The sequence below is a fragment of the Phaenicophaeus curvirostris genome, chromosome 16, assembly GCF_032191515.1.
Source record: "Phaenicophaeus curvirostris isolate KB17595 chromosome 16, BPBGC_Pcur_1.0, whole genome shotgun sequence".
NCBI lineage: Eukaryota > Metazoa > Chordata > Aves > Cuculiformes > Cuculidae > Phaenicophaeus > Phaenicophaeus curvirostris.
The window spans coordinates 8,788,865-8,919,881 of record NC_091407.1 but is presented as its reverse complement, the minus strand read 5'-3'; the positions used below and the strand labels follow the sequence as shown (position 1 = coordinate 8,919,881).

Here is a 131,017-nt window from a genome sequence, read left to right as displayed (position 1 = left end):
AAACCAAGCAATTTGTTGCTACAAATGATAAGAGCAAGTAGAAACACTTCCCATCCGAGCTCTGGCATCATCTGCCTCCTGGTGCTCCGTCTGGTGTCCCCCGCCACTAAATCTCTTATTCCCCAGCTGCTGTGCAGAGGAACACGGGGCCACAGCCCCTGATGACGGAACCTGCTTCCTCTGAGTTGCCACTGGTGATGCTAGTTGGACATGGGGAATGTCTTGGTGACCTTTTGGGGCTGGGGTTTTTGGCTGCTCTGGTCGCAGGTAGCCCTGAGCCAGGCAGACGCCCAGGAGAGCTGAGTGAAGGACTGCAAAGCATTTGCTGTAGAATCTGAAGAATTTGGAGTGAAAGCCCCAAAGAAATTAAGGACAGATGGGTTATGGGGTGGGGGGAAAGAAACCCAGATTCCTTCTGCTGCTTGGTTGCCTGCCTCTGAGACAGCCCCATCTCCTGCTCAGCTCGGCGCTGGCCACGGGGCTGCTTGGGCAACATCCTGCGTGCCAGATGAGCCACTGTGGGGACAGCAGCTGGGGGCAATGCTGCGTGGGGATGATGACCCGCAGCAGACAGGGCCACCCCTGCTCTCTGCCTGTAGCCAACCCATAATGTTTCCCTGGGGACCTGAGGCTTCCTCCAGGGAATGGTTTTCAGCTGAAAGAGGGGAGATTGAGGTAAGATCTTAGGAAGAAATGTTCTGCTGTGAGGATGGGGAGGCGCTGGCCCAGGCTGCCCAGAGCAGTGGTGGCTGCCCAATCCCTGGAGGGGTTCAAGGCCAGGTTGGATGGGATTTGGAGCCCCTGATCCAGTGGGAGGTGTCCCTGCCCATGGCAGAGGGTGGGACTGGGTGGGCTTTGAGGTCCCTTCCAACCCAAACCATCCCATGATTCTACGAAAGTGCAATGGGAGACAGGTGGCTCCCCTCAACAGCAGCTCCTGGAGAGTCTCTGGGGCAAAGCCAGCCCACCTGCTGCGGTGGCCAGAGTTGCCCAAGGTGTGCTGGGCTGTGAGCCCTGTCCCCATGCCTGCGTTTATGGGCTGTAATCACCAGGATTAGAAGCTTTCTGCTTGGGCTGGTGCTGGCACGCAGCCGGGCGCCGCAGCAGCCCCAACACCTGCATGCTGACTTCAGCACGTCAAATATTTCTGATGCAACTTCTTTTTTTCCTCTTCAAGCAAGCTCAACACTGTCAAACTTGTTAATGAGTAGAAATGAAGTATAATTGTTCCTTTGTGTAAATTGGGTTGGTAGAATAGCAGCGGCTTGGCTGTAAAACTGGAACTGGGTGGGTTGTGGTGGGATCCACCTGGGCTTCTCTCTGTGCTTGATGGGAGAGGAAACCTTCTCCTGCAAGAGCTGCTCATGGGAGGAAAATGAAGGTGCTCCTCTCCCCACAGAGGGGATTGGGAAGTGATGCACCTTCTCCTCTCTGAAGGTGCTGTGGATAATTTCTGTTGTGTAGGTCTAACTGTGTTGCGGTGTTTGTGATGTGTTCCCATAGGCCAAGCGGTGGTAAATGACATCCAGATGAAGCTAATGCTGGTTCAGCCGCGGCTGGAGAGGAGGAGGAGGAGGCAGGAGGAGTGTGTGCGGATGCAGCACTCCAGATGCAAACAATAAGGCCAGGGGATCTTGATTTCATCTGTCAAGTAATTGGGCTGGAAGTCTGTGCATGCTAATGACTCCACATCAAGCAGTGCGGAGCTCTGATGTGACCCATCCCGCTCCGTGGGGAGAGCGGGGGGCTGCAGCCCGCGGTGGCCGTGATGAATACGGCCCAGATGTTCTCCCATAGGGGAAGTGAGACCCACATGTATGTTATTAATAATGCCAGAGATCTGAGGTTAAAAATGACCATGGGGTGTTCACATGAGCTCCGGGCTGGTGGGTCCCGCGGGCTGGTTCTGCTGCAGGGGGCAGCGGGAGGGGGCTGGCTCCACATCCCACCTCTGCGCCTGGTGCTGCATGAGGTGGGTGAGCACTGTCAGTGCTCCAGCACCCCTCAGCACCCTGGTGGATTCAGGGAGGTAGAGGATGCTCTGAGAAGCTGTGACGGCCACGAGGGTTAAAGGTGTGGATGACGTGACAGGGATGCCAGCAGGGTCATCCCAGGCATGTCCAGTTCAAGGGGGCTGTGGGCAGCCAGCCCCTGTGTCTGAGCTCCTCAAGCTGCCCTCAGCTTGTCTCCTGTCCAACTCTTTGGCCTCATCGGGGCAGCTTGGGATGCAGAAGCCTGGTTGTGACTGTGTGAGACCCCCAGCATAGGTTGGTGCTTGGAGAATAACGTGGTCTGGGATGCTCCTGTCCCCTCCTGGTACTGCAGCAGGGACACAAACCCCTGCACAGGAGGGATGTGCGATACAGATGGGTGTCTGTTTGGGTTTAACCCCCAAGGCACAATCCTAGATCTTGTTCCCAGAGTTTTAGATTTATGGGCTTTCTCATTGTTTTTATCTGTGCTCAGAAGTTGGGTCAGGTGATGGGTGAAGCCCAAGACGGGGATGCACATCACCACGTGCCAGTGGCTGCGGGGAGGGAGCTGCAGCCTAGCCAGGGGTGGGGATGCTCCAGCGAGGGTTGTTGGCTCTCCCCTTCTCCCTGAGGCTCCCACAGGAGCAGCTGGTGATGTTGGGATGGGTTTGGTTGGTGGTGGAGGAACAGGCAGTGAATCCCGGGTGGATGAGTCAGGGCTGGGGACAGAGGGTTCAGCTGCAGAGGAGGCTGCGATGGGGCTGTGGTGTGGGGAGTGACAGGAGGGTCCTCGAGCACAAGCATCCAAATGTTCAGATGCAACTTTGAGGTGTGGGATGCTGGTGGGTACCATGCGACTGTGTGGAGTGATGCTGGTCCTGGAGCCCCCAGGGTGGCTTTCACTGCAGAGCAGAGCTCTTGGGCTGATGAGCCTCAGGTTACCTGCAGATTTGGTCCCTGCTCCATCTCTCCCAGATGTGGCAGAGCCCGAATGCTTTTCCTGAATGCTTCTGTCGTCAGCCAGGCTCCAGACAAAGCCCCAACTCCTTCCCTCAGAGCTGGCGAGCCCTGATCTGCCTTCCTGGGGAGCAGATGGGGGGCCTGTTGGGTCACCCAGCACGTGTGGGTGCCCCTGCTATAGGAACCAGATGCCTCCTGTCCCCGGGGAAGGGCACACTCACCACTGAGAGGCCTTTGTCTCTAAATGGGGCTTTCTTCCTCCATGCTTTCCCTGCTGTGTGAGAGCCAGGATGGGGCCGAGGTACTGGGAGGTGGGATCCAAATGCTATTGAAGTGCACAGGCAAGTGCTCGCAATCCCCCAGCACCTGCACTTTATTGGTGTGGGAGGTATTGCAGCCCCAGGGCTGCGGGAACACCGGCGTACTCTGCACCCTCTCCCAGTCTGGAGCCTTTCCAGCCTTTCCCGGCTGATTCCTTCAGCATGTGTGTCACAGATGATGAGAGATGAGCAGGATCGGCCCTCGCCTGCTGGGTGAGGTGCAGCAGCCAGGGCTGGACCCTGCCCTGGCACCCACGGGAGCTCCTGGCAAGCAGTGCTGCTCCCCATGGCTCTATTGCACTCTTTGCTCTCAGGTGAGACCCAAAGTCTTGCTGGAAAGTGGGTATTTTTCACCCAGAAGACAGGGTCACGATGTGCTCGGTGTGCATGGCTCCAGCGTGACCTGCTGGCCACTCGGGCTTTGATTTCAGCTGCTGTAATTCATGAATGCACATGATGTATGCCACTGTTTGGGGGAACGAGAGTATTAGCTCGTTATGTTCATTACCTGATTCATTATCCGTTCATTAGCTGTTCTTAATGGTACCATCTTTTGCTGTCGTAGGGGTTTTGCAGGATTAAGACTGGAATAGACAATGAAAGCAGACAAAGAAAATGCATTACCCCTCTCTGTGACTCGAACAGTGCTGGTGGGGCTGCTTGGGAGAGGAGCCCGTGAGGTGCTGGGGGCACCTCCAGCCACTGCTGGCAGCCCAGGAGCAGGCGTGGGATGCAGGGAGAGCTCCAGGCTGGCCCAGGGAGTGGGACCATCCCTGTCTTGCGGGGGCTAAAAGTGAGGATTCTGACCCAAAGCCACAATCTGATCCCTCTGCTGCTACTGAAAAGCTTCCGAAATTCAGATTTATCATATTAAGCTCCGGAATCCACAGTGGGTTTTCCTGGGGGCACAGCTGGCTGGGGTTTAATCCGCTGGTTGGTTTTGCCTCCCCTTTTGACACCACTGTTTTTCATGTTTCCAAACCCAACCAAACTCCTGCCAGTTTTTATGATTAGAAGGACACCCGGGAGTCTGTCTCCCTCCCCGCCGCAAGCAGGGAGCCCTTTGAACTCTGCTTTTTCTCCTCCATCCACTTGAGACACTTTCTTTATAACTTTGTGTTCATTATTGCTCGTCTCTGCTCCAGATGTTCCAATTCTGGATCCCACACCTTCTCCCTTTGGCCACTGAATAGTTGCTTGAGCTGGAGCCAAATGAAAGCTACCCCCACCTGTGCAGGGAATTAGCAGTGGGCAAGCCAGAGCTTCATAGACTTGTAAACGTGGCCAGCTGCACCTGGAGACATGATTTTTTTTGAAGGTAAGGAAGCAAACCCACCCCCTGCACCCAAATGGTTTGCAGTGGTGGGTTTTTTGGGGTTTTTTTTGACTTTTTTTTTAATAAAAGAGGAAACTTGTAAACCAATTTGCTTGGAAATAACCAACTCCCACAGGGAATGGGCAAGATGGCACGGAGCAATGTGGAGAAAGTGAGCAAATGGTGAGGATGCACCCCAAAACCAGCTTGCTGCTTGATTGGGAACAGCTCTGTCCACTTACAGCCTGTTTTTGTTAGCATTTAGGATCTAATTCCCCAGCTCTGCCTCTGAGGTGACAAGCTGTGACTGGCTCTATGGCACAAAGCCTGCCCAGCGTGTGGAAGAGCTTGACTGGGCTCAGCCCTCCTGTCTCTCTCCGGTGGGCTTAGCCCTGCAATGCCAGCGAGAGCGGGCTGGGGGCTGGCATCTCTCCCTTGGCCCCATCACTTCAGGAGGGGCCAGCGCACATTCCAGGCTCCCCAGTCCCACACCAGTGCTGTCCCAGTGCCTTTGGTGGAGCTGGCAGCTCCCAAGCCAGCGGCAGGAAGGGAAATGCAATGGGGCCACGACTTGGATGGAGTCAGCTCTGTTTTAAGGCTAAAAAGTGGGATTAAACCATGCAGCAGCCCTGTTGTAGAGGTGTTTTTAAGAAAGAAAGGAAATACTTCAGCCTGGTGTGCTGTTTTATCTGCCAAACTGGCTCTGTCCTGGTCATACTACTATCAGAGCTGGTGGATTTGAGGCTGATTCTGGCACTGTGGCAAGGAGAGATTCCTCTGTATTTGCCTTCTTCCTTGGAGCTGAACTGATGCCCCATCTCCCCCCAACCCAGACGGAGCGATGCTATTGATTTGGACCTGTAAATAAGCAGGGAGTGATGAAACACCCAGCAGAAAAAAATACCTGCGTTCACAGATGTATTGACAGAGCCTCTGTTGGGATTCTTCCAAGCACGTTACAGATACATCTATTTGGCATGTAATTAACTCTAAATGAGATCAGCGATGAACATATAATTATGGTTCCTTGTAAAGAGCAGGTAAGCGGTTGTCAAGTTCCCCGTAGCTGGTCAGTCAACCGCTTGTTGTGCAGATTGTAGCGGAGATACAGAAATAATTGTGGGGGATCTGAGGGGCATTAGGGAGGCTGGTGATGAGGGGGGGGCAGTGGTGGGACAGAAGCCCCTACCCCCTCGCCACCTGAGGAAGGCAGAGGTGCCATCAGTTGGCCCTTCAGTTGTGTTTCTGGTAAACCTACCGGGTCTCTGCCACCCCCACAGCACTGAACCTGCCTCATCCCTGGGCTTTTGGGGCTGCAGGTCCCCCAAAACAGCTTTCAGTGTGCTAGGCTCTGCACTGGAAGTCCTGCTCCATCCGCTGGCTGCAGCTGGATGGGCTCCGTGCTGTCAGCTTTGGCTATGGCCACACAGACCTGTGGGACCAGATGCTGGTTAACAGCAAATTAAACACTAAAACCTCCACCTTTTTTTTCATGCATCTTCCCAGTCCCTGTGATTGTTCACTCCCAGGATGATGGGAAAGCCCTGTTGCTCCTGCATCATCACCCAGGAAGGCATCAATAGAGGAATAATTGCAGCCAGCCTCAAGTTTGTGTTTGCTTGGAAAACGAGAAGGTGAGCAGGACCAAGGCAGAGCTGGGATGCTGTGTGGAGATGTCTGAGCACCCTGGATGGCAGCATTAATAGCTGGAGTCCCAGGGACAGGAGTTTGGTGAGCAAAGGGCTGTGTCTGATACTCTGCAGCTCTGCCTGCTCTAATGAAAATTGCACTTTTCATGTATATTATTTTTTAAATTGAATCTTTAAAAAAAATCGGTGGTGTTTGGCTGCTTTAACCCCTTTTTGGGATTATTTAAATCAAAAGCAGAAATGGGGGGAACGCTCCTTTTGTAACTCCAGCTGGCTGGGAGCCAGCCGTGTCTGCATTGCTGCGAGCAAGCGGTGGTCCCTGGGCTGGTACAGGGGCAGAGACAGCGGGGTGGTTGGGTGTCCTGTGTCTGCAGAGGCTGCTGCCGCCCCACCAGGACCCCACCACCACCCTAAAATGCTCTTGTGAGAGTAAGATGAAGCTGTTGAACCCATATCCCTCCTGAGTAGATGGAAGGAGCCGAGACCTGCAAGTGCTGAGAGTCTGGGAGAAGCCGTGTCCTCCCTTCAGCTTTGCCAGCACCGGCTTTTGCCTTCTGCGTGATGCGGTGTTGCTGTTCTGTTGCCTGCATTGCTGTGGGACGGTGAGTTGTGCTGTCCCTGCCCATGGCAGGGGGTTGGAATTGGGTGATCTTTAAGGTCCCTTCCAACCCAAACCATTCCATGATTCTGCAAAGCAGCTGCAATCACCTGGTGCTGGGAGCGTCGCATCCCCTCACTCCTGAGATGGTTCTCCCTTCCCAAGATAGGCAGGAGAGCATCTTTGCCCTTGTCCACGCAGCCTTCGTGTGGCTCAGCCCCCAAAACTTAGCAGAGATTAGGTTGGAGGGGAAGCTAAGGTGGCCGAATGTCCCAACAGTGACAGGGACGGCAGGTTTGGAGGAGCTGCTGGGTGTTTCTGTTGTGCAACCACCTCGCCTCCTCCCTGAGCAGCCTGTCTGCAGCTCGCTGCTATCGCTATAGCTACGGGCAATTTTCAGTGCTCAAGTTTTGCAAAACCGTATTAAGAAAAATCTCGCCCTGGTGCTGCTGGCTCTCCTCCAGTCTGGAAATTGCATTCCCCTGCTTGAAATTCCTCCTGGAGTTTCAGATGGAGAATGTACAACTTCACTTTCCATCTCACGCTGCTGTCGCACACTTCAATAACAGGGGCTGAGCTCCACCCCAGAGGTGGCTGCCCGCCAGGATTTTGAAGCAAACCTGTCAGAGTGGTTGCGGTGAGAGTTTGGATGGACAAAAAGGTGCTGGAGCTGTGGCTCAGCCCCAGCCCTTCCTGTCCCCCAAGCCTGGCTCAACCTCTTGGAGTGAGAATGCAGTTTGCGGGCTAATTTTTCATCCTCTGTGCGTGCGTGATGATGAGTTTGTGGGTGTCTCCTCTGCCCCAGGCAATGGGAACCTGCTGGATCCGGAGGAGATTGGCTGCGTTCACTGCGTTACTGTACGCATGATCGTTAGAGGGAGAAAGGATTCATTCCTCCTCCGTCATGCTCGCACCCTCCCAGCTTGGCTGATCCTGACGAGCCCGGGCAAAATCCTGATGGTCCCATCTGGGTTTCTGCCTCTCCGCACCAGTGGGATCAGAGCAAACCCCCCACGATATTACATCATGGTTGAGATTTTCTTTTCAATACCCGCTGGGTAAACCTTAAAGCTCTCCAGGCCTCTGGGGAAAGGCTTCTAATGTCACAGAGCAGCTGAGCTGGTTGACAGAGGGTGGTGTTCACTGACACAGAGGGGTGGCACTGATGAAGACCGTGGTGGCATCCCCCATCTGGATGACGCCAGGGCCCAGCTCCTGGTGGGGACCGTATCTTAGAGATCCTGTCTTGATGGCTGGTGGGGCTGTTCTGCTTTAGGTACAGTTGCAGGGCTGCTCTTCCAGGAAGCATCACCATGCCTGGAGCTGGAGCATCCCATCCCCTGTGGTACCCACATCCCTGGGGACGGGGACACCAGCATCCCTGGAGACGGGGATGGCGTTTGACTCCCCTGGCTGCAGGCACTGCCTTGCCTCCTACGGAGCTTTCTTTTATGGATTGCTCTTTGAACCCAAGGAGTTGGGTTGTATTTGTAAAACACACCGCCGTAATCAGGGAAACAGCCTTCCTAATTGGATTTGAACAGCCTGGAGTAATTGGCTGTTTGGGAGCAGCCGTTTCAAATCAAGCTGTGCGCGCCTTAATAAGTTTGCTTGCCTTTATCAGCTTGGCAAACTCTGCTGCGGAGGTGACCTGTTAAATGATCTCCTGTGTTTCTAAAGCATTTTTCATCCCCACTGATCCCTTGAGCCCTTTTCTTTCTTTCTTTGTAATAACAAACTCTGGGAAATCCCAGAGCACCCACGCAGTGTGCAGTGGGGAGATCTCTGGAGGAGAGGTTGGGTCACAGTGCTGGGGTGGCCAGCTGATGGTCTAGGGTTATCCTGCTCCGATCTATGGGGTTTGGGGTGGAGGAGAGGACAGATAAGGAGAACATTGAGCGTGTGTGGTGCAGCACTGGTGTTGCTCTCTTTGGCCCTTGTCACTTGGCTGTCCTGAGTCAGCAACCAACCTCACCTGCTTTTGGGACCAGGATTTCAGCTCCCGGTGGGGCTGGCTAATCCCTCTGCTCTGGGTGAGGCCCTGGGACGGGGCACGGGGAGTTTTGGGTCTGGCTGCTCTGTTCCAGTGCCTCTTCCCTCCCTGGCTGAGCCCCCTGAGGGTGGCTGGTAGGTACAACCCTGAACAGCGCTTCTCCATGGGGGTCTCTGCTTTCCCACTTAGATGCTGCGGTGGCCAAGTGGTTTGGAGGGAGCCCTCATCTCCATGTGGGTAGGGCAGGAGGCAGCCCACAGCCTTCCAGACGCAGGCAAGTGACTCCCAGGACCCCTGTCACTGATGAAAGGTGGCCCTGAGGTGAACTGCAGGTCTGGTGTGGATGGAGCACAAACTATTGCTGAGCATCCTCAAGGGCTAAGCACGTTCCTCGTGGCTCCCTGTGCCTCCTCGAGCTCGGAGTGCTGGCACTGGCTAGGTTCAGGCCTCTGCTGCTTTATTTTCCCCTTTTGCAGCTCACTGGTCGGTGCTTGGCAGTGATGGCCAGCTTGGATGTGTCTCAGCTCTTCCCCTTGGAAGCCACCGTGTGCTCCTTTGACCATACTCCAGCCCCTCCATGGAGCATCTTCCTCCTCATGGCCATGGTTCCTTGGCTGCTGGAGACCCCTAGTCCCTGGGGAGCTGCTGAGCCACGAGGCAGCTCATGGAGCTTCCTGCTGGAACCCAGGGGGAGAAATGACCCTTCTTGTCCTTCAGTGGAGACATTTGTCTCATCTCAGGGGTTCAAAGCACCCTCATCCCAGTCGGAGGGCTGAGACAACGATGATGCAGTAACTGAACCATCCAACACTTGCATCTCATCAATCAGGGGTCGGAAGCACAGAGGCTCCCTCCACATCCGCAATGTCTGTGCGCCGCTCCCTGCCAGCGCTCGCAGCCCATCCATAACGCTGGTGACAGCCCCAAACACTTCCATCTCCCTCTGCCAGAGCAGCTCAGTCGCTCCCACGTGCTGTGAGTGGCCCTGGGGACCAGTTGTGGCCCAGTTGTGCCCCTGGAGCCACAGGTGCCACCTGAGGGTGCAGCACGGGGCAGGGACCATGGTGTGCACCAGCCTTGGGAGCAAACTGAGGTGTTGGTGTATGACAGTATCTGTCCCTGCCCTCCCCAGGGTGAGTGTAAATCCTCCCAAAATTGTTCCAAGCTGTCACAAAAGGCCAGCAAACACCACTGAGTTCACTGGCTGCACTGGCTTCTACCCTGCCACTCGCTGCTTGCCTGGCTCTAGCTCCGTGGTGTGAACACATCGGTCCCCATCACAGCAGCGTTGCTCCTGCCAGGGGACATCAGCCCTGGCTCCTGGTGGCCTCCAGCACTGCTGGCAGCCCAGCGAGCGGCTGCAGCGGGAGACCTTCCGACAGGATCACCCAGCTCTTGGAAAGCTGTGCCCTGGGGTAGGCTGTGTTACCAGAGCTGCAGATGAAGGAGAAAGGTGCACAGCATCCTGGCAGGCAGTGGGGCTGGGGGATCACCTACCTGGGAGCTCAGCCCACATCCCATACGGCTCTCCTTGGGCAGGCAGAGATGCGATGCTGCCTGCCAAGGGCATGGAGTATGGGGAACAGCAATTCAGGATGTGTTATTTTTTCAAACAGAATGTCCTAATTTTGCTAAAAAACTGGATCTGAGTGCTGATTGTCCTTAACTTCCCGAGCTGCTGACAGGGCACGGAGCCAGCCCTTGTCTGGTGGGGTCGTGGCTGAAGCCGGTGACCCAAACGGGGGAGGTTGGGGGAGCCTTGGGCACAGCCCAAGCACCCACGGTGTTTGGTGCCTCCTCTCCTTGCCACGCCTGGCCCCAGCAGCGAGCCCCGAGCTTGCGTTTTAAGTGCTTTTCCCCAATTTTGAATATGAGAAAGCAAAAGGTGCTGCTTCTCTGACTGTGCCCGGGCAGTGGCAAGCGCTGAGCCACGGCAGCACCTGGGGTGCAGCGGGGGAGCTGCACCAGCTCACTACGTGCAGCCCCAGCCCGAGGGATCCCCCCGTGCTGAGGATGAGGAGGGTGGCAGCGCTGCTCCGCATCCCTTGTCTGCCTTTCCCGATCCTCCCCAGCTGCGTTTTGACAGGAAGTTAGTCAAAATGGATATATTGCCACCAAATATTTCCATTTTGACAAATTGGCACTTTCCAACACCACCCCCACTTCCCCCCAACCCAAACAGGGATCTGGAGCTGTTCCCACCCGCTCTCGCCCAGAGTGAAACAGTTCCTATTCCTAATTGCTTACGTCAACCCAACAAGAGCTGGCAAGTGCAGCGCAGCACGGCTTGGATGCGTTTTTATTTATCAGACTGCTCCCAATAACAGATTCTCTTCCTCGTCGTAATCTTTTCTCTGTGTTTTTCCCCGGGGACGTCTCGCATTGCAGTTTGGAAAGGATCATCTCCAGTTGCGCTCGTGCGGATGTTTCCTCTCGTTGGAAAGCTGCCGTGCAAGACGGGCCCCGCAGCCCCAGCGCAGCAGCCACGAGAGGGCACAAAGCCCCATCCTGCTGCAGCCTTGCACCCTGCAGCCCTGCATATCTGCCTCCTTGCAGCCCTGCTACCCTATATCTCTGCCTCCTTGCAGCCTTGCACCCTGCATCTCTGCCTCCTTGCACCCTGCTACCCTATATCTCTGCCTCCTTGCACCCTGCTACCCTGCATCTCTGCCTCTTTGCACCCTCCTACTCTGCATCTCTGCTTCCTTGCAGCCCTGTTACCCTGCATCTCTGCCTCCTTGCAGCCCTGCTACCCTATATCTCTGCCTCTTCGCACCCTGCAGCCCTGCTACCCTGCATCTCTGCCTCCTTGCAGCCCCGCTACCCTGCATCTCTGCCTCCTTGCACCCTGCTACCCTATATCTCTGCCTCTTTGCACCCTGCAGCCCTGCTACCCTGCATCTCTGCCTCCTTGCACCCTGCTACCCTATATCTCTGCCTCTTTGCACCCTGCAGCCCTGCTACCCTATATCACTGCCTCCTTGCAGCCTTGCACCCTGCATCTCTGCCTCCTTGCAGCCCTGCTACCCTATATCTCTGCCTCCTTGCAGCCCTGCTACCCTATATCTCTGCCTCCTTGCAGCCCTGCTACCCTATATCTCTGCCTCCTTGCGGCCTTGCACCCTGCACCTCTGTCTCCTTGCAGCCCAGCTGCCATACAATCAGGGACTCTTGCAGCCGTGCCATCGTGCCACCTCGGTGCCTTGCAGCCGTGGCACCACGCAGGAGCATCGCTGCCTCCTGACACAGCTGACCGTGCAGCTCTGCATCCGCTCCACTCTCAGGCCAGGCTCTCCCCCTCCCTTCACGCTCTCGCTCGACTCATGGGATCTAATTATAAAAAGAGCTAATTATATTAATAGGTTAATTAAGACACTGCTGATTTCAGATAAAAAAGAGGAAGGCTTTAGCACGAGACTGGGAATTGGCCTCAGTGTTTTGAAGCCTGGGGCAGGGCGGACACTGCGAGCGTTTCCACCACAGCAGGTCCCAGGGTGGTGGCCCCACAGGAGCCCCCAGGGATGGGCACCCAGGGGAGGGCCTTGGCTCTTTGCTGTTGAGCAGCAGCAGGTGCTGCTGGGAGGGCAGGAGGAATGGGTTGGGGCCATCGCCACACGTCAGGCCCAGGTTTGGCCAGTGGCACCCAGGGCGGGATCCGGGTCCTGTCATCCCCACATCACCAACGCTGCAGCACTGGATGGGATTTAGTGTCCAAGATGCACGTTGCTTTGGGTGCTGGGAGCTTGGCATTCCCCAGTAGGAAAACCATCCCATCCCATCCCATCATCCATTAACACACACATTTTAAATCCCAACATCAAAGCTGCTGCTTTTTGGGTTATTTTGGAAGGTGCAGGGGTGGAAACCTGGGGCTGCTCTTCTCATCCCAAACAATGAATAGCAGGGCTGCGGTTCCACACCTGCAGCGAGGGCCGGTGCAGCCTAATTAGTGCTGCCTCACCAGTGCCGCTTGCTAATAGCGTGGTGGTGGTGGCTCTTCATTCCCAGCTCTGCTCCTGCCTGGGACCCCGATCCCGTAGCCCTTTGCAGGATGCAACCACCCAGAACATCCAGTGCTGCCCCAGGGATCAGAGAGAGAGTGGGGAGAAGGAAAACGAGATGGGGGAGAAAGGAAATTGCATGAGGAAAAACGAAAATTGACAGGGAAAATAAGATGAGAAAAGAGAAAATGGGATGGGGATGCCCCCTCCTCTGTGTCCCCCCCTCCCCATGCCCCCTCCTCCCCATGTCCACCTCCCCCTGAGGTGTCCCCCGTGTCCCCCTCCTGCCCCGGGTGTCCCACCTCCATGTCACCTCTCCATGACCCCCTCCTCATGTCCCCCCACCAGGTATCCCCCCCCATGTCCCCTCCTCCCTGTGTCCCACCTCCATGTCCCCCTCCTCACGTCTCACACCCAGGTGTCCCCCTCCCCGTGTCCCCTTCCTCCCCGTGTTCCCCCCCACCCCATGTCCCCCTCCGTGCTCCCTCCTCCCAGTGTGTCACCCCCTGGCTGTCCCACCTCCATGTCCCTCTCCCCGTGCCCCCTCCTCCCCATGGGCCCCCCCGTCCCCTCTCCATGTCCCCCTCCCCATGTTCCGTCCCCCCGTGTCCCCTTCTGTGCCCCCTCCTCCCTGTGTCCCACCTCCATGTCCCCCTCCTCATGTCCCACCCCCAGGTGTCCCCCTCCCTGTGTCACCCTCCTCCCCATGTCTGTCCCCGCCCCCACCGCCCTGGGTGTCCCACTTCCATGTCCCCCTCCTCCCCATGTTCCCCCCCACCCCGTGATCCCCTCCGTGCTCCCTCCTCCCAGTGTGTCCCCCCCATGCCCCCTCCTCCCCATGCCCCCCCCCATGTTCCCCCCCCAGGTGTCCCCCCGTGTCCCTTCCTGTGCCCCCTCCTCCCCATGTCCCCATCCCCGCGTCCCCTCCACCCTGTGTCCCACCTCCATGTCCCCCTCCCCGTGTCACCCTCCTCCCCATGGCCCCCCCCATCCCCTCTCCACGTCCCCCTCCCCACGTTCCCCCCCCCAGGTGTCCCCCCGTGTCCCTTTCTGTGCCCCCTCCTCCCTGTGTCCCACCTCCATGTCCCCCTCCTCATGTCCCACCCCCAGGTGTCCCCCTCCCTGTGTCACCCTCCTCCCCATGTCCCCATCCCCGCGTCCCCTCCACCCTGTGTCCCACCTCCATGTCCTCCTCCTCATGTCCCACCCCCAGGTGTCCCCCTCCCCGTGTCCCCCCCCCCCCCCACCGCCCTGGGTGTCCCACCTCCATGTCCCCCTCCTCCCCATGTTCCCCCCTACCCCGTGTCCCCCTCCGTGCTCCCTCCTCCCAGTGTGTCCCCCCCATGCCCCCTCCTCCCCATGGCCCCCTCCATCCCCATGTTCCCCCTCCCCAGGTGTCCCTCCATGTCCCTTTCTGTGCCCTCTCCTCCCCATATCCCCATCCCCGCGTCCCCTCCACCCTGTGTCCCACCTCCATGTCCCCCTCCCCGTGTCACCCTCCTCCCCATGGCCCCCCCCATCCCCTCTCCACGTCCCCCTCCCCACGTTCCCCCCCCCAGGTGTCCCCCCGTGTCCCTTTCTGTGCCCCCTCCTCCCCATGTCCCCATCCCCGCGTCCCCCCCCGGGTCCGGCTGTCCCACCTCCGCGTCCCCCCCCTCCCGGTGTCCCCGCGGCGTCCCGAGCCCCGGGCGGTCCCGGGGGGCGTTGCGGGGGAGGTCCCAGCCGGGGCGGGGGGCGCGGGATGCGCGGCGGCCCCGACGGGAGGGCGGGCGGCTGCTGGCACCCGGCGGGGGCCGCCGCGCCTCGCTGCTCCTCACCATGATCCTCCTCTCCACCTTCTTCTCCTTCTTCTTCTTCTTCTTCATCATCTTCTCCCTCCTCCCGGCGCCGTGCCTGCCGGGGCCCTGCGAGCCGCCCGCCGCCCCCCCCGACGGCTCCGTGGTCCCGGGGGGCCCCGCGGGGCTCGGGGCTCGGGGCGGCGGCGCCCGGCGCTTCCCTCAAGCCATCATCGTGGGCGTGAAGAAAGGAGGGACCAGGGCGCTGCTCGAGTTCCTGCGGGCGCACCCCGGGGTGCGGGCGGTGGGCGCCGAGCCCCACTTCTTCGATCGCTGCTACGACAAGGGGCTGCGCTGGTACAGGTGAGGAGGATGGGGGTGGGGGGGGCGGGGGGATCGCTAATTAAGCTCCGAGCCGCGTTTAATTGCTTGCCGAGCCCGGCCGGGCTTGTTCCGCGCCAGGCGGGTGCGAGAGCGTCGGGACCCCGGAGATAAAGGGAGTTTGGGGGTGCTGAGGGGAGGGATGCGCGTCCCGGGGTGCGGCTGAGCCCCGCTTCTCGGAGCGCTGGTGCAGGGGGAGCACGGGAACGGCGAGCGCTAATTATTAAGCTCCGAGCCGCGTTTAATTGCTTTCCGAGCTGGGATGGGGCTGTTCGGCAACAAGCGGGTCCGAGCGCTTCGGGACCCGGAGATAAAGGGGGTTCGGGGGGATGAACGAGGGGGGGATGCAAAGCCCGGGGTGCGGCTGAGCCCCGCTTCTCGGACCGCTGCTACGAGATAAGAGGCTGCGCTGGGACAGGTAACGCCGAGGAGGGGGTGGGGGGGAGCACGGACGGGACGGGGATGCGACTAAGAGATCGCTAATTAAGCTCCGAGCCGCGTTTAATTGCTTTCCGAGCTGGGATGGGGCTGTTCGGCGACAAGTGGGTTCGAGTGGTATCGGGACCCGGAGATAAAGGGGGGTCGGGGGGGGGTGCAAGTGCCGGGGTGCGGCTGAGACCCTCTTCTTGGACCAGAGCTACAAGACGGGGCTGCGCTGGGACAGATAACGCTGGGGAGGAGGGGAGCGAAGACATACATGATGTTAAACAGTCGTTAATTAAGCGCCGAGCCGAGTTTAATTGCCTCCCGTGCTGAGATGAGGTTGTTCTGCAACAGGCGGGTCCGAGCGCATCGGGACCCGGGGATAAAGGGGGTTCGGGGGGCTGAGAGGAAGGGGGATGCCCACCCGGGGTGCGGCTGAGCCCCACTTCTCGGACCGCTGCTGCGAGAAGGGGCTGAGCTGGTGCAGGTAACGCGGGGACACGACGGGAGTGGCAAGCGCTAATTAAGCTCCGCGCCGCGTTTAATTGCCTCCCGAGCCGGGCTGGGGCTGTTCATCAACAGGCGGGTCCGAGCGCGTCGGCTTCCCGGAGATAAATGAGGTTTGGGGGGGCTGAGAGGGGGGGAATGAAAAGGTGGGAGCAGACGGATGTGAGTCCCAGGGAAGGGATGCGAAGGGAGCTGCGATGGGGGTTGGGCTGGGGGGGCGGCTCTGACCCCCCCTGCTTTAGCTGGGGTCGGTGTTTTGGGGGTGCTGCTGAAGTTGGAAGTGATAGGAGTCCCTGTGTCCCCCCCCATGTGTCCCATCCCAGCCGGCTGGGGGCAGGAGAATGGGAGCGGGACAGCCCGCAGCAGAAATTTGCTCTTTGGATTATCCAGACTTTGTTGTTTTAACCTTTAATGCTTCATTCTCCGCTATCCCACTGTTTCCCCGCGGGGAAATTAGGAAATATTAGCAAATATTAAGAAAAATAAGGAATTATTAGGAAATACTTTATTATAAGTGGCTTATAAAAATAAAAAGAGTGAAGACGTTGATGCGCAGGACCAGGCTTGCTCCTGGCTGTGCATTAAAATAATGAACTGGCAAAGGAAGGGGAAGGGTAAAACAGTATCACTGGAATTCCTGGATAGCTTGTGTCAAAAGGGCAGAGCAGAATGGATTCAAGGGAGCCGTTTGGTATCGAGGGTTTTGATGGAATTGAGCTCTTCAGGCGATAAAGCCTTCGGAAGAGCAGCTACTGTGCATGTGGTGTCTATTAAACCTCCTTCTCCTGGCCAACTCCGGAGCGGCCGGGCCAAACGGAGTCGGAGCGCCGAGTCCCTTGAAGGCAGTGAAAGAATCTGCTCCGTTATTTTGAAGAGAGTCCAAATGTGTAGATGTATAAAAGCGCCGCGGTGTTCTTGGGGAAAACATCTGAAAATAATAAAAGGAGTAGCTCGCCCTGTCCTTCCTGCCCCTCCATCCCCTTCTCCCCCAGCCCCGTGGGAATACTCCTATTTCTTACGGGCTCCTTCTCGATGTTTTGGGGGAAGTTGTGATCCTCGCCTAAATAATAACCTGTGAAAATCGGCGTGTTTAATGGAAAGTGTAATTTTAGTGGTAATTTTACCTGTAGAGTTTCAGCTCTGCCCGACCACATCTGGGCCGTGAAGTTATTGACTCAACACACCTTCAAGCTCAGTAAGTAGCACACTTATTTTTATGACTGTATTAATATTGCTGTGATTTATTACCTCATTTCTCAGTTCCATTTGTGGCTACGCTGCTCTAGAAACAATAATGATGATAACTAATCTTTTTTTTGGGCGAGGATTACAAGATAGATCTCACTTGGCAGAATGGGAGTTTAATGACTGCGAGCACGTAATTAAGCTGTGGAAGATCGAACGCTTTCATATCGCTTGAGACGTTTGCAGGGTGGACCACAGCGAGAGAAGAATAAATAAATCTTAGTTTTGGGTTGCTGGGTAGTGAGTTTTTAGTGCTGTAAGCGCTTGCAGGGAGCCTGGCCCCATCCCAGTGAGATGTTTTAAGATGCTGCTGCATATGGGAATGGTAAATTCAGAGAAATGGAGCAGGGAAGGGATTCGGCGCGGCCAGATGCAGCGCGGGGAAGCACACTGGGCTGTGAAAAAGTTGAAAAAAATGAGAAAAAAATGAGTCAATGTTTTGCTTTAAATCTGCACGGCACGAGTGTGTTCTCAATCACCCACCCAACTGTTTCCATTCGTTTCCTCTTCTCTTGTTTTGTCTTCTTACAAGACCTTGCTAAACTGGGAGGGTTTTTTTTTTTCCCCTGGGAGAGGCAGACAGAGCTCAATGTTTAAACCTGGGGTGGGTTTGGAGTGGAGAGAAATCGGAGTTGGACAAAGGGTCGGGTATTCCAATGAATATCTCAAAGTGGTATAAACGTGTTTAAAATATGTGAACTTGCTAGGAAACCAAAATCACACCAACTGCTTCTCAATGCCAAGATATTTGGCCTGGAGGCACCTGTAGGTCGATGTTTATCTGAAGGAAATGTGGAAAAAAAAATATATTCCCTTGGAAATATCACCATGGAATGATTTTGGTCTTTCTTGGTAGCTCAGTCCCGTAGCGGTTGTTGCTGTGGCAAAAGAATCTGTTTGTGGGTGCTGAGCAGTTCATGTTGTAATATAAGTTACTGACTGAAACCATTTATTCTTGCTGCGGAGTGTTTTATTTAAATCTGAAATAGCCCAAAATCCACTTTTTTTTTTTTTGCTGTAGTGAAAAAAAAAAGTGCTCTGCAAAAGCGTCTCATATGAAATTCCTGGAGTTACTGAAGGTTTAGCTAATTATAAGCAGATTAAACACCTTTTCTAGACCGCCGCATAAATTACCTAATGGAGAATCCAAGCGTGAGGTGATATTTTATCCTAAAGCAAAATACTACTTAATTTTTTTTGGCGCTCAGTGCTGCTTAAAATAAACCTAAATAAAAAGAAGGGGTGTCGGCGTGTCTGCTGCTCTGCTGCGCAGCGGTTTGGGAGGGCAAGGGGTCTGTTTGGGGCAAGGGAACTGCCTGTCTGTCCGTCCATCAGCTTTGTGGCAGCGTAGGACAGGGCAAATGTTAAGTTCATTGAATCGGAGATGACTGGCAGTGATATTTTGAACTGCAAAAACTTGAGGTGATGCTCAGCGTGGTGGTACGGGGCCGAATCCTGCCCTGCCTTGGGGGGCACAGAGAAGGGCTGTGGGTTGGGTGTAAAGCTGGGTTGGGTGGGGTGTAATGGGTCTGACCTGCTCGCTTTCAGCCCAGGGGCTTCTCGAAGCGAGCGGGGTCAGGGTTGCAGGCGGCATTCGGTGTGCTCAGGGAATTTGGGTTTTGTCTGATGCCCGTGCGAGCGGGGCTGTGGGCTGTGTGCTCCGGTGGGTGCTCCAGCAGGTGCTGCTCTGCTCAGCCAGTGCTGTTTTGGGGCTGTAATGGGGATCTTTGTGCAGAATTGTTCCCTTTTTGGTTGCCAGAGAAGCGCCTCTTTCCCACTCGGCCGCCCGATGTTGCTCAGAGGTGTAGCCTGCTCCGTCTGCCTTGCACCAGAACTGGGCACCGCACCGTAACTGGGAAAAGGGCAGGAGACCCAGTGGGTCACAGCACCTTCAGAGCACAACGTGGTGCAGGGAAGGCTCTTTGCAGGCCCTGATTTGCATCAAAAGGGAGTTTTGGGGAATTCAGCCTGGTGTGGCTCGTCTAAAGAACAGTTTCCTTGTCTCCATACCCCAAAACTTTGCAGCAACATCAGCTCAATACGACAGCATTGCTCTGTTTTGTGTTTCCTCGTACAATCTATGAGCCGAGTCCCTCTCTTCCGTCTCCTCTTCTTGCTTTTTTCCTGTAGCCAAAGAAAGGGCTGCCCAGGAACGGGGCTGGACCAAGGCTCCCCAGAGCCCTTCATGTCCCCGAGTGGTGAGCGCTGCAGGACGGCAGTGCTGGACTTCATAGGAACTGTAAAGAATTCTGTATTTGCTTACAGTTTGGGACAGAAATAGTAGAAAGTAGTATGGGATGGTTAGTAACAGTTGGCAAACGCCTCCCGGTGAGCGACCAGGCTGGGTCCCTGCATCCGCCTGTGGTGGCACACGGAGGTTGGGCACCGCTGAGCATCCTCCCATGCTGCAGAGCTCTGAATTTCTTGCAGGCTGAATTTAGCTTTTTATTGTCCTTTCCCCTTTCAACCCGCTGCAGCCCATGCAGGTTTGCATGCAGAGGGAGGAACTTTTCATGCAGTTTGTCGTTACTTTGTGCTTCCGTGCATGCTGTAAGCAGTGCTGGGGTGTCCCAGCCTGGGAGCGTGTGTGTGCGCCCGGGGGAAACGGTCGGTTAGCCCAGAGCTGCTACATGCCATGCGAGGGTTTTTCTCCTCCTCCTTCAGCCCTATTCATGAGAGCTAATAATGTTCTTGAAAGGCATCCAGGATTTCTTGAGCCAGACTTTGTTATCTCCGAACCTTGCAACCTCGAAGCCTTTGAGCAGCAGGGAAAGGACGCGGCTCCAGCGCTGCTCTTTTGACTTTAGCTGTGAGTGTTATTGGCAGCTGAAAAGTAGAGCTAAGTAGATGCCTTGAGGGGTTTTTGTGTGCGTTGTGATTGTACAGACAGATCAAGACGCTCTATAGCATAAGCTGTTGAATAAAATCCGACGTTTTTGCTACGCTGGAGTCACCGGTCTGCATTTTGGCGCGGAGCTTGGATCCCCTTCCAGGCAGAGCTTTTCACAGGCATATTTAAGAAACACATAGGTGGGAAGAGACAAAAGGATCTTGCGAGGAGTCGGATGGCGATGCACTAAGAGTGGCACCGGGGACGTTATCTTTATTCATTGACACCGGCTAATCTGGTCTCCTGATAGACTCGCATTTCAGCACTTCACAGCTGAAGTGGCCCTTGTTTTTCTGGGTGCATTTACAGAAACTCAGTCCTGCAGCCCCTTGCTTGGCTTTGCTACTTTGTGATCTTTCTTTTTTTTTTAATTGTCATTACAAAAATAGGGCCTTTCTGTCCCAGCCTCCCCCATCCTCACCGCTGTGTTTAGAAAACCAAAGAAAAAATGCAGGAAACCTGAGAAAAAGCTGCGGTTTTGTAACTATGAAGATATTTTAAAGCTTTTATTTAATGCAAAGTATTTTGGATTTGGTTTTATGCAAGGGTTTAGTCCCAGCTCTACACTTAGGACAGGGCTGAAGCGCTGTGCATGGCCAGGTCTCCCTGCCCGTCCGCAGAAGGCGATCAGCTCTAACGCACGCGAAGTTGGGTCTTCTGCAAACTCCTTTCACGTGGAATTAAAAATAGCTTTTACTGCCATGCTGAGGAATTAACTTTTGAAGCCATTTCAAGGGCTCCTAGGCAGGAATTCTGGAGGGCAGGCAGGAGGGGCTGCGCCTGCCTGGTTTAGGGGCGTCTTTCCACTAGCATTGAGTGGGCGATGGGGCAAGAGCTTGGCTTGGCCCCCCTGACCCCACTTTCACACTGATGTTATTCCCTTGCTTTCATGTGGCAGCCCTTGAGTTTTGTTCCCAATCCAACGCTCACTGAAGCTGATGAAGTGCTTCTTGCTGATACAAGCAGGTTTACAAGTCCGAGTTTCGCGCTGGCTCGGCTGCAAGGCAAAATGAAGTCGGGTTATTCCCTGCGTCGTTGCGTAGCCCCTGTCAGGCTGAAGTGGTTAAAGCTGCGTGTTGGTGTTGGCTGCGATTTATTCGGCTAAAAGCTGTGACTCGCGGAGTGGAACGAGTCGTGGTCGTCTTCCCAGCTGAGGAATGCTTTCTCTGCCGCTGTCTCTTTGAAATAAATGGTGGTTTTATATACAGGCTGTGCAGCGGGGTGTGCAGGAGTAACCCAAGTTTCTAAAGGGCTTAAAAGCTGCCAGTGTTGCTATCCCAGGCTGCTTAAATAAATATATAAAGCTGGGCACCCAGCAATCACGGTGCTGATTTAAAAAGTGAAAATTATGTGAATCAATACTTTCGAAAAGTCCTTCTTCATTCACACCCTTTTTCTTGTGCTCCCCTCGTTACTCTTATGACCTCAGAGACAAGAAATTTAAACGTATAAACATACACAGGGCTTTTTATCAGTGAGAACTTCTGAAAAGATGTCCAATGTCATAAAAGCACAACCAGCAGTGAAATCTGCAGGGTTTATGGTGGGTGGAGAGTCATCACAGAGCAAGAGAGAGTTCCTGAGTTTCTTAAAGTATTAGGGGTCCTTTTTCCTAGAGTATTTTTAGACGCAGCCAGTGACAGAAGGTGGAAAAGGCCAGTGGATTTAGAGGGTGCTTTTATGCGAGGGGAGACTATTACTTAAGAGACTTCAAAGCTTATTTATAAAACAGTAATTACCGTCCCTCATGACGGAAGTGGGCAGCTCGCATCGAGCCGCGGAGGGGGCGACAATAGTTAATTGGCAAAGATCCTTAAAAGCTTCTTCCTGACCTTTTAAAAAACTTTTTGCTGAAGCAGGCTTGGGCAGAGATTGAAAACCTGCCTAATGAAAGGCCAGGTTTAATACCAGGACTTAGCTCCAAATGGCTTTTCAAAGGGCTTTGGAAATCCGCCTGCTTAGGGAGGCGGCCGGCGTCACAGGGATGCTCCATGTCCTGCAGGATCCAAGGAGCTGATGGAGCTCCAGGAGCTGGATGAAACCGGAGCTCCTTCCCCATGTCGTAACCCTGGGGATGGTGGAAGGGGCTGGGGCAGGCATCGCCTGGAGCCCGTCGGGGTGAGCTGCTTGCCCCGCGAGCTGTCCCTGCTGCCGCCCTCCTCCATGCAGCCTCTTGCATGGCTCAGTTGAATCCCTACCCTTGCTCTCATGCTATGTTTCAGGCCTCCAGCGAGGCCAAGCCATGTGCTCTGGGTGGGGAGACCCAGATGCTCCCCAATGCCCCTGCCAGTTGTGTCCTCCTTGCTCTGCTCCAGACGGTTATAAAACCATCAGCCTATCGACCCGGGGTGGCGCTGCGGAAGCCAGCAGAGCTCCCTCTGTGCCTCCCACTACATTTTTTCTGGTGCATTTGTTTAGAAATTAGTTGAGTGAGGAGCAGAGGGAGGCTTTCTGCAGGTCTTTGAAAAGCATGTGGCTGGAAGGCACAGGGTGGCCAGATCTGCTCATGAGCACCACTTGGGTGATGGTTTAAGATGAGTCTGTCCTTGCAAGAGGACGTACGGCTTGGGGATGCCGTGCGTTGCTCTCACAAGGCAGGGTTTGCAGGATCTGGCTCAGATTTCTTCAGCAGAGTGCGTTACGCTGAGCTTGTCTGAATTATTCCTCTGAGCAAGGTGGCCCAGCTCTGCTCTGTAATAAAAACCAATGTGCACACAAGAAATGTGTTGCAGCTTTCCACTGAGAGTCCAGAGAAGTACAGGTCTGATTCTGCACCTCTCTGGTAGTTAATGCTTCTCCACCTAAACTCCTGGGCACCTCGTGCCTGGCCTTACAGCATCCATCGCATGTCCTGGGCTTAGAGAGTCTCCTCTTTCCCCTTGGCAGGGTCCAAGGTCTCATCACGTGGGTGCTCAGGGCACGGTGGCTGCTCGGGTTTTACATCCTCAACTTTCACGGTAGTGGTCCTGGGTGGAAAATTCACAGCAACTCATTTGGTGTCGCCTCCTTCTCCCTCAGTGCAGAGGCAGCTCGGGGATCCCTGAAGTCTAAATGGGCTCCAATTATTCATGCATCTCGTAAGTGAGTCACTCTGGATCTGAAGAGTCGTTTGAAATGCTAATGGGGAATATTGCAGTCAGTCGGGCTGCTGGGGTGGCTACCAGGGTGCAGAGCAGCGTGCTCGGCTGAGCTTGAACCTGCAAGTGATCCTGGTGCGCGGGGCTGTAAATGCCCGATGCCGTGCACTGCTGGTATTTGGAGACAGCAGGGATGGCTCAGCCTGTGGAGATCCAGGCTCTAGAGATGCTCTAGAGATGCAGACTGAAAAGAGCATCCTTGTTCTGGCAAGTGTGGCTTGGTTTGGGGCTACTGGTGTCATGAACTGCTCTGACCTGGAGTGTGCGGAGTGCTGGGACCCTCAGCACCGTTTGAGACTGAAATATGGGGTGAAATAGTTGAAATGAGCTTCTCACAGGCAGCCGCAGAAAACTTTCCCTGTTTGGGCTCTTGAAACACCAGCACGGAGATGTTTCAAGCGGGGAACAGCAGCACTTTGGGAGTGGGATGTGCTGCTGGGCCCCTCCTGGGAGTGATTTTGCATGATTGAGTGTGCTCTGCCGAGGAAACCCCCCGGCCCAGCAGGGACACAAGAGGAATCCAAGTCCTCTTTCCCAGGCAGCAGCTCCGCAGCGCCGGGGTGGCACAAGCATCCCAAGCGGCCGAGGTCGCTGTGCATTTTAATACACAAAATTGATTACAAGCAGGAGAGAATTACATTAATATAGTCGCTTGTCACCGAAGTCTTATTAGTAATCTCCACTCATTAGTCTGGAGAGAATAAGGCTGTGACCTTGTTAAGCGTCCTTGCTGAGGGAGAGGCTGACCACTTTGCTATTGATTTATTACTTAGCCCCTAAACAGCGTGTGTGTGCGTGGCTGTGTCTATGTGCATGCTGCCCCGTGGGTGCACAGGAGAGATTTCTGTGGAGGGAATGAGGAATTCGCCATCTCACCTGCCCCAGCTACACCCTCTGGGCTCGTTCGGAGTTAGCAGCTGCTTTCGGTGGGAACCATACTGTGCAAAATGGAGGAAAAAAAAACCAAAAAACCACAAAAAAACCCCAACAAACCCAAGGATCTGGTAGTGATTGATGGGAAAGGACAAGACAAGTGACAGATCCCGTCCCCTGAGGCCACGTCACGCTTCTGCCTCCTGCCCGGCGCTGCGTGGTGCCGCTCGGCAGGCGCTCTTCTGCGCCGCCCAACTTCCCAGCTGCTCCGGAGCCCGCAGCCCCCCAAACACTCATCCTGGGGGGCCTGTGGCTGCTGCCTCGCCCCCTCTGCTCCTCGACCAGGGGCAGGATGGCTCCTCTGTAAGCCCGGGCTGACTTCTTGCTGCAGGTGAAATCCAGCCCCCAAAGCAAACCACAGGATAGTGAGGAGAGGATCTTGGAGGGGTGTCCTGCTTTCCTGCTCTAGAATCGTAGAATTGTTAGGTTGGAAAAGAGCTTTGAGATCATCAAGCTAAACTGAACCTGTCCACTACCAAAATGCATCCCTGAGGAACTCATCTACCCATCTTCTAAATACCTCCAGGGGTGGGGACTCCACCACCTCCTCGGGCAGTGGTTCCAGCACCTAAGAACCCTTTCAATGAAGAAATTTTTTCCTGATGTCTAATGTAACCTCCCCTGGCACAACTTGAGGCCATTTCCTCTCATCCTGTCACTTCTTACTTGGGTGAAGAGACCACCACCCACCTCTCTACAACCTCCTTTCAGATAGTTGTAGACACCTGCACTGGTGTGGCAGGATCCTGAAATGCATCTCCCACCTCTGTGGTCCTATTTGATGTTGTTTTATTACATTTTTTTGCTTCTTCGAGTCTGTTTGTGGGTGCTGATTGTGCCCCAAAGCATTCACAGAATCAAAAAATTATTTCAGTTGGAAAAGACCTTTAGGATCATCAAGTCCAACCATCGATCCAGCCCTGCTAAGTCACCACCAGACCGTGTCCCCAAGTGTGACATCTGCTCATCTTTTAAATGCCTCCAGAGATGGTGACTCCACCACCTCCTTGGGCTGCCTCTTCCAGTGCTTGACAACCCTTTCAGGAAAGAAATTCCTCACAATATCCAACCCAAGCCTCCCCTAGTGCAACTTAGATCTTCCCCTGCCTCTCTGCCGGATGCCTCACCCCGTGGGCCGTGCTGTCCGTGCTCTGCCTGTGTTCCTAAGCTCCCCTGTAATTCCAAGTGACAATGTACCCCCACGGACACCCTGCCAGGGAGGAAACGTCAATAAGAGTGGAAAAGAAAGAAATCCTCCAATTACCAGGAGCGCGGCAGGGGCTCGATAAGTGCCATTGATCAGATGCTCGTCAGCGCAATCCCTCATTGCTGCCGCTTGTCAATAGATGCTGCGGAGCAGGAGGGGGCTGCTGGCCACCCCTCTGGTCCCCAGCCGATGCAGCCCTGTCGTGGTGGTCTCCAGGGTTGGAGATGATGGTTGCTGATGGCCAGGCAGAGCTTTTCCCAGCCGCTGGGACCCGAGCGACAGCCCAGCGGGGCACGAAGCTGGAGCAGGGGGTGTTGCTCTTCAACAAGAGCGTTGTCCGCTTCCTCGGGTTGCTTTTATATTTCGGAAAGTCGTGTTCCTAAGGCGCACAAGCCATGAGAAAAATTTCAAGAGGCCTCTGCCAAGTACTTTCAGCTGGGAATTTCAGTTTTGTTGAGGGAAGGGATCGTTTGTCTCCGTGAAAAGCCTATTTTGGGGGGAGGGAGGGAGTTGAACGTCCCCCTGCGGTGTCAGAGACCCAAGCGTGACAACCTGCATCCGCTCTGCTGCTACCCGGGCGGCGCGGAGCTGCCGCTGGTGCCTCTTCTTCACAAAGGAGCTGTCGGGCAGGGGCCAGACCGCTGCTGGAAAGAGAAGGGAAAAAGGCATCCCCAGGGGCCTGATCCTGCCCCGCAGGGAGGGCGAGTGCTGCTGCCAGATCAGTGCGGGCATTGGAGACGAGGGTCTGGCTGCGGTGGTGCTGAGCATCCCAGCGCCCCAGTCTGGGGAAGGGGCCGTGTGCAGGAAAGGGACCAAACCTGCCGCAGCAGCGCAAGGTGCTGAGCAGCCGGGGCACCATCCTGCCCTCACCTGCCAGGTTTTCCTGGTCTTGTGCTTTATTACTTGTTTTGAGTTTGTGTGGAGATGGAGGGTGGCTGAAAGCGTGGTGGTGCTCCGTATCCACCCCGGTGTGGAGCTCGGACCTCGTCTGGGGTGGGTGGGTTAGACGGAAGGGTGATGGGTCGTGGTTTTATTGGAAGGTACTGTCTTGGTGTCAGCCCTGACACATGGCTCCCAGTCACTTGTGTCTCCTCGCTCTGTGACTGGGGCTATGTGTGTGCCTGTGCCACGAACCTCGCTTTCTTCCAGCCCGTGGTGAAGGGTGTCTCGAGCACCCTCAGCCCTACTGCAGATCCCTGTAGGGTCTACCTACTAGGACCTCTGCTGTAGGTCTGCAGGATGCCTGGGCTCTTTTAGGAGACTACCAGGATCAACTGCTGCCAGGACAACCCAGACTTGCCCCGGACCTCGGGGCACAGTGGCAAGGTGGGCATTGCCCGGTGCTGGGCATTGGTGCTTATCTCTGGTGCTCCAGTTGCATCCTACAAGGAGTGGAGATGGTGCCAGAGCTCATCAGCCTTGGGGAGGCAATGGGACTGTCAGGATGGCTGGGTGGGTCCCAATGGGTCCCCATAATTAGCCTGGGTGTGGGCTGTGAGTGTGGTGTGCTGGCTAATTACCCACCACGCAGATGGTGAGGACACACAGTGATGGTGTCACTCAGCCACCGCATCCTCTCCAACGTCCTGATCTCATTGCAAGGCAGATAACAAGGGCCAGCCTCGTCAGTTGTGATCTTGTGACGTGTATTAAAAATTAAGATTTCTCCATTTCAATGTGTATTGGGAAGGGTGTGATGGCTTGCTGTGTTCATAGGACTTAGCAGGGTTTGCAGTGCAGTCTCTGTCATATAAACGGTTCTTAAAACATGAATTACTGACCAGAAACCTTGAATCAGTGATACCTTTTTATCATTAATGACTCTGATGGTGCAAGACTGCTTATAAATGCTATTTCTAGGCAAACATTCTTGAAATAAAAGCAAATTTGGGTTTCAGTTACATACCAGTCCTGCAAAGGTTTGGTGATCACTTAACTCCAGCTGTGGGAGCCTTGTGTCAGTGTTGAGCAGCCTCATAGGTGGATGACTTAGACCTTAGGTTGTGTGTGTGCGATGTACCCAGCTCTGACCTGAAAAAAGTCCCCAAAACCCCTGCTTCTGTTCAGGTCAAGTTAGGGCCAAGTTCATGGATGAAGAGGAAGGGTAACCACTACCCTTTGGAAAGAAATCTGGCTGCAAAACCCTCCCAAGCTCAGCTGGGATGCTCTCAATGATAGATTCGGCTCTTCACGTGGCAGCTGAACAGAAGTTTTGAAAGCACAGTCTGAGTGGAGGGGCAGGGTTGAGAAGTATTCTGATTTTGTTATGAGTCTCAAAAGACTTGGTGTAGCTCCTGGAGTCACGGGACAGGGAGAGTTTCAGTTCTTGCTTGTAGCAAGTATCTCCTGAAGACAAGAATACTGAAGGCTCAGAAATGAGAAGCAAGCTTTGGAGAATCATAGTCCATATGTACATGCGTAGCTGTGTTTGAAGACAATCCCACTTTGAGCTGTGCTTGGCTGAAGGTGGTTAGCATTCTTCTCACCTACAGAAACACCTCAGCAGTGATTTCTTGCAGTTATGAAACCATTCTGAGTTTACAAGCCCCAAATGATTGCTGGCAACCTGATGAAGGATGGTGGCTCCACCACGGTTGGAAGATCTCAGTGGATCACAAGAAAACAGTTGGGAGCAGTTCAGTGTGGGATCATGGAATATCCTGAGTTGGAAGGGACCCAGAAGAATTGTTGAGTCCAGCTCCTGTATGAGTTCCTGAATAGGTCAGAGTTGTACAGAAGTCTCCTTTCCTCCTGGGTCTGGAGGTAGAACCTTGAAGCAGAAGAAGTCAGAAGGATGCTGAGGCAGTGGCTGGGTGTCCCCACCAGTGGGCAGGTAGGGAGGTCTTGAACCTGGCCTTGAACACCTCCAGGGACGGAGCAGCCACAACTTCCCTGGGCAGACTGTGCCAGGGCCTCACCACCCTCGTCGTGAAGAAATTCCTCCTTATGTCCAGTCTAAATCTGCCCCTCTCCAGTTTATACCCATTGCCCCTTCTGCTATCACTACAAGCCTTTGGAAAAAGTCCCTCTGCAGCTTTCTTGTAGCCCCTCCAGGTACTGGATGAATGGAGGATGGAGAGGAGCAATTTTAAAGAACAAGTAAAACTGTTGCCACTTCAAAACCAGTCTCAGAATTGATGCCAGGACTCCAACAGTCTGATACTCCTTTATTCTCCTTTTAATTAATTCCTTTGCCTCCAGTGAATTTCCATCTTTTATTTCTGCTGCAATCAAAGGGCTGTAAGCAGCAAGGCTCACATTAGGAACAGACCCAGCCAACCTTTCTTTAATCTTCCTGTATCAGTTTCTTGTCTTTTCTGTGCATCTTCTTTCCACGATGCATCTGAGGCACAGATGCCAAGAGGTGACTTGTTGCAGGAGAGACGGGGCACGCAAAACCCTGGCGTTTGCTCTCAGCAGCTCTCCTTTGCCGGCAGTTTTTTATGGCAGCGAAGAGTAAGAGCCCAGATAACCTTCCTCAAATACACAAATGGGCAATTATTTGGTCACCTGAGAAGTGCTTGATGATTTATGGTGTTATTAAAAGGTGACGGTAAGAGTAGAAAAGACTTGTAACATCTGCACCAAAAACCCTGGCTCTGACCCTCACACCCCAGATACCAACATATTAAATATCCAAACAGGCATTCAAGCCTGCAGATCGCTTTGACAGAGATCCCTGCACATCTGGTAACGCTTGGCCTGATACTTAAGACCCCGGACAGTCTGTAATTAAAGGTAATTCACTCCTTGCCCCGTAGTGAACTCGAAGAGACTGTTCCTGCTCGAAGGGCGGTCTTCAGGGGAGCCTCATGGAAGAGGGATGTGCAACCAAAGCTGATAGGAAGATGAAGATGTGCTTTGCTGGGGGATGAGAGTTGTACCATGGGAAAGCAGTCATCTCCAGGGAGCCCAGGAGCCCGGGCTGGAGTTTTCATGCTTGGTGGAAGCTAAGCCTCATCTCAACCAAAAGCTCTGTCTTATTGTTAGTGATCATTGCAGCTCCAAAGCAGCCTCCGTGGCTCGTGGGTCTCTTCCTGTGTCCAACGTGAGTGTGACAGCATTGGATGTCCTTGGGCAGACTGCTGCATCTTCTCATTTTCTTCCCCTCTGAAGACTATAGAAGACCAGGGTGATGCTGTTGGCTCAGGTGGTGGGAGCCTGTGTTGCTGAAGCAATGCAGCATTCCTCTTTTACCCTTTCTATCCATTATTTGCAGTTCCGGCTTCTGTCCCCCCCGGATGAGCATCCTGCTCATTGGAGGGAAGAAATCAGAGCTGGAAATGAAAGGTGCAAAGAATGGGCTGCTCAAGAAGGTTTGTGGTGCTGCACCTTGGCAGGGATGGCCTGGATGTGTTATTGCAGAGTCTGCATGTAGGAGGGTCAAAGAGCAGTGTGGGATCCGAGACAAAACACTCCTTTTGTGGACTTGGTTCTCCGCACCTTCACAGTTGGAGGAGATCTCTTCTTCCAGACCCTGGCGGGCACGAATTGATGAGGTGGTGTTGGCTTTGGTGGAGCAATGCTGCTTTACAACAGTGGGATTCCCAACTTGGAATTACATCTCAGTCGTCCAGAGCTGCTTTACTTTGTGCAAACACTGATTTTTAGTTACAAGTGGGATCAATCCATTGGTGGAAGGGGCTCAAACAGGCACATTCACTTGCTGGAGGTCTGCATTGAGCCCAACTCGCAGCTTCTGCTTTGTGCTGAGCTGAAAAGGAGCAGAGAGAGGAAGATGCACATGTTTTCAGAGAGCAGGGGAGAGCTGGCAGCAGTGGCGATAAAAGCAACATATGTCTGATGGAATAAGTGGAGAAATGCGGGCCAGATGGCTGGAAATACTAAGAACTGTTTAATAATTTCTAAACTCCTTGCTCTCTGGAGCAAGATTATGGGCTCTTGCAATCTTTTCCTCTCTGCTCAATTTGCCTCCTGCATAGGCTGCATTGCTCTTGGCTTCGGGTTGAGCTCTTTGTATCGTTTGTGACCTTCAAAAAATTGTGAAATTATTATCTGGGGTGTTAACATGGACCGTCTTTCAGGGAGCAGCCAATGATTTGTCAGGATGACCCCTCCATCCCAGGGAGGTGAGGCTGTGGAAGTGCCTTTGGGTTGTCCCAGTCCCATACATCTTATAGGGTCTGAGCAACCTGGGTCCTGGGGGAGGCTGGGCTCACAGTCAGGTTCATGCCGACCGGGCTGGGTCAGTTTGAAAATTGGAATATCTGTGCCAAATGCTAGCAAAGTCACTGTCAGAGCACAAGTAGATCCGTGGGACAAGCGCACGCTGTTCCAACCCCTGAACTTGGGCAGAGTGAGGTCTGAGTTCTCCAGGGACGTGGGGCTGTTTAGCCTGGAGAAAAGAAGGCTGAGGAGAGACCTTGTTGCTGTCTGTAGCTCCCTGAAAGGAGGTTGTGGTGGGATGGGTGTTGGTACAAGTGACAGGAGGAGAGGAAACAGCCTCAGGTTGTGCCAAGGAAGGTTTAAATTGAATATTAGGATAATTTCTTCACTGCAAGCATTCTCAGGCACTGGCAGAGGCTGCCCAGAGAGGTGGTGGAGTCTCCATCCTTGGAGGGATTTAAAAGCTGAGCAGACAAGGTGCTCAGGGGTAGTTTAGTAGTGGACAGGTACGGTTAGACTTGATGATCTCAAAGGTCTTTTCTGACCAAACGATTCTATGATTCTGTGGTTTGCACTGGCTCTCCTCTGGCTCCTGTCAAACCACAGACCTCAACAGAGAAGCTGAGCTCAAACCCCTTGTGTTGCAACAATTGTCTTTCCTAGGAGAGATGATGGAAACCAGGTCCTATGCGCTGCCAGCCTCCTCCTGGCAGTGGCCAAACCATGTTATGTTGGGTAAGGAAGGAGAGAGAAAGAGTTTGAAGGGGTTTGGGGATGAAGATAGAGGTGGTTGAAATGCTCTTACTGATGGTTCCTCAGGCTCTTACTGATGGTTCCTCAGGATCGTTTTCTGGTGATCCCTCACTGCTGCATTATCCTCCCTGGAAGCTGGGAAGGACTTGGAGACCCTGGGGGGACCCAGCCCAAGCTTTCTTTAGGTGTCCTGATCTTTGTCTCACCTTCATTAGAGGCTGCTTGTGGTGTTTCAAAACTGGAGAGGCTTTCAGCAGGAAGAGATTTGTGTTTGAGGGGAAAGGATGATCTTTTCGCTACTTCAGAACCTCATCATCAGCTGCAAAGTGTCTCTGTGGATGGTTGTAAAACCAGATTTTTTTTTTCCTGTTTTCTCTAAAATATTTGTTATTTTGTACCAGACAAATCGCAGTCGAGGTGGTTGTGTGGTCTCCTCAGGTACAGATCCTGCCGAACTCTGTGCTCCTCCCCGGAGGTGGGGACACTGCAGAAATTAAAAAATTGTATTATTTGGGTGATCTTTCTTTATTTTTCTTAAGCAAAAACTGTTCTTGGAGGGCAAAGGGATGACAGGAGCTGAAACTGCAGTTACGTTAAGTTGGAAATCCTAAATAATCCAAAAATAAAGCAGGCTGCACTTTTGGAAGTTGCTTTATTTCCTTGCACAATGGAAGGGAGGGTAAAAAAATAAATCCATGTATATACCCTGTTTCAAGGAAACTGAGTTGCAAATCAGAAAACAAATTTGAGTTAATTCTTCTTTTCGCAGCACAGCTCCATTCAGCTCTTTAAAAGTCAAGGGATTTGGGGATCTGGAGATAGCATCAATGTGTTTTGGCAACAAGTACAAACTGCAGCGGGTTTTAAACCCTCGGAAGCTGGTTCTGATCAGTAGCTTTGCTTTTGACAACTTTTTTCCCCCCCTTTTCAGAAAAAAAAAAAGGGAAAGGGCTTTTTGTAACACAGTTGGGCGAGAGATGGGGAAAAATCTGTTTGAAATATGCAGGGACCTGAAAGAAAATCTTGAGTGAATAATAAGTTTAACTGACCTTAAAATATCCCATTGCCATAAGGGATTTGAGAGTAATACTTCAAATGAGTTTTTGATGAGGCTCTCCCGGCTGTGGGGAATTGAATATTTTACCCAACACGTTTGCTGAACTCAATTTTCACAATAACCGGGAAAAACTCTTCTGAAATGCCTAAAGAGGTTTTTATTTTGTGTTTGTGTTTTTTTACTTTAAAGCTGCTGCCGTGAAAGGAAAAATCAATTTATTGTAAGGTGACTTTTCAGAGCTATTTTTTTTCCTCCCCCAATGTTGAATTTCATCCTAAAGCAGAATTCCTCCTGGATGCAGGAGAGGTATGTGGGCTCCACGTGTCCTTAGGTCCTTGATCCTTGTCCTCTATCGAATGGGGCTGGAATGGTCCGTAGGATCAGCAAGGCTGGGGGAAGACAGACAGACAGACAGCTGGGCGGACAGACAGACAGACCGTGTGATTGCTTAAGCCACATTTCCTTAGGAAGCCAGGCTAAAAATAATCAAAATCCATTCCTTCCCCACAAACAGCTCCGGTTGCCACAAACCGATGCTTTTCCAGTGAAGAAATGGTTTGTTTGAGAATTCCCAGTTGCTCCTGCTGGAGGGACGAAGGGAGAACCGATACCGGGGAGGGGAGAGACCTGAACCTGTCGGGGTGTGGATGGAGCCCCTCCATCCCTGGGCACCTGGGGCTCATCCAGCGTGGGTGATGGGGAGCTGGCAGCTGCTCAGCCTGGGACTGGGGCTGGAGAACCCCCCCATATTCTGAGCCTTCCCTGTGCTGCTGTGGCTCCTTTCTTTAGAGCTGGAGAAACAGCTTCATTTTTTCACAGCAAAGTGCGTAATCCGCCCCCGTCTCCCTCCTCGGCAGGGAATTTCCTTCGCCTGGGGACCAGATGAACCGCAGAGCGAGGGGAATGGGGACAGGATGGCGTTAAAATGGAAGGAGGAAGATTTAGATTAGACATTAGGAAGAAATTCTTCACAATGAGGGTGGGGAGGCCCTGGTGCAGGTTGCCCAGAGCAGTGGTGGCTGCCCCATCCCTGGAGGTGTTCAAGGCCAGGTTGGATGGGGCTTGGAGCCCCTGATCCAGTGGGAGGTGTCCCTTGGAGCTGGATGGGCTTTGAGGTCCCTTCCAATCCAAACCATTCCATGATTCTATGATCCCCAGCATCCCAAAGCCTCATTGTCTGGCCTTGGCTGGGATTCTGAGGCTTCTCCCTTATCTGCAGAGGAAGCAGTTATGAGCTCCCATGTGATGGGCTGCAGATTGGGGAGAGAAGTCCTGCGCACACATGGAAGTGCCTGAGCAGGTTGTCAGGCAGAAGAACCATTTGGCAGCCACTCTGAGGCCACGAGCTGCACATCAGGGCTCCTCTCCCAGTTCCCTTCGTCCGGCTCCTGCTGGGCTTTCGGCACATGGTGCAGTTGGGGTGGCACAGAGCAGCTCAGGCTGCACGAGCGCTGGTGTCTCACGTCACCGCTGTGCTCCGGGGCAAAGCTCAGCTCTGCTCTTCGCCAGGAAACGGGGCTTTTTCTGATAGCAAAAACCAGAGCTAAATTTGTTTCCCAGCTTCCCCCGGGCTGTATTACAAATTTGACACAGATGGGGAATCTTTTTTGTTTCTGTGGAAAACTGGATGCAATTTCTGCCCCAAGAAGAGAAGCATGAGCACATTCGACCCGAGACAAACACCAAACAAGCCGGGTTTCTGGGTTTTGTTGTTGCTGGAGGCAGGGAGGGCAGATGAGCTCCTGCAGCTCAGAGCCACCGTGAGCTGTGGCACACGTGGCAAGTGCTTTGGGGAGAGCCAGGAGCTGCTCCCAGGGGGAAACTGTCCAGGTGCAGAGATGGAGACCATCACAAGTGGGTTTTAGGTCACAGTTTTGCCTATCAGTGCTCAAAGCAAAGGAGGGAGGCTACAAACTTTAGCACAAGCTGGTGGGACATGGGACTTTGGGCTGATGGGTGCTGGATATTTAAGGTCCCTTCCAACCCTCTTCTCTCAAGTGACAGGGGGCAGGACAAGACAGAATGGCCTCAAGCTCTGCCAAGGGAGGTTTAGGCTGAACATTAGGAAAAAATTTTTCACGGAAAGGGTCATTGGGCACTGGAACAGGCTGCCCAGGGAGGGGGTTGAGTCATCTTCCCTGGAGGGGTTTAAGGCACAGGTGGATGAGGTGCTGAGGGACATGGTTTAGTGATTGATAGGAATGGTTGGACTCGATGATCCGATGGGTCTTTTCCAACCTGGTGATTCTATGAAACCATTCTATGATTCTAAGCTGTTGTGACCTCAGCTCTGGGGAAGGGGGAGACAGAGGGGCTGGCTTGCTCTTGCCTGAGGTCTGTTGGGCACCATCCAGGCTTTGCTCTCCAGCCACAGGGTGAAACCTCTTTCCTTTCAGATGCAGTTATGCCACCCTCACCCTGCTCAGGTAGGGAAGGCAGTGACGAGGAGGGCTGGGCAGCTCTGGCTCCATCCCTGCCTCCTTGCAGGATGCTGTCTCATAGGGTTTGGGGTGGCCACTGACTTGGGATGGGTGCAACCTGCTGCTCTGCAGAGCTGTTCCCTGCTCCAGGCCATCAGGCAGCGTGCAGCCGTGTCTCCTGCCAGGGCTGGGCAGATCAGCCCAGCGATGCCCGCACGAGCTGTCAAAGGCATTACAGCAGCACTGGGCAGATTGGAACGGCCAGAGCCTGCCTGCAGCTTGAGGTCCGGGGGGTCTCCGATGGAACACTGCTGTCTCAGCGCATTCCTACCCCTCCTGCCTGCATGTGGCTGCGGCATCGCTGCTTTGCTGTCCTCCCCTCCGCAGGATCTGCCCCACACCTGCAGCAGCTCCGGGACCGGGCGCCTGCAGGACATCTGCTCCCTGCCCCGAGCTCCCCAGCATCCCCACGGAGGGTCTCCACACACCAGGTGGGAGCTGATGTTGCAGATGATGTTGCTCCTCTGCCAGCTATTGAACCCGGCCCAGGCACCCGCAGAGGTTTGTCTAAACTCAGGTAATTGCACCAATATGGAGTTTTCCTCCCTCTGGCCAAGCCCTACAGCTTGTGCATCACTTCGGGCTGTTTGGTAAAGCCGCTGCTTGCTCAGAGCAGGGCTGGGCTGGTCCAGCACCAGGCAGGGAGGGCAGGATTGGCACTGCTGCCTCCTGTCCCCCTCGCTGTGGGCAGCCCAGGACACCCTCTTGCTCAGATCCCGGTGCCAGCAGCGGATGATGGTGCTGGGGGGTTTGATGCCATGGACCATGGGTTCCTCCCCTTCAGGGGTGGTGTGGGGGATGCTCCTGGCCAGCCGAGGTGGTGGCAGGCGGGGATGGAGGCTGCAGGGAACCGGGGTGGAGTGAGGCACCAGCTGGGTTCTTCTCCTTTGGAAGAGCGGGGGACCCCGTTTACGGGGGGAATGAGGTACTTGGTCACCAGCGATTTCAGCAAGCATTTTCTTCCCAAATACCTTTGTGGATCCGGCCAAGAGAGCTTAAAATTGTCACTGGAAACTGTGCTGATGGATCCCCGTGGCTTCGTTGCAGACCTCAGACCTGGCTCCAGTTCATGGGCGAGGACTGATTTATGTTTTCTTAGGTAGAACTGAGACAGTTTTGGAGCCGTTTCAGAACAACTCATGGTTAGTTTGAAGCTGGAGCTTCGAGCAGGACTCGGTGCTTGTTCAGCAGGGGAGAGCCAGGCTGGGAAAGCATTTTTGCAGAAGGCTTCATGAAATGCAGCCAGTGGACTCGCCCCGTGCTAAATTGGCATGATGGGAGAGGGTCGAACTGCTGCCTCTCCTGGAGCGTTTTTGATTTCAAAGTCATCACATCTGACCAGTGCATTTAAACTGGATGTGGAAGGTGTGGTGGGTAGGAGAAATACATTACATGCATTAATTGCTCATTGTAGCATCCAACCCCTGGAGATGCCAACAATACCCGGTGGCCCTGGTACGTGGCTTCTGCTCCCAGCTCTGGTCCAGCAACCAGTGAGGGCCAAGTTCCCATTTTTGTCCATTTAAAAGTGGAGGGAAGGTAAAAAAGACTTGAAAATGTTGGAATGAGTTATCTTAAAAGCGGTAAGGCTTCTCTTCCTGGAAAGCTGATGCAGGGATTTCCTTCCTCGCTGAGTGGGATGGGTGTGCAGGAGATGCGGATGGAGGATGAAGAGCACGGCAAAGGGTGCTCTCCTCCCTGGAGCGTGGGCTGCAGGGGGACAGCCTCAGAGCTGCCATCTGGAGAGCCTGGCAGCCCCTTCCCCATCGCTCTGCGAGGGTCTGGGCCGGGGCTGGGTGAGGCAGCGGGGCCAGCCCCATACTGAGATCAAATAAACCCAAATACACTGAAATTATTCATGGCTCTGGGGACTTGTCTCGCTGCCTCGTCAGCATCTGCTAATCAAATCAAAGCAGCTGTCAATTCGCCGGCCAGCGGGAAGGTCTCGCTCTGGCAGACATGTGTGGATTCCTCCTTTCTTCCTCCCTTGCGCCGGCTCCCGCTGCTCCTGCACCTGCGGCAAGGGCTGGGACCGAGGTGTCCAGTGTGGGGCTCCTGGGGATGCCCCTCGCCTGCATCCCGTAATTCAGGCATGGTGGGATCCCAGGAACCCACCGCCGCAGAAGACACTGCAGGCACTGCACCCTGGCTAATTAGTCTGAGCGGAGAAGGATTTGGGGGTGCTGGTTGATGAGAAGCTCGACAGGAGCCAGGAATGGGCGTTCGCAGCCCAGAAACCAACAGTGTCCTGGGCTGCATCAAAAGAATCGTGGCCAGCAGGGCGAGGGAGGGGATCCTGCCCCTCTATTCCCCTCTTGTCAGAGGGATGGGATGCACCACACAGTGACATGAGAGCCCTTGGTGTCCTTGTGCTTTCTTTTATATCTCAGGAACTGCTTTTTAACCAGAGCTGTTTTCCTTTTTCCCACTTGAGGAGTGGAAGAATTCCCATTTCTGCTGGCCATGTAACTTTAAACCTGAAAATAATGAGATTTTTGTGGGCTTTTTATGTCCTTCCCACGCTCCCTGCCTAGGTGGGAAACTGGAAACGATCAGCCCGTTGCTGCAGGAGAAGAAGTCAATGAAAACCAATATGTGTAATTTTTACTTCTGATTGAAAACAAAGACCTCAGACATACTTACAGTCATCTCAGGGCTTGTTTTTTCAAATAGCAATACATTTTGCATCCAAACAGCCCTCCAGAAGTGCGTGGCCTGCCTGGAGCGCTCAGGCTTGGGGACGGCCGCTCTGTAAAAAATAGCTGCCCGTGAGAAACATCTAATTTGCGTTAATTGTGTTATGCCCGTCCGAGCGGCGTGTGCCATCTCGGCACAGCTAGGGTCACGGAGGTGCTCGCCCAGGGATCCCTTCCCCTCCCCTTTGCAGCGATGCAGCCCCCAGCCTGGCAGCCCCATGTGGCTTTAAGAGCAAATTCCTCTTCTTTATTGCAGCACCCAAGGATCCCGCTCACCAGAGGGATAAAATCTGTCACCGCTGCCTCTACTCTGCTTGCAGAAAACTATAATTTGTGTTGCCCTGCGCTCACTCAGGTCGTAAAACACAAGGTGCGTGGTGAGGGGAGGGCACATTCAGAGGGCTGATGCCACTGAAAGGTGTCATAATCGGCTGGATTACTTGCCCGAGTAGCTGCAGGAAAATTTACTGCCTTGGAAAGAGATTATCAGCAGGCGCTGCTGCCAGCAGGTTTCTTCCTTTTCTGTTTTAAGAGGAAGGAAGCTTTCCATCTAATTCCTGCTGCTCACACCGGTGCGCGACGCTCGCCCCCCCCTGCAGCCAAACCACCACAGCAGTGCTCACAACTTAGAAGGGAAAGAAAATAATCCGGGCGATGCTGATTTTTATCCTTATCTCCCCTCTCAGGTGTGAGAGGGAAATTCAAGCCTGTGTTTGAGTTATGCTGGTGTGAGATTACAGCGCACACACACACACACACACACAAACACACTGGAAGGTGCTGAGCTAGTGGAAGGGGATCAGGTTGTGCTCCAGAGGTGTAAACAGGAGGAGGCATAAACCCTTCGTGCTCCAGGGCTCCGAAAACATCTCACCAGACCCCAGCTGCAGGAATGGGCTCTGCATGGGAGGCACCAGGGCTACTCCTGGCCCTGAGCATCCTCTCCTGTAAGTGAGGACAAACCTCAAACATCTGCATCAACCCATCCCAGGCAGAGCTGAGGTGGACCCTAGCAGCAAATGGAGCCGGAGCATCTTCCTGGGCTGAGCTGAGGTGGTTTCTGCCATAGAATGGAGCCAGAGCATCTTCCTAGGCTGGAGCTATGGGCCTCTCATGCAACGAGTTTGCAAGTCCTTCTGCAGTGCCCCCAAACATACGCAGCAGGGACCAACCCAGGGCTTGGTGGGCGCATTCAGGGGGGCTGGTTTTGTTTGATTCCATTCCCCTAGAAGGGAGGAGGGCCGTGGTGGGCCGGGGGAGCTAACCCCTTTAATTGTGTGCAATGAAGGCTGACAGTGCGGAGGCAGAGCCTTTAAAAGGGGTACTGAACCTTTAATTCCTGAATAAATCATCTCCAGTCTGTTGCTCCTTCATCTGCAAGCTGTTTGAGCGCGGGTACATATTCACTGCTGGGAAGGGTCATTTGGAGATCAGAGCCCTCGGCTGACCCAGGTCACAGGCAAGACACCTGCCACAGGCTGTCCCCGTGCTCCCAGGGCCGCCGGGACTCGGGAATCAAAGGGACACTGGGGAGCGAGCTGCGGGAAGAGGATTTCTAATTGCTGCCGTGCAGACATGCTTCATTCCAGAGGGATGGAGAGGGTTGTGTGTGCCTGCTGCAGCCCTGCCCTCGCCTTCCACCGGCCCCGGTCCAGCGTCCCACCAAGGCTGGGCTGACGGGTTTGGAGGATTCACATAGCAGTTCTGTTTTGCAGCTTGTTTAACCCAAGCAGCGGGTTCAGCTGCTTTATCCCTGGTGGTTGTTTGAAAGACATCTTTGCCTGTTGCCAGCAAACTGTTGTCTCTGGGAGCAAGGCTGGTTTTGCTTCAGGTCCTCTTCCTGCAGTAGAGGGATGTGTGTGGCACTGTCCTGCTGTTATCTTGACTCTGGCTGAGCTCTGGAGGTGGGAAATGGCCTCATGGACAATGGGATGTTTGTTGCTCAGGGCGGCCGTGTCTTTGTGCCTTGGCTTGGGGCACCAGAACCAGCACAAGCACGGAGATGCTGAGCGGTGCTGGCTGTGACGGGTTCCCACAGACGTCAGTGAGGAGTTCAGCTGCTCTGCGTTTTTGGGGTGACCGCATGCATTGTAGTTCTGCGATAGAGAAAGGCAAGGAGGGTCCGTCTCCAAATCCCACGGATGCTGCCAAGAGGCCAAGCAGCCTCTTACCCTGGTGCTGTCGCTCGCAAGCAGGGAAGGAGCTGTGCCCTTATTAACTCTGACTTCTGCTCTTCATAATCATATGCTGTTATGTGCATTCACTGGGAGCCCTTTGGCCTTAACAACCCTGCTGGAATAAGCGTGCAAAGGAAAAAACCTTCAGGGCCTTGAGCTGCCCATAATTGCAACCCCCGGCCGTAAACATGAGCGGGATCGCGATGCAAATGCTGAATGGCGAAGGGAGTGGGGATGGTTCCACGCAGGAGCAGGGGCTGCAGCTGCCCTGAGGTGTTGGAGGGGGGAACTTGGCCTTTTTCTCGCCTTCCTGCCAGGGCTGGGGACTTGGGGTGCACCAAGGTTTGGATCAATGGACAAAGGAGCCATGGTTTCCCAAATGGCCCCAGTTCTTATCAAGGTTAATAACTGGGTGTCGGGTGACTGGAAAGCAGCCACTCCATTAGAAATGCTAATGGCTTCTTCCCTTTCCCTGCTCCACATCCCCCACATCTTGATGCTAAACAGGTTGGAAAGCCAAATGCAAAACTTCTCAGCTCCTGACCCTTCCAGGAACCCCCAACAGACCCCTTTGCTGCCCCTCCAGCCCATGCCTTTCATAGTATGAAGCACCCGGGCTCTGCAGCCAGTGAGGGAGCCCCTTGGAAAGGGTCTGTAGGGGCTCAGACCCCATGGGGAGCAGCCCTGCCTGGTGGAACCACCCAGCCCATCACATCTCCCTTCTCTGAGCCTTTTCTGTAGCCTGACCTGGCTGAATCCTACCCCAGGGATCACATCCCCCGTGGTCTGATGGTTGAAGAGCCCTGAGGTCCTGTGTGTTAGCTGGACGCCCTCCAGTCGTGGTCCTGGGTTTTATTGCCTCGATGAGTGGCTGATCAGGGTCAGGAGGAGATGCTTGAGGCTGCCCAGGGATGCTCTGGCTGCAATCCAGGCTGCTCTGGGATGCTCTGGCTGCGATCAGAGCTGCCCAGGGATGCTCCGGTTGAGATCAGAGCTTCCCAAGGATGCTCTGGTTGCGATCAAGCTGCTCAGGGATGCTTCAGCTGGGAGTGAGGCTGCAGCAGGACCCAGCAAACCCCCGTGATGTTTCATGTATCAAACTGTAATTAGGAGCAAAGGGCAGGGGAGTGCAAAGGAGCATTAATAAATTATCTTCCTTGTTGTTAATTGACGTGTCTCAGAGTCAGCCGATTGCTGAGCTGGGGGCTTGGCTCCCCTTCCAGGCGCATCCCAGGCTTGTTACTGCCATCATTAGCATATTCAGGTTTCCCTGCTTAAAGCCAATTAGCTCCTGGCCAGGCCTGATTGGGAAGCCGTGGCCTCATTTACACTTTTTTGAATCGGTGAATGAATCAAAAATAATGGAGCAGGGCTGGGATGGAAAGCGCCCGGGGGCTCTGCCTGCTCAGGGAGCTGCTGGCAGGACCCGCTGCCTTCTCCAAAGGGGCAGCGGGGACAGAGAGCATGGAATATCACAGTAATTAGGAATAAAAAGGAATATGCCCTAATTTGCTCCCGGGCGGCTTGGCGGCGAGATCTGCCTTCCATTGCCTCACACTGAGGTTCAACAGATGCCCCGGTGCTTCCTCCGGGAAGGAGAGGTGATGGAGGGGATGGGGTAGGGGGTAACACGGCTGCCCATCCACGTTCCCTCCCTGCTTTGGGGCATGGGGGGTCCAGGAGAGGAGACACAAGGCTGGGTCTGTCCCTCTGGACATCCTATCCCCCTCGCCGCCCTCTGGCGCCCTGCTTCCCAGCAAAGGTGCTGCTATTTTAGCTGCCTTGAAGGAAGAGACTGGTATCTTGAAGTCTACATTACTGGTTCCAGTATAACAACTTCACAGGGGCTACAAAGGCAGCCTTGTCCCGCTGGGTGAGATAAGCCTGTTGGGGCGATTCATATGCAGATCCGGGTGGTACTGGGTGTCTGCTGGGAGAGGATAAATCTGTCCCAAGCCTTGTCCCCCTCTCCTGGTTCCAAGCTGTTTTACATTTACACAAAAAAGGTTCTGTCCCCCTCTGAGCCCCATCCCGGGCAGCCTGTCACCTTGATTTTGAGGGAGAGGTCCCCCAAACCATGGTGTCACCCCACCTTTGAGGGAGGGGGTCCCTGGAACCACAGCCGGACACCACTGGGTGTCCTGTGCAGAGACAGGGCTGGGCTGGAGCAGGTGACAGGAGCCAGGGGTGCTAAGCTGGACTGGTTTTGTCCCCCGTGCCATCCCATCACCCATCTTATTACCTTGAAAGAGTCACTTTCTTTGGCCCTGCACAAAGCTCTCAACTAGGTTCCTTCTGGCAGAAGTCCCCTTACCTTTCACTCACTTTTGTTGGGAGCAGTTTTGGTCATTGCTTGTTTTTTTTAATAATAATGGGGCCTGCTCTCCCCCAGGAAAGGGTTTTTCTCCCCCTTTTCTCTTTAACTTTTGTTGATAACGTAGAATCTGCAGGGCCTGATGCCTGTGGTTTATCTCAGGTTTGGGTCCTTCCTTTGTGCTCCTGGCACAGAATCTGAGCTGAAGATGCTGCCTGACATTTTAGGGGTGGGTGAATCGTGGGCAGAGCCTGCCCTGCACCCGATGCTGCCATGTGAGTGCCTGGTAGGGAGACTTATTTATCATCAGCAAGGTTCTCCTCCAGCGGCTGCATCCAGTACTTTATGCTCTCGGCTCGGTAGTGGGACGAGTTCTCCTTCATCTGCAACACAGTCATCCTGGAGCTGAGGAATCATGAGCCAATTACCCTGGGAAGTTATGTTGGGCCAGGTTTCTGAAGTCTGCTTTGATTACCTGCCGGCTCTGGCCGTTAATCTGTATTTAATGCAGCTTTCTGCATTTTTATCAGGACCGTAAGTTATTGCACCTTGCTACCTCAACAGAGGAGGTAATTAATCTAAATGAGGGCCCCTGGGAGCGCAGCCGTAATCTGCAATTTCCCATTGACTGTAATAGAGGGAATGTCCTGGAGAAGTCCAGCAGCCCTTGGAGATGCGCCTCGGCTGGGAGCAGTTGGGGGAGGTTACAGAGAGGAGCTCAGCCCTGGGTGACCATGCAGAGTGTGATGTGGAACCACAGCCTGGAGGGTGCAGGGAGGATAACGATGAGTCACTGGGGGGTGGGAGGAAAACTTGGTGAAATGATGAGTGAAAAGGCTCCTGGGAGATTCTAAAGTAGACAGTGGCATTTTCCATTCCTCTCCATGATTATTCTGTTTTCTTTAAGCATTAATAGCTTCACATGTGGAACATTTCTATCTAGGAAACTCCATTTCTTCCCCAAAAGGGTTCTCAGGCACTGGCACCACTGCCCAGGGAGGTGGGTGAGTCCCCATCCCTGGAGGGGTTTAAAAGCCAGGCAGATGAGGTGCTCAGGGATGGTTTAGTAGTGGACAGGTACGATTGGACTCATTGATCTCAAAGGTTTTTTTCCAACCAAGCGATTCTATGATTCTATCTTTTCTGATGCCTTTCAAATGCCAGTTGTTCTACTCTCTGATTTATTATCTTAATAGAAAGGTAAAAGAGCTTGATTTCTCCTCCTGGGCACACAGTCTCCTCTTGAAATACAAAATCCCTGCAAGGCTCATGATGTGCTCCCCACTGCAGTGTCACCTACTTGTGGATAGGGCTTGGCATTCCCAAGATTTTTCCTTCAGGTCACTAAGAATTAACTGTAAATTTAATTAAAGTCTCCAACAATAAAGTGGAGCAAAACAGAAGCCTGGTGGGCTCTTTGCCAGTTTAAGCCAGAGCTGGAGGGAGACAGGGGTTATCAATAATTAACTGGGGTAATTTAGGGGAAAGTATTAGGGAGTTAATGAAAATGTGAAACAGCCTAATTATCTTGCAAGTAACTGGGAGTGATTGAGCCACTGAGGAAGAGGAGGTGTTGCACAATTAACTGCTTGGAGGCCATTCCTAGAGCGATCCCAGGATGATGCTGGGACCCAGCTCCTCTGCCACCATCCTGTCCCCAGGAGCCCATGGGGGTCATACACCTTTTGCTGCCATTAGAAAAAAAGCTGTTCGTGTGCTGGAGCCTGTCTGAGGGTCTAAGTGCTAGCTTGAAGATCTTACAGCTCTAATGGATCGTGTTTGGGGGGTTGAGCCCCCTGATCCAGTGGGAAATGTCCCTGCCCATGGCAGGGGGTGGAACTGGATGGGCTTTGAGGTCCCTTCCAAACCAAACCGTTCCCTGATCCTATGATAAACCCTGTGGCAGGTTTCTGAGTGTAGTTAAGCATGATTTGCTGGCTTGGCCTGTAGGGAGAAGCCCAAGCAGCAGGATGGAGGTGTGCTAACAGCGGTGGTGGGAGATGTGTGGTTGCTTTTTGCTTGGCTTTGGGCAAGCACAGCAGAGAGGGGATGGAGCACGGGGCTGGAAGGGCTTCATCCTGCTTTGGTGCTTTGGGAAGGTGCTTCCCAGCAGGAACACCAGCAGTCGGCATCTCTGGTGAGCACGGTTGTTTGGGGCAGGGGGCAAGGTGCTGAAAAGGTGAGGAAACCACCCATCACTGCCCCAGGATGCAGGTACCCATGAAGAGCACCCCGCCTGCCTGGGCACTGCTGGTGACAAACAGAGGGGACGGGTTGCCAGGCAGTGGTGCCAGGATGGAAAATGGCTCTGGAAAGGCTGGCACTGTCAAAAAGTATAAGGGACTGAGGGGGAAGCCACAAGTGGCTTTTGCCTCTTGTTTGGGGGAGGGAGTTGTGCGGGGCCCAGTATTGCTTACAAATGCTTTTAATAAAGTGTTCTTTCCTGCGTCCAGGGGAAAAAACAACCCCAAAACCTCAAGCCTTTTCCCATTACATAAGGAGCAGATGCTGCTTTCCCGTCACACAGCCCTGGCTGCTGCGTGGCCCCATCCCCTCCTGCTGTGGGGACCCAGCTTCTGTGTAGGTATCTACACAGCAGCTCCTACCCAAGCAGTGGCATTGCTACGTGCCTCAGTTTCTCCTTGTAAATCAGTGTTTGCTCTGGGCTAAATGTTCTGCTGTCTGCTAAGGGAAGTCCTAGGTGGGAACAGAAGACGCTCTTGCTCTGTGTATACATTATATATATTCTTGTGGGCACCCGGCTCTGTAATTTTTATTTCAAATGAACTATTAAAGTGGTTTGGTCATTTCCCAAAGTATTAAGCAAATCACTGGAAGCTTTAGGTCCCCTCCCTGCGGGAAAGCAGCCGCCCTGCTCGAGATGGACCCGGTGCCAGGACACCCGCCCAGTCGGGAGGGCAGTAGGGGCTGAGCAGAACAGGGCTGTGCTCCCAGCAGAACCAGTTTCCAGCCTGCTTTCAGCAAGAGGCTCTTCACTTTTACGTGGCCAGGGAGCGTGTGGATCACCCCAAGCAAGGGGGACCACAGCTTGGGCCACAAAGCTGGTTTGATCTCCGATGAGCCCCACGAGGAGCGAGCTCCATCTGTGTCCACATGGGGTCCATCAGCGAGGGCTCCTGTGCAGTGAGCTGGTGAGACTGGGGTGCCACAGTGAGAGCTGCTGGTCCCCTGGCACATCTGGACTGGAAACTGTGGGGAGCAGCAACAGCAGCGCTGGTGGCATCACAAGCTGGGGAGACGCGCTGGGGGCTGAGCCCTGAGCTGCCTCCCAGCTGGGTGCTCCACACCGAGCTCCTGGCTCAGGGGGATCCACTGCTGGGGAAACCAAGCTCCCTTGTCTCCAGGATGGCCAGAGGGGCTGCATCCACCTCACATGAAAGGCTCTGAGGCCGGTGCCTGCACTGGTGGCAGTGGGGACCCATTCCACAGCCCCTGGCTCCCTGCAGCCACGGGGTGACATGGCTGGGTAATTTCTCTGGCAATTAATGCCTCATTGAAGTGCACAAGGGAACAATCAGGGCAGTGAATTTTACACAGCACAATGGCTGGGCCCTGAGAGGTTTTCTGCCTTTTTTTCCAAAAAGGAAACAGTCTTTTTCTGGCCTTAACTGCTTCCTGGCTGGAGGAGAGGAGGTGGGAATCTTGGTGGGCGTCTGCATCCCCAGCCACCGCTTGACGTTACCCCCTGTGGGTGCACCCCCCCCACATCTGGGACATGTAATCGGTCTGAAGAGTGGGATGAAAACCAGCCACATCCCATCACTGGGGTGGAGGAGGAATTTCCAAGGCTGGGAAGAGGGTCATGGGGGACCTCTGAGTGAGACCAACAGCCTGCAAGTGTCCTCTGGATGGTGCTGCTGTCAGGGCAGAGTGATGGGTTGTCCCTTCCCAGGGACAGACCTGGGGTGGATGAAGGAGAGACTCAAATGAGGCAACCAGAAAAGAGAGACCCGGGCAGAGGAGCTCCTAGGAGGGCTTTTGAAGATGAGGAGGTGACTGGTGGAGTGTGACAAGGGAGTGCCCCTGGCTGGCAGGAGTGGAAGGAGAGAGGATTCCCTGGGCATTTCTGGCTGGGTTTTGGGGCTTGAACTCATCTCCGTCATGGCATCAGGTAGGAGCAGCTGTGCCTTGAGCCCTGACCATTTCCCCTTCTCTCCCCAGGAGCCTGATGCCGCGGACGCTGGAGGGGCAGATCACGATGGAGAAGACCCCCAGCTACTTCGTCACCAAGGAGGCTCCCCGGCGCATCTATAACATGTCTCGGGACACAAAGTTGATCGTGGTGGTGCGCAACCCCATCACCCGCGCCATCTCAGACTACACGCAGACGCTCTCCAAAAACCCTACCATCCCCAGCTTCCAGGCCCTGGCCTTCAAAAACATCAGCACGGGACTGATCGACACGAGCTGGAGCGCGGTGAGGATCGGGATCTACGCTAAGCACCTGGACAACTGGCTGCAGTACTTCCCCCTCTCCAAATTCCTCTTCGTCAGCGGGGAGAGGCTCGTCAGCGACCCGGCTGGGGAGATGGGCCGCGTCCAGGACTTTTTGGGTCTTGAGAGGGTGGTAACAGACAAACATTTCTATTTTAATGAGACCAAGGGCTTTCCCTGCCTGAAGAAGCCGGAGGGTGGCAGCAAGCCCCGCTGCCTGGGGAAATCCAAGGGGCGGCCACACCCCAAAATCGACATGCAGGTGGTCCAGCGCCTGCGGGAGTTTTACAGACCCTTCAACATGAAGTTTTATCAGATGACAGGGCAGGACTTTGGGTGGGACTGAGCCATCCACAGGGCACGCTGCTTTGCTGGGACCCGCTCTGCCCAGCGGTGCCTGGAATCAGGACTTGTGGTCCAGGGATGCTCGTGGCCACCCCGGACCAGGGATGCCTGCGGCCACCCCATCAGCAACTGCCTGCCTTCGTTCTAATTTATATTGGACCTTTTCTGGTGAAAAACGGACCCTTCTGGAGTAGAGAGAAATATTTAAGAAATAAAAACCACAGATGACCCCTCTCCCCTCCCTGATCAGATTAAATATTCTTCCATATAAATTTTGCTAATGTATATTAACTGGGGCTGTTTGGGGTGGTGAGTGGGAGCATGTGAGTGCCTGGGTGGGTGTGTGTGTGGAGAAGATGGCGATGCCGTCACAATAAAAGCTTTGGAAGCCAGTTGGCCTTTGGGCTGTACGGCTGGGAGGGGGGTTGCTAAATCAAATGCTGGTGCTGAGCACAGGCACCAACTGCCGTGGGGCAGTGGGTGATGCTGGCCAAGCTACAGTCCCCAAATGTGGGCTATTTTGCGGAGAGAGGGCAGTCTGCAGGAGTTTCCTCATTAAGAAGAACAATTAACAGTAGCAGTGTTTGAGTAAGTGCCCAGTCCAGGGTTAGGGAGAGGGAGTTGGGTATCACATACCTCCTTATGTTCTTGGAGTAATCCAGATGGTAAAGCAGGACATTTCTAACCCTTAGGATGAAAATCCCTGCTTCCCTCGGATTTGCCCAAACAGAGCAGACAAAAGCCCCAAACTCTGACCTTTCAGTTCAAAGATCTCAATGGATTTTCAAATCTGCAGCCATAGAAGGCAATCATGGGAGGCTGCAGAAATGAGTTTAATCAGAATTAGCTAGTTTTCCCTTCATTAAAGATGAGGAAAACATTTAATTAACCTCTAATATCTTATTAGTGACTTGTGTTTGTCTCTAATGAGCTAATTATGTGTTTTCAAGAGTCCTCAGGCCCTGCATTGTTTGCAAATATGCTTTGGCTGTGGTTTCTTGTATCGCTCAGCATCCCAGAGCTGACTGTCCTGCCAGGAGTGATATCGCCTCCCCTCCTTGCTGGCTTGAATGATAGAGGCAGCAGGTATGGCTTCTCCCCGGAGGCAGTGGCCTCTTTCCTCCCGGCGCTGGAGCAGTCTTACACTGGCACGTGTTGCTTTGCCCTGCAGAGCTCTACCCACTCCTGCATCCTGGCAGCTGGCACCTCCTTTGTGCCCCTTGGGGGTGACGTATTTTCTGTACTGATCATAGAATCCCTAGATTGGAAAAGACCTTTGAGATCATCAAGCCCAACCGCACCTGTCCACTACGGAATCATAATAGAATCATAGGATCACAAGGTTGGAAAATGCTCTGGGTTGTGGTTAAGGCTCAGCACCTTCACCCCATTCAGCCCTTGGGCTCTTCTGGTTGCTGCTGGGATGAGTGACGTGTGCGGGATGGGCTTAACGTGATGTCAGAGCTAAATGCAACCCTTGTCTGCTCCGTGCAGGCAGCAGGAGCATCGCGGTGTCAATGTGCGAGTGGCACTGGGGACAGACACAGATGCCACCGCTGTGGTGCCAGAGCCTGGGGCTTTACGGCCAGCTTTAAGAAACTGGGATATTGTAGAAGAATAGTAAGAAGAGATGAAATGAGGACTTTTTCTGCTGGTTCAGATCCCAGAGCCCCATGCGACTCTGCACCCAGTGAGGTCCCCCTGGCCACCGACCCGCTGGGGTGGATGTCGGAGCGGCTGGAGCCTGTTGTCAGCCGTGCTGGCAGCTTTGCATGATGGACTGCGCTCTGCTTGTTTAGGTTTTGTTTCCAGCCACGACATTCGACCAAATTATTCTTCACGAAGGGCTTTAAAGTTTCCCAAGTGCCTGTGAAAGCCTGGAAACGCTGATAGTGATCCTATTTCTCAGCTGAGTGAGTGCATTCAGCCCCAGCCATATTGATATGCAAAACGTTAGGGTCCCAGCTCGAAAGATGGTTTCTGTCTGCCCTGTGAAAGGGAACCATACTTTTTTAAAGCCCAGGCCTTTCTAAAGCTGCACAATACCATATAGACTATGCCATTTAAAGCATCTGAAGCGACCCAAAATGTATTGAAAGCCTGCTTTGCAGACTCATTAAGACTACTCAATAGGTTCTGGCAAATACCATGCCAAGGCTGACCGCAGGGATTAAGACTTTTGAAGTGTTACACAAACCCCCTGCTTAAACTAATTGCTGCCCCACAGCTCATGAGGTCAAGTATTTGTATTCATTGCCTCCGAGAGGAGCCACTTATGGGTCTGTCCAGGTGAAGTCTGCACTTCATTAGATCAAGACAATAAAAGTGGCTTTGAGTAGGAAGGGATGAACTCTCCCGGCTCTTGCTCGCCCATGTCCACCACAGCGGTGTTCCACAGCAACGTTTTGGGTTGTTTCTGTTGCTTTCAAGTGGAAGAGCCCCAATGGAGCAATGAGCTTCCAGCCAAAGCTGCATCCAGTGCAGGACCACAGCTGGGTTGGTGGCTCTGCCGACATCTGTGTTGAGTTGCTCCCCAGTCATCTGCAGCATGTGGGCATGCAGCACCCACATCCCACTCACACTGCACTGTGGTGTAGGACCATCCAGTGTCCTGGGGATTCTTGCTGGAGAAGTGAGTCTGTCATAGAATCATCGTTGAAGGTCCTGGGCTGGGAGGGACTCACAAGGGTCATCGAATCTACAAGGGAAGGACTGGGACGCCACTTGAGCAGTGATCGCTCAGAATTCAGTGTGCTCACCAAGCAGTTCTCCACTGTGATGGTTCATTCCACAGGGTCGGGGTGGTTCCCTTCATCAGAAGGATGGGAATCGCATTATGTGCTAGTGCAACAAGTGCTGCTTATGTCTCTCCAGAGGAGAAACCACCTTTGTCATCACTGCCTCACTCTCTAATTAAAAAAACAGCAGCTGATTCGCTGAAGATGTCAAATTGCCCCTTGGTGGAGGCACTGCACAGCTCTTGTGCAGTCTCACCAAGAGCTGAGGGCTACTGGGAAGAAGAAACTCCACCTCTATTGTAGATGCTTTGGTGGAGCTCATTTGGGAGCCCTTTCTCTGATAACAGGCAATGGGTTCTTAGGGAAATCTAAGCTGAAACCCTCTTTGCAGAGTCTTTTGTACTTGTTGGTATCAGCACATGGATCCTGACTTCAAGGCTGCTGCTGGGCTCAGGCAGGAGCTGAGGGGTCTCATCCAGCGGAATAAACTGGGTTGGAAGCAGCACTGCTGGGACCAGGGTCAGGAATCAGTCTGAAATAACCCCCAGTAACTCCATCAGCAGCTCAAGACCAGGCATCGCCACTGCATCTTCCTCCACAAGACCTCTGCAAATAAATTTCTATAAATACGACGCTGAGCTGTGCTGAGTGCTTCTGTGTGCCCGCTGTCATGGTGGGCAGGGGACACAGTCCCACCTGGCTGTTTTTGTGACTTTTTCCCTTCTTTATGCCTATCCCAGACTGCTGAAGATCCAGAAACATGGAAGGTGATGTTTTCCCCCAGGGACAGTAGGTGCTTGAAAACTCAGGTGAGCAGCCAATCTCTATCCACATCCCAGCACATCCCTGGCATTTCTAAATAACCTCCCAAGAGCATTTGGGTAGTGACATGCCTGCATTTGCTTGCTCAGAGGACGGTGGAAAGATGCTCCATGCTGCCAGAGCTGGAGGAATGTCTTTTGGGCACGAGGTTAAATGGGGGAAGAGCCAGAACAAGAGGGCAATGGAGATCCAGCCTTGCTGCCAAGTGTAAAATGAAGTTTTCATCCCCGTCTCAGTTAACCAAAGTTTCCATTTCTAGCCTCATTTTTGTTTTGAAAATCCAGCTATCCAAAACGTTGTGGTTTCTGTGCTCTGGGCCTCCTCTTGCATCTCTTCCATCCCAACCACTGTATAAGCCAGGAAGAGCAGAGTTGCAAGTACTTTCCAAAATTTGTATTTATTCTTCTTCTTCATTTATACAGTATTTAGGAGGACAGAAGAGAAAGAGCAAAAATAGGGGCTGGGGGGAAAAAGCAGCTCCAAAAGGAAGAAATTATAACTTCCCCACCTTTGTGTAGATGTGGAGCTGCAGGACAGTGGGGGGGCTGATTTGCAATCACACTTTTCATCTTGACGTTCCCCAGGAATGTTTAGAACAGGGGAAGCCACACTTTTCCCTGAAGATGACCCACCTGTGCCTGTTCCCTGCCTGCTGCAGCCTCTGTGGCTGCACTGGTCCCACATCACAGTTCCCAGGTGGGGCCATGGGGCACCTGTGGGCTATAAATACAGGCAGGGGGATAGAGAGGGAGCCTTCCTGTAGGACCTGCTCTAGCTGTGGAGGGTGCAGAGGGCTGTCCTGAGATGGGGAGCAGGATCTGGCTGGTAAGGATGAGGGGGAGCTGCTGCTGGGGAGGTTGGGGATCCTTGTGCTGCTTGTAGGGATGGTGTTTGGGGATGGAGTGGTGTGGCAGCATGCAGCAGTGCTCAGGCTGGTGCTGGTGCATCTCAGGTTTTCCAGTGTTTGTTCTTGGGGTCTCCAAGAAGCGCTTTGTCTGTTCTGTGGTGCAACCCTGCATCTCCCTGGGTGTTTGAGTGCTTGCCCTAGAGCCTCTGGTGTTTCTTTGGCCCATGATGAGAGCCCGGTGGCTCCATGGGAGGGGGGCAGCAGGCAGGGCTGGGGTTGTTCCCGCAAGACACACCTGAGCTTCCCAATGAAATGAGCTGCAGCATGGGCAACATCGCCTGCAAACATCTGCATTGTCCCATGCTTGAGAGTGGCTGAGGCTGAGTTGTTTCTTGCTGCAGGGCGTGCTGCAGGGTCCTCCCTTCCTGGCCAGCACAGAAAAGAGCTCTTGAGAGGGATGTGCAGGTCCCTTTGCAGTGTCTTGCCTTCCTGCAAAGCCCCCCTGGCACAGCACCCAGGCCTTGAACAACATCTGGAGCTGCCAACTCCACTAGCTTCTGCTCTGGTTTTGATCTTGACTTGATCTTGATACATAGAACAAACTCATGCCATATTCCCCAACAGACAAGAAAATGCCCATGCCGAGAAAGAGGCCACTGTAATTGCAACCAGGTGCCCGGTGGTGGCTTCCAAGTCATGTGGAGCACAGGCTGGATCCCACATGTGGGCACAAATAAGCACCATCAGGTGTAGGCAGCTCCGGGGTATGGGAATATAATGAAGAAAATGAAGTATGTGGTGCTTGCGTCTACTCCAGGAGCAGGCTAAGCTGTCTTGGATCATCTCTTCCATACTGCTGGGTGAGGTTGTTCACTGGTTTAACTGGAGCTAGGGTGAATCGAGCACAGTCCATGGGCTCAGCCTTTGTGGAAGACTGTGAGCAGCGAGATGGTTTTAAGAAAATAGTTGTTTGCTGATATAATTAACAAAATTATTTATATGTGAGCAACCTGCTGGAACTGGTGCTGGTCTGAACTGGGGCAAGGCGTGCTGCTGGCGTGTCCCCTTGGCAGGGTTGTCTCCAGGGGTCCTGCTGCAGGCGAGGACTGGATCCCCCAGCCCAGTCCTCTCCGCCACCACGCAGTGTCCCCCCTGCCCCCTCCAAACCCGGTGGCTTCTGACAGCAAATGTGAAAGACATGCGAGTGGTGGGGCTGCTGGGAGGAAATGGGCTCTGCTAAGTTTATTTGCATTTCTTGGAACAAGAAAAGTATTCTTTGAGCTGTTTTGAAAATGCAAGCTGCTGTTCTGTGCAGAGTTTAAATCTTGCCTGTGTATGCAAACAGCTGTGGTTTCAGAAGGAAGGTGCCAGGCTCACCCTCCTCCTGTGTGAGTTTAATTCAACAGCACCCTTTACCCACTTGGATGTGATGGTTGTGCAAGCGGGCGCTTCCCACAGCTGATGGGAGAGTGCTGGATTCTTCTTTGATTAGAAACAGCAACACATTGCCTTGCATAGCTAAACAATTTATAGCAATAGAAAGAATAAATTGGTGTCTTTCTGGCAGGCTTTCCCCTGGTAGGAGGTGAGCCCCAGGCCTTCATCATACACCCCCTGTGGGTGTGGGGTGGAGGGAGGTGTGGGATGGGGCGCTGCCACCACTGCTCTTTCCTCAAGACACAAAGCAAGCAGGAGAAGAGAAGTGGCCAGGACAGGGAGTGATGCTGTGGCTCATTACGTAAGGGTCAGTGTTAGAGGTGAGCGATGGCACTAGAGGGTCTGATTCAGCCCTGTTTCTCCTGATTTATCACAGTCAGTGAGGACTGGTGCAGACTGCAGCTGGGTGATGAAGCTGGTGCTCCCAGGGCATGGGAAGGAGCAAACTGGCACGGCCGTGCCCCGAGTCCCAGCAGCTGCTGCCACCAACTATGCTTGAAAGTCAACTGGGAGAGAAATTTTCACTTTTTTTTCCCCTTTTGCTGTGAGTGCAAACTTCCATCTGACAGCAGGGGCTGATTGCTGGAGAGGCGCCCCACGGCTGCTGCCGCACACTGCCGGCAGATGCCAGCGGGAAGGAAAGTGCGAGGGATGCAGGGCAGCAGGGGAGAGGCCGGGAAACTGGGGAATGCTTCTAGTGGGGATGGGAAATGGGCTTGTGCAACAGTCAGCCTTTAATTAAGGGTCTTTAAAGCATTTTCCCAGCTGGTTAAGATTGCTTTGCCAGATTGGAGTGGTTTAGAAGCAATGCTCTTCGGGAATGAATCCTTTCCTGCTGTCCCTGCATGCTGGAGATGGGTCCCCACACCTTCTGAAAACCGGGGAAGAGAAAAATGAGACCATGCCTGGGTAGAGAGGATGGGGAGGCCTCCTGAAAGGAAGTTGTGGAAAGGAGGGTGCTGGCCACTTCTTCCAAGTGAAAGGGGACAGGACAAGAGGGAATGGCCTCAAGCTCCACCAGGGGAGGTTTAGGCTGGACACTAGGAAAAAATTTTTCACAGAAAGGATCATTGGGCACTGGAACAGGCTGCCCAGGGAGGTGTTTGAGTTGCCTTCCCTGGAGGTGTTTAAGGGACAGGTAGACAAGATGCTGAGGGACATGGTTTAGTGTTGATAGGAATGGTTGGACTCAATGATCCAGTGGGTCTTTTCCAACCTAGTGATTCTATGATTCCATGCTCATGGCAGGGAAGAAGTCTGTTTCTCAGACCTGGCTGTAGCACACAAGGATCTTTAAAACAGCTTCTGCAGCAGCTGGGGCGGTTCGTGGGGGAAGCGTGCTGGCAGCATCATTGGACACTAGGAGGGGACTGTGTGGTCTTGCACCCATCGGTGGATTAGGAGCGTCAGGTCCAGCTCTGTTGTGGATATTGGTGCCAGAAATCAGCGCTGTGGAGAGGCCTGGGGACAGGTGGGCAGCTGTGCTGCCCCAGCCCCTCCTGGCCATGCCTGCAGGACCTCAGGGCAGGGATGATGGGGATTCCATGGGGCACTCAAACATCCACTGGAGTTCAGGGCTCTGCCTTGTTTCTCCTAATGCAATAAATTTGCAGAAATGAGCTTTGGAGTGAAAGCATTTGCCTGCTGGCCAGCTGGGGATGAATTTCGCTTTGCACATAAACCTGCACAGAGGTGTTTACGCTGAAACTACTCAGGGATTTGTTCTGCCTTTTTAAGCTTCATCCACTCACCCAAATCCTCCTGGAGCATTTCTCTCCTCCATCCCACACATGAGCACTAAAATTGCCATGTACAGAATCTCTTGGGTGTGAGAGCAAGGATGCCTGCTGGCTGCAAGGATGGTACGACTGCGTGCTGTGATGCGCTGGCCCCGCTTTGTCAGGAGATTTATTAGTGTAATGAAAGGGAGGAAAGTGCCCCATGAATCACAGTCACACCAGGGCATTGCACTGCTCTCTAAACAATGCAGGGAGCTGGTATCAGTGGGGTGGTCTGCTCCAGTGGGTGTGGGTGGCTGCAGGGGTGCCCCCAACTTTGCCTCCCCTCTTTCATGAGGTTGAAGCTTCTGGCAAGCGGGGATGGGGGTGTGGGCAGGGGGGCTGTATTGCCCTTCCTCGCTGAGGCCAGAGCTGCCTGCGAGGAAATGATGTGTTTACACATGGGGGTTATTCCTTCTGCTCCAGCTCCCCCATGGGCTGGGCTTTCCCAATCTTTCCAGGCTCAGTGGAAATCTGTGGGTGCCAAACTGCTGTGTGTAGAGCTGCCTGGGTTTAAAAGCCAGTTTTGTGTACGTCTCTAACCCTAAACCTTTCTCTAGAAATTGGTGTTAACTGACAGTCATCCCTTGTCCAGAGTTTTCCTCCTCCTCGTGCCAAGGTTTCAGGCCAGAGCTGTGTTTACAGAGCAGGTGGTGAATGCAAACCCAGCTGCAAGTAGACTGTGAGGGCAAATCCTCCTTTTCCAGCAAGACATCCCTTGACTGCTAGAGTAAGCAGTATCACTGCAGTCTACTCTCTCCTGGTCCCTTAATCAAAGTTGGGGCTGAGTGATGGCACGGCTGAGCACCATCCTCTTCCTCCTCTTCCCTTGCATACCCCAGCCTCATCACAGCACTCCCACTTCCCACTCTGTCAACTCCAATGACATGGGCAGTGCTGGAGCTCGCTCTGCTTCTACAGTGTTCTTTTCATCTTTGAAACAAGTACAAAAAAAAGCTAAAAGGCAATTTTAATAGTGTAATATTGAGAGGGCTGAAAGAGAAACACTGGGAGAAAAGGGTTTCTGCCTGGGGCGGTGGCTGTGGCACAGCTGGGACTCCCAAGCACAGATCCACAGCTACCACTCAGGGATGCAGAAGTGGAGAAAAAACCTTAAAATAATTTTCTGGTCTTGGCTGATATGTGCTGTGCTCGGGCGGGGGAAGACATGTTCACCCCAAGGCTGGCAGAGCAGAGACTCCTTTGCCTTTAGGACAGGTACCAGGATTACTTAGAGCTGTCTGAGCTAAAGGCCAGTCCTGTACCTGCTTGTGGAGGATGTGACCCTGATGCAGTCTGCCTAGGGACTGGTGCCCATCAACGAGCGGGACTGGGCACGACCAGGCAGCAAAATGCAGGCACAGGCTGAAGCGCTGCTCAGAGCAAGTGCCTGTAACTGGCAGAAAACGCTCCAAGTCCAGAGAGGCTTTGCAATAATTTCCACATTCTGTAATTTTTCTCCTGAGGGGATGAGAGGCAAGCCTGAAATAATTACCCACACAAGCAGGCATTGAAATGCTCTTTACTCTGAGCACTGATCACTTACTGTATTTAACAAGATAATTTTGGCTCTCGATGCATAAAACCAAGCAATGATTAAAGCTCTTGTTTTCAGGATGGTTGGACTCGATGATCCAAAAGGTCTTTTCCAACCTGGTGATTCTATGAGCCGAAGCACAAAAGTCTATCACTAGATCCAAGTTTGAGTTTGGCAACCAGCACAACCCAGGCATTGGGCCAAGGTGCAGTGGCTTTCCTCAGTATCTGTGGAGTCTGGGGTGCTGGGGAGCACAGTGGGTGCTGGTCCCCCCTCCCAGCTGCTGGTGAGTGCATGGGAGCAAGCCCAGCAGCAGGGACTTGTGACTTCAGTCCTGGAAGGGAGTATTTTGCAGGAGGTGGAAGATGTTGCAGTGACTCAGGGCTGTGAAAGATTCCTTGGTGGGAGAAAAGGGCAGGTGCTGGTAACTCAGGAAATGGGGTCAGTGGGCATCTGCTGCCATCTCACTCTGTGGAGCAAGAGGATATTTTGGGGGAGCCTGGGAAAGCAAAAGGCACCGGTGTGTGCAGGCAGTGGTGCAAAGCAGGGGGCTTGGCTGGAGGCAGAGCTATCCAACTTGTGCTGCTTGGAGCTGGGGATCCCAATTTGGTCTCCAGGGTGTCTCCAGGCTATGCTCGCCCTCTTTGGGGCAGTGACCAGCTACATTAGAAGGAGTTGCCTCCTGGTGAGAGGCAGTCAGGTTTTCATGCTTGCTGCAGGGTAAAAAAAAAAAATAAAGGAGTTGATAAAAGCACTCTTGTGCTGTGCTGTGTACTGCCCTGCTCAGGAACGCTGCCCCAAGATGAACTGGGATCAGTGTGGCCAGATATCACAGCATTGCTGGAGACGTTATTGTAGCAGCTTTGTTGCTGCTGTTATATGTCTGAGTGAGGGGACACTGCAAGGCGCAGGACCCCTGCAGAGGGCATGAGGACACTGCAGGTGCCACCAAAGGGGCTGCAGTGTGTGTAGTGTCACCCAGGCAGGTACCACAGGAGGACTAGTGCACAAAATTCACTCCTGGATGACTCTATTGCTCCCCTGTAAATTACTCTGGTCTCTGATTGGGGACCTTCTCAGAGACTGGCTTTGGGGCTGAGATAAGAGTTTGATGCAAGATTATCTGATTTGGGAAGTGATATTTTTGTGGCAAAGCCAAGAGGAGTTGCCTATGAGTGCCTGTTTGGGCTGTTCCACATAGTGCTGAGGGTTTCTCCTAAAACCAGGCTGTTCAAGATGCACAGCACCATGTGGTGATGAGCAGCCATGTAAATCCAGAGGAGCATCTGCTGCAGCACAGCCCCTTCTCAGGGTCTTTGTTTGACCTTGGGACTTTTAAGGCTACCGATGAGGCAGGATGCTGAAGTCAGGGGTACAATGTCTTGGTGCGAGTGTCCCATGGAACATTTGTTGTTCAACGGCTCTGCTGGCAGTCCCTAAGTTGCTGGGAGAGCTGGTGTTACTGGGGTGAACTCTACCTAGTGTGGACAGGCAGCTCCAGCAATGCTGGTGGCAGCAGGAACTGGGCATGAATTCAAGCCTAAGAGACTGGTTTCTTGCTGGCATAAATCAACCTCAGTTGGTTTGGTGCAGCTGTGTGATTGAGACCAGGGAAAGGTCTGGTTCAGATCATCCTACTTTGCTTGTTAAGCTCCTGTCCTTGAGGATAGTGTCAGTTCACCTTTGAGCTAAGATAAATGAGTCCCAGTGTAGCAACAGTAAATCTATCCAGCCTAGAGCTTAGCTTTCCTGAGTCTCTCTTCTTGCTGCAGGACAGGGAAGACTTCCAGGGAAATACTTGGGACAGCTGAGAGACGCAATTCTGCATGGACAGCATTATGCAAAGTCCCCTGTTGCCTTTCTCCTGGAAAAAGTGCAAGAATTCAGACATTGAATAAATTCCACAGACATTAACTATGCTAATCGAGCAATTGCTTATACACAGGGCTGTTATTTACTGCCTTCCTATCCTCCCCAAGCGTAGTCAAATCAAACCAAAAAAAAAATCCTTGCAGAGAGCTTATATTTCTAGCAGTGGCCTGCTGGCTCTTGCAGAGCATGTGGTGATGTGGGGGTCTACCTCCTCGTGTGGCTGTGTCCCTTGGGTGCCTCTTCTCCAGCTTGGATGCAGTCAAGGTTTTTTTGTTTTTTTTTTTTGTCTGTCCTTGTCCACTGCCCTTTGGTATTAACTGGGAGCCATCCCATGGTGGGGACAGGGCTGTGGATGTCCCCACAGCACTGGCCATCCTGGCTGGAAGTCCTGTGCCAGCCCAGGGCGCAGCTGCCACCAGGACCCACCTGGAAGCTGCGCTGGCTCTCTTGGCTTTGTTTTGGATGGAAAAAGCCCTTTGGGGAACAGTTTTGTCAGCCCTGTGCTCCTGGTACAATCCTGGCAGCCCTGGAAGGGGTGTGCATTCGGCCCTGGCAGATGGGCAGCTTTTGGTCACGTCCTCTGCTCACTTGGATGAGTTCTGCTTGTTGGAATTATTTACTGCTCCGATCAATAAATACTATAGGCAGCGAGCTGTATTTCATGAACATGATGTTGTACTCATGCCTACTACAGTATTTCAAGAGTGTAAATAACACCAAGGCATCAGCAGAAATTAAAACCAAACAGATATAACTTAGAACAATTTACACCCCGAATTTCTCAGCACAGGGAGGGAAGGAAGACAGGAAGGAAAGAAGGAACAGCTTAGCCTCAGTTAATGCTACTGGGTTGTGCCTCTTGTACACTCGGACTTTTCTCTTGCCTTGCCCCAGGTGTGAGGTTGGCTGCCTAGCCTGGTGCTCTGACTTTGCTCCTGCCTCTGTCTGAGGCGATACCGACTCTTCCCCTCCAGCAAGCCACCTGCTTTCCCCATGTCCCTTGCACATGGGGACACAATCTCAGGCTGGCTGCTGCCACACGCGCTTCAAGAGCTGCCTTTGGCACATTCCGCCTGCCATCAGCTGGCCCCGATGGTGGCACCAGTGTTTATTTTCCTAGCGAGCACATAATCCAGCAGCATGTGCTGCAGTCACTAGGTTGTTTGTTTTCCTTCAAAATGCAATATAGATCTAATTATATGAAAACAAACTATAATAAATAGAAGGGTTATTCAATGCAACCCCCTAAGCGCAGACGGCAAGCACTCTGTTCCCCTTCCCTCTGGTAGCATTTAAGCATTTCCCCCTCATCGCTGATGCAGACGTTCTTCATAAATCAGCGGAGGTAGGAGCACATTTGTTCCCCCGTCTTTGAAGAGGCGTCAGATCTCTGAACAGAGGCTTCTTGCTGGGTGATCCTCTGGGGCTGGTTCTCATTTCCTTGTAGGAGGTGGGTCTGGAGCCCATTTTGTGCATTTGGGAAGGCTTGGGGGGGATAAAGGGGAGGGAAACGAATGACTTTGCTTCATTGGCAAAAAAAAGAATGCCTTGACACCACGAGCACTGTGCACCATTAACATCCCACTGACACAATTATTTACCAGGAAGACGCACATATTGATTTGGCAGCATCTGCACATGCTATGGCAGCACTGAGGCTGTGGGGATGCTGAAAGGCTCCATGAGCATAACCTGGTCTCACTGCTAGCCTTGGTGTGGGCCTGATCCTGCCTGGGTGTTCAGCAGGCTCTGATCCTGGCTGGGGTAAGCCCACAGTATGTTAGGTATTGCTGTGGCTCATGTGTCACTTCTGGCTTTGTCGTATGCCCAGAACCTCCAAGGAGGGTGGTGGTGTCAAGGGCTGTGGCAGAGGTGACAGTGAGGTGCTCCTGGTGGTGAGGAAGGAGAGGTGGCTGTGCTCCCCATCGATCACCAGCAGCTACATCTCTTAAGTGCTGTGCTCAGCACCTTCAGAGACCTTTGCGAAATGTCAGCCTCTGTTACAGATCTTTGCTAGAAATTGCATGCACAGTCCCTCGGCAGATGGGATAGCGAAGGATGGAGATGGCACAGGGCGCCTGTGGGACCCTGGATGGGCAGATGCTGCTCTCTGAGAGTCCTTATGGCTGGTGCAGCTGGCATTGGGGCTGGTGAGGACCCCACATTGTGTCTTCGCTGTGGCAAGGAGTTCCTTGCTGTGGTCACTGCTGTCAGCCCCTAGGAAGAGCCTCTGGGTGTGCCCAGCCTTTGGCTGCAGTAATTCCCAGGTGGATGAGGTGAATGACAGCGCTGGGGAAGGGCAGCCCCTGTGGCTGAAGGTGATTGCATCTTCTCTTGTTTATTTTAATGGAAGAAAAGCTATCAAGGCAAATCATTGAGAGCCCCAGCTTCTGGGGACAAGCTATAAGGGATGCTGTTGGGGAGGGAGCTCTCCTGTTCAGCTCTGCCTAATTTTGACTGTCTTGGAGCAAGGGCATTAATGCATGACAGCTGCATAGTGGCACAAGGCATCTACCTCTGCACCCAGCCACTCTTGAACCCCCCTGAAACTCTCCTTTGTGTCCATTAGCTGAGAAGAGCTACTGGAGATGCATCCTTCCATAAGCTTAAGCTCAACGTTAGGGTTAGGTTGTCTGAAGAGGAGTGCAAGAGACTTCACCAGCTAGCTTGTCATCTCTGTGGCAGCCTTGGGATGTGCCAGGCCTCTGAGGAGCTGAGAACAAAGGATGGAAAACCTTTGGATGTGTCTGAAGACACCTTTGTCTAGGAATGGCTTGGGCACTGCCCTAGGAGATAATTGCTGACCACAACTAGGACCGCCACAGTCATACAGGCAGCCACAAGCAGGAAGAAACTCCCTGGAAGAATTTTAAGGAATTTATCTGGCAGTTTTTTAAAGGTAATTGTAACACGAAGGTTGAGCTGGAAGGTTTCTGCCTCACTGGGTCTTTTCCACTGAGGAGCTGGCAGCAGGCAAGCTGCTGAGTGAGGAGTTGGTGTTGCCATATGGAGTTCTGCTCCGGCTGCTTGCTAAAGAAAAAAGTCATACGGGGCCAGGACTTGGCAGCCCTTCACCACAGAGACCACTTGTGTGAATAAATGTTACTCATTGGTGTTACTCAGTGCTACAGGATCTGGCCTGCATTCATAAAGAACTGCATTTTGGCCTGGGTTCAGCAAAGCACTCACATATGTGCTCAGTGTGGAGCACACGAGTGGTCCCAGTGACTCCCTGGGAGAAATTCTGTGCTTAAAACACGCTTTGCTAGATCCGTGCTTTCATCTCGCTTGACTTTTGTGCCTTGAATCTCCCTTGGCTTTCTTTGTGGAGGCAGCCTCTGTGTTGGTGGAGCCTACGCTCCTTCCGTGTTTCCACTGAGTTTGGCTGAGAGGGGAGCCTTAAGTGAGAGGAGCTGTGGTTTTGCTAAAGAAGGTTGCAATGGGGAGGCTGAAGCAGGGTGGCAGGGCTACACCTTATTTCTACTGTTAAAAGGAGGGAAGAGAGAGGAATAAAATCCCTGAAACAGAAAGGCTGGGCATTTAAGAATGATAAATTAAAAAACCTCAGTCAAATCAATTTTGAGTGTTATGTCTAAATAGCCTGCAGGAGTTTGTAGCTATAAGGTCCTCCAGAATCTGAGAGCGGATGATGAGATGAACAAAGCATAAGGAGTAATCAATGAAGTCATCCCTGTTGCTATTAGATGGGAGATGCTTTGGAATGGGATCAGACTTGGAGACTGGAAGTCACAAACTCATCATTCACACCCCAGTCCATCTCTCCACTGGCTCCCTGCTGCCTCTTTGAAACCACGGATTTATCCATGAGACACAAGATCCTGAGTCAGATGGCCTTTCATCTGCACAGTGATGGCTGCTCCTCTGTTTCTGCATTCATCTTTGATCTAATTCAACCGACTGCAGCAGAGTTACACCAGAGAGGCGTTTGGCCTCCAGTATTTACACACCCAAATGCCAATTTCCCTTTTCATTTCATAAACGGGTAGTTAAGTACATTAGTGAACCATGTGAGCTGGGACAGCCATCACACGGGTGAGCTCCAGGAAAGGAAATTCTGATGTATAGCAAGACAAGAACAAATTCAGAAGAATAGAAGAAACTCTTGTTAGATATGAAGTGCGTTGCCAAGCCAGTGGATCTGGATGTAGTTAGAGAGGTGTACAGTGCACAGAAGAAGTCTGTAATATTTTATTCCCGGGATATGTATTTCCGGGACAAGTTGTTAGATTGACCTCTAGCGTTCATTTTCTTAAGGGAAAATTTCTTGATCAAGTCCTGTTTTGTTTAGGCCCCGTATCTTTGTGTTCTGAACAGGCTTTGGGGGGAGGTTTGGGGTTTTTGATGGATAAAAACTTAAACTGTCGGTGTCGGTCTGCAGGAATTTTCTAACGAGCTGGCTGACAGGCAGCCAGGCGCATGGTGGAAATGTTGACACATGATTACCTAGGAAGGGCTGGATGTGGTCCTGGCTCTCGGAGACGATGGGAGGTTTGCCACCGCCGCGCTGGGACGAAGTGCTCAGTCAGGAGATCAAAGGTATATTTTTGCTGGAAAGTCTAGCTTGGATGGGCTGTTTGGATTTCACTGCTGCTCTGTTCACTGAATTCTGTGGTGGGAGAAAAAATGTTCTTTATTCTAAGGTCCTAGTTTTCTCTTACAGCCACCCCTATCTGTCATTGAGAATTATGTCCCAAGTTTTCCTCATTATGAACTGCTCATGCAGGGTGGGAGTTTTAAGCCTGATTGGAAACTGGAGTGACTGAAGATTGAAAGGGCTTTCTCCCAGTCGTATTGCTGGAAGATGATCATCCCGTGTGTGTTAATTGGCATTGCTGAGTATCATGTGTCTCAGACTGAAATCCAGATATAACATATTTGGTTTGGGTTTCATTGATTGAATAGCTGAAAATGTTTGAATGGCAGCCAATCAATGCTAAATATCTTCTTTATTTCTTTTTTTCCCCTCCCAAATTCCTCCCCAGTGTCAGGGAGCTGTCACTACAACTATTTTTAATTGTTGGATTTTTAATTCATGATGACTTTTTGGAAAATATTCATCATTTGTTTGATCATAGAAAGAGGAGAAAATTCTGGTCTTGGGGAAAGTGATGAAAATCCAAGTAATTTCACTGACCTCACTTAAATTATTTTGAATTTATGTGCAGGAGTTATGCTGGGTAGCCTGAATGCTCCTATGCTGATCATAGGCTCCTAAAATAAGACCTTCCTACCTCTGTAGTTTCAGGCAAGCTAAACAGCAGGCTGAGGGCTTTAAAATCGTGGGCAATCAAAGCCTAATCTTCAAAAAAGCAAGGTAGAGTATCCCTGTGCTGGTAAAGAAGCAAAGAAAAAAGACTTGTGTCAGTGTTTTTGAGCAGTGAATTCCTATATGGACATATTATTCTGACTTTTTGCTACAATAGACACAGAAGAAATAGTTCTGGGATGTTTGTTTGTAGACTGCTCCCATACCAGCTACTTAGTGACAACTCAGGAGGTCTTAGATTTCAATTTTTGGTGTTTATTTTTTGCTAAGATTTGGTGAAGCTCACCTGACATGAGCTGATTTTGGTGCCTGGACTGGTGTCAATGCATTGCTTTCTTCTCTGGGTTGTGCTGCTTGCCTGTGTCTCATGACATTTCTGCTCTGCATCTGCAGATGTTGCAGAAGGAATTAATTAGAGTTGAAATAGTTAAGAATTGAGTTTGCTGATGAACAGGCATCCGAGCCCAGCCCTGGGGAGAGAGGCTGCTGCCTTCCCTCAGCACAGACTGCTGCAGAAATGCTGCGACTGCGGTGCTCAGGCCCTGCAGATGCTGCTCATCACCTGCCCATGAGGAAGCAGTTTCATGTGAATTTATCAGCAAGAACAGGGAGACTTTATTGTCTTGAGAGCAGCTGCGATTTTAAAAAACTGCCCTTTCTGGACAGCTGGGAAGGGCAGACTTGCATGTCCCACATAGCTTTACACCTGAAAGAAGTTTTCTTTAATTCTTTGCCAGCAATAGGGCCTCCCTCATGCAGAAGAGAGCTGTGGTGTCCCCACCCACGCCCTTGACACATGGTCCTGTTTACTCATGCATGCGTTCAGCGCCCAAGCTGCCCGTAGGCAAACAAGCACCGCTCTGCCACTGCTGCATGAATGCAGCAGCCTCAGGTCTTCTGGACCAAAGAAGCCAGAATTGACACACATTAGGCAGGAATCAGCCATGGTTCAATTTCAGTTTAAAGTAAAACTCCAGCTTGCTGTGTTCTTCGGTGCTGCAGGAGGTCATGATGCTGCTCAGAGCTAGGAAATGCCACTGAAATAGCACTGGGATGACTCCAGTGCTGAGAACTGGGATGGGGGAGACGCCGGGTGAAGTGAGTGATGAACAATGACTCACTGGGTGATTGGGAGAAATTTAGATTAAATATCCTTACACACACTGAGCACCTGTTGGCGACATCAGCACCTGCATTACTGCTGCCGAAGATGTCCATCATTACTCCATCAACGCTCCTGGTTCACAGCCAGTTCAGGTATCAGCCAAAGCCACTGAACACTGAATACCTTTAACAATTTGCTGCTTTTAATGCATTCAGTCAGGCAAATTACATAAAATTACAGGCTTGCCCTTTTCATTTTACAGATTCTTTTGGTCCTAAGAATGTAAAAATATTTAATGAGCCCACTCAGTCATTGCTGTGGGCAGCACAAAACTCACAGAGCAAGTATTTTATGTTGTTTTTACCTTTTGAAGATTTCTGAAATATCCCTGCTGTTACTGGACAGAGACACACTTCCCCTGCGTGCAAACGGTACTGATAGTCACATAACAAATTGCTAAGTGAATTACAAAATGGCATTTACACTCCTTGAGTGCAATTACATTCATGCCAATGAGTATAATTTAAATAAATCCATTCATGAGGGTCTAATTAGCAGGGAGTGTGCAATTTGCAGCCAAGTATGGGGAGTCTGCTAATCACAGATTGAATCCAGCAGAGTGCTGAGGTGCTGGAGAGTTAAAATCACTCAGATATTTCAGGGATCAAGCACTAGATCACAAAAAAACTGAAATAATAGTATTGCTCTCATGCAGGGGCTAATGCTCATATTGGAGAGGGGAGCAGGTCCTAGTGTGGTGCACGTTCCCCCAAAAATCACCTCTGGCCTTTCCCCTGCTTCTGTTTTTCCAGTTGTTAAAGGGAGATAATGATGCTGATTTCTTTTACAGACCACTTTGAGGTCAGTTGAGGAGGAAAGCTTGAGTAAAACTGAGTACAGGTTGAGTAACTTTTGGTTTTGCAGGCTGTTTTCAGTGTTTGTATCAAAAATTCCTAACGTAAAGAATCAGTTGTTGTAAATTAGTGGGAGACATTCAGGGCAGACATTTATTTATTATAAGCACCAAAAAGATGTTATTTGTTTACAGTAACCTTCAGGAGTCCAGATCACCATCCAACCCCTGTTGTGCCACATGCTGTACGAATGGCAGAAGTCACAGCATTGCTGTGAGGCAGGTGTAGCAATCAAATGAATTCTGCCTAATCTGCAGGTTAGAAATCCAGCGTCTAATCACATCTTCCAGTGAAGTAACGCTGGTCTCACATCTGCTGCCTTTGTGCTTGCGGCCAGTTCATCGCATCCCTTCATGATGGCCTTGATAACATTTTTCTAGCAGGAGCTATCATGGGGAAGTAAAAAGCAGCTTCTTTTTCAGAATGTAGACGCATTGAAAATGGGAATGGGACTAAACCACAAAACAAACCTACCTGATCATTAGATGTCTGCTGAGGCTATGGGGATGCTGAGGAGTGGTGCACAACAGCATCCTTGTTCTGGTGGCTTTGAAATGAGACAAAGCCTGTGGCCCTGGGACACCAGCAGCATCAGGTTTCACCTGCCCTTTATGCCTGTGGTAGAAAAGCAGCTTCAACCTGGACAAAACCTAATGAAAGTGGTGACCATGCTGGGCAGCAGCACAAGATCCCAGCTCGGTTCAGCAAGGCTCTATTTAAGCAGGAGCTTATGTCTCATCAAAACCTTGCTGAGATACTGAACAAGCTCAGCGCCTGCAAGCCTGTGGGCTACAAGCTTGCTTTTATCACCCTCTGCTGTGGTGGAGACCCTGCGGATGTCATTCCAGGTTTTTTTTTTCCTGGTTCACCTTACAGTCACAGTGGTAAGAATGAGACCTATACCTTTGTCAGCATTTTCCAGCTAGTATTCAAGTTCTCCTTCCCATTTGATTAAGATCCCATCACTATGTTCATTGTCTTCTGCTTGTTCATTAGCCTGAGATAATTAAAAAAACAGAACTAACAAAAAAATTACCTGATTCTGTTTACTGGATACTTCAAGTCTATGGAACAAACTTGGATCTGTGGTTCATATTATATAAAAGGTGATATAAAAAACCCCCACCCGGGCTGTCAGTTCTCTGGCATGCTGTTTGTCATCAGCAAGGTGTAATTATCATGGGCTTTAGTGACACAATAAATATGAGAGCACAGGTGGTGTCTGTTTTCAGCTGTTTAATTGAAGGAATGAAAGATCCTGGAATACAGAGTCAACACAGAATTTGTCAGGTTACACTAAAAACTTCAATAGCCATGACCTTGAGGTCATAAAATAACTCATCAGGAGTAAAATTCTTTATGATACAGAAGTGAAGGGTATCGATTTTATGAAAAATAATTTTATATGTAATATAAATGGACAAAAAGGCTTGCTGCAGTCTTCTGCAGGACCTGTAAACCCAGGAGTGCTGTGCGCAAATCAATACAAATAATATCTTAAACCATAAATTTTAATTCATTTATGAAATACTGGCTGCAATGTTTTTTCTTAGAGCTACCACAAAAAATAGAAAGAATAGGGGAATGGTTCCTCTAGATCTTTCTGTGATGTGCTTTGTCTTGCTGCTGTGTCGTGCATTTATAATCATAACAGAATGAGTCTGGCTTGAGACTCCTGGGCTGGTGCTTTGTCAGCTTTAAGTCCAGGGACTTGAGAGCCGCTAGCGATCCTGCTGGATGGATTTGGTTAGGAAAAAACCTTCCAGGGCTTGCTGCGGAGGAGCACTGCGAGAAAATACAGGGATTTTGTTTCAAAGAGCAAGGAAAGGAAGCAATTGGGTTGTTTAAATGGAAGCAATTGGATTGGTTAAATGAACAGGGAAACCTGGTGTTAGGGATGAGGCTGCTGCCTCAGAGGGAGCGAGGGATGGAGCAGGAACGGCTGGGGACTTGGGTGAAGCCCCACAGAGTGGAGGACTTGCAAAAGGGAAAGCGAAAAATAAGCTCTGATCCCTCGGCTGGGGACCCAATGCAGAGCTTGCTGGTGGTGTCGTGCTCTGAGCTGATCCCTCAGGCCTAAGTGCCCTTCCTCAGCTCCAGGAAAGCTCTAGGACTCTGTGTCCCTGGTGTCTGGGGGTTGTTTTTGGTAGCCATCCTCCGAGCCCCAGGGCTGTGGCCAGTGCCTGCTCTGTGGAGCCACAGCTGCCCTCACGCCGTTCTCCCTCGTGGAAGGTCACACGCTGTGCGAGGGCGCAGGCTCCTTTTCCAGCTCTGTTCAGTGAAGCTTCATTTAAGCAGATCCCACCAAAGCCTTGCTGAGGCATAGAATCATAGAATAACCAGGTTGGAAGAGACCCACCGGATCACCGAGTCCAACCATTCCTATCAAACACTAAACCATATCCCTCAGCACCTTGTCCACCCGTGCCTTAAACACCTCCAGGGAAGGGGACTCAACCACCTCCCTGGGCAGCCTCTGCCAGTGCCCAATGACCCTTTCTGTGAAGAATTTTTTCCTAGTGTCCAGCCTAAACCTCCCCTGGCAGAGCTTGAGGCCATTCCCTCTTGTCCTGTCCCCTGTCACTTGGGAGAAGAGGCCAGCACCCTCCTCTCCACAACCTCCTTTCAGGTAGTTGTGGAGAGCAATGAGGTCTCCCCTCAGCCTCCTCCTCTGGAGGGTAAACACCCCCAGCTCTCTCAGCCGCTCCTCGTAAGACCTGCTCTCCAGCCCCCTCACCAGCTTTGTTGCTCTTCTCTGGACTCGTTCCAGAGCCTCAACATCCTTGCGAGCCTGTGGAAGGTCACCCACGGCAGGAGGGTTCAGGCTCCTTCTCCCGCCCACAGCGCTGGCTGCCATTTTGTCTCCCTGTCCCCAGCGCCTTGTGCCTCTCTTTCAGGACACTCCCTTCCCCTCTCAGTGGGTCCGTGTCTTCCCTGGGAATCCATAGCAGTGAGTGGGCTGTGATAAAGGGCTCCTGACTCCCCGTCCTCCAGGGTGGTGCTGTTCCTGCCTCTGTGGGATGGTTGCCATGTGTTGCTCCGGCAGGGAAAGGATTGAGGGTGGTGATGGGCGTGTGCAAGAAAAATCTCTTTGTAGCATACAGCGTGGCTTGGGTGCAAGCTCATGTGGTGCCAGGCAGCAGTTTGGGATGGGGATCATGGTGCTAAAGGCTTCACGCCTTTTTATGTTTTAAATTGTGATTTCCATCTTGTCCTTCCTCACAGGTCTGATTGTGGGTGGTGGTTGAGGAGAGGTCTCTTCTCTCTCCTGGGGAGATCCCTGATCTCTCCCCAACCCTAACCCAGGTGCCAGCACATGCTGCAGCCTCCCCTGACAGCGCTTGTACCCTGCTTTTAGATTTAGGGTTTAAATCCTAAATCACCTCTCTAACCTTCCTTTGATACAGGCGTGCCCAGTGCTGTTTCCCTTTAACCCAATTCAGCTGTGGTGCGAGGTGTGTCTTTCGCAGTATTTAACTTGTTTTGAAGTTATGAATATTAACGTGCCTTGGAGGGAAAGCTGAGGTGCCTTTCCTACATAAGCAAGGAAAAATTCTTCCATGTAATGTGATGGGAATAGGTTTGAGGGTCCCATTAAGGTGTCACTGCCCATGGAACTGGGTGATCTTTAAGGCCCCTTCCAACCCAAATCATTCTATGATTGCTAGTAGGTTTTGAATGGCAAATTTGGGACATCTTTCTTGGTTTGAAATACTCTTTTAGAACAATGGCTTTGTTCTCTGATATGGCTTCCTTTTATTTTTTTTTTTTTAATAGTGTAAACAGTTTCTTTTCTACTATGTGATCAAATGGTTATACTGCTGCTTAATTAAATGGTTAAAAATTCTCACGCGAGCTGCCAGGTATAAAGACTGCAAAAGCTATTCAGGACTCTTGTCATAAAGTTTGAACAGGGCTCTGAAAAATGTCTGCAGTTCTCCCATATTAGAGGTTATTAAGATCTGGACAACTTGATGGTTCCTTTTGCAAAAAAAATAGAATCTGACAACTATTTACTAAATATCAATAATGTTTCTGAGGGTGCCCATGAAATAATAAAAGGCATTCAGATGGGCTGACAAAGCATCTGTGGCTAGACTTTGGCATCAATAGAGAGGACCTGACTGTGCAGTAGTTCACAGAGACAGGCAGAAACGTTTTGGCAGCCCGAAAATAACCGATTTTTAAAATATTTTATGTTAATGAATTTCAAACTTTTCTGCTTTGAAGAAGAAATGAACTCACATTTTAAAGTAGTTTAATATTAAAGTCCAAAGCCTCAATTAAGGTGGTTTGCCACCCAACACTCTTCTTTCCCCTCAGGTAAATGGCCTTTTATATATGAACTGCCTCATTAAATTCAGTTGGACTTCCCAGAGAGAAGGAGGGTAAATATTTTTCAGAGGCTGGTGCTAATGGAGTCATTTAGTGCTGAATAAATAAAAATTGCAGACCTTTATTTGAGAAGCATAGGTAGAGTGGTTATAGTAACATTTGTAACTTACATCGCCAAATACAAACAATAAAGAATTGTCTACTTCAGATGGCTTGGAAATGGTTTTTATTGAAGACAGATGCTATTTAGCTGAAAACATTTGTGTTAAAAAATAACTTGTCCTCACTATGAATAGTTCTGAGTGATTTGTTTAGATTTTTTAAAAATCTAAATTAGTTTTCTCAAGTTACAGATAAAGAATGGCTTATTCTGGCTCAGCACGGGACTTTGTTGCACTTTCAGATCTGCATCCGAATCTAGCTCGTCCTGTAAGTCTCATAGACATAGTACTTTTGTTCTGAAATGAAACTGTATATGACTGTATTATATTACTGCAAAATTATGTAATTGGTGTGTATTTAGATACTAATAGCATTAGTGTAATTGTTAGATATGAAGTACCTTACCTTCTTTGTGTATAAACCAGCAAAATGAAAATTGATGCTGTTGTCCATAGTATGTGGATACCACAACTACAGATATTGACTGGACAATTCAATGTCTGAGAGTATCAGAGGCTTCTTTGTAATGTTTTAAATGAATGTGGAATTAGTAAGGACATGTACAGAGTCAGCATTATGTAGCCAGAATACATCTGTAACCTACAATAGTCTTCCACTGCGAGCTAGCAATGTAAGGCTCAATCCTGCAGTCTTTACTTGTGTGCTCAGTCCCACCGGCCTAAATAACGTAGTCCCAAGTTTTTCAGACAAAACTCATGTTGACTGGTGTTTTAACTGGAAAAACATCTCAGTTACAGGTCAGATAGAATTACTTCTGTTTCTTTAGAACAAAAAGCAGATTTTGTGGTTGTCGGTTTGTAAGGAGCTAAGGGTTTTGCTTGTGTAGGGTGAACCATAAAGCAAACTTAAACAGCAAAGATCTGTAGTTGGTAGATTCATGCAGATGTTTGAGTACGATTTTGTTGCTGCTGTTGTCCTGATCGGACAGTTATCACTGGAGTAAGAGCTGAACAGGGGAGCATGCTGTAAAACTCAGTATTTTTTCCTTTTGAGTTCTAGATGGTTGAATGAAAACCAGGAAGTCTGGGAAGCCCAGTTTTTCATTCTTTGCTCTTCAAGATGATGTTTTAATAAGGAACGGAAAATGCTACATCATTCTCTGATGCAGTATTTCCCACCCTTCACTGCGTAGCCCACCAGCAATTATGTGTCTTTTTCTTGTCCGGTGCTGCTGGGAGTTGAAGCCAGGAGAACAAAACAGAGGCAGCATTTGCACGTGGACGTGCTATGAGATGTGTTGCAACCCAATCTGCCCATGCAGCTTAAGACAGATGCACTGCCCGCAGAGCTGTATGCTCTGCTGAAGCCCTGATGCTTATAAAGAGAGTGAAAATGGAGTTTTCCTGTTCCCACAGCTTTTCATTTGAGAGGGGCCCAAATTAAGCCTTTTTTTCTCATTTATTTTAAACAAATGAAAAAGAAATCACGGAACAAGGGTGAATGAGGAGAATTTTATATGCCCTCACAGTGGTATTGTGTATTCCTTCCAACGTTTTAAACTCCAGGTGTCCGGCAAAGCTAATTTAATCTGTCATTCACCGTTACTCTCAAATACATCAACTCACTAAATAAGTCAGAAGCTTTTCTGTTACAACTAAAACTAATCTCGAGCATTGCAATCAGCAACACATAGCAAAGTATTTTTATAAAAAGCACTAGTATCTCACGACAGAATGATCTGTATGTGTTTAGGATGTTAAAACAGTTGAGCACATAATGTTGAAAGTCGTATTTTTTTTTTATGTGGCAGTTTATTTTGTAGAAGTGAAACAGATCAAAGACTGAGGAACTTGCAATGTGTTAATGCTTGTGGTCTCGTGATTTGGTTGAGCGGCCTTAAGCAATGCTCTGCCAAAAAAGGCAGCATGATCCGTTTCCTCCGTGCATGCCTGTTCCGCTCCTCCTCCTCTGGTGAAAACACTGCTTGTGTAGTTGTACAATAAACCGATCAAGGAAATGATCTCTGGAAGTTTTTCTACCCTCTTTCTCTCCATCCCTCCCCCAAAAATAGTTTCCAGCCAGATCACTTCCTTCTGCCACTTGCTGTGCAGGCTTAGTGCTAATGTGAGAGAAATGAATATACTCGCAGCGGGGATGAGGAGGTCTCTTTTGGAAACTGCAGATTTACATCAGCTTAATTCCTGTGAAGAGACATCCTAAATATCAGCTCTTTTGGCTGGTGGTGAGATACAGGGCGTGTCGCACTCAGATTTAATTGAAAAGTGGGGTTTTTTTTTTTAAGAAACAAAACCAAAAATAGAAAACTAAAACCCTAATCTAAATCACTGCATGTTGTGGACAGATAGAAAGTATTCTGTCAGAAGATTGAAAGAGCTAGGATATTAAACTGATGTGCACGTGCAACCTCTTAATGAGTTGGTTTCTATCAGTGTAGCGTAAGGCAGTTACCTTGCTCCATCTAGTGATCCAAAGAAACACGGAACACGAGGGCTACTTTCTGAGCTCATGTCAATACTGTTGCAGTGAAGTCCGTTAGGCAGCGTTGTGGATAGGTGTAAAAATCCACCTGTGTGGATTCTTACGTGGTCACACTGCCCCTTGCTCGCCACCCCTTGTGGTTCCCTGGCTTGAAGGAGAAAGCCAGCAAGTCAGGGCACCTGTGAAGTGGAAAAGAAGTGACGTGTTTCGTGTTTTGAAGGACACCTGCGTTTTTGCAATGTCAGCCTCTCCTTCCAGTCCTTGTCAGCATCCAGGCTCTCCTTGCTGACCTCTGATGTTCCCGGACTGGCACTGCAATGCTCTTCTCTTATGCTGAGGAGGGCTTCTTTTATAAAACCCCCATCACACAGCTTCGTACTTCCCATGGGTGTTTGCTCCTAGTAGTTCTGTTTGATAAATGAGAGCAGGGTGCTTTTGCATAATAAATACAGGTTTAGCAAAGCAGAATAAGATTGATTTTGGTTTGAACCATTAAAAAGGTTCACAGCCAAAGCTCTCTTTGTAGTTAGTTGAGAGACAGACAGCAAGGAAGAGGAACCTGTACTGTAGAAATTTAGGTTACTTGGATGAGGATAGGATAAATGGCCCTGCTTGTGGATGTATGCATGTGTATCTTGTTGCTGACAGCAGGGGAAACTTAGGATGCTTAACTGTAAAATAAATCCTGTCCAGACCATTCACGGTGCATTGAAGGAGATCCGAGACCTGTGCAGAGAGTGTGAAACAACAACATTGCTGCCTACCTGAGGAGAGGTGGCTGTAGAACAGCCAAAATTCTGAATGCTTTGGGTGAACTTTTGTCCTCTCATTGTCTTTACAAACAGAAACAGATGTATTTATTTTCATATTTTCATTAGTCGCTCTTTTTCTTAAAGTGAAGTTGTATGTTTGTTTTAGTCCTTAATTCATACAGCACTATGGAATAAATAGATTAAAATGACTACTAGTAAGAAATATGTTTATTATCATCAGTAGAGTACAAGTCCAGGAAACCTAATTCATCATTTGCATCTGTATTTAATACTTGTATTCTATAATCTCTTTATTTTTCAGAATGTAATTGGTGTGGTTATTGGGAAAACAGATGTCAGAAGCTTCCCAGACAGAAAAAGTACAGTCCCTTTTAACTGTTTTTACTTTGTTTTCTTATACATTATAAGTTGTCATCTATGACTGTAATCAATATTTAAATGATAAAGAGACTTCTTGGTGTAAAATGTGTAGAATAAAACTGGAAAATGGTTTGTGTGTGTTTGAGAATAAAGATGAAAGCCACGTGAGTTTGGCTAAACCTCCTTTATCAATTAGAATATGTTTGGAAAAATAACCCCTCTCAGATGTGTTTCAGGGCCTGAAGCAGATGATACTGATACAAACCAACCATTGTATAAATGTTTAGTCCTTTCACAGCCATTTTCTCTTGAAACAGGAATGTTGAGGAGATGTCTTGAGGAGCGAAGCAAGTAAATGCTGGTCTGAGTGGGACCAGCTTCATCTTATCATATGCTCTTGGAGAAAAAATGGGATTAAAACATTGTTAATACAGAATCAATTAGAAACGTGTCTACCTACTACAAATCTCAGGCTAGCATGTACACGTCTATAGCGCTGCTTCATGCATTAGCCCTGTTTGTGTTCGTCCATGCTTTGATCTGCACTGAGCAGTTCTCTTATTTCTCTTGTGTTGAATCTGTAAGTTTATGTGGTGTGACCTAAAGTGGTCCGTGTGGATGGATGGGATAGCACAGAGCAGACTCTGAGAGCTCTAACAGACCCGTTTATGATCACCAGTGTTTACTGAACAGTCTGCTGGCCTCTAGTGGTACTCACCAGACTGAGGCAGTGAATTCATGACAAAAATCTAGGAAAGCCTCTGAGCACTTTTTATATGCATATTCTAGATTGAAATCAAGCTGTGGGCTAACAAGTTGTGAGAGTACTGTTTATTTTTGCAGACATTGGCTCCGAAAGATACACCTTCAGCTTTACTATCCGTGATTCACCAACATATTTTATAAATGTAACTTCTTGGGGCAGAGAAGAGTATATTAAAGCACTTTCAGAAAGCTTCAGGGTTGGTGACTGTGGTAAGTCAGTTTATTCTTAACATGTTTCTGTTTGAATATGGATTGTTTTTCCCCAGTAAATCAGTGTTCTGTGTTTGTGGTTTTGCTATATTTTTCTCTTAGGACTCAGAAAACAGTCTAATTAGAAACAAATCATTCAGTTACAAAGAGGAAAGGAATAAGATTTCAAGGATTTAAATTCAAAACCAGTAAATATGTCAACAAAATGACTAGATATAAATCCACTGAACACAGCCACCCGGAGCCTTTATCGATAGTTAATAAATCTAAATTATTATGTTATATTCAGTTCTCACAAATTATGAAAAATACTCTGTAGAATAGTTTGGTGTTTTCCCTTGTCTTCATTTTGTTATGCATACAACTATGGTTGTTCATAAAGAGACAACAAAAAATCTTACGTTTATTTACAAGATGTGCTCTTATCTTATTGAGTTAATAGAAAGACTTTGCTGCCCGTGGCTGCTAGATCAGAGTGCTTGAACAAAACTTGTGACTATAAAGGGTACACACACAAGAATTCAGTGTCATTCTCTTTCCATTAAATATCCGAGGGCTCTTGTGGGACCTTGGATACCATGTGAGCTGACTGGACAGATATGGCTTTCACTCTGAAAACATGTAGCAGCCGTTACTGCATGTATCTTTTTCTTTCCATACCAACCTTGAAAGCAAACCTTTTTAGAAGCCGTTTTTCTTGATATGTATCTATATTCAGTTTTCTAACCTTACTTATCAATGTTTTGTTTCAGTTACAATTGAAAATCCTTTAGTTCAATCAAAGGAAGCAGAAAGGGAAGAAAAATTCAACCCCATAACTCCTAGGTAAATGTAAAGCATAGATTGGTAGCTCTTTCCAGACAGATCAAGTTAACACTTGCTTTAGTTCTCAACTGGTAGAGGTATTTGGGGCTGGTTGTCTTAAGTAGCTGTACTTTCCCACCTGTGCTCAACCACGAGTGGGAAAATAATCTCAAAAGAAAATATACTTCTCAGCCTATGGTCTTTGGAATTAAGTCATAAAGCAAGAACATTGTAGTCAAACAGAGTAGATGTCATTCTTTGAGTAAAGTCTACTAAAACAATTTACAATTGATTTGATTTTTCCCAAGTGCTTTGTTAGTCATCACTGCTTTCTCAACAGTATATCTTGTCAAAATCCATTCACATGTTTATCTAGAAGGTATTTTCATATACTGTGATGCTATTCGTTATTTATGTGGTAAAACATTGCCATTCCTTTTCCATCACGCAATGTATACATGTCGTGTTTCAGTGTATTCCCCAAAATCTGAACAATTTGAACTGGTGTGTGAAACTAACACTACAGGCTGTAATCTAGATATGTCTTAGCTTAGCTTACATATCAAAGATGTAGATGTTAGACTAATACATCTGTTCTTTAATTAGAGTTTCTTTCCTAGCTGGTCATATTCTTGTATTTTTAATCATATGGCAGTCATAAGAATATGGCACATATGCACATTAAGTTGGCAAGTTACACGTTTTACATTCTTGCTTGCCGATCATCTCTAAGCTTTGTAGCAAATGCGCAGCTGCTGTAGTCATTCTCGCTTTCTGGCTAAGCAGAAAGAAGTAAAAGAACAAATGCCAGGTAGAAACTTCACTGAGGAAATGAGATCCTCTCCAAATTTACAGGTTTCATAAACATTTGTAAAATGTATTTATCCAGAATATATTGAATATATCTTATTTCCATTCATTAATGATATAGTGTGTTACAAATATTACTGAGGTTATTGGGCTGTTGCTTTTGAAAGCACTTTACCAAGTCCAGTCTGGCTACAGCAATGTCATCTTAAGTCATGATGCCAGAACCTCTCAGTTACCAGCATTACAGACAATTCAATTGATTTTATTTTTAGTGACTGATAAGGGCTGACAGGCTTACAAATATGTACTGTGCATTGCTAGCAATGTGTGCTGGCTTTTCAGTTCTACATAAGTATCAAGAACACAATAACAAGTCTGCAATAAGAGAAAAGTATATAATTTCTTAAAAAATAATTCTAGAACTAATAAACTGCAACTTTTGTATATCTTGAAGGAAAAAATAAAGGAATAAGTCAACAGTTATTTCTCATGTGAATTGAATTAATGTTTTACGCTGTTAATGTATCAAAATGTTGATAGGTGTTATTTTTGTGTGCACTGTTTAGTTGCTACAAATTATTGCTCAGTGAAAATCATTCAGTGGTCAAAACCTCTTCCTGTTATGAGATGGACACCAAACTGCTTTCTCTGCTGCATCTGCCTGTCAAGGACCCGCAGGACTATTATTCACTGGGTGATATCACTGCAAACGGACAAAGCCTCGATGGAAGAATCCTTAATGTGCTTGCAGCTGTGATGTCAGTAAGTCAGGGAGTCACAACAGAGCAGTGTTTTCCTACTGTACCATGGGTAACTTAATTGACTGAAGTGTTAAGTATGGATTTTGGGACTCGGAGTGGACAGGAATCACTGGTTTTGTCTGGTTTGGGTCAGCAGTCTCTTCAGCTGAGTTACAAACACCATTCCAGCCTCTTAAGATTTTCATTAGCATGAGGTGGGAAATAAAGGGAATGGATATGTCCTACATCAGCTGTCTGTTTGAAATCATGCATGTGCAAGCAGTACATAACTTACAAATACTTGAACCATCAATTTTTATAAAATGTGTCCATTTATGTTGAAGTAAAATCACTGTTGTCAGACTTTTAGTGGTGAACAGGTTTTCTTTTAGTGGTGTGCATGTTTTTCCCCTTTTTTAACTCTTCTGTTTTCTAGATTATCACTTTTATTCTCCTAAACACTTAGTAGTGGAAAAGTGACTGCATCTCTTTCTTCTTAAAGGTTGGGGAGCCAAAGTATTTCATGACTTCAGACAAAAGAAAAGGCCAGAGGTGTGAAGTAAAGTTGTACGATGAAACAGAGATGTCTTTTCCAATAGTATGGTAAAATGTTCTTTAATTCACTAACACAAATAAATGCAAGAGTGAGTAAAGATAGTTACTATAATACATATTGTTATAATACTATCTCCTAATTTAAATGTATTGTTCTTTGCGTGGAAACTGTGAGGTGGCAGTAAAGTACATTGAACAGTGGCTTAAAAAAGAGGCTCACCAGAGTGACCTTATATATATTGTCTAGTTGTATGACTTGCTGACAGCCTGCTGACTCATGAGTGGCAAAATAAAGCTTAGTTTCAAATAGGTACATTTTTTAAGGTGGAAATTAGAACTAATTCAGGAAATGGCACTTAAAAACAGCAGCACAGGTAATTCAACAACCTAGAGAGGGAAGAGGAGCACTCTTCAGGTTTAAAAGCAAGCAGAATTATCAAGTGGAATGGAAATAGGTTGAAATAGTTTTTAAATGTTTAAGAGAGCACAGAAACACTTTGATCCTACTTTGGCTGTATATTCAACCTGTATCCGTTTTACAAACATGACTATGTCCATGCCACTTGTGCCTGTAAGCAGTGATTTGTTTACACGGGGACTTTTGCATTTTGCCCCTGGTTTGTTCAATAAACTCACGGCTTATCTACATGCAAGGGCATGTGGGTCTGTCTGCACTGGGTTTGTTGCTCGAGAGTTGAAATGACCTTTATTCCCTAGATAGGAGTAGCGAGATAGCATTGCACTGGGTCTCTGCCCTAGAAACTGCATTATCATTCAGTGTAATGTTTAACACAGTTAATGTATACACATGAACGCTAAAAAACTTCAGCGGTGTGAATTTTTCCAGCCCTTGAGTTACCACCAATGTCAATCTGCAGCAGCACCTCTGATACTCCTGTTTCAGTGCTGGTACGTGGGGGTACAGGGCTGCACACTTAGGAATCCTTCAAAGTACAGAATGTGCGATGGCACTGTAATTACCCTAACAGTGCTATTTGCTCTTCGTGGAGCTGTAGGTAGGGGCAAAGATTCATTAAATCCTTGAGTGACAGCATTGTAGATGAAAAGTAGATATCTTATATCTTATATTCAAGGATTAAGGACAAAAAACCCACCAGAATAAAACTATGCTTTGGCAGTATTCCTTCAATTACTTCTAAGTCTGGATGGCAGGAGATTTTATCAAGGGGCCTAACCATCAAATTAAGTTTTTTGAGGGATGCTGCTGACCTCACCCTAGTCTCATCATCCACAGTTACAAGGATTCCAGCCTTGGGAAGCCGGCTGAACATCTGGCCTGGTGATGTGAGCAATCAACTTGTTCCCACAGAAAAGTCTCAGATGATAAGCGGTTATTTTAGCTGTGATTTGCCTTAGTTGGAAATTACTTTTGTCAAAGCTCTGAAATACACATGGTATTTTTACAGGTATATTCTGCACCAAATAATATTAGACAATCTAATAGCCCTTTATTTTATCCTGTTTGGCATGGGATCCATTATTAGACTGTACATAAACCATCCCAGCTGGCTGCAAACTGGATGCCTGTGGATACACGTGGCATTTCATTTGCGTGTGTGTGTAACGAACCAGTTGTCTCCCCTTTGAACAATTGAATTATAACTGTATTATTAGTTTAGTGAATTATAACTGTATTGTTTATTAGTTTAGTGCTGAACACTGAGTACTGTTTCAAAAACGTTTTGATACATTAACCTTTTTTTTAATTTAGTTGGGATAATGAATCTATCCAGCTTGCACAGAGTTGGATCCCCCGAGAAACAGGTACAATATTCTGATTTTTATGTTTTTACAGTAGTTTCTCATGTGCTGCTTATTCTGCAGTAACAGCTATGTTTTTTTTGAGCACAGTGATATTTGCATCAGATGTGAGAATAAATTTTGACAAATTCAGGAACTGTATGACTGCAACTGTGATATCAAAAACCATCATTACAACCAATCCAGGTAAGAGCTGTGGAAGTGTTGCTTTGGTATTAGCAATCGTTACACACCAGAATGGATGAAGGGAATCTATTGGAGTTCTGGTTTCTTCTGCCTGCTTGGCTCAGAAAGTTCCCTGCCTCTTGTCTGTTACGTAATGAGTGCTTTTGGCTTCCAGTCTTTTATATTTTTATTTATTGATTGATTTATTTTATTTTATCCAAGCAGCCTTCATACATTCCTCATAGGACTAACAGTTAAGGTGAAAAAGAAAAATGCATCTCTTGGAAAGTTCCAAGAGACAACGTGCTATCAGAATAGAAAGTTGTGAAATACAATGATGCTGTTTTTCTCACATGCTACATGTATTAATAACTTTTAAAATACATTTTCAAGAAACAGCAGAAGCAAATGTTCTCTTCAGCTTTATAAAAGAGAGTGCACAATCAGGAGCTCTGCAAGATAAAATGGACAATCAGTCAAAAGAATGCATTAACTGTAAGCACAGATCTAAACTTTTTTATTTTATTGAAGTCTACAGCGCAGTTTCATAGTGCAGCTGGGATGTCAAGTTCTTGCTCTGTGCATTCACAGAAACCAGACTAAGGTACAGCCTGGATGGACACTTCCAGCTGGGGTTGTCCCTTATGGTGTCAGCTCTGCCAGCAGGGTGGGGACTGGGCTGGCTTGCAGCCTGCCTGGCGGGTTTGCTCTGTCTTGAGTAAGTATGAAAAATGGAGAGGGAAAGTTTTTGACAAGAACACGTTTTGAGGGATATGAGGATTAAATATCAGATATTTTCCTGATTTTATTTTATTATCTGTCCCAAGGATAAGCCTGCTTCAAAAGAAAGGCATATGGGGCTTTTCTGGTGATACAGGTCAAATCATCTACTTTTTATTATCTGAAGACCCCTTTTTGTTGCTGCTTTTCTGTGTCGTTTCTCTAGGATACACTTAACCTGTCTTTTAACCTTTCAGTGGAGACTATAGTGGACGTTTATACTGTGAAACAGGTGAAGGAAAAAGCTTTACAGACTGATGGGAAACTTGACCCAGTCTATGGCATTATTTATGGCTACATTTCTACTCTGGACATTGATGATAATGCATCAAAAGTTATTCGCAACAGATGGTAAGCAACTGCCTGCTTTAAAATTATATTAAAAAGCGCTTCTCCTTCTTCCTCTGACCCAAATTAGATAGAACAATATTTTAGTCAAGTTCTGGACAAGAAATAAAACTCCTCTGGAGGATGCCACTTGATTTCTGTTGCGTAGACTTCCAGAGGTAGCAAGGAAGAGGGAGTTTCCTTTATGAAGCTGTTGCTCTTTTTCTCCTAGAGGAGAGGCCATTTTATCTCAGACTTCGGAGTTTGGAAGATGAATAATTTTAAGAGGGGAAGTCTCCTGGGATATCTCAGTCTAGAAAACAGTTTCAAACAGGGAGGAATGGCATATATGAGTTAATTATCTTCTTATGTTTCAGCTCAATATGCCATTTTGTGGTGAACGAAATGTCGAACACGTGCACTTTCTGCAGTGACATCTCTCCAGACTCAAAGTCAACTTATGCGAGCTTTGACATACTCATTGATCTGACAGATCACACAGGCACTCTCTATTCTTGTTACCTGTCTGACTGTGTAGCTGAGGAAACACTAGGCTGCACCGTAAGTGGAAATGAATTTGATGGTTCTTGCTTGATCTGAGCTGTGGAGACTGATGAAAATTACAAATATGTGTAAATGTCCTTTGTGTATGTGTGTGTACATATGGATACACACACACATATGGCTTTTTAACAAGACAGAAGTTAGAAGTCAGTAGCTGCTAATAAGAAATGTGTCAAACGCAAGAGTGAACATGACTTTACCCCAATTAATTCACACTTCTCTGAGAACAGAGTTGGAATTCCTTAACTTTGAGTTTCAAACACTCTGCAATTTATTCTGATTAATCTGGCTGCCTTGGCATGTACATCACACCAAACACTGTTAGAACAGAAAAATACAGCTTAGAAATGTATAAAAATATGTAAGATCTTCTTCTCGTCATCATTTTGTTGCAGAGATATTGTTATAACTACATGCTGAGCAGCGTTCTGTGATGCTCTGTTATTTACAGGTCCAGGAGTTCCTTGCTCTAACAGAAGACAAGAAGACTGCATTGAAATGGCAACTTCTTCTGGAACGGAGCAAGATTTACTTTAAAGTTAGTATTCACTGTTGATTTAAAGCAGTGGCTGGTTCCCATCTGGTGGTATATTTAGTACTAAAGAATTCCACGTCAGTTGTGCTGAAATTTTAATGTATTTTGAATATTCCAAGTAAATAGTCTGTGATAATTTTAACATTGGGAATGCCCCTGCAGGATCAGATATATGCAGGCCTCTTTCAGGCAAACTGTGAAAGGCACAAAACTGTTCTTAGCTAATACTGGTGGAGGAGCTGGCACTTCCAAAGCACGTGTATGTGATTCACTCGGTCACTGACTTCCATGGCTATAGGCTTCTCACAAGTAAAGCTAACACTGCCTGTTTGCAGGAGTGAGGCCTAGTCTGTATATGAAATAGATTGCTTGGTGTACAGGGTTACCTAACTGTATTTCTTAGTTACCTGTATGTTTGGAAATAGCATGATTAGGTGTGTCTAAAACCTGCAATTCTCCTTATAAAGCAACATTATTAGATTCACGTACCTGGAGCAATTGCTGAAAGATCTGCTATTGCTTGCAATATTCATTACTTTAAGTGCATGCTGTACACTGGACTGGATTACTCTTTCACAGAACTATCCATCCTGGAACAACTCTATACTGACTCCCTTCTTTAAGCTTGCCCTTCCTAGCAAAACTGTTCTTACTCTCCCATCTCCCCCACCCTCTGCCTCTGTTTCCAGGAAAAAATATCGAAGTGTTTTACTTCAGCAGTGGCAAGTACACAGCTTAAAATGTGAGTCCCTGTGAACAAAATAATGTAAAATATGTATAACTAAAGCCATTAATTAAGCATGCTGGGTGATATTTGAAAATAATATGTTTCAAAGTGCTATACAGCAGCAAAACCAAAGGCCTTTAATTATTTTTACAGGTTACTTCGTTGCCCAGCTGGAGAACTGGACTGAAAGTGAATGTTCTTTCATGCAAACTGGCAGACCCCATAGAGGCCAGTCAGAGCCTGTCTAGGAAAAGAGACTGCAAATAAGAGATTACACTATTATGTGGCTTGAGGACACTTAGGAAAAAGGCTGTTTCTTGTATTATTAGAGGTAGAATCATTGTTGTATTTTGCTAAGTATGTTCTGATAGTAAGGAAAGGAATATGCATTACTAATCTTTTAAGTCGGCTTCTGTGTTGATGTTTTTCAGTTCGTTGTACTTTATAAGCTTTAGAAAAGTTGGTTCTCCCCCCTCACAAGGGGGATGGAAGATTTCCTCACTCAGTTTAGAATGTATTTGTTATTTCTGACTTTTTAAAACAGTACAGGATGGATCTGGTGAGCTGCTGTGTAACTGCCTTGCTACGTTTTTGCTCCTTTTGTGTTAGTGTAGAAAATAAAGACCCGCTGTAAAATACTGCCTGAGTTTGTGGTGTGTGTTGGTGAGTCAAACATGGAACTGGTGGCAGCTGCGGAAGCATGGAAATAGCTCTGATGTTTGCAAGAATGCTTTTCTTCAGGGCAGACCAAGTCTTATTAGAACAGAGTAATTAATTACCAGGGACCATTGACATCCAAACCACCAAGCTAAGAATGTAAGCAGCAGGGAAGAAAGACTCTTCTTCACCAAGACAGATGTTGTTAGCTAAACTTACAGAACCTAGGTGTGTACATTTTGTCCTTGTCCATGTACTTTTCCCTGCAGCTGGTGTATTTGCTGCATTCACCAGCCTTCACCTTCTGAGCATATCAAGACTTGGCAGATTTCACAGCTACGGCTGGAAATCGTTGCAGTGAATGTTTCCATTACTTTTAACGACAGCTCAGCTCAGTGATCCACACACAGTGCTTATGGCCAAACCGCACATGGATGCGTTGGTGCTGTTGCCATAGATGGTCATGTCTGACAGGCACCAAGAAGTGGAAACAGCACGGAAAGGGAATTTAATCCTTCCTCTTTCAAAACTACTCATTCCAACTTCCCAGCTCTGTTGGCCTTGACTACTCTGCTTGGCCCAGTGCATTGAGCTGCAACGCACTCAGAGCACAGCTCCCTGCTGACAAGGCAGGCCTGGATCAAGTTGCGTTTTGACTCCTATGAGCCGGAAGCTGGTTCTGTTCAGCTGTAACAGCTGAATATTTGTTTCAGTTGGCCTCGGTTCCTCGGGTTCCCTGTAGATGAAATCTGAATTACACCCGCAGCATTTGGGCCTCATTGCAGACCTTTTCCATGAGCCGTAAGCCATGTTGAACGGAGATGCCTGCGTGTTTGCAAGGCTGGTACCCAGCGCAGGTGGGTACAGGCACGCAACGCTGTGCTGCAGATGCCTGCAGCCAGAGAAGCACAGAGAAACACTTCTGGTTTTCTCCTGTGTTCTTTCAGCAGGTGATTTGCAGCATCGTGGCCCCGTTGCTCTTTCATTGAGGTGCTCGTCTTTGGCCTTCAGTCATTTTCTCTGCAAGACTCTCCAAATGCACTTCTAAAAGCAGAGTGGTTATTAAGATCTGGCTCCAATAAACAGAAGCATTTAACTTTGGTGCCTGTACGTATGTATATAAAAAAAAAAAAAGTCCATCTGTTCTTGAAATTAGTCAGTTCTGTGCAGCCTTTGAAAAGGCCAAGTTTTGATGTTTGCAGGGGGAGGATTTTTTAAATCATATTTTACAAATCTGTCACTCAGCTGAACTGAAAGAGAACTCGCTGTCATGCAGACTGGTGGAGAGTGTGAGATCAGCCAGAGTTTGGAAATGGGAACAGCTACACAGCACGGATTTTTGACAGCTGGAAATGCTTAAAAGCTCCAACTGCTGCACTGCATGGCATGAGTAACAGTAATTGTTGCAGTCAGACTTTTATTCAAAATATATTTACATCAGGAAAAGTAAAGACAAGTTTACTGGTGATCTTCACCAATGAGCTGCTTTATTCTTGATCTTTTGTGTTGTTTTACTTTTAGAAGGATTTTAAAGCTCAGTTTAGGGGGAAAAAACCCTGCCAAGCATCTGGTACCCTTCCTGCTGCATTTACGCCCCTTGGAATGGGAGAGAAAGCAATCCTCATTTAATTTGTACATTTGAAAAATGCACGAAGGAATCGTGAAACTAATCTGAAAAGCAAACATCTTTTTGTTGTAGAATACCCCAAGGACAGAAACTTTCTGAAGCCGTAATTCTTGATTTATGGTTACACACACATCTTTGATTTTACACGGCATGGGTGAGCTTTAGCTCCTTGTCACGGTTTAGCCCCGACCCGACCCAATTTGGCAGCTAAAACTGAGCAGTTGGCTCCCAATTTGCAGCCCCCTCAACCCCACAAGAAAGGGAAATTAGAGAAACAGACTTGTGGGTTGGAAACTAAAACTATACAGCTTTAACGAAATAATAATGAAGAAAAACCCTAAGAAAATTATAAAATATATACAACTATAAGAAATTGTTGGTCAGTTTGTGGTCACCTCCTCCCTGTAGGTGCCACCCTCCTTCATCCTTTTGACTTAAGGGCTCCAGCAGCTCCAGGATGGTCTGGGTTTCTACAGGAATAAGCATAAGCAATGACCTTTCTGCGTACCAATGCCCCGTGTTACCACTGCCAGAGAAATGCTGTCTGAAAAACATGCAGCTAACAAGTTACTTAGACAAGACTTAGCTGAATTTAGAAAACTGATTCTACTTTTAGTTCAAAACAGAACGCTCCTCCATCACCATTTCAATGGTTTAACTTTTATTTCAAGGCAAAGGTCAAAGTGCCAGTAGAACCAAAGAGCACGCACAGCAACGGCCACCCCAGCAAGTGGTCTCCATGGACGGTTCAAAGGTAGGTTTGGGTGTTAACCATCTGTCTCAGGGTGGGTCAGAGTCCAGGTTCACAGCCTCAGGGTAGGCGGATGCATCCTTCGGAGTAGAACTGCTGTAATCCAGTGCTTTTTGAGGTCATGGGTTAGGTGTCCTTGATGCATGACAGGCTGTGTGTTTGACATACAGCTTATGTGTCTCTTCATTCACCAGATAATTAAAAAAGTCTGTTCCTATGCAGAATGGGTCCCAGCCCAGCTGTCACTTAGGATCTACGTGTTTGCTGCGCCACTTTAAACCGCATGGAGACGATGTCGCTTATTCCAGCCTCTATCTCATCGTTGGCCTCCACAGATCCAACTCCTTCAGGAGACCCTGTCAGAATCAGGTCCCCTTCTTCCAGAGGGAATATCTCACTGATGTAGCTGATCAGGTAAGGGATGGAGAAGATCATTGAGGAGGTCTCCCCCTCCTGCCTCAGCTTCCCGTTCACCTTGAGCCAGATCTTCAGCTTGTGAGGGTCTGGGATCTTCTCCTTGGGCACAAACTCACTGATGGGGCAAGACGAGCCAAATCCCTTGGCCAGGGTCCAGGGCAGACCCTTTTTTTTGCACTCCGCCTGCGTGTCTCTGGCCGTCATGTCCAAGCACAGCGCGTACCCTGCCACGTGCTCCATGGCAGTGGCCTGGGAGACAGCCTGGGCCCTCTTCCCGATGACCACCCCCAGCTCCACTTCGTGGTGCAGGTTGGTGCAGTAGTAGGGACGCAGGATGGGTGACCCTTCGCGCACGTATGCCGAGGAGGGCTTCAGGAAGAAGAGGGGCTCCCGGGGCAGTGCGCTCCCCATCTCTTTGGCGTGTTCTGCGTAGTTGCGCCCGACACAGACGATATTCCTGCCCCATTCCCAGAAGCGGGAGAGCGGCTTGGACGAGGCCATAGTCTCCTGTTGGGGACTGCAGGCACACTTGGGCTGTCCTGGAATCATAGAATCACTTGGTTTGAAAAGACAATTGAGACTGTACAGTCCAACTGTACCTGTCCACCACTAAACCACATCCCTCAGCACCTCACCTACCTGTCTTTTAAACCCCTACAGGGATGGTGATGTATCCACCTCCCTGGGCAGCCTCTCTTGAGAACCCTTTTGGTGAAGAAATTTTCTTCCCCTTCCTGCCTCCTTCCCACTCCCCTTTGTGAGAAACACCCATTCACCGGTAAAATATTGAAAAGGACAAAATCTTCGAAGCAAATCTAAAAAAAGGCGTAATATCTTACAAAAGCACTGGGCATATATACTAGTTTTAGACAAAGAACCATGTAAATCCTCAAAGAACGTTCATTCTTTTTTAGATTATCCAACCACAACTGGAGCCTCCCTTCAGGTTATCTCCTGACCTAAAACAGCTACATCTTGCAAGACATTTATATGATGCGATAATTAAACATACAAACCAGCTGCAGCAAAACCTATCAATTCTCAAACTTTCTCCTTCCTCCTTTTCCTCCCTCCTTCCCTCTCCCCTTCTTCCTTTCTCTCCCTTTCGTCCCTTCTTTCCTCTCCTTCTTCCCTTCCCCTTCTCCCTCCTTCCATCTCTCCCTCCTGTCCTTTCTCTCCCCTTCCTCCTTTTCTCCTTCCCTCTCCCCTTGTCCCTCATTTTCTCTCCCTTTCCTCTGTCCTTTCTCTCTCCTTCCCTCTCTCCTTCTCCCTCCTTTCCCCTCCCCTCTCCCATTCCTCCCTTTCTCCTTCCCCCTCCCCTTCTCCCTCATTTTGTCTCCCATTCCTCTGTCCTTTCTCTCCTTCTCCCTCCTTTCGTCTCCGCTCCCTCTTTCCTTTCTCTTCCTTTCCTCCCACCTTCTCCCTCCTTTCCTCTTCCCTTTCTCCTTCCCTCTCCCCTTCCTCCCTTTCTCCTTCCCTCTCCCCTTTCTCCCTTTCTCCTTCCTTCTCCCCTTTCTTCCTTTCTCCTTCCCTCTCCTCTCCTCCCTCCTCTTCCCTTCTCCCTCGTTTTGTCTCCCCTTCCTCTGTCCTTTCTCCCTCCTTCCCTCTCCCCTTCTTTCCTCTTCCCTTCCTCCTTCCTTCCCTCTCCCCTTCCTCTCTCCTTCTTCTCTCCTTCCCTCTCCTTTTCCTCTCTCCTCCCCCCTTCCTCCCTCCTTTTCCTCTCCCCCTCCGTTCCCTCTCCCACCTCCTCCCCGCTCCGGTTCCCGAGCGGCGGCCCCGGGAGGAAGGGGCGGGGCGGGGAGCGGAGGTGAGCGGGGCCGTCCCGATGCTCGTCGGGGCTTGCCGGGGCCTCGGCGCCGCCCTGCCCGCCGCGGCGCTGCTGCGAGCCGGTACGCGGGGCTGGGGGGGGAGCTGGGCCGTGCCCCTGCGGCTGGGGCTCGGGCACGGGGGGTGCAGTGACCCCCTGCAGCCGGGACCGGGCTGGGGCGGGGGGGTGTGATGCTCCCGTACAGCCGGGGCAGGGCTGGGGGGCGGGGCAGTGCTCCCCTGCCACTGGGGTCGAGGTGAGGGGTTGTGCAATGACCCCCCAGCAGCTGGGACCGGGGTGGAGGGTGTGCGATGCTCCCCTTGCAGCCGGGAATGTGTTTTGCTCCTCTGCACATGGGACAGGGCTGTGTGATCCCCCTTGTGCAGCTGGGACAGGGCTGGGGGCTGTGTGATCCCCCCTGTGCAGCTGGGACAGGGCTGGGGGCTGTGTGATCCCCCCTCTACAGCTGGGACAGGGTTGGGGGCTGTGTGATCCCCCCTGTGCAGCTGGGACAGGGCTGGGGGCTGTGTGATCCCCCACTCTACATCTGGGACAGGGCTGGGGGCTGTGTGATCCCCCCTGTGCAGCTGGGACAGGGCTGGGGGCTGTGTGATCCCCCCTCTACAGCTGGGACAGGGCTGGGGGCTGTGTGATCCCCCCTGTGCAGCTGGGACAGGGCTGGGGGCTGTGTGATTTCCCTCTGTACAGCTTGGAGCAGGCTCTCTGTATGTTCGATGCCCCCTCCCCACAGCTGGGCCCTGGGCAGAGGGGGCTGCGATGCCCCAGTGCAGCTGGCGCTGCCAGGAGGGGTGGATGTGATCCCCTTCTTGCCACTGGGACCAGCACAGGGGGTGATGTGCAGTGCCCCCCTCGCAGCTGACGAGGGGTTTGTATGATGCCTCCCTGCATCTGGGACCGGGGCTGGAGGAGCAGTGTCCCCATACAGCCAGGACCTGGTCCCAGGGTGGGGGGGAATGCGCGATGTCCCCCTCGCTGCTCGACTGGGCCAGAGTTTGTACTGGGATGGGGGGAGCATACGATGCCCCCCACGACTGGACCGAGGGCGAGGGCCTTGCTGTGCCCCCAGATGGCTGGGACCCGCAGGGATCTGGGTGGCGGCAGGTCCCCAGCCCTGGGTAGCTGGCCCTCGGCTGGCAGCGGGTGCCCGGGCAAGCTTGGAAGTTTGGGGGTGGCTTTGCTGGTTTCTCGGGTGTGCCAAGGTTTTTAAGCTGACTCACAGCCCCAAGTAGGTCAGTATCTGTTCAGCTGGAGCCTGTCTGCCGGTGGCTTTTTGCATCCCTAACCCCTTTGGGAGGTTCCTGCTGGGCTGCCAAAGCGCTGGTTGTTGCTCTTGGGGAACCAGGGCTGGCGTTTAAACTGGGTTTGATGGGTAGCAGTTTGTATTGGCAACGTAAACAAACCCCAAACCCAATGTCAAAGCTTTGCATTTACGTTTAGGGCCTAAATTGTGAAAGCGTCTCCTTGAGCTGGAGCTTGGCCTTCACAGCGTCTCTGGGAAGTCTTGCCAAAGGCCTTTTGCATCACTCCAGTTTTAAGACCTGGCCTAACAAGGGAAAAATCATAGGACAGACTTGGAAACCCTGATGCTGTCTTGGGAACGAGTGTGCCAGACAGAGGAGCTGGCAGCTCCCGCGTTCTCGGGCTGCAGGCTGGGTGCTGTGGGTTCCACGCAGGCTTTGCTCCAGCAGTGGGTGGACGCGTGCCCTGCCCACGCTGGCAGGACCCAGCTGTGCCACGCAGACCAGGCAGGCGGCAGTAGGAATTAGCTTTTGGAGACCCCGGGGTCTCCAAAAAATATCTGTGTGCAGGGGATGTGGAAAGGGAATGCAGCATTTCTCCTAGCTAGGCAACGCGGGGATGTTCAGCTGTTTGTGTGCAGTCATTTGTGAGTGACAGCTATGGCTGAAATAGGAATTTTCCACTCTTTTCTGTTACGAAATGAGTGAAACAAAAGACTATGGGGAAATTGAATGGAGCATCGCTTTTCTGAAGGAACCTGCTGTTAAGCTGTGCTGCTGCCTGCTTGCCTTTGGTCTCCAGCACGCGTGTGTTTATGTGATGGCATTAACGCTTCCCAGCCGCAGCCCCTTTCCTCCTGGCCGCTCTGGCTGCGCTAGCGCATCATTCCCGAACGCTGCAGCGCAATTCGGAGGCTGCTGGCATCCTGCTCTCCCCAGTCCTCTGCTTCAGGCGTGAAGGCAGGAGGGACGTGTTACAAAACCCAGTGGAAATGAAGTCGCCGGGCATTAATTTGCAGCAGACTTGCCTGCATTACAGAGATCCTGAAATGATCTGAGTTAGCGCTGGGCTGGGGCAGGGATTCTGTATCACCCTGGGAGCTTCCAGGCATGGAATGGGGTCCCGGAACACCCTTCTTCTAAGGCTGGGTGTGCAGGAGAGGCTGGGAAGGTGCAGCTCAGCTACAGACAGGAGTTCAGTATGAATTTTGTACTTTGTGGATGTTTTCTCATTCCTTCATTTAATATGCATTTCAGAAAACATTTCCTCATGCGGTGCAACTTGTTTGTTTGTTTTGCAAGAATTGTGAATTAAACATGCAGAGAGCCTTCAGGATCACAGCAGAGGTTAGAAGTGGTTCAGAGGGAGAAAGCCTTTTAAGTACGTGAATAATTCCTTTGCCTTGAAGTTGAGGCTGTGTTTTCTTTTGGGTTTTTTTTTTTTGTTTGGGTTTTTTCTTCCAATCATTGTCTAGCATGCGAGAAAGTGCAGTATCTGTGCTCTAGTGATGGATGGCATCCAAAAGAAAAGTGCTTCATGTTAGGGAGCAGTTAAAGAGCAATTGATTCTCTTCTCTTTCTTATCAAGGAATAATAAGGAAGATTTTGTTTGTTTTTTTCTTTGTTTTGGAAGGACTCTGCTGCTCCAGAGGAACACTCAGCAGGTACATATGCTTTTCTTATTACTACCTGCCTTCACCGTCCATCACCCACCGCATGACTACCCTGCTGTGCCTTGGGGTTTAGGCACTGTGTTTAATTTAACATCTCCTCTTCTTGCCTCCCTTCCCTTTTAAGCAGGGAGGTGGAAGGTGAAGAGGTTCTGGGCAGGACATTTGTACCAGAGGGCCTTGCAGCTCCTGCTCCTCTTGGTCTGGGTCTGCAGCAGCTGCCTGCCCTGCTCAAAGCTCTGAGCTCAAATTTGCAGCCCTGTTGGTTTCTGGAGCTCCAGGGATCTGCTGTAGCCGGTCAGTGGGGCTTCTTCTCACCAAAACAGGCTCTTGTCAGGCTGGGCAGGGCTGATCTGTTTTGGAGAGTGGGGCAGGTTGATTAGGAGCGTGGTGACCCCTCCCTTAGGCACTTGAAGGTGACCAAGCACCCAGCGTTGGGAGCCTTAAGGAAAGAGTCAGTGGTGCAAAACGCAACCGTAGCTGAGCCAGCGCAGCTCAGGCCAGCGCGGTCACCTCCAGCAGTGTGCGAGGGCCCTGGGCATTGAGGCAACTGGCTTCTGACTTGGAGAGCCTGACACCTCTTTCCCTGCATGTGTATGGACCCCGACCTGAATTGCAGGGCCCCAGTAACGGACAACCTTGTCCTCTTTGTTTCCCTTCCTTGGTTTTATGGCAGAGCCTCTTAGGGCTTGGTTGTTCCTTTAAGAACTGGGCATCTGTGAGTTGGGCAGTGGAGCCCAGGTTATTTCTATCTGGAATTAGATTCGCTTCTTGGATCCGATTAAACATTTAACCAAAAGCAAATAGGGAAGCACTGTTGTTGCATCTTGCTGAGAGCAAGAACCAAGCCTGCAGTGCCCTGTCCCAGCAGGGAGCCTTGCCCTCTGCACAGAGCCCGTCTTCTCCCCGTGCCCTGGGTAGGGTGGGATTTCCCTCACTTCTGTTGTAGCAGTGTGTGTATTTTCTTATTTCTCTTTTTTTTCCTTTTATTTTTCTTTCTCCTTTCTTTGCCTTTTGGCTGTAACATGGCCTTTTGTGCTGTTTTTGCCAAGTCACTGTCCCAGGCTGACCTTTGTCCAGCTGTTCCCTCTCCCTTCTGCTTTCCTGCCCCTCGAAATCTTCTCTCCAGTTGAGGTACAGCGCTTTGCCCACACGAGCACGTCTGTGAGGTGTCCTGTCTCTCTCCAGTGCAGCTGCAGGCACCGAGAGCCTCCCACGCTGCGGGGCACAAGGTGACAGGCACTAACACTGTGTCTTGTGGTGGCCTCTCTCCTCTTCCTGAAGGAGGCAGATTGGGCTCTCCCTACCCTTCCTTCTCTAGTGTCGCGGGCTGGGGAACCTGCTGTCTCTGTCTGGCTTGGTCCCCTCCTTGGGCTAACCTGAGCTTTGACTGTTTTGGGGTCCCCAGGTCAAGCGTGGCTGCGAGCAGCCTTCCTGCACACAGAGCACGAGCAGAGGAAGTCAAAGACAGTCGCACAAGCCGACATGAAGGTGGAATTACTCCCAGCCCTCACAGACAACTACATGTACCTCCTCATCGATGAGGAAACAAAGGAGGCTGCGATAGTCGACCCTGTGCAGCCCCAGAAGGTAATGCTGTCCGCTGCCCTCATGAGCAGGGTGCTCACTGCTGCGGGGCTGGGAGATCCTTCAGATTTTCACATCCAAGATTAGTCCCATGCTGACTCAGGCCTGGGGGAAAGGCAGGAAATATTGGCCATGCAGGCAGGCAGCTGCTGGGCTCAGGCAGCTTCTCCCTGGCTTCAAGAGTTACTGACCTGATTTTGGGTTTTGCCCTTAGTTCGATGTAGTGCGGAAAAGAGGAAATGGGACTGCGGGCTTCGTCATGGCCAGCTGGATCAGAGACCTCGTGTCCTGATCTGTAACTACAACGGAGAGGGATGAGCTCTCTGCAGAGCTGCTGGTGTGGAGCTCTCAGTCCTTGGAGGAGTTGTGTCCAGGCACAGGGTGTGTCGCTAGGTCATTTCATGGGAATTGTAATGCTCTTGCTGTGCTCTGTGCCTGCAGGTTTTGGATGCAGTCAAAAAGCACGGCGTGAAGCTAACCACCGTCCTGACCACACATCACCACTGGTAACCGTCTGCTGTAGTGGGATCCCTCTGTGTAAATACAAGCAGCCAAGAATTGTTGCTTTTCTGGATCAAGTTGGTCTTCTCTAAGTGGCAGCTTAGGTGTGAGGAGAAGGATCGGAGCTTGGGAAGCGTTCCCTTGGGCTTGCTGTGGCCAGATAGATGCATTGTCAAGACCGCAAACTCTTTGTCAGCGCCTTTAGCCTTCAAAACGTTGACTTCTTCCAGGTGGCCAGTGAATTAAATGTGTGTGAAGGTAGCTGTGGAGTGCAGGAGGGAGCACACCCACGCTGAGGTGCCAGGACATGCCTGTAAGGTGTGCTACTGACAGTCAGCAGTTCTGGGAGGATTTCTCGGGTTGCAGATTAACTCTAACAGGGGCGTAAAGATGACTGTTCTGCTTTAGCAGCGTTGCAGAGCTGAACCTGAGTAACCTCTCCTGTGGGTCATAGCGAAGCCACCTCTGTGGCTGGAGAGCAAGCCCTCAACTGGCAGGACCAGCACCATGAGCGAATGCTGAGCTGTTTGGCCATCTGTGTACCTGCTCCACAGTGTCATGTGGGACCTGGAGTACATACCTCCAAGTTGTCCCAGTCTCCCTTATCCTAGTTACTGGAGAGCTGACGGTGAACCCCTAAGGCTGGTGTTTCCCAACTAGGATGAACCTGTGGGGGTGGTTACCTGCTCTCACTGCCCTGGTTGCTGCAGAAATCATCTTCACTCATTGATGTGGTGTATCTGTTGATATGAGAACAGTGTTGGATACTGGGAGACCAGCTGATCAGAAATGATCACCTGGAGGTTGCCACTGCAATATGAGTTAGGATAAATTTGTCTTCATCCTTGCCCAAATCCATTTTTCTGACCTTGCAGGGACCATGCTGGAGGAAATGAGAAGCTTGTAAAGATGGAGGCGGGGTTGCGCGTGTATGGGGGAGACAGTCGCGTTGGAGCACTGACACAGAAAGTGTCTCACCTTACTTCACTCAAGGTAAAGGGTGGGAGCTGCAGGATTTGGCTGGGGGCGTCTCCCATTTGTGTCACAGCTTTGGAGCTGGACTGACATGATCCAGCTTGAGTTGATACTGTGGTCACAGCTCTTTTATCTTTCGACGTCTTGGATGTAGTTGATAGTTTAACCACAGCTTTTGCCCTTTTCCAGCCCTGTGAACTCTAACTCCTCTGTCGCCTTTGGCTGGTGATACCTTTTGGTGTGAACGCTGTGGCTCAGACACCTGCATTGCCCGGGTGTCCCTGTGCTCCTTGGCAGGTGTCTTACTGCGATGCTCAGAACCGATGTGGGAAAGCACAGGGCTTGTATTCTGCTTAGAGCTCAGGTAACACTGAACAAACACAAAAGAAGAGGGTCCTCTCTGAGCAACGGCTGAAACGCAGGGTGAAGAGAAGGAGGGCCAGCAGTGCGAGCTGCCAGGGTTGCTTTTCCAGAGCCAAAGCAGCAAACCTTGTTGGAGTCAAGCTGTTTGTGTACAGATGAGCTGGCGGATGACGTAAACCGCTATGAAATGTGCAGGCTGGCATCAGTGTCACTGCCTGTCTTGCAGGGCATCTTTGGAAGGGTGAGCAACAAAGGAGCAGCGCGGAAATACGCGGGAAGGAGTGCGAATGAAGGCTGCGGGGCAATATCCCCTTGGCTTTGTGAATGTATTTAATCCTTCCCTTTTCCTGAGCGTCATCCGCTTCTTCCCTTCAGCTTCATTTTTGTTTGGAGCTTTTTACGCTCGGTTAAGGGTTTTGTGTGGCTTTGGATCTGTTTGCTCTTGCTGCCTACCAAACGCTGAGTCACTCTGCATGTAAATGAAAGAATCTGGCAGTTCTCTTTGTTGCAGCACCTGCTAGGAGGAATCAACTCCCTTCCAAGTCCCTGCCATAAAACTCTTGCTGGACTCTCCCAGGAGCAGAGCTGATGCTTACTGGCCAGCTACGTGAGAATTCGCCTGTAGGACTACTAGACCGTTGTAATAGTTGCAATACTTTTCTAACCATAGCAAACGGTAGCTTAAGCTCTAGTCTTCTGCCTTCTTCCCAGGTGGGATCTCTTAATGTGAAATGCCTCTGTACGCCGTGTCACACTTCTGGACACATCTGTTATTATGTGACTAAGCCAAATAGCTCCGAGCCACCTGCAGTTTTTACAGGTGAGGGGTTGGGAGGTTCGTTGCTGGCAGTCTGTGTTGCAAGGAAATAAGCTGCCCCTCTGCCTGTGTGCTCCCGACTCTGGATGTGCGCTCGTCCCTTACCACCGGGGCAGCTGGTTAACGTCCACGTTCTGGCCCCTTACCAAGCGATACCATGTAGTAATTGTAGATGAAACTGGTGAAACTCCTCTGGGTTCGTAAACCACTGCTGGACACCCTGCAAGCAACACCAAGAGCGAGCCCTGGAGGAGTCCTGCATCTAGCACTTTCTTCCTTTAAACGAGCTGTTGGTTTACTGTCTCAGGCCAAACTGTGGCCGATCCCAAAACCTGTTGCTTTTCTGTATTCATGTCTGTAACAAAACTGAGAGAAAACAGGGCGCTAAGAGACGGCTCGTGCTGCATCTCTGGTAGCCAAGTTCTGGATCTGGCTCCCCTTCCCTGACTGCCCCTTCATCCCTCTCGTGATGGGCGTTCTCCAGAGCTGCACCCGCCGCTGCATGGAAGAAGTAACGACTTAAGCAAGATTTTAGGGAGCACCAGGGCAAAAATGCAGTGGCAACTCATCTCTGTTCAACTTCATAGCAAAGAGAACACGTGTTCCTTGTCCTAGAAAGGACAAAGGGGACAGCAGACTGCCCCCAGGTAGGGACACGCTGCCATCGGACAGCAGTAGCAGGACAAGCCCTCGGGGACCCTGTGCCTCACGCTTTGGTACGAGGAGCCTTCCCTGGTCCTGATGCCGTGTCCTGCCTCCCTTGCAGGTGACACGCTCTTCGTGGCTGGGTGTGGGAAATTCTTCGAGGGAACCCCAGAGGAAATGTACAGAGCACTGATTGAGATTCTTGGCAGCTTGGACCCCAAAACGGTATGAGCCCCTCCTTTTACACTAGCAAATGAACTGTCAGAAACTACTACAGATCTCAAGGAACTGCCTTGCTAATAATGCTGTCGTTCAAAGAGAGAATTTGTCATGTGTTGAAGCAATGAATGCTTAAATCGGGAATTGTCTGATGCTGAATACCTGGAGCCCTCTGGGAAGGAAATGCCTACCCCAAATATGTTTGTGCTTGTGGGGAAAGAGCAAGGGCTGCTTATTAAAACACAGGCAGCGAGCTGGGATGCCTGGGCTCTTCCGTCAGGCTTGCTGTAAATTGGCAGATAGTGCTGGTAATGATCCAAGGGCTGGAGCACCTCCCTATGAGGACAGGCTGAAAGAGTTGGAGTTGTTCAGCCTGGAGAAAAGAAGGCTCCAGGGAGACCTTAGAGCAGCTTCCAACACTGAAAGGGGCTCCAGGAAAGCTGGGGACAGACTTTTTAGCAAGGCCTGTTGTGACAGGACAAGGAGTAATGGTTTTTAACTAAGGCAGAGTAGATTTAGACTGGATAGAAGGAAGAAATTTTTACAATGAGGGTGGTGAGGCCCTGGCCCAGGTTGCCCAGGGAGCTGATGGAGGCCCCATCTCTGGAGACATTCAAGGTCTGGGTGGATGGGGCTTTGAGCAACCTGATTGAGTTAAAGAGGTCCCTGCTTCTGCAGGGTCAGTGGACTGGATGACCTGTAAAGGTCCCTTCCAACCCAAAGCAGTCTATAATTCTATGATTCTACTGACTGATAACTCCCGGCACCTCTCCTGTGCATTTGGAGAGTGTTGTGTGTGCTGGAGGGCTGGCACTGTGATTCCTGCTGTACTATAATATTGATGATGGTACCTTCAGAGCTACCTGGCGTCACTCTTCCTTTCTTTTCCAGAGAGTTTACTGCGGCCATGAGTACACGATCAACAATCTCAAGTTTGCTCGACACGTTGAACCCAACAATGTCAGCATCCAGGAAAAGCTCGCTTGGGCCAAGGTGAGCTGGTTCGCCCTCCCTAGACTTGAGGTTTTCATGGAGGCAGAGCCTCTCCAAGGAGAGAAGACAATGGTGGGCAGAAGGAGGCTGAGGGGCGGGAGTTGAGAGCCATGAGGTGCAGGGAAATGATGCATTGGAAAACAGGGGTTGTGTGGCCCAGAGACCATTTGCTGTCTGGTGGAGATGTCACTCTCCCTGGAAACTTCTTGGTATAACTGTAGGCAGAAGGGCACGTCTGTCTGGAGGGTCAGCTCTGTCCCAAGACTTTGTGAGCCTCAGCACTTATCTGGCTGTCTGCATGGCCTTGGGAAGGGCCCAGCTTGAGGAGCAGCTCAGACAGCAAGGGACACCACCAGCCCTGCGTGGGTAACACGTGGGACATCTCTTGTTCACCAAAGCATTCCTCATTGAGCAGAAATCTCTCCCTTGTTACAGGCAAAGTACGACAGCGGTGAGCCAACCATACCCTCCACCATCGCAGAAGAGTTTACCTACAACCCCTTCATGCGAGTCAGGTATGGAGGAGATGGAAGGCTGGGAATGGTCCTGGTGTTTGGAGGGGCGATGTGAAAAGGAGGGGGTCCCCAAAGAGAGATCTCTTAAGTGGGAATCGCCCTGCTGTCTCACATATTCCTGTTCTGATGCCCTCAAGAGCCCCCTTAAAATACACTCATTTTCCTGACAGACACTTGCTGCAGTGAAGCTTGCAGGGTTGTGGTGAGTGTCTCTGACACTGGAGGTGGAAGAAGCTTATGGAACAAGCATCATTGTGTAATTACATTCCTTCATCAGGCAGATGGGTGCAGCAAAAGGTGCTGTTCAAGGCATCAGTGTTTGCAATTCCCCCTTGCCAGTGAGCGTTTAAAGTAAGGAAGCTGTGCCAAAGCCCCGAGTCTTTTGATCTTTAAGTGCAACATTTCTCCTTGATGCATAAGTGCAACATTTCTCCTTGATGCAGGCGAAATGTGATAGTAGTGACTTCATGGATGAGATTTTATCTTGCAGTCTTTGCATCCGCTGTGTCTGCTCTTCCTTCCTGGCAGGGAGAAGACAGTTCAGCAGCACGCTGGGGAGACCGACCCCATCCGAACAATGGGGGCCATCAGGAAAGAGAAGGACAACTTCCGAGTCCCGAAGGACTGAGAACACCCTGCCTGGATCACTTTAATGTCAGTTTAAGTGTTGTTTAGATTATTCAGATGTTTTAGGAGTTGAACATTCTCTTGTGTTTGAGACAGTCGTATTTAGGGATTTTATTGTATTTTGATTAAGAAAAAAAAAGCACTTTGCCCTTGTTGAGATGTTCTACAGCATATTTATATTATGATGAAGAATATTTATCCTTTTATTGCTGGCTCAAACTGTCACACGTGTCGCATGCAGATCCTTTTACAAGTGTTGTATGTGGCTCAGAGTCTGGGGTGGGGAAGGGTCAAACCTTGAGGTCTAGGAAAGAGCTCGTGTTATTTTTGTAGGAGCCTGACGCGAATGTAGACTGCGGGACTGGGGCCCGAGATATCTTCATTTAAAACTGAGACAAAATGCAGTAATTACATTGCCAGCTGAAATTTGAACTTTTCTTCCATGCTGCTACTTAAACAAACGCTTCTGAATCTGTTCTGGCTCCATTGAAACCAGTTCTCAGTGCCAGACCTGCTCTGCCTCACCAGTTCAGGGCTCAGTTTGTTGGATGCAGAGGCTGGTCTGGCGCTGGGAATGGCACACGAGGGCTGCCCAGCTTTTCTTTTCTCTTCTCTCTGACATTCCCTGTCAGGGACTGCGGTAACTTTTCCAGCTGGCTTGCTGCTTAAGGATTTGCACTGTTGCTTTTGCCCTTTCTCCTGTTTGCATGGACCTGCTTTCTGTTCTGAAGCGTGATCTCTATGTTACTTGTGTCAGTACCACACAAACGAAGAAGGGATTTGTCTGCTGCTTCAAAATACTAAGAAGAAACTGCTTCCCTAGTAACTAACGTGTGTCTAACAGCTGAGAGTGATGAGACTTCTCCAACAGACGCCTCGCTGCTGATAGCCAGAGCGGCTGCTTTCTGCCTTGCTGTGAGTAATGTTGCAAATGAGCATTTAGGAGCTGGGTGCTGCTCCCCAGGCAGAGAGCGCCCATGCCGGTGAGCCCTGGCAGTGGCTGCGCTGGGCCCAGGAGCTTGGAAAACTCCTGCCTGTGCCTTGTGCGCCACTAGGACTAATCTCCCACCCTGCGGCCCCTGCCCGGTCCAGCCTCTCTGCTAGAAAGGTGGCAGAGGTGATGTTATAGGTGGAGAGAGTGCCTCCGTGTTGCCAGATTAAACAGAGCTTAGATCTTGGACCCCCAGAGAAAGCAAGCGGCACATTGCTTTTTCTGGGTAGGTCCATGGGGCTTAAAAGCCATCCCTGTGCCTGGACCCGAGCTCACAGCCAGCTTGGCAACTGCAGGAGGGACCTTCTCTCAGGCTGTTCTTCTGACGGGGTGACAGTGTGTTGAAGGGGATGAACGGGATATGTTTGAGGGTAAAAACCCCAGGCACGTGAGTTGCGTCCCTCCTGCTCTTCCCATCCTCCAGCTTGATGTCATTAAACAAGGGAGATGTGAAGGGCGGGTGGGACATTGTGTCTTTAATGCAGCTTCCTCCCAAGTCTATTTTGTCCCGTGTTTCTTGGTCTCGGCTGCAGATCTGCTCATGTATAAGAGAGATTTTCAAACGAATCCTTTGCAGCTGGAACTTAGGAATGATTCGAATGGCTCTGGTTCCATTTTTTGCCTCCCTCCCTAGTGCATGTTGGTAAGTGATGCCATGACGGAGTGTGTCACCACCCGGCTGTCACTGGTCTGCTGTTCCAACCCACACGCTGAATGGCAGCGTAGGAGCAGGATGTGGTGTAGCACCATTTCTTTGCTTTTAAAAGGTAAATTTTATGTAGTTTAGAAAGAAAAATGGTACCTAAACCTTTATTGCCTCTTAAACTTGAATGCTATGCTGCTGCACTGTACCGATTGCTGTGTGACAACTGAGCAAATAAAGAGCAGCTGGAAACCGAGCGGCGCTGGAGTGGCCTGGGAAAAGGGGCTGCTTTATCTCCTGGTTTTATTTATTTGGGGGTTTTTTGTACTCACGATTGGAGAGAACTACCTGGAAGCATCTTTCTACTTAATCCTGGGGAGCAGGTGGCATTTTGGTGTCCCTTGGGGCTTTATTCAGTCTTATAACTTTATTTTGTTTTTGAAAGCACAACAGAGCTCCTCCAGCGCTTGGCTCCTGCTTGCAAGCACCGTTCCCTCCCTCACGAGTGGCACTTGGGGGATCACAGCCAGCCCCAAACTGGGGCTTGTGCTTGGCTGGGAAAGGAGCTGGGACACAACTCTGCTCCTGCCTGCCCGCACCTTTGAGCTCTAGGCTCTCCCTGGAGCTCTGGCTTGGCTGGAGGACCCTGCTGTGGCCAGGAACCATCTTGTGTCACCAATATTCCTGGTGCCTGCTGGGAGCTGGCACACTCAACCCTCCCAGGAACAGGGGAGCCTCTTCATAGAATCATGGAATGGTTTGGGTCAGAAGGGATCTGAAAACCCACACAGTTCCACCCCCTGCCATGGGCAGGGACACCTCCCACTGCATCAGGGGCTCCAAGCCCCATCCAACCTGGCCTGGAACACCTCCAGGGATGGGGCAGCCACCACTGCTCTGGGCAACCCGGGCCAGGGCCTCCTCGCCCGCAGCAGAACGTTTCTCCTGAAGATCTCATCTCAACCCCCTCCTCTTCCCTCCTTTCAGCCCGGTGGTGGTGGGAGAAGTGCCTGGTGGGGCTGCAGTTTAGGGATCCGGTGGGGGGGACCCCTGTGTCCCAGCCTTCCTCCTTGTCAGGCTCCCCGGCTCCGGCACTGGGGGGGCCGGGGGCGCAGCAGGATGAGCCCTGGGGCCACATAAGTGGGGCTGGGGGTGAGAGGGTCCAGGGAGAACAGCAGGGGGTGGGTCCCCTCTCTGCCTCCCATCAGGGTGGGAAGAGATGGACGGGGGGCAGGGAAGGATGGAGGGATGGGATGGAGAGGAGGCAGGGAGGGAAAGCTGGAGAGGATGGAGGGGATGAAAGGGAGAGAGGGAGGGGAGACAGGGAAAGATGGAGAGGAGGTGGGAAGGGATGGAGGCGGGGGAAGGAGGGGAAGCAGAGGATGGGGGGAGAGAGGAAGGGGAGGCAGGGAAGGATGGAGAGGAGGTGGGAAGGGATAGAGGGGAGGGAAGGAGGGGAAGCAGAGGATGCGGGGAGAGAGGAAGGGGAGGCAGGGAAGGATGGAGAGGAGGTGGGAAGGGATGGAGGGAAGGAGGGCAAGAAGCAGAGGATGGAGGGGAGGCAGGGAAGGATGGAGAGGAGGTGGGAAGGGATGGAGGGGAGGGAAGGAGGGGAAGCAGCAGAGGATGGAGGGAGAGAGGAAGGGGAGGCAGGGAAGGATGGAGAGGAGGTGGGAAGGGATGGAGGGGAGGCAAGGACGGGAAGGCAAAGAGGGATGGAGGGGAGGTGGGAAGGGATGGAGGGGAGGCAAGGACGGGAAGGCAAAGAGGGATGGAGGGGAGGTAGGAAGGGATGGAGGAGAGGCACGGAGGAGACGCAGGAGAGGATGGAGGGGGGTGTGACGGAAGGGAGGCGGGGAAGGCCGGGGGTGGGAGGAAGGGAGGGATGGAGGGAGGCTCTCAGCCCGCCCCACGCCGCGGATCCGCCCCGAGCGCCGGGGGAGGGACCGTGGGGGGGACAAGGAGCATCCCCGGCTGGGGCTGCGGCCACCCGGAGGTGCTGTGCGGCTGGGGCTGCCCCCCTCCTCTGCTCTGCGGGGCTGGGCTCACCCCCTTTTTTGCTGCATGCAGCTGGGGTCACCCCCTCCTCCGCTCCGTGGGGCTGGGGTCACCCCCTCCTCCGCTCCGTGCGTCACCCCCCTGTGTCCAGCAGCGGTGAAGGACCATGAAGGTGAAGGTGATCTCTGTCCTGGAGGACAACTACATGTACCTGGTGATCGAGGAGAGCAGCCGTGAGGCCGTCGCCGTGGACGCCGCTGTCCCCAAAAGGGTGAGAGGGGCTCGGGGTCCCCACTGGGGATGCGGTGGTGGCTCCGCACGGTGGGTCTTGGCACACAGAGGGGAGCATCTGTGTGCTTGGAGCATCCTGTGGTGGGTCCAGCCCTGCCCAGAGCCCCCCAAGTCGGTATCCGTGTGCCAGACCCCACTCCTGCGCGGTGGCGGTTCCCCTGTCACCTTGGCCATCGCCTCCCAGCCCTCCCCGGGCCAGAGCTGGCAGCTGTGCAGACCCCAAAGTTGGAAGAGTAGCCCAACATTGGGCTTTAGAGAGTTTATCCTATGGGAATTCCCATTGTCAGGCGCTATGGGGGCAGGGGGGATGGCAGCGGCCAGCGTTGCCTCTCGCCGCTGTGACCCCGCGACCCCCTGTGCCCCCTCGGCCGCCACACGCGGGGCAGACGCTGTTGCAGGGTTTAAGCGTTCGTGGCCGGCTCGGAGGTTTCCTTCCTCTTTGAGGAACGCGATCAGGAGCAACCAGAGGGTTTGTTCGTAGCGGTGAATTTGAAGTTGGCGTTGGAAAGCCTCCCGGCAGCGAGGAGTCTGTCCTCGCCGTAGCCGGGGTGGGTTTCATGGCCAGCATGGGCAGCACGGCCGCTGTGTCCCTGCCGTGATGGGCATCCCCACCCCCAGATGTGCTGCTCCTCTGTGCTTACGCTGTGAAAGCACCGTCCATAAAACATCCCCACCCCTATGGGAGCAGCGTATTCCCATCCGCCTGCTCCGCTCTGCACAGCGGCATCTGGCGCAGGGAGCCAGCTGAGCCTTCCTCTCACCCCAGCCCTTCCCAGCTCAATGGTGGTTTTCACTGGTTTCCCTGCCCTGCTCTGCTGGTCCAGCCTGCAGAGTGGTGCCATCCAGGCCTGATCCTGTGCTGGGATGGCTGCTGGCTGTTTCACGGCTGTGATGTGCGGCTGTACTGGCTGTGAGGTGTGCGCCACCTCCTCTCTGCACACTCAATTCCTTCTGCTCTGGATCCCTTTCAGTTGCTGGAAATCATCAGGAAGGAGGAGGTGGTACTCAGAGCAATCCTCACCACCCACCACCACTGGTAAGCACTGCCGGCGCGAGCTGGGGACCCGGGGTGGCCGTGCCTGGGGTGGGACTGGGTGCCCATTTGTTCCTCTGCCGGCACAGGGACCATGCGAGAGGCAACGAGGAGCTGGCGAGGCTCTTCCCTGGGCTGCGGGTGTACGGCGCCGATGAGCGGATCGGGGCTCTGACGCACAAGGTGACCCACAACCAGGAGTTGATGGTGCGTGGGCGTACGAGTGCCCTGGGGCTCAGTGCCCTGTGCAGGGATCCTGCCTGGTGCAGTGGCTGCGGCTGGCACGGTGCTGGGCTGGTGGGGAGTGGAGCTGGGCGATGGTGTGGTCCCCAGCGGTGCGGCATCGCAGAATGGTTTGGGTTGGAAGGGACCTCAAAGCCCATCCAGTTCCAACCCTGACACCTCCCACAAGATCAGGGGCTCCGAGCCCCATCCAACCTGGCCTTGAACCCCTCCAGGGATGGGGCGTCCATGCCAGGAGCTAACGGGGTTGGTGCCTGGCTCTAGTGTGCTCAGACTCTCCATGCCCTGGGGTGGTTGCAGATGTGCCACTGTGGATTTGGGGTGGGAAGGAACTCTGGGCTGGAGGAGAAACCCTGTCTGATTCCCAGCCTGTTTGGGGTTGCGCTGGGGGACCCCGCCTTCATCATGGGATCCTGCTGCTAAACACCTTTGGAAGGGACACGTGCATCCCAGACTCGCCCAAAACTCCATCCCCCAGCATCCTCAGACCCAGTGAGCCCCGGGCGGGCGATATTGTGGGGCCCAGGGGTCTGAGGGAGGGTCTGGCTGCCCGTCAGGACCAGGGTGACCCCAGCGGGTCCTGCCCCTCTCTCCCACAGTTCGGGGCCATCCGGGTGCGGTGCCTCTTCACCCCCTGCCACACCTCGGGCCACATGTGCTACTTCATGTGGGAGGACGGCTCCCCGGACGCTCCGGCTCTCTTCTCAGGTATCTCAGCCTGCCAGCAGGCACCCCACGGCTGCTGGGGACACAGGACGTGCTGTCCCCTCTGCTCCCAGGGCGAATCCCGTGCCTGGGGGCTCCCCCCCATTCCCAGACCCCATTCTCCGCAGGTGACACCCTGTTCGTGGGAGGCTGCGGGAGGTTCTTTGAGGGGACAGCGGAGCAGATGTACAACAACCTCACTCAAATCCTGGGCACTTTGCCGAAGGAGACGGTGAGTGCCCCACGTCTCAGCTCCAGCCTGGGGAGGGAACTCAGCGTTGGGAGGGAGTGCGAGGCTGGCATCGCTCGAGAGGCAGCACCCGTCCCTGGTGCTGGGGCTGCAGCGGGACCGGGATGGGGTGGACACTGCACCGGGCAGCCCTGTGACACAGAGTGCTTGGCTGGCATTGCAGAAGGTGTTCTGTGGGCACGAATGCACCGTCCGAAACCTCAAGTTTGCCTTGAAAGTGGAACCGGAGAATGAAATCGTAAAGAAGAAACTCGCATGGGCCAAAGTAAGTGGCTGTGCCCCTGCCAGGGTGGAGTGGGTGTTGGATGCTGGCGGGTTTTTGGATCTCTCTGGTTCCTTGGCAGCAGCGGGACGATGAGGACTTGCCCACAGTGCCCTCCACGCTGCAGGAGGAGTTCCTCTACAACCCCTTCCTGCGGGTCACGTAAGTGATGCCAGTGCCTTGGGGCTGCAAAGGGCCCCGCCATGGGACGGTCCTGGTTTCGGGGGTGGGGAGTTCATGCTTGGCTGGTCCTGCTCCCCAGATTCTGCTCACATTTTTCCTCCAGCATCATCCCTTCTCCTAATGGCTTTGCTAGCCCATGGGAAACCCAAGCCCTGAGGGATGGGAGAGTGCCCTGATGCAGGTCCCACATTTCCCAGCACGGGGGACCCACAGATGATCCTGATGCACCCCAGCAGCTGCCCAGCGTGAGGACCCGACTGCCCTGTTGCCTGTCCCAGCAAGATGGGGTGTCCAGCAGGGAGGGGGGTCCCTACACTGTCCCCCGCAGTCACAGCAGAGCTGGTCTCCTTGCAGAGAGGAGCCCTTGCAGAAGTTCACAGGAAAAACAGACCCGGTGGAGGTGCTGAGGACCCTCCGCACTCAGAAAGATAACTTCAAGAAGCCCAAGGAGCGGCCCAATCCTCAGGCCATGCTCGCCTTCGACTGGGGACTTTTCAGCCCCTTCTTGGAGAAGAAGTGAGCAGCTGCAGCAGTGAGAGCTTCCTCCTGGCTCCTACTGACTCCTGTTAGACTTGGCAGTCAGGAACTGATTTCTGTCTTTTAACTTGCTTGTGTTGAGGCTGCTCCGCTTCGCTCCCTCCAGCGATGCCTGGCTCCCCTGGCCGCTGGAACCTGTGCTAGGCACCTGGTCCCTGGCACAGGGAGCACATGGGAGCGAGCTCAGCCGTGCAGTTAAACCCGCAGGCTGCTGGGCTGCGGTCGCTGCTGGCAGAGGGGCAGGGGATGGTTTGGAGGTGAGGACACTCATGCTTGCGACGCTGGGGTTAATGGGTGCGGGAGCTGCCACCCATCCTGCAGCACTTTGCGTGAGCGGGAGAGAGTGTGAAAAAAGTGGGGACACTGGGGACCACGGTGCTGTGCCCCTCGGACCACCAGCACCCAGCGAGCTGCAAGGCTCTCCTGCCTGCAGTCCTTCCTGGTCCAAAGGTGCTGAGCTCCCACCTGGCCAGGCTGTTGGGAAGCTCTCCCAGCCCTGCCTGCTCTGCCTCACCCCCCGTGCCCTCGGAAAGCAGGCAGGGATGAGGTGCAGAGACTTGGATGCATGAGAAGCCAGGAAGGGGGACTGGTGTTTTCGCTTGCGTCCCATAGCACCTGCCTCCAGACCTAACAGAAACCCTCGTTGCAGTGGGATTTGGGTGTTTTTTCCTCCTGTTTTTATCATAAGCCAACACAGAAACATTGCATAAGGGGTTTTAACACAGTCCTGCCCCGCGGGAATCACCCAAACCACCTGAACCGTGCAGAGTACGCTCAGGTGGAGCTCAGGCTCAGAATGCATGCTCTGACCCACTGCCTTTGTCAAATCCTCCCCAAGGTAGGACAGTTTTCAGGCAGCAAGCAATGCTGTGCTGCCACGCACCCACTGCTGCCTCGGTTTTTCCTTCCCTCAAGAGAGAAAACTGGAAAACCTTTAGCTGAACCTTCCCTTTGTGTTGCCTTTGCTTTCAAGCAAGCACTGGGGAGCAGCCAGGGCTCTGCTGCCCCCTCCGTGGGGGCACAATCAGCACTGTCTTTTATTGAAGTCTGAGAAACAGGTAGAACTTCTTTTTGCAGGCAGGGAGGAGCTGCACTGCAAACCAGGAGAGCAGCTTGCTTTTTGGGACGAAAATAGGGCTGGCTGGTGGCTCTGTTAATAGCTGTGACCCCCTGTCCAAAGGGTCTGGGCTGGGGCAGATTGCTCCATCTGGGACAGTCGCCTGTCCCTGGTTTCTTTGTGCCCTCTGTGTGTGTCTGTCTCGGTGTTGCTGAGTGTGCTGAGTTCTGTTGCTGAGTTCTGCATCATTCAAATGAAAACAGGAGCGGAGGAGTTGGCCCCATAATCCTTTACCGTGAGGTCATTTTAAACAACGCTGTTTGTGAGGTTTATAGTTCCAAACACTGGAGTAGAGTTGACTTCAGGATCTTTCATGCCTGGATTGTGAACTGCATCCATTACCACTGGAGCATGGTTTGTGGCTCTTTCTTCCCTTGCCAGAAACCAGACCAAGGTTTGCTTTTTTCCTTTTATTAAGGAATTTACTCTCCCCCATGGGGGAAAAAGTAATCCTGCTGCACGAGCTGCCTCGGTACCATCTCAAATTGACTCAGTTTAAGTGCAGACGTTATCTGGGTGCTCCGCTACACGTTTATCTCTGCCAGGGCAGAGATGCCCCCGTCTTTGCGTGGGGAGGGTTCCTGGTCAAGCACAGAGTCTGCTTGTGGCGATAAGAGCAGCGGCGCAAAAACTGGGGGAAATCCAAGCTGTTCTCGATGCCAAGCAAGCGCTGACACCGTGTAGTGTCTGAGGAGCCGAGGTCTCCGACAGCGTTAGCAGTGTGCCTGTTGGTAACTGGAGAAGAGGCAATTAATCCACAGCTAATTGAGCTTTGTTTCTTTGTGCACTTCTGGCCTGACATGCATGTTCTCAACGGAAACAGAACATGTTTCTTTTGCACTGATGTACAGAGTTCATGGTCTGACCGCACTGGCAGCTGTATCTCTTGCTGTAGATCGAAGTTGTATGGTGTAGCGTACACTGGGTGTTGTAAATCTGTGCATGGACAAGGGCACTGACAGAAAACACCAACTAATAGGGTGGAGAGGGAGAAGCAATGGGAAATTCTTGCCTATAAACACTGTGAATTCACTAATGGATCAGGAACACCTGAAAAACACAGAGCTTTTAATTAAAAACATTTTTAAAACGCTTTTTGCACTGTTGGCTCACTTTTAATAAAGGCTGGAGGTGCCTTTGAGAAGGGCAGAGGCAAGTTCCGCAGGCGAAGCTGTTCCAAGAGGCAGGCCCAGGTCTGCCAGCCCTAAGCCCAAGGTCTGCAGTAACCGGTGAGGGTTCTCCTTGGCAAGAGTCAAGCACAGAAACTAGCTCCATCCGTTTGCATTTACTCTGAAGGAACAAAGCAATGTGGCAGCTCTGTGGTCAGTTTTCATCCACTTAACTCTACTTTCTGCACAGTCCTTAGTCCTCACGGAGCAGTAACTGGAAAAAGGAGAGATATTGAAGCGATTCAGTACTGTGATTCTTCAGTTTGTATCCACATGCAGCTACAGCAGGCACAGGGTGAGGTTCCACATCTGCCTGTGTCCCTTCCCCTTGAGTACAGGTAGGGCTGCGAGTCCTCCCACCACTGCCTTCCCCTCCCCACACACATCCTAACTCCAGAAAAAGTCATATTCACATTAAACAGACCAAAGTGGAGTTATTCATTCTGTTGCTCTTCTGCAAATAAGGTGGGGAGGGAGGAGCAGTGGAAAATACCCGTATATAACAATACGGAGAGCAAGGCAAGCACACAGCATCTTCAGTAACAAAACACAAACTTATTTCACATCCATCTCCTGGCACAGCATTGCAACACACTGCATTGAACCAGATCCGGTCTTAGTAACCTCGTAGATTGTTCTGTTAAATTACTTGTAAGGATTACATCTCACAGCCACCTCCTGTTAGCATTTGTAAAGTCACACCTTTCGAAGGCACCAAGGACTTTGTCCTTCCTTGGAAAGCAAGCTGGGACTAAATCCTTACTTGAAACACTGTAAAAAATGGTTTTCTCTGAATTTAAGGCTTTTCTCCATCACTAACTGGTTGAGGACAGGGTAGATGTAACAATGCTGTGACCTCCTCTACTATGTATTTAGAGAGAAAGGGAAATGTAATTGCCCACAGGTTAAAATTAAGGAAATGAAATCACTGCAACTTTTTCTTCTTAAACATTAATTCAAGTCCCATTTCAGCAGGCAACAGAGCAGCCCTGGAGATCTGCTGCTCAGGTGATCCCAGGCTGCCAGTCCCACCCCCTCTAACAACACAAAAATACGGCTGCTAGACCTCGAGGGTAGGCAGCCAGAGACAGGGACACAGAAAAACAGAACCCAAGGTATAAAGAGACTGGTTATAACTAAATGAGGAAGTCCTGATAGAGACAGCTGTGAAAATGCAGCAAGGGCTGGATGAGTAATGCTGTCCTGTAGCAGAAAGCTCATTGCTGTCTACTGCAAGGCAGATCCCTCAGTACCTTAAAGTTGTCAGTTCTGGTAGGAATAGGGTAGTAAAGGGAGTGCAGATTTAGTCCTCAAAGACTGTGTGGAGGCCAGGGTGCATTACTGCTTCTTTTGACATGTGTTTTAAATCAGCATTTAGTTTTTATTTACATGACTTCAACAATTATGAAGTTGTAGGAATTCATCTTGCCTGCCTATGTGCACATTACCTTCTCATCCCTCCCGAGAGTCACAAATTGCCAACTCCCAGTGATGGCACAGAACTTCAGCTGTCTTTTGGGACTCTTAAATATAATTGAGTTATAAAGGCACCGAGTATCTGTACTGGGGCTTCCTCACATCACTCTTCACCACTTGATGTTAAATCCAGTGTTCATTTTCTCCACGGCGTGGTACTCCGTATGCAAAGTCTTCACAGCTTTTTCTGACCCCAGGCCGCCCAGCCACTGCTCATACAGTTCAGTCACAGTCTGGTTCTTCTCCGGAATTTCAGCCCTTGGAGACTCATACAGCCTCTCAACTTGCTGCAGCTGCTCCTTGCTGGATTCACCCTCTGGTTTGATCTGACCACCTCCATTTAAACAGCCTGCATGCAACAAAGGGAGTCACAGGGTTTAGAAGCACTTCAGCTTTATCAGAAATGCACAACTGTAGTTAATTTACTCTGCACCTGCAGATGGTTACAGGAATGAAAACACCATTCTAGTGCTTACCCAACGCCTGCAGGCCTCGAGGGGAGATCCCTGGCCTGGTGTGCCCTGAGAGAGCACTGCTGCAGCAGGCTGGGACCTGCTGGGAGACAGGGGGAAGCAGCAGCGGGGAGCTCTGACTCTCATCTCATGCAACTGAAGGTAAGATAAATGTGCCTGGGGATTGTTCTGGAGCTGCTGTTGGAGCTGCTGTGTGGCTGCCCAGAGCAGTGTCCTGATGCTGAGCAGCTCTCAGGGCTGGGACCTGTGCAGGCCCCTGGGGAGAGGGCAAGTGCTGAATACAAAGAGTGGCTGCTCAGCATCGTTTCAGGCTGGGTTCTGCCCCAGCTCTCTGCTGGCAGATTCAAAGAGGACCAGGAGGGAGAAAAAGGAGGCCTTGTACAAAGTAGAGAAGGAAATAAAATAGGTAGAAAGAGACTTTCTTCACCCACCGTAGCAAGCATTCTGTAAAAGTGTAAGGGTCAATTCTGTGCAATTTTAGAGGAAGAATCTCCTCACATACTAAAGAGCTTAGGAAACCAGGAGGATCTCCTTAAAAACATAAGTTGTGCAAATTTTGTGCATTGGAATTTAGCTGTCACTGCTTAAATCCTGGAAAATTACTAGGTTCTAGGTAGGAAAATACACACACAAATAACTGTGAAATTATGATGCTGTGATTACTGTGTCTCAAGAGTTTGAAGGCTTTGCCACAACATTCAGGATGCAAGAAATTGCCTGTTGTTCTTACATTTTAGGTATAGTTTCACATAGCTTCTCAAAGCTGTGGATCATAGTGAAATCCCCCTGCAGCCTTACCTGATGGACAGGCCATGACTTCAACATAGTGATAGGGCGATTTCCCTCGTTTCAGCTTTTGCACCAAGTTCTGTATGTTTCGAAACCCATATGCCAAAGCAAACTGGAGCAGGACTACTCCATCCTTCTCCAGGGTCACCTCCTGGAAGTCCTTGTTTCTGAGGAACAAGAGCAGAGAAAACGTCTTATCCAAATTAACTTCTATTTTAAACTTCAAAGAGCCCTGTGCTAAAACCAACTTCTTATTGAGATCTTATACAAAAAAGCTGTCCTAGTTCTTTGCCACCCAAACAAAGTAGATGAAGGAATGAGCTTATAGATCCTTTTCCAGTCTTATTTGAGAACCTGCCACCCAATCTGAGTTTGCTGAGGAACACCTGTGTTGAATAAATCCTTAAAATCAAAGCTAATGGAGCTTAAACAAAAGTTTCATTGTGACAGGCCCTCTGCGTTGGCTTCAGCCAACTTCTACATTAGTGAGGGTGTCGAGGAAACGTTCCTATTGTAGTGGGTCATAAAACCAGGGAGGAAACCATTACTGAAGGCTTCCAGACTCCTAAGGTCAGTGGAAGTACCTATTCCTAATAAAAGAATAAGTAATGTGATTTTTACCTAGTATTTTATATTGAGACTCTGGGGGACTGTTCCTTCTGCTTCCTATGCCAACAAATCCTAAACATAAATGTTGCTAATTAGGGATATAATTCGTTACAAATGGTACTTCCATAACATAAGTGGGAAGCTGGCAGGAATCTCAGCTGAGGGGAGGTTTAGATTGGATATTAGGAAAAATTTCTTCACTGAAAGGGTTGTGAAGCCCTGGCAGAGGCTGCCCAGGGCAGTGCTGGAGTCTCCATCCCTGGAGGGGTTCAAAAAGTGTGGAGACATGCAGTTTCGGGACAAGGTTTAACAGGCACAGTGGGTTTAGGCTGATGGTTGGGCTGTGTGAGCTTAGAGGCCTTTTCCAACCTCAAGGATTCTATGCCCATACTCAAGTGACTTGTTTTCTGTTTTACCGCAACGTAGTTAAAACAGAGCCCCAAAGCTCTGACACAAGATATCCCATTCCGCGATAGCTGGATTAGTGGGCCTGATTGCAGGTGAGGGAGCCCAGACCTGTGCATGCTCTGTCTTCTAAATTACTCTAAAAATTGCCTGCAACTTGATACTGGGAAAATCCATCAGGTCAAAATAAACTGTGTGGGTGGTGAAGGGGCTCAAGGTCTCCAAGGGAAAGGCAGCACGGAGTGCTGGCTGATTTATTGCTCAGCAACTGTGGGAGTGAGAAGCCAATTCCCATGCCTTGAAGTAAAATGTTTAACATGGCAAAGAAGGTTTCAGTTCATCAGCAAGATAACAGTATGAACAGGACTGCAATAAAAGCGCTTTCTGTAGGACTCCAGACATCTTACTTTAAAGGTTTGTACTGAATTGTATCCACTTGAATTCCAAAGAGTTCCTTGGCTGCGAACTTGTATATGTGCTCCAAGTAGCCTCCAGAGCCCCCTCCGGAGTGGCTGGTGAGCTCTTCTGCAGCACTGCTAAACCTGTGGGAAAGGAGGGACGCAGCAGCTTTAGGGAGATCTTTGATAAAACAATACAGCCAGCACAAATGCAAAGGTCCAGGGGACTCAGAAGTGACAGAACAAGGGCAGACCAGCTCCCTTTGAGCTCCTGGCTTTTCCCTTTCTCCTGGGAACCAAACTATTTAGAGCTGCAGAGCCCAGCAGATTTAACCCTGTATTCAACAGGATCCTAGCGTTGAACAACTACAGAATCATAGAATTGTTTAGTTGGAAAAGACCTCTGAGATCATCAAGTCCAACTGTACCTGTCCACTACTAAACCACTTCCCTGAGTGCCTCATCTACCCAGGGATGGTGACTCCACCTTCTCCCTGGGCAGTGGTGCCAGCGCCTGAGAGCCCTTTCTGTGAAGAAATTTTTCCTGATGTCTAATCTAAACCTCTTCTGGCACAACTTGAGGCCATTTCCTTTTGTCCTTTCCCGTGTTACTTGGGAGAAGAAACCAGCACCTGCCTTACTTTCAAGTGGTTGTAGAGAGTGATGAGGTCTCCCCTCAGCCTGCTCTTCTCCAGGCTAGACAACCCCAGGTCCCTCAGCCATGTCTCCTAAGGCTCGTTCTTCAGTTCTTTCACCAGCTCTGTTTAAGTTTTTAAGTCAAGTTCTACACAAATAATCCCATCTCGCTGATATGCCAAAACACAACCAGCTATCCTGAGGTCAAGATAACTTTTCTTGAGAACAGCTCACCAGATGGGAGCCACAACAATAGCTTTTGTTATGAGAGAACAAGATGAGGGATCTGCTTGTAAGCAGCGACACTTGCATTCTCCCGCTAACAGCTGCAGAATGGAGAACATTTGAGTTCAGGCCAAGCAGTTTCAAGCCAAACTGAAGATGTTGCCACTTACAGATAAAATCTCAACTTTGGAAGCACTGCAGAAGGCAACACTTCAGCCCGCAATCACCCCCTAAAACTATTTTTGATTTGATCTTGTTTACAGGAACTGAGCTTCATTAACAAAATGTTTCAGTGTGTCTGGCCTCACGTACTGCTGCTCTTTAACTGCTGCTCTTTAACGTGAGGCTGCCAGCAAGCTCCAGTGCTGGCCTGGAGCAAATGGTTCTCCCAGCAAAAGTCCTGGGATTTCTGGCATTTGATCTTATTCTTGCTGCCAAATGTAATAACCTCTTAATGGGCTTTTCCACGTGCTGGGGGATAAAACAGAACAACAGCCGTCAGACTGCTCGTGTGTATGCTCTGAGGTCTGAGGAATACGTGCTGTCTGTAAGCAGTCAATTTACTAAGTATGTTAAAGCCAGTAAAAGGTTATAGAGGCACTTCATCACCACAAGCATGAGGCCCAGTGCTCGGAATGTGCTCACAAGGAGCTGGCCAGAGATTTTATCAAGTAATTCAACATTCAGTTCTACGTTATAACTGACACTTCCATAATGTTTTTTCCTAAGAGAATCCAAACACTTCACAATGTTGTTTTCTCCTTAATTTGCTGTTAGTGCTCTAACAATAAAGCAGGTAGAACAGAAGTACTTGTTTCCATGGGCAGCCTTTGAAGCTGCACTTTTAAGACTCAGCCATGCAGACATTTATGATAGCTGAAGCCACTCTGCTTTTTGATGTGAAAGCAATCTCTGCATACGCTGTCAGATAAAGACACTTCATCCTGGATAGAGCATGCATAAACAGATCTCAGCTAGTCAGCGTGTTACGTGAAACCTATCTACACCTATCAAGCTGCTGAGATGCAGCGAAGGAAACCTAGGCTCTGGGCAAGCATTTCCCTTACAGGAAATGGATTGGATGGCAATGGACTGTGTCTATCTCGCATTCTCCTTCTTTTCAGCAGCACAGGAGTGACCAAGGTTTATAACAATGAAAATTGCACTAGGAAATAGGCTGCACATAAGGACGCTTCCCTTAGTACATCTGCTCATGAGACCATTCTTGAGCAGAGGCTGCAAATAGCCCTTGGATGTACCAGAAAGTCTTGAAGCCTGTTTAGAAATCACCCACATTTCAAACAGGAGTGTCACATCTGCAAGGGGTACAAGTGAAAACAGACCGGTGTCACATTCAGTCCTGTGCTAGATGCTGCATATTTGGGGTATCAAAATCTCTCCTAAAAACTTGAGCAGTAAGTTTTTTAATCATACATTTAATCCCCTTTTATAATTCTTAAAGGTTGCTGCATGTGTTGTTTTTCTGTTCATTCATGTGCATAGCACTACAAAGACACTTCTCTTAAACTGAAGAAGAGGATGCTTTGGTTTAGAGTTCAGTGCAGCACCACGACTGCATGTCAGTTCAGACAAATAGAATGTGACATGAAGGTTTCCGTAGTCGCTTAGATCTCTCTGCAGTTGTCACTTAACCAGATGTTACTTTTCAGTTGAAGGAATTAAAATCTCATCTGGTTGCACATATTTAAGACCTTATTTTTTTAGAAATAGAGACTTCTAGAGATTAGACAGTAGGAAGAAATTCTTCACGATGAGGATGGTGAGGCCCTGGCTTAGGTTGCCCAGGGAAGTGGTGGCTGCCCCACCCCTGGAGGTGTTCAAGGTCAGGCTGGATGGGGCTTGGAGCCCTTGATCCAGTGGGAGGTGTCCCCGCCCATGGCAGGGGGGTTTGATGTGGATGGGCTTTAAGGTTCTTTCCAACCCAAACCATTCCGTGACCCTATGAACTATACCATGAGTAATGGTAATGAAAGTAAACAACTGTCATGCAACTTGCACTTCTCTGCATAATTATTTTGCTATTTCACTCTCGCTGAGCTAATTCTATCAGTCCTGCTGGTCTCCAGTGAAAGCTGCTAATCCTTGGACTATTAAAACTCAAAAACCCCCTAGAACTCCAAAAGAGGAGTTTCAGCATATTATGTAAATTAAATATTTTATGCAAAATTGCACTGATTCAAAATCAGTGACACAAGGAAACAAATCAAATGTAAGCACATGGGCAGAAGAACAGTGGAATGGCAAATTCTGTTGCAGAATTCTATGAATACTGGATGAACAAGAACATGACTGAGATGCAAATGAGGTTTTGTTCTTACATGGTATCCAAAGGAGCAGGATCTACATCTGGCAGAGATACCCCTTCTTGTTCCAACAGCTTCAGCACTTCTCCTGAGGCAGAACCAGAGATATAAAAAGTCCTCATTTTGGGGATGAAGGAAAACAAAATCCACAGATCAGTACACAAGACTGCAGGACATGATTTATCAGGACATGATTTGCATTATTAAATGCAATATCCATACATTACATCCTCTAGCAGAGACAAAGGGTTATTAAGAGTAGCAAATGCCTTGCTCTGAGGCTTGTAGAAGTTAGCTGGGCTACTCCTGGCTCTGCTTACCTGTGGTGATTACACAGTCCACCTCACGAGTCTGGAACTCTTGGTTGAAGAAGTCTGGCCTTGAAGCCTCTAGCTTTTTGTCGTAACAGGGCATTACCGTTACGTGGTAGATCTGGTTGGGTGTTAGATGCTGGAAGAAAGACAAAGCTGTGCAGTCAGACCGGCCAGTATCAAACCTGTCTGGAGGCAGATGTTTTCCAGGTACAAAAGAAAATGATGAAACTAATGCCACCGTGCCTCTGGACATACTCTCCACTGCTACTGAGTGTTTATTTTGTATGCATATGTATATACACACACATCAGATTAGGTCTCTCCTAGAACCCAGTTTTGGTTTGTGGGAAGTGTCAGCAGAATGGTGTTTCACAGGTGGTCCCCCCTCCCTTTGCTGGTGCAGATGATCCACATGTAGACATGCAGTACAGAGAATTCCTCATCGTGCAGGTGGAGAACATACTTCTTCCATGCTATTAAAACCCAGCCCCTGAATCAGTAACTAAAATGTGATCTGGAATTAGACAAAAACCTCACGATCAGCCAAGAAATAAGCAGAGGCTGAGGAAACAAGTCATTGACTCAAGGCCATTGTTTCAGTATCTTGTGCCAAACATTCTTAGCGGCTGCCAATTTCTGTAACAAGTATGCAGATGTCAGCGTTTACGCACGTGTTAAACTGCTGCTCATTAGCAGACAGTAAGTCGTGCAGTCTGAGACAGTGCTCAAGTTTCTTGCTGGACAAATCTAGGCTATTAGTATAACTCTAGTCTTTAAACATCAAATTTACATTTGGAAAGATTCCAAAGGTTAAAGACTGAGAACAGAGCTAAGTCAAACTGAAACAGAACAGTGAGTTGGGAATAAGCAAGTAATTTTTAGACAAGACATGATCTGCACGTATGCAGTGACTGATGTTTTGCCTTTGGATAATTTAAGTTATTCACCAACTTTAAACAACATGAAAAAAATCCCACAGATAGGATGGGAATGCAAGGACACTGAAAAATAGATTTCTCTAGCCTTCCCAAATGATATACAGGGGTTTAAAGTATTCCATGCAACAGAAGCTTAGTGTTGCTGCCCTAGTTGCTAACGTCTCATTAGATTAGACGGAAGTGAGAAAGATGCTGCCTTTGCAAGGTAATCTTTACCTCTAAATTCTAATGTGTAACATGTATCAAAATAAAAAATAGCAGCTGGAAGTGCTCAGCTGGAGCAGTTTGCCATCAAGCACAGCGTACATCAGCCCCTCACCTGCTGTTCTGCAAAATAGCCCTTGACCAAGGAGCCCATGACCTGCTGTGGGGACTTGGCCGTACTGATGTAGGGAATGATGAAACTGCCGTGGGTTTTCTCTGCATAACAGATCCAACCTGGTAAGAGTGTAATTAGCAAATTCAATTAAAAAATAACACACACCCATTCACTCTGCTCACCCAACCCTAGACCCGGTACCCTTTAATAACCATTTTCATCTCACTTCAACACAAAAAGCAGAGGAAGTGTTAACATAAGATTCAATTTAAAGAGATAATTAGGTAACTGTACAGATCATTATTGCTATTAACACCAGGATTTGTATTGTGAAAAGAGCAATCCTTTAAGTAAATCTACCTTTTCCAACAAGCTTTCTGTACATTTCTTCTCCTGTACTGTTAGTTTGCTACTTTATTACTTCCATAACTAATTTAATCCCGTACCTGGGCAGGCAGAAGCCAGCATAGGCAAAGCCTTTTTGTCTTCAGATTGCTTTTGAAAGCGTTTTACAAACTCCTGTTGGCTCTCCAGCAGGCTGAAGTTCCTCGAAAAAGTCGTATCAAAAACATAGTGCACACCTAAGCAGAACAGCAACTGTGTTAGAATTTGTGAGAAAGATGTGGCAAAGAACAAAAAGCCTCCAGTCAACCCAGATCTAAACTGACTCATATCTTATTCACAGATATCAATTGCTGTAGCTGAGAGCGAACCTTTTTCCCTAGCACGACAGCACAGAAAGAGGAGTAAAGTGGCAGCAGGACTGCAAATCTAAAGTTCCTTCCATGACTCCAAGTTTATTACGTGACTGAAGTTGTAGGCACGTTTGCATTTTAGCTGATGCCAAACTTTATGATTCCATAGGGAGGTTAAATCACATCAGCATTTCCGTACCCTAGCAGCCCCCTGTGATTAACAGGACGCAGTGCCACACTTGCCTAAACTCTTGAAGAAGGCAGTCAACTTCTTTGCTGTTTCCAGAACGCCCATTCTACATCTCGCAGCCAGGGAAGCTCTGGATTGTGGTGAAACAGAAACAACAACCAATTTCTGTTCAATGGGAGCAGCAGTCTGGAAAAAACAACCAAACACCACCACGGTTCAAGCAATATTAATACAGTACATGCAGAACCTTCAGCACACTGATCATCAGCAAGTATCTTGCATCTTAGCTCTGAAGTCAGGAATTCACTACACTAAAGGACCTCTCCAAACCCATAATTACTTATTAAAAATCAGATAAAGCAAAACAGCGCACTGAGAAGGTCCTCAGACATTCATCAGGCTTTTCAGCCTAGAGAAGAGAAGGCTCTGGGGAGACCTTAGAGCAACTTCCAGCACTGAAAGGGGCTCCAGGAAAGCTGGGGAAGGACTTTTTACAAAGGCTTGTAGTGATAAGACAAGGGGGGATGGCTTTAAATTGGAAGGGAGAAGATTTAGATAAGACATTAGGAAGAAAATCTTCACAGTGAGGGTGGGGAGGCCTTGGCCCAGGTTGCCCAGGGAAGTGGTGGCTGCCCCATCCCTGGAGGTGTTCAAGGCTAGGCTGGATGAGAGCAACCTGATCCTGTGGGAGGTGTCCCTGCCCATGGCACAGGGGTGGAACTGGATGGGCTTTAAGTTCCTTTCCGACCCAAACCATCCTATGATTCTATGCTCCTTCAGATCTCTGAAACTCATTTTCACACGCACTGATTCCATGCATGCTTCTGCAGATCCATCTATTAAGACATTCCATCTCAGCAGTCTAGCCGGACATGACTTATCACCTACCTTGTTAAAAGTCAGCATTTTGCACAGCTCTTCATGGCTCTGTTGAGTGATTAAAACACTCTCTGCCGACGTGATGCAGCCACTACAGGCTAAACAGTCATTGAGAGTAATTTTAGCCTTTTCCAGCTTTTGCTCTCCACCATCCTATAAAGAAACAGATAACACTCAGTTCTGATCACAGCATAGAATCAGAGAGCAGTTTTCCCACCTTCGCTATATTAAGTAACAAAGATGTTGTCCTTTTCACGTTCTTGGATTAGTCATCTAAAAATAAAGTAGCTTTTATTTTTAGTAAAATGGGGAGGAAGACAAGTACCTTTGATGCTTGCTGCTTTTACCAGGTTTATTTAGCACACGGACGCAAATACACCGAGGAACCTCAGGTAAATTTTAGCAAGACCAAGAACATAACCTTGAGCAAAGGCAGAAGAGTTAGAATCATAGAATTACAGAATGGTTTGGGTGGGAAGGGACCTTAAAACCCATCCAGTTCCACCAACTTCCAATTTAAAGCCATTCCCCCTCGTACTATCACTACAGACCCTTTATAGAAAGCCCCTCTCAGTACTGGAAGCTGTTCTAAGGTCTCCCTGGAGCCTTCTCTTCTCCAGGTTGAACAACCTAAACTCTCTCATCCTATCCTCATAGCAGAGGTGCTCCAGCCCTCGGATCATCATTGTAGACCTCATATGGACCCTTTCCAACAATTCCGTATCCTTATTATGTTGAGGATTCCAGAACTGGAATCAGTTGCCTGGGCCACATTTATTTGTGCCATCTGGTAGGCTGATATTGCTCCAAAAAATTGTAATTACAGAAGCAAACAAGGTCTGTGGCTAGTGTGGTGCAGATGGCAGTTGCTGCTGTAACCACAGAACCATAGGTCACAGAGGTCCTAGGCCTTTAAATATGCACTGAATATTGCGCTGGAGAAAGCATGTCAGATGTTGCTCATGTTATTGAGTAGCACTGGAGCTGTTTCTTCACAAGAACTTGAACTTCAGTCCTCCTGAACAGATTTTGTAACCAGACAACAACCCGGTGAATGTTTTTAATTGAAACTGGGAGTTCTGCAATCCTTCCGTGTGCAAAACTCAGAAAGACCCTGATGGGAGAACTGCGTGGCAGCGCATCAAAGCCCGCATGTGGAAATCTGTTCCATAATATTTGACCTGAATAAGGCAGTTTCCCCATGAGACTGCCCTCTTAAACTTCACTTTGCAATAAAGACAGAAACAGACCAAGCAATTAGGTTTCAGTAAATTGAAATTTTAAAATAAGAAAGCAGGCTCCTCTGGAAGTGCCGCACCCCCCTTTAAGTCAAAAAGGTCATCATTTGCTTAAAGTTAAAGGTAACATTTCTAGAAGAGTTCTCAGCTTGGTTAACTAAGAATTGCTAACCTCTTCTATGCAAACAGCAAAATAATTCTCCAAACCTTGTCATTAATTTTGCAAGAATGAGGGTTATGAGTTCTATTTAATTAATAATTTGAAATAGTATTAAAACAATCAGAGCACAATTTAGGAGTATCTGTTTGAATCTCTGTGAATGAACCCTCTGCTGTGTGACACATTGCAATGGGAAAAGACATTGTCACAGGTAATCTAGGAATTGCTATTATGTAAGTATTGACAGCAAAACAGACTTTCCAGTTTATCTGCTTTTATACTGAAAATCATCACTAATTAATGTCTGTTTCAGAGATGAAGAGACTGACACAAAATGGGAATTAGTGCTTATAAAATCTGGTAATTAAAAAGTTGGACTTTGGAATAAAGACACAAGAATGCTGACAGCAACAATCACCTCATATCTTGGTCCTCTTTGAGGCATTAAATAGCTGTAGACTACTCAAATACTTAACAGTACAATCGTGTTTTCTGGATATTTTACGCAATACTGAAGAAAAATCACACGTACCTGATTGATTTGAAAATAGCTGCCATCTGCTTCAATCTTGATCTTAGCTGCTGCTTTTCCAGGCTTTTTTTCCACTTTTACAGGTTTGATACATTCCTGAAAGAGAAATAACCCCAAAAGCGAGAAGCTGAGCAACAAAGTGTGGAAGAATGAGTTTTAATAGAAACTAGAATGATTAAACTAGTTCTAGAAGTGAATGCCGCTTACTCTCCCTTAAGCCATGCTGGATACTCTCACAGTGTCTCTAATCTTCAAGGGAAAACGTAAAAGCCGAGGCTGCTTACCCCTTTTTTACAGAAGGAACACTTTTCCAGCATCATACCAAAAGCAGAGAGCGATTCTGCTGTTCTGGAAAGGCACAGAGGCTCGCCTGCGCAGTCTTCCTCTCTAAATCCTTAGAGGATCCTGCATTCTTCATTGCAAATTTTAACAGGCGGAGGCGTGGTCACTGCACTCAACATGTGGCCAGCGCCAAGAAGTTACATTTCGTGTCCAAAGGACTTAGATGACCTCAGATGGACCACGACCAGCATTCCGTATTGTTCTGCCATCAATTCTCAAGGGTGTTTTTATATTTTGAGTGATTTTTATGCTTTAGGGACCTTATGACTCCTTGCGCCACTTCTTCAGCTTGGATCCTCTTTGCCTTTTACCATCCTTGCTCTGCCAATAGTTACAGTTCATCCCCTGTCCCTAACTAACCCAGCTTTAGAGGGAGCAGGAACAAATTGATATAACTCCTCAGTTAGGCTCACTTCAAAAAACAAATAGCAATCGCTATATGAAACAGCAAACCAGGTCACATCATTTACAGCAGAAACTTGGCTACGAAACCCAAGTTCTGCAGTGGGGTTTGCTGTGCCCCATCCCACTGATCTCATTTCAGGGCAGTTTATCAGCCATACTTGTCAGCAAATACATCCATAATTACTAATTTATACTTTTGTTTGTAGACTCGGAATGGAACGGTCCTGATCCATCCTTGCTGCTCAGTCCCATCTCTCTGCTACCTGCTTCTCTACGCTGGCGTGAGCGTCTGTGTGGATGAGTAGTGTGCGAGGAAACTTGTTTAGGCTTGAGCTTCTTTGGGGGGGGGTCCAGATTACCATTGAACAGGGCAGTTTAAGGACAAGCTGGCTGTCGGGACAGGACTTCTCTCTGCAACTGCTTCCAGAGCAGAGCAGCACTGCTGCCCTCTCTGATCTCTTCCTTCACCCTGCCTGGAGTGAGGCAGCTCTGTGCTCTTTACTTTGCCAAGTTTATTTCACAGCACCTAAAGGAAGGAAGGCTGCAAGGACGGCAGCCTCGGCACTTTGCTCCTCTGCATGCTGGGCTGTCCCCTTCATGCTGCCACATCAGGGGGACCCTGACCTGGCTGGGGTGGGGGGGCCTGACAGGCTGAAGAACTTAAACCAAAGATGATCCAAGGGCTGGAGCAACTCTGCTATGAAGTCAGGCTGAGAGAGTTGGGGTTGTTCAGACTGGAGAAGAGAGGACCGCGGAGAGACCTTAGAGCAGCTTCCAGTACTGAAAGGGGCTCCAGGAATGCTGGGGAGGGGCTCTGGATCAGGGAGTGCGGGGATAGGACGAGGGGGATGGTTTTCAGCTGAAAGAGGGGAGATTGAGATATTTCAGGGAGAAATGTTTCGCTGTGAGGGTGGGTGGGGAGGCCCTGGCCCAGGCTGCCCAGAGCAGTGGTGGCTGCCCCATCCCTGGAGGGGATCAAGGCCAGGTTGGATGGGGCTTGGAGCCCCTGATCCAGTGGGAGGTGTCCCTGCCCATGGCAGGGGTGGGACTGGACGGGCTCTGAGCTCCCTTCCCACCCAACCTATTCTATGCCCAGGCCGGGTGCTGCCCTCTCCTCGCTCCCGGCTGCCAGGGCCGGGCCCAGGGCCTCCCCCTCACTCCCCCGCGGCCCGCTCCCACCTGCGAGGGCCCGATGTAATCGTCCAGATCCGTGAGCTGCAGCGCCCCGCTGAACGGGGACGCCATCGCGGGGCTGCCACGCTGCCGTAAAGCAGAACCGCCAGGTTGTATCGAAGGGGGTGCGCCACACTGTCGTAAAAGCGGAGGCGCCGCACTGCCGTAAAAGCGAGAGCGCCATGCTGCCGTAAAGTAGCTCTCATTCTATAAAAGGAGCGAGCGGCGCTGCCGGAAAGGGACGCGGGGCAGCAATGGCGGGTGGTTGTGGGAGGTGCTGCTGCTATAGGGGCTGCGGGGCGCTTGGTGGTTTCCAGGCTGCAGTGGGAGGTGTGTTAGGCTGAGATAAGGTGTAGCGGCTTCGGAAAGGGCGGTGGCATCGCCCCTGCCCTGGGGCTGCGTCCAAAGGCGTCTTCATCACAGGCGGTGGGAGGGAGGGCACCGATACCGAAAATGCCGGCAAAGAAACTGGCCAAGACTCGTTTGGGAGCTTTGGGAAGCCTTTATCAGGCCTTGGCAGCGTGAGGGAGTGAGCTTTGTCAGTCGTGTGCGAGAATGTGGAGCTGTTGGAACGAGTCCAGAGGAGGCCATGGCGGTGATCTAAGGGCTGGAGCCCGTCTGATCTGAGGAGAGGCTGAGAGAGTTGGGGTTGTTCAGCCTGGAGAAGAGGAGGCTCCAGGGAGACCTTAGAGCAGCTTCCAGTGCTGAAGGGGGCTCCAGGAAAGCTGAGGAGGAGCTTTTTACAAGGGCATGGAGTAATAGGATAAGGGGAAATGGCTTTAAATTGGAAAGGGGAAGATTTAGGTTAGACATTGGGAAGAAATTCTTTACAATGAAAGTGGGGAGGTCCTGGTGCAGGTTTCCCAGAGCAGTGGTGGCTGCCCCATCCCTGGAGGTGTCCAAGGCCAAGTTGGATGGGGCTTGGAGCCCGTGATCCAGTGGGAGGTGACCCTGCCCATAGCAGAGGGTTGGACTGGGTGAGCTTCATGGCCCCTTCCAACCCAAACCATTGTATGATTTATTCTATGATTTTTCCTGAGCATGTTTTGAAGGCTGGGCTGGGCTTCTGGCATGTGTTAGCTCTGAGCCACCTGCTGAAAATTGGTCTTCCAGTACTGTAAGCAACCATAAAACTGGCTGTGCTGTTTACTTCTGCCTGCTGGGTGTCAGGGGTGTCCCCAACAGGCATAGCCTCAAGACCCTGCCCTGCTGGATAGCTGAATGGTTAGGGTTAGGGCATTGCTAAACAGCACTTGTGCTCTCTAGGGCAGCCAGTTGGTCACCAGCATGAATAGAGACCTTGCTGAGAGAGAAAATCAGGGGTTTGAGTAATTCCCTTGTTTCTTTCAGCTTGGTGAGGCGTATAATTCCGGACAAGTTTTGCATGTTTGATGGTAGGTGGGTGTTGACTTTGTATAACACAAACATTGCAGAGGAGATTATATAGGGGGGAAGAGAGAGAGGGAGGGAGAAAGCAAGTGAAATCTCTTGTGTAAACCTCTGGCAAGGTGCAATGTGGCATTTGGGTTTGAATTCCAGCTAGAAGCTGATACTTTTTGCTATCTGGACTTTTTATCTGGTCTTACTTATCTCTGCTGCCTTTGTATTAGTCTCAGTGGCACTTTCTATAGCAACGAGAAGAGAATAGCTCTGGGAGTGTTGTGTGGCCAAAGCCAGGTTTGCTCTGGAGTTACTACAGCAAGGGATAAATCAGGATTTAGTTTCAGTCCTGAGGACACTAAGGATTCGTTATGTTTGATGGTAGGCAGGTCCCTGAGCCCCTTGGCTTTCCTCTCTCCTCCTTTGCAGCTTAGAAGCAGCCTCAAGCACAGGCTCTCAGCGCAGGCAGGTGAGGACAGACAGTCTTGCATGAGCTGTAAAACACAAACCTTCAGTATCAGGCTCTGGTGGCCCCACTGGCATTTGTAGGTGGGGGCACAGTAACATCTCAAAGCAAATAATGTCTCTTTTCACATATTCCCTGCTTGTAACTGAATGCTTAAGCAAACAGAGGCAAGACAAGCTGCTTATTGAACCAGATATGGTCTTGTGTATAAGAACATCTCTCACTGGCATTTGACAAGTAGGCATGTAACACCGTGCAGTCACATAGTGGATTGTGACCTGTGCTTACGCATTCTTTATAGATCTACGCTGAGATAAGGGTCAGTCCTGACCATTTGAAGCTATGTTTGCATTGGGAATAAATCTGAGGGTATAATTTTTATTCAGTGACATTCTGCGCCAATCGCAGATTTGAATTCCAGCTGCTCCTTGAGATGGAGCTGTGCATTTTCATTGCCTGTGTGGAAAGTCGCCTCCCAAGTATAAATGCTCGTGTAGATGGAGACTGCTCTGAACTTATAAATCTAAAATGGAAATAAAATGATAGAATCGGGGAATGGTTTGGGTGGGAAGGGACCTCAAAGAACATCCAGTTCCACCCACTGGTGGATCAACACCTCCCACTGGATTGAGTTGCTCCCAGTCCCATCCAGCCTGGCCCTGAACACCTGCAGGGATGGGGCAGCCACCACTGCTCTGGCCAACCTGGGCCAGGGCCTCCTCACCCTCACAGCAAAGTATTTCTTCCTAAGATCTCATCTAATCTCGCCTCTTTCAGCTGGGATGCCCTGGTGAACACCTGGAGAGCCCTCCTGGCTTTCTCTTCTGTAATTCTGCCAGTAGTCAACAGTGGGTTTGGTCCAGAGTATCGGGAGCGAGGGCAAGACTGCGGTGCAGAGGCAGCAGTGAGCCCTGGGACAATGCCAGCTGGTTCCCTGCCACTGGAATCACAGTTCTCACATGTGGGGTTTTTTTTAGCAGTGTTTCCTTGTTTGTGTTTTTCGAGATAAGAAGGGGAGAGGCTCCACAGAGCCTTGTGTCAGTTATTGGGGCGTCTTCCTTTGTGTGCCAAGTCTCACTAAGCCCGAGATGTGTACAGGGAGGATAAAAGAAGAGCTAATTGCAAGTTATGATTGTATCATATCACTGTTTTTGTGGTTTTGGATTTGTTTATACCTTAGACCACAGATTTTTACATCACTTCTGCCTTTATCCTTTTCTGTCAGCTCTCGGTGCAACCCTTTGCAGGTGGCTCACGCACCTCCCTTGAGCAGCAAGCCCATCTGTTCCTTGCCCCACCAAAGAGAAGAGCTTTGGTTTAGGTTGAGACTTGACCTTTCTGTGTCTCCCTTTCTTTCTAGTTCTCTGTCCAGTCTACTTTGGAGATCCTCCTGGACGGTGCTATTGTGTCGATCAACCTCTTACCTGTGATCCAAAGGAAAACTCTAGCAAAGGGTTGGACACCAGAGCTCCATTGTGTTGTGCTTCTCCAGGACTATTTGATGCGGTCTGTCTTAACCGGGTGCTGTGGTTTTCTTCTGAAAACTCTTCTGTCAGTGTCTACATGTGCATTCTCAGATCCCAACAGAGAGACGTGGATTTAAAGAATAAATTTAGTTTCCCTTTTGCAGCTGCGTGTCTCTGATTCAATCGTGTTGTCCCTGCAGGGCCCTGACAGATTTCTTCTTCATGAGGCAACCCATGATTCTATAAGAAATGCCAAGTTTTTGAGATTACACAGCCATGCATTCTTTGAACCCCTCCAGGGATGGAGACACTCCCACTGCCCTGGGCACCACTCTGTTAGTGAAGAAAATTCTCCTAATATGCGATTTAAACCTACACTGGCACTACTTGAGGCCATTTCATCTCTTCCTATCCCTTTTTACTTGGGAAAAGAGACCAACACCCACCTCACTACAACCTCCTTTCAGGTAAGTGTAGAGAGCAACATGTGTTCCATAGCACCTGCAATGCTCAGCCTTTTGTCTGCCCCTTTTGGTTTCTCTTCAGGCTTTCTTGTTTTGTACTTAAACCTCTCCTTCTGGTTCTGGGTCATGCACTGTGTTTAGGGTTGATGAAAAGGAATGTGCTGGTGGGGTTGTCTGGACCCAGGGAGTCACAATAGCCTTTGCAAGGCTGGAGAGGAGCTCAGCTGTCATCTGACCAGTAAAAGCCTGAGCCCCATCCCGTAAGCTCCAGAACTAATGGGAGAACTGACTCTTCTGAGAAAGCACAAAGCCTCTTTCGTTCTGCATGAAAGTGCAATGACTTTGGGCTGAGCAGGGTGTGCGGTGTGCATGGAGGGCATGGAATAGGGAAGGATTTATCATCTGGTGCCACACCTGGCTTAATTTATCCGGAACACCATGGCAATCGAGTGTATCGTTTAATGTTGCTGAAGAACACTTAAGCCATTCTTGATGCTACACATGCACAGTCAAGTTGGGTGAGCAGAGAGTTACTAAGGCACTGAGTTATTTTCCCATGGTGCAAACCATATCTCAGACCTGTCCCACTCCTGCCCATCCACCAGGTTTCATTGCCTCCTCACCGGCTCTGGCCTCTTGGGATGTGTGTTAGAAGTCGTGATGCAGAGCTGGGCTTCCCTTCCTGCTCACTGTCACTGGGAAATTTGAGATTAGAGATCTCTAGCTGTCTCCCACTGAGAGTGAGCTTGACCAGGATTTCTGTTGGATGCTCCCTGTTCCCACTTGTTTGCAGCCCAGAAGTTCATAGTGGGCAGGGAGAGCTGTGGTTAAAAGGAGGGGAATGTGGTGCAAAGGAGCAGGATGACGGGGAGGGCTGTGCTGCTGCAGAGGTGATAGCTGAAGGCATGCTGGGCTCTGGACCCTGAAAGACTTGTCTGCCTAGTGTGGGCTGCCAGTGTCCCATTCTTACTCAGTCATGGTTGCCAGCTGGATCACTACGTGCTGCCCCTCTCCAGCTTTCCTGCAGCCCCTTTCAATAGTGGAAGCTGCTCTAAGGTCTCCTGGGAGCCTTCTCTTCTCCACACTGAACTACCCCAATGCTCTCAGCCTGTCCTCAGCAGAGGTGCTCCAGCCCTCGGATCATCTCTGTGGCCTCCTTTTATCAGTAAGTAGAGGAAGGAATTCCTGGAGTAGCCCTGTCCTGGGAGAGAAGCTATATTTTTGTTGTCCCCTATAAATGCCAAACATGTCCTGTGCAGGGCAGGGGGGGAATGCGCCTATTCACTGCTCTTATGCTGTTCACTCTATGCTTCCTGGCTTCAGGGTCATTGTTTCCTACTGTATCCTAGGGATGACGAGCATTAACAAAGAACACATTTATTTGTACTGCTGAACACTTGTATTCTCAAGATCTTACAGGTGTGTCCAGTGCTCCAAATCCATCCTGTAATTTCCCATTTAGTTTTGAGAAGGCAGAGCCACACCCTGGTTTGCTCGGTGAAAAGCAGCCCTCCTTGGATCGTACCCTGCACACCGAGTGCCTGGTGACTGGCGGCTTGGAGGTAAGCACACACCCAACCCTTCGAGCTGGGCTGTGAAAACCCTTCTCCTCCTCTGCTAGAGAGGAGCCTGACTTTGGGGCATTGACAGCGGTGAATTCAGCTGAACCAACTCTGAATTCGCTGCATGCAACCCCACGCTTTCCCAAGCAGAGCGGACCCTCCATAGTTTTCTGTGTGCTTTGGGTCTAATTTCAGGTAGGGTTTGTGGCTTGTGTCAGTTTGCTTTTGGGACGGTTGCCTTTTAACTTCCTTCCTCTGAGTTTGGTTTTGCAATTAAGTGTTGTTCATGTTTGGTTTTTCTTGCCTGAAATAAGGTGATTCCTTGCACATATGGGCTCTCTGAAGACCTTTGCAGAAATGCTGCCTTTACTCCCAGGGCTGGGCTTCCTCCTTTTGGTTGGTGAGTATTACCGGGAGGGCAACCGCTGTCCTGGGAGGATTTTTCCTTACCAGCAGCAGTAGCTGAGATAATGCTCAGAAGAGAAAATTGTACTGGAAGGCCACTGGACGTTACTTTGGTGGCTGCTCTGAATCCCCAGCCTTTAGTTATGCATGTTTGTTATTGTACCTGTCAACTAAGTCTATTAGTTTTTGTAATAATCGGGGTGGAAAGACAAAATCTGAACTCATTCTCCTCCTGTCATTGGAGAGCTGTCTGCTGACTGCTTCTTTTGTTGGAGTCACCAGATCTCTCTGGGAAAGCTCTTAAGAACTAATCTTTGCTGAGTCTGATTATTTCTGTATTCTCCTACTTCCCTTCCTGCTGTTTTTTTGATAGCGAGGGATTCCAGAGCAGGATCTCTGTATCCTTCATTAAGTGTCAGTGCTTCAGTCCTTGTCCCTCATCACACTTGGGGTCAGGTTTGCTGTGAGCGTTGATGACAATAGAACATGGACTCGTAACGTTCCAAACGTGAGCCGACAGCTGGGGAACAGTTACACATTTTCTCTGCTGTAGGCTTAGTTATCGGTACTAAAGGAAGGAAAACTAATACCTTTTTTTTTTCTTTAATTAAGCAATTGTTGCTATTCAATACTGACCAACGTATTAGGGACACCTTGATTAAAATGTTTTTTTTTCCAGTCTGTTAACACACTGCACGAAGTGTGATGTCTCTGTCCAGCAGAACTATACAGGTTGCTCATGAAAGTTAACAACTCTTAATGCAATTGCTTTTATTTCTAAGAAGTCAGAGATTTTGGTGGCGTGTTCTCATGTTTTCAGCTGAAAAAGCGGAGATTTAGATGAGATCTTAGGAAAAAATGTTTCCCTGTGAGGAGGGGGAGACCCTGACCCAGGTTGACCAGAGAAGCCGTGGCTGCCCCATCCCTGGAGGTCTTCAAGGCCAGGTTGGATGGGACTTGGAGCCCCTGATCCAGTGGGAGGGATTGGAACTGGATGGGCTTTGAGGTCCCTTCCAACCCAAACTATTCCATGATTCTACGTTGGCCCCTGGCTCAGCATGCAGCCGTCGGAAATCATTCCATGTGTTTGGGCAGTGCTTGCCCCCACCCATCTACCCATTTTCTTCTGTGGATGCCCTGAATAATGGAGACGGAGGAAAGGCAGATTATCAGAGATGTGCTGAGCTTGTAGGGGATTTTCATCCAACAACTTGCACGCGCTGCTCTTTTGAGGATGGATGAAAGAGAGAAGACAGAAAATACGTGTTTCTGAGAGTCACTAAACAGGTTTCTGAGAGGGAAGGATGGGGGATCAAAGTGTAGTCGTGCCATGCCATGAATGGGAGTGGCCTTGTTGTAAAGAATCAGTGGGGAGACCAGGCAGTGCTCAGCAACCTGGTGACATGGAAGGAGAGACTGGAGAGCAGTTGAGCTGTGAACAGCACAGCATACGCAGGAGAAGGAGACAGTCCCTTCCACTATGGAAGGCTTCAATGCAGCCTGGCGTGCCTGTGCACCAGTCACACATAGGAGTGGACATGATGTTTTGCAAGAGTGTTGCTCCCAGAGTGATGTGCATATCTCTTAGGTGGCTCATGACAGCAGCTGAGGCTATACCCTTTGTTGTGATACAGTGAGGATTTTTGTGACAGTAGGTGAGTCCTCTCTGATCTTGCAGAGCAAGAATCCACCCTTCCTATTCCTCCTCCTCACTGCGCAGGTGTTTCCAAATACTGCTCTTCTGAGACAATGGGCCAGTTGGCAAGCTTTAAGTTAAACGTGTAGGAGCTTTCCAAGAGAGGAGCCAAAGGGCTGGGCTACCTGTTCCCAGGATTCAATCCTGAGGTGAGCAGGAAGTGATTGTCACATGGAAACCACCCTTCTTTGTCTGCAGGCAGGGAAGCATGGCCTCGACGCCAGCCTCTGGCACTGAGCTCCCGGTTCTGGGTTTCCTAACTGTTTTGGAGCTTCTCTAAGAATGAAGTTAATGTGTATTCAGGTGGGAGGAAGGCACTGCATTCACTCAGCTATGAGTATGCTTCCCTAGCCCGTTACTTAGTGACAGTTCTCCATTAATTAAATTATTAAAAAGGTGTTGCAAGAAAGCTGTTATCCTAATTAGGGACTCTTCTCGTCCATCCCTAGAAGCTACTTTATAATCCCCTTCCTACTGCAGATCACTGGGCTGGTGAGCACATCCATACCCAGGAAAGCCACTGCTTTCTTTTTCCTCTTCTTTCTGCTCTCCCCCATTGCAGTTCCATGATAAGGATTTCCCATCCGGTTGATTTCTGTGCCCAGATATCCCTGGGTTTGGCTGGCGCTGCCCTGGGCCAGCTTAGCCCAGCCCCTTAGCCACATGGTGTGGAGGAGCCACAGGAGGTTGCTGCTGTGGTTTGGGGCTCAGCTCCTCCACATTGCCCCGATGAGTCACTTCTGACCAAATATTTCTGGATAGCACAAATCCTGACTGTGCTTCCCTCAGCGGGGTGTGAGGGTTGGGAGTCACTGGTGCTTTGAAGCCATGTACATGGCCTTGAAGCCATTCGTACAGAACCTGAGCTCTGCCACATCTCCGTGTGTTGGGCACTGCTCTGCTGACCCTGGACTGGCTGCCCCATGGGTTTAGGAAAGGAGGCATGGATGGGGTTGATCTCTGCAGCCACTTCAGCCTCCTGTCAGCTATGGTGCCTGATCCAAAGTCACTGAAATTGGTGGTGTTCTCCCTGCCGAGAGGTAACTGCCAAACTTGCAGCACTGTGTTAGTCCTTGAGCCGGAGAACAAGGCTTGCAGAGAAGTGAGGATGCTCTGGGCTTCAGGGACCCCAAGATGGGTCAGAGGATGGGAGGAGAATGGCGCAAACTGGGCAGGCTGTGTGATGTGGTGGTGAATGAGTGTGACAAGGGACAGCTGTGTCAGACAGCTCTGGGGGACCCTGATGCCTGTCTGTGAGCTAAGGGTTGGGCACCGCTGCTCCAGGAGATACGTCAGATGGTGCTGACCAACTGGGTCCCGAGTTCTCCAATAGAGAAACGTGCTGAGAAAACCAATTGTGCAGATATTCAGTGCTAGCAAATCGTGGCAGAGCCTCTAACCATTGCTTTCTCCCTCTCCCTGCCTCTCCTTTCATGGAGGGTTTGTTGCATTCTTGTTCTGTCCTGTCAAAAACCAGTGGGAAGTCTTTACCTTCTCCTTTCTCTATCCACAGGGGATGCTGAGCTTAGCACACTGTTGATCTGAAGTAAATAATAGCGATGCCAGGGAGATTTGAGTTATTTGTTGTTGCTGGTTTCCTAAGCCTGCATTTCACCACCTTTCCCTCTTCATGGTATTGGCAGGGGAGTTGCAAATTGCGATCAGGAACAATGTAAAAGTTGGGAAACACAGAAGAGATAAGTGGAGGGCTTGCACAGACCTGCCGAGAGCCAGCAGGACCAGGTTAGCTTCTTTCAGCAAAGCCCTGTCAAGCTCTAGGGCAGCACTGGCCTGAGGGCTGTCCTACCTTGGCATTACCTGCATCCCGTGCAGTTTGACAGCACGGGGTGATTTTAATCCTGTTGAGGACTTGGCAGGAAAAATGTATGAAATGCAATGCAGGCTTGGCTAAATGGATGTGTTGGTGGGGACACTGAGAAACGAGGAGAAGCCGCAAAGCTAAAAGCATTGTGGATGTGTAAGTGCGGTGAGCATGGTTTCCCAGGCTGATTGCTGACTATGGGTTGGCCATGGTGCACAAGGGATGCTGGATAAGTAAGTCCTGGAGAGAAGATCCATTCCCAGAGTGTTGTTTCTGCCCCTTTTCCTTTTCGGGGACAGAGATGCCTGCAGTCTGTCACATCATGTAAGACTCATATCTGTCCTTTGTGAGACTGACCTGGAGTGGATGGAGGAGTGTCTCATGTCTACTCAACCCATCAGCTGTCACAAAGCCAAAACAGAAGGGTCTGACAGTCATGATTCTGTTAAATACTTTGAAGAATGAGGAATAAAATTATGAAG

The 131,017-nt window shown here is 50.2% G+C and overlaps 6 protein-coding genes across 10 annotated transcripts; 4 read left to right on the top strand and 2 right to left on the bottom strand.

Annotated features, from left to right (window-relative positions):
- Positions 1–4,716: 4,716 nt before the first annotated feature.
- HS3ST6 (heparan sulfate-glucosamine 3-sulfotransferase 6) lies at positions 4,717–46,967 on the top strand. The gene is made up of 3 exons (XM_069870539.1): positions 4,717–4,751; positions 14,369–14,947; positions 46,094–46,967. Exons 1-3 carry the CDS (start codon positions 4,717–4,719, stop codon positions 46,710–46,712), a joined length of 1,233 nt encoding a protein of 410 aa, XP_069726640.1. The 3' UTR covers positions 46,713–46,967.
- A 12,175-nt stretch (positions 46,968–59,142) lies between these two features.
- MEIOB (meiosis specific with OB-fold) lies at positions 59,143–82,471 on the top strand. Of its 2 annotated transcripts, XM_069869843.1 has the most exons (11): positions 59,143–59,192; positions 73,982–74,113; positions 76,294–76,489; positions 76,970–77,070; positions 78,755–78,807; positions 78,895–78,990; positions 79,363–79,464; positions 79,947–80,100; positions 80,454–80,637; positions 81,092–81,178; positions 82,056–82,471. In XM_069869843.1, exons 3-11 carry the CDS (start codon positions 76,355–76,357, stop codon positions 82,167–82,169), a joined length of 1,026 nt encoding a protein of 341 aa, XP_069725944.1. In that variant the 5' UTR covers positions 59,143–59,192; positions 73,982–74,113; positions 76,294–76,354; the 3' UTR covers positions 82,170–82,471. The 2 variants fall into 2 exon arrangements, with proteins under 2 accessions (XP_069725944.1, XP_069725945.1); XM_069869844.1 differs by lacking the exons at positions 59,143–59,192; positions 73,982–74,113 and having other exon boundaries at positions 76,364–76,557.
- Positions 82,472–84,838: 2,367 nt separating this feature from the next.
- On the bottom strand, positions 84,839–87,116 carry FAHD1 (fumarylacetoacetate hydrolase domain containing 1). Its single transcript, XM_069869731.1, has 2 exons — positions 87,099–87,116; positions 84,839–85,893 (listed from the first exon to the last, which is right to left on the bottom strand). Exon 2 carries the CDS (start codon positions 85,853–85,855, stop codon positions 85,184–85,186), a length of 672 nt encoding a protein of 223 aa, XP_069725832.1. The 5' UTR covers positions 85,856–85,893; positions 87,099–87,116; the 3' UTR covers positions 84,839–85,183.
- A 102-nt stretch (positions 87,117–87,218) lies between these two features.
- LOC138727354 (hydroxyacylglutathione hydrolase, mitochondrial) lies at positions 87,219–99,223 on the top strand. 2 transcript variants are annotated; one of them, XM_069869729.1, is made up of 9 exons: positions 87,219–87,243; positions 91,499–91,680; positions 92,119–92,183; positions 93,054–93,171; positions 94,228–94,336; positions 95,100–95,203; positions 96,089–96,190; positions 96,626–96,705; positions 97,234–99,223. In XM_069869729.1, the coding sequence occupies exons 2-9, from the start codon at positions 91,576–91,578 to the stop codon at positions 97,331–97,333; spliced, it is 783 nt and encodes a 260-aa protein (XP_069725830.1). In that variant the 5' UTR covers positions 87,219–87,243; positions 91,499–91,575; the 3' UTR covers positions 97,334–99,223. The 2 variants fall into 2 exon arrangements, with proteins under 2 accessions (XP_069725830.1, XP_069725831.1); XM_069869730.1 differs by lacking the exon at positions 87,219–87,243 and adding an exon at positions 90,054–90,084.
- A 1,726-nt stretch (positions 99,224–100,949) lies between these two features.
- On the top strand, positions 100,950–106,673 carry LOC138727527 (hydroxyacylglutathione hydrolase-like protein). Its single transcript, XM_069870013.1, has 8 exons — positions 100,950–101,235; positions 102,227–102,291; positions 102,378–102,495; positions 103,131–103,239; positions 103,365–103,468; positions 103,650–103,751; positions 103,831–103,910; positions 104,286–106,673. Exons 1-8 carry the CDS (start codon positions 101,131–101,133, stop codon positions 104,449–104,451), a joined length of 849 nt encoding a protein of 282 aa, XP_069726114.1. The 5' UTR covers positions 100,950–101,130; the 3' UTR covers positions 104,452–106,673.
- Positions 106,674–106,678: 5 nt separating this feature from the next.
- On the bottom strand, positions 106,679–121,358 carry CIAO3 (cytosolic iron-sulfur assembly component 3). Of its 3 annotated transcripts, XR_011338567.1 has the most exons (12): positions 121,281–121,358; positions 119,355–119,450; positions 117,434–117,577; positions 116,599–116,731; positions 116,107–116,241; positions 115,661–115,779; positions 114,410–114,539; positions 114,105–114,177; positions 110,914–111,048; positions 109,502–109,659; positions 108,203–108,579; positions 106,679–106,968 (listed from the first exon to the last, which is right to left on the bottom strand). XR_011338567.1 is itself a non-coding variant. In XM_069870002.1 (11 exons), exons 1-11 carry the CDS (start codon positions 121,344–121,346, stop codon positions 108,341–108,343), a joined length of 1,428 nt encoding a protein of 475 aa, XP_069726103.1. In that variant the 5' UTR covers positions 121,347–121,358; the 3' UTR covers positions 108,147–108,340. The 3 variants fall into 3 exon arrangements, 2 of the variants coding, with proteins under 2 accessions (XP_069726103.1, XP_069726104.1); XM_069870002.1 differs by lacking the exon at positions 106,679–106,968 and having other exon boundaries at positions 108,147–108,579; XM_069870003.1 differs by lacking the exons at positions 106,679–106,968; positions 121,281–121,358 and adding an exon at positions 119,639–119,788 and having other exon boundaries at positions 108,147–108,579.
- Positions 121,359–131,017: the final 9,659 nt, after the last annotated feature.

What these genes read in the sequence shown, in the direction of transcription:
- LOC138727527 (XM_069870013.1), top strand. Translation starts at nt 101,131, where the DNA reads ATGAAGGTGAAGGTGATCTCTGTCCTGGAGGACAACTACATGTACCTG. An exon ending in CTCACCACCCACCACCACTG is followed by an intron (nt 102,292 to 102,377) that starts GTAAGCACTGCC and finishes CTGCCGGCACAG; the next exon opens with GGACCATGCGAGAGGCAACG. An exon ending in CCCACAACCAGGAGTTGATG is followed by an intron (nt 102,496 to 103,130) that starts GTGCGTGGGCGT and finishes TCTCTCCCACAG; the next exon opens with TTCGGGGCCATCCGGGTGCG.
- HS3ST6 (XM_069870539.1), top strand. Translation starts at nt 4,717, where the DNA reads ATGGCACGGAGCAATGTGGAGAAAGTGAGCAAATG. An exon ending in GTGGAGAAAGTGAGCAAATG is followed by an intron (nt 4,752 to 14,368) that starts GTGAGGATGCAC and finishes TCCCCCCCCCAG; the next exon opens with GTGTCCCCCCGTGTCCCTTT. An exon ending in AAGGGGCTGCGCTGGTACAG is followed by an intron (nt 14,948 to 46,093) that starts GTGAGGAGGATG and finishes TTCTCTCCCCAG; the next exon opens with GAGCCTGATGCCGCGGACGC.
- CIAO3 (XM_069870002.1), bottom strand. Translation starts at nt 121,346, where the DNA reads ATGGCGTCCCCGTTCAGCGGGGCGCTGCAGCTCACGGATCTGGACGAT. An exon ending in ATTACATCGGGCCCTCGCAG is followed by an intron (nt 119,451 to 121,280) that starts GTGGGAGCGGGC and finishes TTTCTCTTTCAG; the next exon opens with GAATGTATCAAACCTGTAAA. An exon ending in GCTATTTTCAAATCAATCAG is followed by an intron (nt 117,578 to 119,354) that starts GTACGTGTGATT and finishes GTTTCTTTATAG; the next exon opens with GATGGTGGAGAGCAAAAGCT.
- LOC138727354 (XM_069869729.1), top strand. Translation starts at nt 91,576, where the DNA reads ATGAAGGTGGAATTACTCCCAGCCCTCACAGACAACTACATGTACCTC. An exon ending in CTGACCACACATCACCACTG is followed by an intron (nt 92,184 to 93,053) that starts GTAACCGTCTGC and finishes CTGACCTTGCAG; the next exon opens with GGACCATGCTGGAGGAAATG. An exon ending in AAAAGCTCGCTTGGGCCAAG is followed by an intron (nt 96,191 to 96,625) that starts GTGAGCTGGTTC and finishes CCCTTGTTACAG; the next exon opens with GCAAAGTACGACAGCGGTGA.
- MEIOB (XM_069869843.1), top strand. Translation starts at nt 76,355, where the DNA reads ATGGACACCAAACTGCTTTCTCTGCTGCATCTGCCTGTCAAGGACCCG. An exon ending in TTGGATCCCCCGAGAAACAG is followed by an intron (nt 78,808 to 78,894) that starts GTACAATATTCT and finishes TTTTGAGCACAG; the next exon opens with TGATATTTGCATCAGATGTG. An exon ending in GGAGCAAGATTTACTTTAAA is followed by an intron (nt 81,179 to 82,055) that starts GTTAGTATTCAC and finishes TTATTTTTACAG; the next exon opens with GTTACTTCGTTGCCCAGCTG.
- FAHD1 (XM_069869731.1), bottom strand. Translation starts at nt 85,855, where the DNA reads ATGGCCTCGTCCAAGCCGCTCTCCCGCTTCTGGGAATGGGGCAGGAAT.